This window comes from Siphateles boraxobius, unplaced genomic scaffold (genome assembly GCF_051911475.1).
Source record: "Siphateles boraxobius isolate OS27281-9 unplaced genomic scaffold, OSU_SipBor_1 16, whole genome shotgun sequence".
NCBI classification, from domain to species: Eukaryota; Metazoa; Chordata; class Actinopteri; order Cypriniformes; family Leuciscidae; genus Siphateles; species Siphateles boraxobius.
This window is the reverse complement of record NW_027508766.1, coordinates 8,381,352-8,525,530: the sequence shown is the minus strand read 5'-3', so window position 1 is coordinate 8,525,530 and position 144,179 is coordinate 8,381,352. Positions and strand designations below refer to the sequence as shown.

General features: G+C 37.9%; 8 protein-coding genes across 17 annotated transcripts; 4 read left to right on the top strand and 4 right to left on the bottom strand.

Moving 5' to 3' along the window:
* Positions 1-8,740: 8,740 nt before the first annotated feature.
* On the bottom strand, positions 8,741-14,511 carry wdr54 (WD repeat domain 54). The gene is made up of 10 exons (XM_077231492.1): positions 14,486-14,511; positions 13,794-14,051; positions 13,549-13,611; positions 13,406-13,472; positions 13,209-13,265; positions 12,954-13,081; positions 12,713-12,813; positions 11,819-11,981; positions 11,526-11,600; positions 8,741-9,596 (listed from the first exon to the last, which is right to left on the bottom strand). Exons 2-10 carry the CDS (start codon positions 14,025-14,027, stop codon positions 9,465-9,467), a joined length of 1,020 nt encoding a protein of 339 aa, XP_077087607.1. The 5' UTR covers positions 14,028-14,051; positions 14,486-14,511; the 3' UTR covers positions 8,741-9,464.
* A 3,459-nt stretch (positions 14,512-17,970) lies between these two features.
* LOC143739199 (uncharacterized) lies at positions 17,971-22,491 on the top strand. Its single transcript, XM_077231491.1, has 7 exons — positions 17,971-18,065; positions 18,338-18,411; positions 18,512-18,577; positions 19,147-19,650; positions 20,204-20,332; positions 20,661-20,751; positions 20,968-22,491. Exons 3-7 carry the CDS (start codon positions 18,520-18,522, stop codon positions 21,173-21,175), a joined length of 990 nt encoding a protein of 329 aa, XP_077087606.1. The 5' UTR covers positions 17,971-18,065; positions 18,338-18,411; positions 18,512-18,519; the 3' UTR covers positions 21,176-22,491.
* A 14,249-nt stretch (positions 22,492-36,740) lies between these two features.
* aqp3a (aquaporin 3a) lies at positions 36,741-60,469 on the bottom strand. 4 transcript variants are annotated; one of them, XM_077231527.1, is made up of 8 exons: positions 60,377-60,469; positions 42,469-42,514; positions 41,554-41,692; positions 39,036-39,162; positions 38,767-38,904; positions 38,547-38,671; positions 37,737-37,954; positions 36,741-37,619 (listed from the first exon to the last, which is right to left on the bottom strand). In XM_077231527.1, exons 3-8 carry the CDS (start codon positions 41,659-41,661, stop codon positions 37,445-37,447), a joined length of 891 nt encoding a protein of 296 aa, XP_077087642.1. In that variant the 5' UTR covers positions 41,662-41,692; positions 42,469-42,514; positions 60,377-60,469; the 3' UTR covers positions 36,741-37,444. The 4 variants fall into 4 exon arrangements, with proteins under 4 accessions (XP_077087642.1, XP_077087640.1, XP_077087641.1 ...); XM_077231525.1 differs by lacking the exon at positions 60,377-60,469 and adding an exon at positions 49,913-50,001; XM_077231526.1 differs by lacking the exon at positions 60,377-60,469 and adding an exon at positions 46,967-47,063.
* Positions 60,470-69,346: 8,877 nt separating this feature from the next.
* mob1ba (MOB kinase activator 1Ba) lies at positions 69,347-86,001 on the bottom strand. Its single transcript, XM_077231490.1, has 6 exons — positions 85,816-86,001; positions 74,706-74,872; positions 73,303-73,396; positions 71,913-72,046; positions 70,963-71,126; positions 69,347-70,824 (listed from the first exon to the last, which is right to left on the bottom strand). The coding sequence occupies exons 1-6, from the start codon at positions 85,827-85,829 to the stop codon at positions 70,747-70,749; spliced, it is 651 nt and encodes a 216-aa protein (XP_077087605.1). The 5' UTR covers positions 85,830-86,001; the 3' UTR covers positions 69,347-70,746.
* A 675-nt stretch (positions 86,002-86,676) lies between these two features.
* grsf1 (G-rich RNA sequence binding factor 1) lies at positions 86,677-90,323 on the top strand. Its single transcript, XM_077231489.1, has 9 exons — positions 86,677-87,010; positions 87,108-87,249; positions 87,948-88,103; positions 88,221-88,355; positions 88,440-88,578; positions 89,239-89,357; positions 89,623-89,708; positions 89,910-90,045; positions 90,159-90,323. The coding sequence occupies exons 1-9, from the start codon at positions 86,801-86,803 to the stop codon at positions 90,212-90,214; spliced, it is 1,179 nt and encodes a 392-aa protein (XP_077087604.1). The 5' UTR covers positions 86,677-86,800; the 3' UTR covers positions 90,215-90,323.
* A 300-nt stretch (positions 90,324-90,623) lies between these two features.
* Positions 90,624-108,378, bottom strand: rufy3 (RUN and FYVE domain containing 3). 7 transcript variants are annotated; one of them, XM_077231483.1, is made up of 19 exons: positions 107,835-108,302; positions 102,251-102,407; positions 98,214-98,387; positions 97,763-97,880; positions 97,586-97,687; positions 97,362-97,485; positions 97,148-97,212; positions 96,973-97,038; positions 96,795-96,864; positions 96,189-96,281; positions 95,877-95,960; positions 95,581-95,748; positions 94,970-95,067; positions 92,901-93,020; positions 92,185-92,308; positions 92,012-92,088; positions 91,894-91,918; positions 91,722-91,799; positions 90,624-91,128 (listed from the first exon to the last, which is right to left on the bottom strand). In XM_077231483.1, the coding sequence occupies exons 1-19, from the start codon at positions 107,871-107,873 to the stop codon at positions 90,985-90,987; spliced, it is 1,926 nt and encodes a 641-aa protein (XP_077087598.1). In that variant the 5' UTR covers positions 107,874-108,302; the 3' UTR covers positions 90,624-90,984. The 7 variants fall into 7 exon arrangements, with proteins under 7 accessions (XP_077087598.1, XP_077087597.1, XP_077087599.1 ...); XM_077231482.1 differs by lacking the exon at positions 102,251-102,407 and having other exon boundaries at positions 107,835-108,378; XM_077231484.1 differs by lacking the exons at positions 102,251-102,407; positions 107,835-108,302 and adding an exon at positions 99,878-100,025.
* Positions 108,379-114,467: 6,089 nt separating this feature from the next.
* cxcl20 (chemokine (C-X-C motif) ligand 20) lies at positions 114,468-116,552 on the top strand. Its single transcript, XM_077231015.1, has 4 exons — positions 114,468-114,702; positions 115,390-115,516; positions 115,658-115,786; positions 115,905-116,552. Exons 1-4 carry the CDS (start codon positions 114,636-114,638, stop codon positions 115,951-115,953), a joined length of 372 nt encoding a protein of 123 aa, XP_077087130.1. The 5' UTR covers positions 114,468-114,635; the 3' UTR covers positions 115,954-116,552.
* Positions 116,553-131,256: 14,704 nt separating this feature from the next.
* Positions 131,257-132,138, top strand: cxcl11.1 (chemokine (C-X-C motif) ligand 11, duplicate 1). The gene is made up of 4 exons (XM_077231014.1): positions 131,257-131,356; positions 131,455-131,581; positions 131,697-131,789; positions 131,883-132,138. Exons 1-4 carry the CDS (start codon positions 131,299-131,301, stop codon positions 131,893-131,895), a joined length of 291 nt encoding a protein of 96 aa, XP_077087129.1. The 5' UTR covers positions 131,257-131,298; the 3' UTR covers positions 131,896-132,138.
* The last annotated feature ends 12,041 nt before the right edge of the window (positions 132,139-144,179 follow it).

The following is a 144,179-nucleotide window of genomic DNA, read 5'->3' as shown; positions in this document are numbered from 1 at the left end:
AAAAATAATACTAATAATATTAAAAAAGAATACAAATTTATTTATTGAATGAAATGTACATTTTTGAAGACTGATCTATTTTTTCATGACCAAAATTAATATTCCTTTTCCAAAATGATCCTATAAATTCTGATGTGGGGAAAACTGTGCCACTATAGCCCATCACTGTTTGATAGCAGGTGTTACTGCAAGCAGTCCATTCACACACCTGCGTTCTGCCAACCCCCCTCGCGTTCTTCCCTGCGTTTCTCCAAAATCAGCATGGTACGGTCTGATCTGGGCTGGGCTGCGTAGCCCAACTGTACCCACCACATGCCCATCCTCAGCATGGCTCACCATTGAGCACTATGAATAGAAACTTAGCGAACGAGAGATAAGCAGTAGGCTTTGGCACATGCCACACTTCGAGCAGCGTCACACCTCCAAGCAGCACTTTGGGGTTGCCATGGACAAAATACAGCTAACGCTGCCCTGACACCATCATATCATGCCCAATCAAGATCAGCATTGCACGTTTATTTCCAAATCTCCCTCACAGGCGAGAGTCTTCCTCTGGAATTTGAGGGTCAAAGGAGTTTACCTATACGTTTTGTAGTCCAACCCAGAAGTTAGCATCACCCTGGTTCCCACGGCAAATCCCAATAGGATTTTTCCATTAATTGGCTTTTGCATTATTGCAAAAAATAAGGTCTATTCACTAACTTTAGTTCGCTGATGGAATCTACTGCTTGTAGTGTAAGCAACATCTGCCAGAGAATACTGTATATGATAGAAGACAAAAGTTTATCATTAAACTTTAAAGGCTAAATTGTGATCTTTGCCCTTCATTTGACCACTTTCATTTAGTGTCCATCCTCATTAACTGTCTGGAAAGACTAAATGAACAGACTGGAGTGTTTGTCTTTCTGCTCCATTTAGATTTCGGCTTTTATTCACCTCTGATCACGCTGTCCAGGCCTGGGTGCCCATCTGGAGGCCACACGGTCCATCAACCCAGTCTCCTATATAAACCCAGTCAAGAGGAGAATTCCCTGTATATGTGTTCTATTTACAGGGCATGCCGATGTCACCGCCTCTAGGATCTTGTGACGGTGATGTCTGGAATAGAAAACACTGACTGGTAATGTGCCTCAAATTTAAATCTGACTTCACGTGTATCAATTCTGACATAATTTGTGTTTGCTTGTGTTTTGTGTTGTATATTGGATGGAAAAACAGACTAAAGAGTTCAAGCAGTCTTTAGGGGGGCTGAGAGGATTGGGGTCAGGTTAATGTTTTAGTTTGCATGTAATTATGACTAGGTTAAATTTCTGTTCAGCACAGCAAATTTAGATCCTCTCAGAGGGAAAAGGCGAGTGTGTGTTACGAGTGTAGTGGGTTTCCTTGAGCGACAGCACAGCTGGAGCACACACACACACACACACACACACACACACACACACACACACACACACACACACACACACACACACACACACACACACATTTAGAAGAAAATAATCCATATGTTTTCTCATGGTAATATAAATGATGTAATTGATATGTCTTTGTTGTGACCTGGGACTGTCATTGTTTTTTAATTTTTTAATGTTAAAACATTGACCAACTCTACATCCTTTGAGACAATATCTCTACAACGTTCTGTTATTTTTAGCCAATGAGTGAATGTTTGCACAAGCACACTGATAAGAAAAAATAACATCTGTGCACGCAATATTGAGAGATATATGCTTACACTGCTATGTCAAAGTCCTGTTCATGAGTCAAAAAATACTAGCGCTGCTTTTTGGACAAATTCAGAAATTTTACTTGTCATTGAAGTCTGTTATGGATGACTACATATAACTGCTCCATGAAGTCACCGTTTCCCCATGTGATACAGATCAAAATATATTGACTTTAAAACTTGCCACATGAAACCAGATCTCACCACTCTGTGAAAAACATACCAGGAACTCCCTGGAAAGACCTTGCTGCTCTGCAAACATTATTAGTTGACATAATCTTGAAGTGACTATCTAACTAAATATCTAACTAAAACATTAAGTTCAAAAGGGTGGAGTGCTGCATTCAAGCCTGAGAACATACTTTGTATTTGTCGTTTGAACTGAAATGGGAATAATAAAAAAATTATTGATTCCAAATCTGTGTCAAATTCCTCTCGATTCCATTTTCTTTACAGTTCCATGAATGATTATTTTTGTAATTCTTCAGTATTTTTGGGGGTGAAATACAATTCCATTGCCAAATGGTAATTTCAATAAGAAGTATATTTAAAACAACTCTTGCAAAAGGTGTTTACAGAAACATTTAATGACTTTAGTTTTTACAGTAGCATATTTATAGGTGTCAAATTCAATCCAATAATTAACCTTAACCATAACAATATTAAACGAACAATGTGGTGACATATTTCATTCAGTAATGTTTATAAAATACTTGGGTATCTTTATGTCATATGAACAACTAGTCATTAGTTGTCCTTTGGAAATCAGACTAGTTGAGCTACATGTTTTCGATTGACACAAGAATAATTTGTTCAGGAATCGGACTATTATAGTAAGTGCGCATGGCTACGTCATAAATGTTTCAGATGCGAAAATACTATTAAAATTATAATTTTTAAATTACTTTGTATTAAACATTTTTTTTCTATTAATGCAGTACAGGTAAACACAACCGTCTGTGGTCTCCCAGTGGTTTACATTATATTGTTTAGCATTATATGATTAATTTCCCCCCCAAAAATTGTATTGCATTATTAAGTAGTGACATTTTTGTGAATTGGAATTTCAAAGGAAAAGGATTGGGGGAGACTGATGGATGCATCCTTCAAAACAAGCTGAATGAAGGATGCAGAAAAGGCTGTCTTCAAAAAATCCTTCAAATTGAGACGTCCTTCAACAAAGCTTGATGATGTGGCAGCCCAGATATGCAGCCTTAGTATTGAGAAGCACGCCAGGAAACTAGAATTTATCAGGGTACATAAAATTAATACTAGCATGAAAATGAGGTTGTGAAGATATAGACCAACAGTCTTTATAATGGCATGTGCTGTACAGGTCCTAGATTACATGCAATTTTCAAAACTTACCTTTCAAATCGGTTTTATAAAGGTTAATGTCTACAGGAAGTCTTTTGGAAAGATGTTTCATCAGCTGAACAACCAACTGAGCATGGGAACTGATTATTCACCATTTTTTTAGAACCAGTTTCCAAACTTTATTGTGAAACATTTTGAATGATATTTCGCGCACACACACACACACACACACACACACACACACACACACATGCACACACTCACTTACGCACGCGCGCACGCACGCACGCACGCACACATATATACTGTCTGTAGCCTAGATCAAGTTTAACTCTCTCTCACACACACACACAAACACGCTTACACATGCTACTGGAGTGTTATCTCACTTTTCAGAGCCAATGTGTGAGGTCACGGTCGAGTCCCTCCTACAAAACCCCAGCACTCAAACACACAGCACTCCAACGTCAAGTGCTCTGCCCCTGCTAACGTGTTGATCTCTGATTCCTGTCTCTATACTGACAAGACTTCAGGCTGTCTGTTCACTTCTCAGTGCCAAGCTCACGCCCTTGTGCCCTATCCTGCTGTGTCATATGATTACACCTGCCTCAGGGTGTCCGTGTCTGATAATTGATGTGCAAATTCAGCCTGATGACAATGAACACATTTGATCTTTATACACAATTACCACTTTAATGAAGCTTTGAGATAAACCGGCAGGCATTGTTCCATTCTTGTCTTTAGCTACGCTTAAGGATGACCAGATTAAACATTGAAATATTTTTACATTTATATTTTAATATCTAATATGCCTGGCAACGCTACCATTTCACTACAGCTTGAATGTTTATTTAACAGTAAAACACTTGGATGTTTCTTGAGCAAGCCAATTAATATTAGCAACAATGGGAAAGAGGTGAGGTTTATAATGTAGAATATTCACTGTCTGCCTTGATTTCTCAGGTAAGATACTGAGTGTGTGTCTGTGTTTAATAAAAGTACAATGAAAGGCAAAATTAAGAGTTATTCTACTATAATCTTTCTTTAAATTTCTCTTTCCATGGATCTCCACTGAGATTTGTAATCCTCCTCTTAAGTCTTGTTCTGAACCTTTTTTACTCCCATTAGCCAACAAAGCCACCCCATAATGACTAAGAAATTTCCTCTGCCATTTCTACTGCAATTATGACAATGTTACTTGTCTTCAAACCTTTTTAATTAATAGAAACTGTGAGTGTTAATGTATTAAATTAATTAAGTGAAGTTAATTTCGGGAGGAATGAACCTATCAATTAACTGCCGGAGCACATATGCATCCACTCACCTTGCTCTAGCATCAGCTATTTTGGCATCCCTCCACCTCCCCAGCTCCACCAACATGATTTAGGCATCTTGCTACCATACTCATCATCCAAGCGCTAGTAGTCCCACTGGGGAGTATCTAAGCTTGAGTTGAAGCTGCTTCATCGAGCCCCTTCACTGCGGACAGCAAGCCAAATACGCTTGACCTTATTAGCTTAAAGATTATGGGCAAAGGAAATGATTCATTTTGTGATTCCAGTATACATACAGAATTTAATTATGTATGCTCTTCAATGAAAACCACTGCTACAAGTGGTATACGGTTACTCTAATACCTGTGCAAAAATGGTGGATAATACCAAAAGAGTTTGAATACTTTTTGAGGGCACTGCCTGGGCGGCTCATTTCGAATTTCCTGAAATTACACCCACGGGTAATGACAGTTAATGACAAATTCATGAGGAATTTACAATGAAAATGACTTCAGAGTTCACATGGCATGACCACATTAGTTATGTTTCTGATCTGTCTTGGTTGATGTTTGTAACAACATTAGAATAAAATGCTGAGAAAAATATAAAGGAAAGAAAAAGGATATTTTCCAGTCCTATTTCGTCGATTTGATTGTTTTATTTCAAGCACAGGTTTTAAGACCTGACTGATCAGTGATCATAACCAGCTTCGGTACTGATTCATAAATGAAATAGGCCTACTTGATAAAAGAAAGTCAGATTCGAGGTGTGACCATGAAACTGCATGACTAAGATGCTTTTTTGTTTTTGTGCAGTGCTCCAAAGCTAGGACATATCTTTAAAACAGCTCACTCTTTCTGTTTTCTTTTCTCACACACAGCACCCAGCAGAAGGCAGCTGTTGGAGCGGGTGGAGTTTGCAAACGTCTCAATCTCCAGATGACCAGATGAATCATAACCTCTTTCTCACTCCACTTTCTATCCAGTCATTCCCTCTCATCCGGCATTTGTCTGTGTGTCTGATCCCCCTTCCCCCTCCTGCTGATTCCAGTCTATTTATATGAACTATTTTCAGGAGACACTTTTCCCCAATTTCCTCCTTGCGTCTGTTTTCTCCTCAGCTCCAGACTGGTGAGGAATTACTTTGTCAATCCCTGTGAGGCAAAGCTTTCCCAGCAGGCTTTGCTCTAAGGCCGATAGGTTTTGGAAAGTTTTGGAAGGGAGAGCGAGTGCTGCGTGTTCCACCCAGACATCTCCAAATTAATCATTCACGTTAATGGGATTCGTCCAGCGGCTTTTGTTTGCTGAACATCAAAGCCTGGTCACTGGGTTCGGCTATTGCTAAAAATATGATGACAAACAGGCAGGACAGAAAGTGAATAAACTGTCATGTTTTATATGGACAAATTATTCTCCACAATTCAAAGCCAGTGCAATCTCTTCTTCATGAATAAAAAGACATGCGTCTGCAGAGTATTATGATTGTGGTCACTGTACTGTCCTCGAAACCCTTCTCCATCTCATTTACATGAATAAACATGTAACATCTTGTATTAAAACATATTCCTTTCAGACTAATGAGCCTCTCGATTGGCTAATACCAAGTACAGAATCCAGCAAACAACTACTGCATGTTTATTTAAATCCCAAGGGCTAATTAAAGATAAAACGATGTGTCCATGTGTAGCTGTCAAGTTGAAAAAGAGTGCAATAGGCCCACATTTATGAGTGTTTCTTCAACTAATGCATGGGCACTTCTTACCCTGTGGGATTTTAGAAAATATAAAACACATTTTAAGTCGAGATGAAACTGAAGTAGCAACAGATATTTTCTTCTGTATTGTTAGGCACATCCAAGTGAAACGGATTAAAGAAAAAAGAAAAAATTAAGGACTTAAGGAGGCAGATCTGAAAGTGAGCTTGCTGTCGGTTGTAAGAAAGGACAGGGTTTAACCAGACTAAATGATTGGAGAAGTCCTGCGTACATCACAGAAGATCAAGGTATGACATTTTGATTAAAAATGAAAAGGTCCTAAAAACCATTAAAATTATTACTTGAAATGAATTAAAAGTTAACTGAAATCAAATCAAAATTAAAATATGAATCAATATAAATATTATTATATTATAAATATATTCAGCTAGTTGCCTAGGCAACATTTTACATTTCCATTTAGTTTAACTTGATGTACTAAAATCACTAAAACTTAAATAAAATTAATCCTGTAAAAAATTATGTGGTCAATAAGTTATGACAACTTTTTTTTTTACATTTGTTGAACTTGTCAAAATAAGTTAAGCAATTTTCCAGTTCTTTTTATAAGTTATACAAGATTCAACAAATTTTTAAGTCAGTTTTATGTAATTTAAGACTTAAACATCCAAGTTGATTGTACTTAAAAATAAATTGAAGGCCACAATTTTTTTTTACAGTAGACATATTTAAAAATTAACAAAAATGACAAAAAGAAACAACAGAATTACTAAAACCAAATAGAAATTAAAATAAAATTATTAAAAATATTAACAAAACTATAATATCTAAATGATACTAAAATAACACAGACATTGATGAATCGTTCACAATAAGATCAATAACATGCATTTAGAAAATAGATACATTTTAATTTCCATACTGACTTTATAACATGCTTAAAACATTTTAAGTTTTTAACATTTTAATTTCCCAACTGTACCTAAAACAATACCAATACATCATCATAGTACATATATTATTCAAATGTATATATTCTTCTTTCAGCACAAGTTGTTCTTCAGTAAAACTGTGGAAGGGCACAGTCATTGCAGGCTATGGGACAGGACAGATCCGTCTGTATGAGGCGGTCACGGGTATACTGCATGCAGAGGTCAATGCTCATGCACGCTGGATCTACACACTGGACATTGCCCCATTCACTGGCCTGGTGAGAAAAGATGTATACAGTACAGTCTCTGCGTCTTACAATTAATGTATGGATCAGTTATGTGCACTTTGAGTCTAGTAATCGTATTATTTAAATACATTTTGAGCACAAATAGGCTTAATTCAATTAAGTTTTTCATATTCAGATGTATTCTTAAAATGGTAAGCTCTCAAATACTGATATTTTTTTCCATTATTTTCCTTTGTTTAATGAAAAAGCTGCTCTCTGCAGCAGAAGACTCTTGGGAAGACTCAAACCTAAAATTCTCGGGACAGCAGCATTTGTCCAAATTTCAATCTTAACCGTTCCATTTTATCAGAAACGATCTTAAAACAGGGCTTTAAGTGTACAATACTGAACTTGTCCTTTAAGTGCAATAAATCCAACTAAGGGTAATAAATGTGCCATGCAGACTGGCGGTTCCCATCTGAAAACACTGCAACCCCCTGGAGGCCACAGATCTGATGTGTCGGGAAAGCACTATTGAATTCCAAACAGCCTGTAAACCAGCCATAGTGTTTATCACCACAGATCCCACTAAACACAATGACCTTAAACACATCTCACTGTGCTCCAATGCCGCGCCGCAGCGTTACATAATTCCATTAAACCCACAGCCAATGGAGGTCTCATCGACACTCTCAGGACTCTCTTTCTCTCTGTCCCCCATCAAATCTGATGGTCAGCACTCTTTTCTCAGTCTAGGTTAGGTCTATATGTGTCATTGATGTTCACTCTCCCTTAATAACAGATATGGGGCACACACAGTGACATCCATAGAACAAAGTTAAAAGTCTTACATAAGAGAGCATAGGGTGTTTTATCAATAACAAGCTGGCAAGGGAGGTCATGTGTGGATAATACATGAGGGAACAACAGACTAACAGTACGGGCACAAATAGTATGGTGGAAATACAGTCAAATGAGCATAAAAGATATTTCAACAGATTACTGATAAAATAGCTTGGGGTGATAATGCGCATTCCTCTGGTGTTCTACTTTGACCTATAAAAGAGAAACCTACACAGATGAATGATGTAATAACAACAAAACATTACAGTGTGATAACGGTGTAAATCAAGAACAAGGACTCATCGGGGCCTCATGGCAGGTGCACGAAGGACAATCAAAGTCTTCCTCTTAGTCTTTTAAAGGCAAACAGAGAGACGCGAAGGGACTGAAGTTAACAGTGATGAATATATTAGTCAAGGATAAAAAAACATGCTGCTTAAATAAAAATGTTCTCTTGATAGAAAACTACAGAAACATGTCAAATGTGTTGAAGTTGATAAAAATTGTACGAGTTCAGAGATGACACTTAAGACAATTAAACCATTGCACACGGGACTCTTACCCTAATTTATGCTGGTTATGTTCTATGATATGTCTTTATGTATCATTTTAATTCTGATCTCAAATGTTGCAAATGTTCATTAAAGATATAAGATCTATTGCCATCTACTGGTACACATTTCTAATTGCAATAAAGGCCGCAGTCAATGAGTGAAACCTATTTCTTTATTTTTTAATAGTTTGCTGAACTGTCACTGACAATTGCTTACAATGAAACAGAATAACAAAAACTAAGACAACAACACAAAATATAAAATATTTGCTTTTACGCCAAGTTGAAATAACTATCTAGGTACAATGTGATTATTTCGAAGGCTATTAGACAAATATAAAGAACATTGTAGTTCCCTTTGGGAAAAAATAGCCTCTGCAATATTTATAATATTACACGTTAAATAAAATATATTTTGATCATTTCTGTGTTCTGAATCACAAATATGATTACATTCAATTTGATTCAACTACAGACCTCAAATTTTTCATTGAGGTAAAATACATTTTTCAGTAACACTTTAGTTAATACATTTACTAAACAAAATATATAAAGAGCAAAAAAACCAACAGAACTACCTCTTCTAACATTTGTTTATATTGATACTTCTCTACCCAGATTAGAAGGCAATCTATATGTTCTCTTGTTATGCATTTTACCTCAATATCAGAGCACAAAAGTGTATTTTTGAATTAATTACAACTGACAGTCATGTGGACATACTTCACACAGCCTCCTGGTGTTCAAGTGGGGCTTTTTTTCAGGCAATTTCAGGTAGTGTCTTTCGGTTTTAAGAAAGCATTCTCTGCCCCCTGACCCTGCCTATCATGCACACCAACTTATTCCCCAATATTTTGACCTTGCATGATGTATTGCTGATTAGGCTTGCGTGTAGCGGATGATCTCACTCAAGTCATAGCCGGTCACTGCAAATGCGTAGCCGTCCCCATCACAGAACTTGGCTCCACAGATCTGCGTGTCAGTCACACACTCATTGTACATGTGCTCGATCTAGAAAGGGCAGAGAAATGCAGAGTCTTTCTGAAAACAGCTGAACACATAAAGTGCTTTGCAACACTGAATACTCCAGAACAAAATATCAAGTCAAATGTTTTTATTTAATGTAACTACTAATGCAGTTCTAGTGCATGCACACTACCGTTCAAAAGCTTGTTTTTTTAATGTTTTTGAAAGTCTCTCATGCTCACCAAGGCTGTATTTATTTAATCAGAAATACAGTAAAACAGTACTATTGTGAAGTATAATTACAATTTAAATTAACTGTGTTCTGTTTGAATATATTTTAAAATTGAATTCATTCCTGTGATGGCAAAGCTGAATTTTTAACAGTCATTACGCCAGGCTTCAGTGTCACATGATCCTTCAGAAATCATTCTAATATGCTGATTTGCTGCTCAAGAAACACTTATTAATATTATCAATGTTGACAGTTAAAGGAGCTGTATGTAAGAAATTTATTTCAATTAATCATAAAATGGCCCTGATATGTCACTAGACATTAAGAAATCATGTTGATTTCAAATACTTATATCACTGACAACAGTAGTCCGGCCGGGATATTGTCATTTAAAAAGTGAAGTTGCAGCCCTCAACTGATGTTGATGTTGTCATGTTGTGTTTTGGTCTGATGCGCCACCCTCCACCTATCTACCAATCACGGAGTCAGTAGTGTTGCGGCATCCGGGTTGCCAGCTCTGCTCTAGTTATCACAGCTGCAGCTACAAACATGTCGGAATCGGATAAAAAAAATGTCTAACGTTGCGAAACCAAAACAAAACTTGTTGTGAATCCGAAATACTTCGTGACAAAGTCCGAAATAAAACAAGGATCTGTATAGGAGATGCCTTTGAAAGATGGAGACGGCTGAAAACGGAGAAGGATTTCTGGACGGGTAACTAAGATTCATCTATGTTTGGCTTACTTGTACTTGATGTAAATGGACATTTAAAATATTCATGACAGTCAAACAAAGTTATGCATGTTCGTGCAAAGTAACGTTACGTTAGCTCACATGGAGGAGGTGGGTCATCGAATTGAAAAGGTAAGGAATTGTTTGGGTAAAAAACGCAGAGTCGTCATTGCTAAAATTAGCAATGAATGCGTTATCAGAGCCCGTTTCTCTGTTATTATGCTGAGACGCTGAGGAAAACAACATTAGCACATCCATTATTGTTTATCATGCAAGTTCTACAGCCAAAAATAATAGAATGACATGTAATCTTTCACATCACATATTTTAGCGTTATGGACGTGTACTGCAGGGTAAGTTAAAAAATACAGCTGGTCGCTTTCACTTATAGCGTCAGCTAAATGAATAGCTGTATCTTTGATATCGGTTACACACAGTGAACAGAGGCTTGTGCTTGTACTTACGTTAATGACAGATACCTACCGTTACAAGTTAGACTAACAGCTACTGTTCTAATGTACTGTCACATACGAGCGTACATCTTTACGATTATATTTGGCTAATCGCCATTAGTAAATTTTTGCGATATATAATTACTTTGCAAAACATCTCTCATTTGAAGCATAAACATAATTAACAGAAAAAGCTTCTTGTAGCAGCCTACGTTCCTGCTGGATCCTGCAGCCTATCTGGCAACCTCGAGTCAGGGAGGAGGGAGAGGGGATACACCGCTCTACAGTAATTTGAAAGTGATTGCAGTACCAGTTTTGGCCACATTCTTACATACGGCTCCTTTAACAGTTGTGCTGCTTAATATTTTTGTGGAAACGTTTTTCTTTTCAAAATTCTTTGAAGAATAGAAAGATAAAAAAGAACCGAATTTATTTGAAATAGAAATAATGTTAACATTATAAATTACTGTAACTTTTGATCAATTTAATGCATCTTGCTAAAGAAGAAACACTGACCCCAAAATGTGAAATGCAGTGTATGTCTGTGAAGGGTTTTACCTCTACACTGTTCGTCTCTGGGGTCAAGCTCAGATGCCACACTCTAACCCAAGAGTCTTCTGCTGCAGAGAGCAGCTTTTTCATTAAACAAAGGAAAATAATGGAAAAAAATATCAGTATTTGAGAGCTTACCATTTTAAGAATACATCTGAATATGAAAAACTTAATTGAATTAAGCCTATTTGTGCTCAAAATGTATTTAAATAATACGATTACTAGACTCAAAGTGCACATAACTGATCCATACATTAATTGTAAGACGCACAGACTGTACTGTATACATCTTTTCTCACCAGGCCAGTGAATGGGGCAATGTCCAGTGTGTAGATCCAGCGTGCATGAGCATTGACCTCTGCATGCAGTATACCCGTGACCGCCTCATACAGACGGATCTGTCCTGTCCCATAGCCTGCAATGACTGTGCCCTTCCACAGTTTTACTGAAGAACAACTTGTGCTGAAAGAAGAATATATACATTTGAATAATATATGTACTATGATGATGTATTGGTAAACTTCATGAAACACAGGCAGAATATATTCTTGTTTAAACTGTTTGTAAAGTTGTTCTGATGTACATTTTCCGATTCATGAAGCGGTGCGTTTTATGTTCTTTTAGGCAAACCGACACTGCATTTTCATAAGACTTACCATAACAATCACTAAGTTAATTAATAATCCAATTAGTTATATGTAAAAATAAATTTCACTGATGAACAAAAAAATCATTGAAAACAGCCAGTTTTTAGTATAGAACACGACTATTCAGAGCACCAGCATTTGACAGTAAGCTTAACACATTAAATAATTTTTGTTAAAAATATGGACAATTATTATTTCGCATCTATGCAATATACTGGTGCCAAACCTAAGAAGGGAGTCCAAAAGATCCAACAGGATACTTGTACACATAATTCACATATTGTCACAATTCATGGGCGGGAAGTATGCTAATTAAAAATCAGCGTGCATGCAATGCCGTGAATGGTCCCCATTTATAAATTATTAGAAATCACTTGTTTGACTATCAAATCTCAAGTTTACAAAGTGTTTACAAATCCAGAGGAGAGTTTTTGGGAAGGACCACTTTACGTTCAAATTATATAGAATATACTCCTAAATAATGAAACCCATTGTCATGATTGAAACCCATGTCTCTTGTATAGTGAGCATTACTTCCTAACATACTCAAAACCAGGGATCTTGTTGAGCAGTTGAAAATCCTCTCCTGATTTCCACACACAGAGGAGGCCAGAGTCATCAGCGCTTACTAAATCAGCAATGCCCTCCTGAAAAAAGAGGCCAATTTAATATTAAAACATTGGAGACACCAGTCATTTAAATCAACTGAACCAAACATGACAAATAAAACACCTAAAAATAGCATTTGTCATGTGGTTTACAAATGAAAGTTATTATAAGTTAATACCAGACTTCCTGAGCACTCAGAGGCCATGTCTGTAATGGCCTCTTTGTGTTCCTCCAAAACTTCAGACAAGGTGATGTTACTGCCTTTACTGGGAACGTCAAACACCAGCACCGCGCCAGATGACACCCCTGAAAAAAAGTGTGAGGAATGGAAAGGGGCACTTTTAGTATACACACTAAGGAAATATATAAATGACTTGCTTAGAACAGACAGATGTTTACTATACATCCACTGCTGACAGATGAAGCCACTTACCTACACAAATGTATTTTTCCCGCACCGCTGCAATCCCTCGGGCAAACACTGCCTTAGCTGGGAAATTACAACAGATAATGTCTGTTTTGTGAGGTACGCAGTTAATCACAACCAATTTCACACAGTTCTTTCTTCAAATTAGGTGAAAATGAATAAACACATTTACGTTATTTACGGAGAGAGAGGTGTGCACTGACCTGTAGGGGTCTCTGGTGTGTCCAGGGCATGCCAATAGACCATAATTGATCCATCTGATTCATACATCTGATGAATAAACATAGGCCTAGTTTAAGTCATGTTTCCCATGCATGTAAAGAGCATGGCATAACACTTGACCCACCTGAATTCCTTTCTGAGAAGTGAGAACTAGAAGATCTCTTGAGGGCAGGACACACCAGGCTGCCTGTCAGACAAACATCTGAGTTAAATATGATCTAGGATTAAATGTTAAAACAACGAAAAGTACAATTATCAGCCGACCAATTTAGGATGTTACAGCAATAGTGACAGCATTAAAACATTGTAAGCAAAACTGCATTAAAACAAGATAATCAACCGTGTTTAGTAGGACTCAAATCCTCTTACCTGCATGATGAGTGAGGAGCTGGTGGTCACGTTGCCTTCTTTAGATTGCAGCTGTCGGTGGGAATAGTTCAGGCCATCCCAGGACGCACTGACCATGTTTACCACGTTGGCGTGGACCACCGTGAAATAGGTGAGGCAGCGCGGCGCGATGCGCAGGACGCTCAGGTTGTTGTAGAGCGCGGACGCGCTGCTCTTTATCGGAATGCTTTTCTCTTTGTGGTACATTTTCGCCATTTTTGAAGAGTAGGGATGTTGTATCTGAAATGCGAAGCAGGACTTGGGCAATTGTAAATCCTGAGAGTTTCTTGAGACTAGAGAATTAGGCGGTGCTGTTCAAACCAACAATAAATCGGATGTTAACGTTATGTCCAGCCTGGTTCAACGCGGCAAGATGTAAAGTATAAAATACTGATTCTTTTCCAGTAACAACACACTGACATTTAATTCATCCCAGACATTATTAGTGACCATGAAATCGCGCGTGATGCATAACGTTAATTCTAGCCAAACCTGAATGAAGGCAATTGGGTTCTCCTGTTAATCCTCTTCTTTTCAGAGCAACTATTTAATAAAATGGCGCCTAATGTGGAAATAACATACGCAGTTTCGATTGTTATTAGACCAGTCAACGCCGGAGAAGAGGAATAATGGATGTTTTCTTGTCTATTTGTATTCAAGCAAGGTCTCACCACCTTCTCGCGTCTCTTGCAGCCATAGTGACAGAACAGACCTGTGTGCCTGTGTAGAACGTCACAATTATCTGCGGTGCACGGAGTGACGCACGCTTCTGAGTGTCTTAAAGAAATAGGCTCGCTCTATCTATCTATCTATCTATCTATCTATCTATCTATCTATCTATCTATCTATCTATCTATCTATCTTTCTATCTATTCTATGTTCTGTATTGTTATATACTGTATGTTCATGTTCAAAAAACAATTAAACAAATATATATTGTTTCAAACAGATGCTATCATTTTAATAGTTTCATAGATTATATTGTTTGGGGAAAATATTGGATTTATAATCAATATCTAATTACTGTGCTAAACAATATTTTGAACAATATAATGATTACTGGTGAGTCTGTACCTTTTTTAACAGATGTTCTGAAACAGCAGTGCTAAAATGGAGGGTGTTCATGACCATTTAAGTTTAAATGATAGTTGACATGACAAATTTTTGTTTACTGTATTTGCAATGGATTGCTTTTAGACTGGACTAATATAAAAGCATGTATTTGTCTTCTCATGTTTGCTGGTGTCTTTAAATCTCACAATGAAGCATGTTGAATCAGGGAGGGTAATTTTTCAGGCCACCATGCCACTGTGCAATTTTCAAAAATTGTTAAGGGTCATCCGATTGGATGACAAAGAAACGACGTGCCAGGAGAGAACACAACAAACTGTTAGTGACAGATGGGAAAAATGGGTTTAATTAATACAAGTAAACCTGTCAAATATTGCATTTAAATCTTGGCAGCCTGTGATGCCAGTACAAGCTTTGGAATTTGCCAGTCTACACAGGAAAATTAGTGGGGCACAGCCTGAAAGAAATCAGGGCAGACACATTGTACTCCAAGTGACAGCTGCTCTCCAGGGACACACAGTAACCTGCAACTATTTTCACATTGCATGCCTTTTGCACAGAGCTTCTTCAGAGAAAATTGACCATAGTTGGAACTGTGTGCAGGAACACGCCAGAGCTCCCACAGAAAACAAATTGCTGGCCTATGGCACTGTTTTTCAACATGCTGGATGTTTCCATTGGTTTGTGTTGTGGAAAAAAATAAGTCATTCCCGGAATTGCTACCAAAAGAAAAAAATTCTGGTGGAGCTAGAGAACACTTGTGCACAAATATACCCCTCATAAGAAGATGCCACATTCTAACACTCTCGGAGTCTGATGAGGAGAGCACACAAAAAAGCCTTTTGATGAAGAGGATGCAGATCATCAGCTCCTCAACAGCTTGGGAAAATATACAGCCTTCTAGTGGTTAAACCATGTCATTACAATTCAGAATTTTTTCCTTATATGATTTTGCTGCTTTTAGGACATGACAAACAAGATTTTAAACTTTTTTTATACACATAGGTGTCACAGATGGAACAGATGGAACAGGAGTCAGACTGGTGTTAAGTGAATAGGTTTATTTCAGAGGTTTTGCAGAAGCAGACAGAGATGTGGTGAGTATGAAGACAGATGATACTTTGTTAGGTAACTTAGCTGAGGAATTAACAAGTGTCTCTTTTGCAGATGCAGGAGGAAGGTCCCAGGAACGGATGCAGTTGAAAGGCAGTAGACTGATGATGATGGCTGAAGGCAAGGCTTGTATGATGTCCAACAGAAGGCAGGAAAGTAGCGGGTAAGTATAGCGGGTAAGTATAGCGGGTAAGTATAGCGGGTAAGTATAGCGGGTAAGTATAGCGGGTAAGTATAGCGGGTAAGTATAGCGGGTAAGTATAGCGGGTAAGTATAGCGGGTAAGTATAGCGGGTAAGTATAGCGGGTAAGTATAGCGGGTAAGTATAGCGGGTCATGTGTAGACGAGACCAGACGATGAGTGTGTGAAAGGGAGCTGAATATAAAGGGAGGTGTAATGATGAACTGCAGGTGATGGTGATCAGTATTCAGGGGATAGTGAACGAAAGGGAGGAGTGAGTGAATGAGTGGGAGGAGTGAATGGAGCTGGTGGAATCCTGACAATAGGGGCCTATTTTACATTTTACATAAATTGTACACATATTTTATCAATTTAACAATGAGACGATTCCTTGGATGTTACTTGAGGTTACAACAATTTTTTTATAACTGCAAGAGTCTCATAGAAGGAGTGGATGGATATTCCGAAGGCCATCTTGGTTTGGAGGAAAAAAATCCACATACAAAGGATTGCCACTTGGTGGCAGTGTATAGGATCATGCACTGTGCAACTATGCCATAATGCATACACATACAAAATGGCTTTGTAATAGCTGTTCACTGTAGTGACCTCTGTGTAAAAGGGTTAATATACAGATTTAGTTTTTCAAACAAAAAAAAAACACATATTATTTGTTTTTGGGGGGGTTTGCCAATAAAAAGAATAAAGATCATCCTCATTACACTTTTTGCAGCACATTGACAAACAAGAGGCTGCTGTAACCCTCCTACATACATATATCAAAATCTCTTTTGATATTCATTTGTGAAAGATCTAATTGTTAGCACTCTGTGGGAGGAGAAAGGTCCCTCCTTCTGAAAGACTTGAGCAGAATGTTTTTCTTTAGGCCTCTCAATGAAAATCAAAGCATTTTTGGTACAAAATACCAAATGCAAATTCTGAAATTTCCATAAAAAAAATGTAATAGAAAAAGTTAGCAGTAAAACAGTTACAGTATGTAACAAAACCCACAATAACCTCAGTTGCTTACCCTAAAGTAGTGTATACTGTATGTGTGCATTTGAAGACAGCAAGGGGGATGAACAAATGAATGACTTTGTATAAGAGACCTGCCAGAGAGGTTGTGGGTATGGGGCTTGTGAAAGTGAGTATGGGCCCCATCATGTAATGGGGATCAGAGAGAGGGAAGGCAGGCTATCTTTGACCATGTGATGAAGACAGAAAACAGCACAATTACAGTCACTGATCTCAATCGGAAATGGGCAATTCAGATTCTGTAAGAACATTCTTTGAGAAAACTCATCATGCAGGATATGTTGTAGGGCTATACAGCATTGTGTAAATGACATTAATATACTTGTAACACACTTCTTAATTTAAAGTTTTGTTCCACGCTCAAAATAGACAAAATATCCTCTATTTGATCACTTTGTGATATTTTCATGGATCACATCTTCGAATTTTGGCTGGTATGACAGCTGTCTTGACTACTGAGACCATAGTGTGGATGTAGCATTATGCAGTTGTAAAAATGCTACTCGCTTGTCAGCCAAAGGCAAAATAGTAATAGAAGTACAAATTATCTCCAGGTAGAGCATATTTTATAGTAAACGTGTTCATTTCATTTTCAAAAGTGTCATTTTGGACTGATTTTGTAGCATTATTTTACTCTGTCTGCACCATAGAAACAGAAATAGGTGGAACAATTCTGAAGTGTTTTTACTCACACTCCCATTCTTTTTAAATACCGTCTGACTCCGTCGACGCCAACTTAGCAACAACACAGCAACGGGAACAGAAGCTCTGTCATCTCCGCTTGAATGGAATGCCATTCAAATGGTTGAGCCCCATAAAATGAGCATGCTCTTTGTAACTCTTCTGTAGATTACAGTTAAGTTTCCCCTCACTATCATTGTTTGGTGATGTTGAAAAATACACGTCTTTTACATTAGCCTTATCAGTAAACTGGAGTTCCAGGCTGATATGCACAATGGTTGTTGTCGTGATTCCCCTAGTTTTACTGTATTCTCGCAACATAGCAGAGCACTTAATTACCTTTCATCGTCTTTTGTTAATTAGTATTCTGCACTCACTCTTTGAACACTTTTGCGCTTCATGCGCTATAAATTTCTGCTTTCAAGTGAAAATCTGTTGCGCTACAGTGTCAACTATCGGGTGGATCAACAACATCGTCGCTCTTCACTTTCTGCTTTGCTTTAGGGGGATATCAGGCGCGGTGAGAATTATTACTTTACACTCTATTTGTATCAGAACTATACAGAACAGCTAACTGTAATACGAAAGTCTAATATTAGTGTTGTTATTGCACCGTATAGCCGGGGTGATGGATGTTGTTTGGAGAGGATTCTGCACTTTTGTTCTCACAACGCTTGTTTTTGAAGGTAAAGAGCATGCTATCTTTATTTCAGTGTTTAAACTGAAATAAAACGTGTGTGTGTGTTTTGTTTAAAAAGAACAAATCGCATTTGTTGTTAAACAATGTTGTCATCATATTAGTAGCCTATTTGTCAGTAGAAGTCGCTAACTTGGCTGTATTACAGAAACTTCCTATCTTAATAGGCATCTTGATTTAAGATTTAAAAAAGTGCAATTTCCTAAATGGAATTAAGATGGTTAAGCTACTAAACACAGGATTTTGAGTATGTTTCTGTAAAAAAAGCCCAGACTGTTCACACTTAGGCTGTAGGCTATAGCTCCATGAATATTATGAAAGTTGGTAAATATGTCATTTGCTATAGCCTATAGTGTTCAAAGGGAAGGATGGTCACTTGGTCAAGACTGTCAAGTTGTTTGTTGTGCTGTTAGCAGAAGATACTGTGAGGTTTTGATGCATGATTAAAGATGTATTTTACCACATAGCCATACTGCCCATATTTGCAATATGAATTTGCCAATGTTACCTAACGTAAGTAGGCCTATAAGCTACAATAATATCTCTTTTCCCTTGTAGAAGTTACAGGACTCATATTCAGGAATGAAGAGCTGAGGAAGTGTGTACAGGTAAATGAAGGTCAAGTCAGCAGCAGGTTAACCCTGCAAGAGTGCAGGGCAGATTCAGCTCTACAAGAGTGGCACTGGAACCCAGAGACACGCTCTCTCAGCAACCCGCAGACAGGAGGGTGTCTAACTGCACCCCGGATCCAGGAGCATGAGAGTGTTTGGCTGCAAGCTTGCAGCTCTGAGGATGAGGATCGTGAGGGCCAGACCTGGAGCTGCTCTAAAAAGGGTCTCCTGACATTACACAGCAAGGGTCTGCACCTGAGCGTACGTCACGATTCCTCCAAGGTCTTCCTTTCCAAAGATCGTGGGAAAGGCAGCAAGTGGAGGACAATGGCTAATCAAACGGTGTGCGAGGATACAGACAGCACACATCACGGCCAGAATGTGTTGCAAGAGTCTCAGCAGACACTTTCAACTGGACCCCGAATCCACACTCAAATTCGATATTGGCATTGTAAGAGAGTTAGATTAGGAGTTTGTGTTGTATTCCGTCATCCTATCATTTTGATTAACGGCATCTCATCCACTTCTTCAGTTAAAACTCCACAGAATTCAGCTGAGCATCTCTTGAAGGGCACTCCTGTCATACCAGACCATATCATCCTCTGTCATGTGTTTTTTTCTGTTTCTTTTTTTTTACTTTCTCATCTTGTCCTACTAAATTTGAACCAGGGCCCCCACAGTATTGAAAAACCTGGAAATATCAGAGAAGATTGAGTGATTTTTAAGTGTAATAAAATGTCACTGACTATTTTTGGTTAGAAGGTTTAGAAAGCCAAATTCTAAATTGAGCCACATTAAAATCTCAGGCTGACACAATAAGTTATAATTAATTGTACATAATTATTTACATATCTTCATTCCAAGTATTTTTACCTGACATACAGAATTAAATCTCCTTAAAAAAATCTCTGGTCAAAATGGACAGGGTTCCTGTGTACATTGTCTGTTTTGTTTCTAATAATCACTATACATAGTTGTATAATCTTTTTATTTCTTTACTTAAGCTGGGAGTAATGGCCAGACCTCACAAATAAAGTCAACTGAAGTGACACAGACTGCAGAGGCATCGGCTGAACCTAAAAGTAGCGTAGAGCCTGGGGGACCTTCTGTTAATGTTTTTACTACAGACTATGGTAAGTTCTCATCTGTTTCAGAAAGTTTGATTCGTTTTAACAGTTAAATGCTTAACGGTCAGGACACAGACTATAAACAATCAAACATTCAAAACATTACATTCCCCCCTGGAATGGTTAATTTGCCTTATGTCCACATGGGGGCAGTAGAGGAGTGGAAACATAAACACGGTGCCATGTCTTTGGTCGCGAGCCAACGAAAGATTATTGCATTTTAATGACAGAAAATGAGTAAAAATACAGAAAATGGTAATGGGTAAAAAAAAAAGAAAAAGAAAAAAGATAGAGAATGTTAGTTGGTGATGTTTTATAACGTTTTTAATAACAGGAACAGGCTGGAAAATGACCATGTTGCTTCTAAGCAGTTTGGGCCTTTTACTTGGGCTTGTGATCCTCACTCTTAACATTTACCAGAACAGGTAAGATTCTTCTCATTCTTGGTAAATAAACCTTCAAGGCATTGCTACACTGATTGGCAGCATTTCATTTTACGCATAGAGAGGAAATTGATCTGTTTTTCCATTGTTATGTAACTGATTTATGCTGGTTGAAATCGGTTTCATAACAAGGAAATACTCAGAAACAAGTTTTCCTCCTCTATGAGTGGCTGATCTATTTCTTGTCTTCACGCACAGGAGGAAGAAGACTGTGGTGGTGCTGAAATCCTACACTCCGACTGGAGAGGTCAGTCAGCCAGGGTCTCCGGTGCTTAGTGAGAGAGCCCCTCTAACCCGACACCCTATGAAACCTGCTCAGTCCCCCTCCATCCAGCGAGGCGAGATCCTTGTTGAATGGAAAGATGGAACAGTCACACCACTGTTTGAAACGTATCTCACCGACTAAACAGCGTTATAGAAGAAATAAATGTGAGATTGACCTGTGTATCATTCCTAAGAAAACTGACAGAACTGAATTGGTGGCTTTATTAACTCATTACATTAAATGCTTGATTCTGATTCTTGATATTATTTCTTGCTACTGACCGCTGTCCATGGAATCACTGCTAATTGCATGCTCATTCCCAATTTCCATGTATTTATTTATTTGTTGTGTAGTCGTAGGATAAGTGGGATAAAGTTATTGGGAGAAATGTTCACAACTTTAACACCAAGAGGCCAGTTGCATATCCTTATGTTAAGACAATGTCTTGAGAACTTGTACGACCCACTAGCAGATAGTCAAGAGTCTTGCTTTTCTGTATCAAATTAGTCAAGCTACATTTTTATGTAACTGACTAAGAAGAGGTATGAAAGGTCATAAAGAAAACAAATTGATGACTAATTTGTTAAACTAGTCTTAGCGTTTTATGCAACCGGAATCCAACGCAAAGGCTTCTCGCTTGAAATAATTCAAAATCAAATCAATATTTCATTTGCCTTTTTAAAAGAAAAAATACGATTCATTTTGCTATAATGACTGTCTGACTATACGTTATCCCTTTCATATCCAACATCTTGAAAACAATCACATCTGTTGGGTGTTCTGTGTTCTTGCAAGCAGAATGGCATCCCTCTGTTGAATTTTGGAAAACTGAGGTTGGGTTCTGATCAAAGACAATAGTCTGTACCTTGCCAAAAATATATAAGGTATCTTCAGGTTAAATACAGATCAAACTTAAAAGATATTCTGTGTAGTTAACAGTGAATGGTTATATAAGCTGCATTCTGTATATGTGCATGTAAAATAGGAATGTTCTTTCTTGGAAGACAATAATAACATTCTAAACATGCTAATACTGATTTGGCATTGAAGAAAGCCTGAATGTTTTTATAAAAAGTGATGTTTTTAGCAGTAATGTAGATTATTTTTGAATTGCGTAAGCCTGACTAAAGAAAGTTGTTATTAGTGTGATTAGGAATTAATATAAAATATACCAATAAAGTACTGTTGACTTACACTTACACTTGCTGTAACTTGTACTGAAGGGGTGGAGGGGCACCACCTTAACTGTTTTTTTCAGATTTATTATTATCAGACTAACTTTACCTGTTTCTTTTGATTCACTGCTTTGTACAGCTCTCCTGCTGAAGACAAGAACTAAGAAATGAAAAACATGTCTGTGCAAGCTTGTTGTTAGGGTGTAAAGCAGACATATTTTGATAACAGAGAGGTAAATGTGAGGTTGACATGCAAGCATGAAAATTAAAGCCAGAAACACACGGTGTTGCACATTCTCACTTCTTTGAAAAGTATGTGATATTTTTGTTCACACTTTTAGACTAGTCATATACATCACATATAGGACATGTATTTGATTACATTTATAAATCAGTGTTAATTTGATTACTAAACTAAGTATTTGATATAGTGAGCAGTCTGGAGGGGAAAGTTACACAATATTTGCTTTTAATGACACTTCAGGTTCTATTAAATAATCATAATATGAGGAGTATGTTACATTGGTAAAAAGTACACTAAACTTGGTTAAGGTAGGCTATTTAAATTATTTGGCAAGAAAGGCAAACTCCAGCATATTAAATATGATTTGTATTGTATTATGAAAAAAAAGGTTAATATTTTGTTGGTTTTCCATTGTTTTTGATTACAGCAGCCATTCCATGCGAATTTGTCATGCAACTTCTTTCCAATCCTCCTTAAGTTCTTCTCAAAGTTAAGCTTCATTGCAGACCTGCATGACTTAAACACTTGACACTTAAAGTCTTCAAAATGCTGAGCACACAAACACTTTGCAACTTTCACGGTGTGTTTGGGACCATTATCATGTTGGAAAATACACTTTTGATCTCCAAACAGATCCTCCACTCTTGGCTTCATTGTGTTCAGCAGGATTCCCAAGTATTGGTCCATTTTCAAAGTGCCAGCAACATTGTACATCCTTCCAACACCTGCTGCAAACATGCATTACCAACCTCTCAATCCAGCCCTTTAGTTGCCCTTGGCTTACAGTTCAAGATGAAATTGGAAGTTTAGAAGCTGATTTGGGGTCGTCCCACATTCAGATGATCTCCATCCTGTCAAAATGCTCATAGTCTTTCTTGACCAGCCACAGCACTTTACATTCTGTATGGTAGTGGTCTCACTGTGCTTTGAAATAATTCTACACATAAGCAATATCCAAAAATGATTGACCAGCCATTTCAACAATATCCTGCTTGGTTGTAGAGGACAGCTCCTTCCATCTGGCCATTTCAACTAAAACCCACAAAATAACATGTAATAATATAGCTAATACTTGTTACATAGTGATTTATTGACTTATAATGAGTGCGAGATTGGTGTGACCAATTGCCCAATAATGATGTCCACACAATTCGGTGCGTTTCATTGCATCATGACAAATGATACAGTTGAAACGTGGAACACATACAATTAGTTTTACACTCCAGGCACAACTTCACAACATGCAACAAGCAACATGCATGAAGCAGAGAAGCGGGACTGGAAGGTGAAAGTGCGGGCCAGCTCCATCTTTAGGCTGCTGAAGGAAGTGGGTATCAGAGGCCAGGCCCAGCGCAAAGTAATTAAGACACTGTCGCCAAAGGAAGTAGTCACTGGCTGTGGCTGAAAGGAAAGGAGATGGGTGTGGGCCACCAAATTACCAGCCATGCAAATCAGACACCCAGGTCGGGTCAGCTTGTGGTGGGCCTGTTTCTGCTGATGGTGTCATGTGATAAAAGGCTGAAACATCCAATGTGACGGCGGTACACAACTGATGATGTGTCGTTTTGGTGCGAAGATCCATCTAAGAAGATTTCTTCAACATGTACTGTGGTAGTGCAGAATCGTTGAAGGCCAGTGCTGTGCTGAATCATTAGGGATTGAAATGTGTGTGTGTCAGTGTGTGTGTGTGTGTGTGTGTGTGTGTGTGTGTGTGTGTGTGTGTGTGTGTGTGTGTGTTTGTGTGTGTGTTTGTGTGTTTGTGTGTGTGTGTGTGTGTGTGTGTGTGTGTGTGTGTGTGTGTGTGTGTGTGTGTGTGTGTGTGTGTGTGTGTGTGTGTGTGTGTGTGTGTGTGTGTGCTTCTTTACAGAATTTAATAACTTTTTTCTAAATAAATGCCTCTAAATGGATTTCAAGCCATTGCAGCACAGTAAGACAGCTGACAGAGATACGGCCTATACAGTACTATGTGGAAACTGCATTCCACTGCAATGCTGTGGTACTAGAGTGGTACTGTGGTTTTAGTTGTATGGTTTGTTATGCATTTAAGCATACTGGCAACAATCACAGTCACATAACACATTTTAGTTGTGTTGTATTTATTTAAAACTTTACAAGATAAGAGGACAAGATAACTCCCAAGAAGTGGAAGACTTGCCTGGGCAAGTGATAGGGTGTGATAGCTTTTTGAAAGCAGATGTGTATTTGAGCAGATGTGTATTGCATAAATACATTTAAAAAAAAAAAAAATTGTGTATGTGTGTGTGTTTGGTTGGTTTTGTAGTTTTATCATTATCATTTTGTTACAACAAATACTATAGATAGCCTATATCTGGATTGTGGCCAGGTCATTGAGGAATAATGACAGATGCAAATACTTTCCAGAGATACGATATCTTAAAATGGCCAGCATTATGCATTATACCATGGAATGTATATCTTACAACTCCATTGTTCTGTTATCATTGCTTTAGATTTCAATTTAGTGTGCTGATATGCAAATAAACCGAAAAAGCAACAGCTACAATCTTGAGTGTTTTAGTCCCTGTGACAACTGTCCCTGAAATACCAGTATCTATAAATAATCTTTCATCTGTTTCTCAACAAATGTGTTGCAGAATTCAAAAGTGCAACATATTGTAGAGCACAAGCTCTCTGCTCTCACATAAAGGTATCATATACGTTACACACATGAGACAGGACCAGAGAAAATGCATGTAATTGTCTTTGTATAAGCAGAGGCTCTCCCATAGGATATCTATCAGGATGAAAGAGGATGTCCGCACCCGATTCACTGATTGAGCATGATTGAGTTGCATTTGTATCTCTGATCACAACCTTTTCTGTCCTCCCAGAAGCATGCAGTAATGGAAATTAGTCATAATTGTCATGTGCACCAACTGCACGTAGTTTGCTTCATTAAAATGCATCAGGGAGCTGAAATAATGAGGGATGATCAGATAATTCATTACAAAAGATTTGTTTAATTAGGTTAAAGTCCCTGAACGAGGGAAATAGACAAAACACTATGTGCAGAACATCTAAATGATTCTCGGTTTTGTAATGAATGTACAGTAAAAGTGCATCTTAATATCATGAAAGTTTTGATTTGCGGTAATCTTTTTTTTTTCTCACATAAGGAACTCGGAAACAACAATAGGTTATTGTTTGAGGATGAGCACAAAAGGTCATAAATGATAAAGAGGCGTTGTACACATTAGAACAAAGTTAAGACCACAGAATCTGAAAAGCCAATGTAAGGCCACCATACAACATGATAGTCAGATCAACATTGCTTACAACAGTTGCTTTGTAGATCATTTAAACTGTGAAAAGGTGGTCATATTTGTAAATGATAAACCATGTCTTGTGGAGGAAAATGGATCTGAACTGTTACCCTTACACGAAAGGACCTTATTTGTATAAAATAACTGTCATGTTACCAGAGGATAGTTATTTGGATGTATCAGAGAAGAAAAGGCGATTGATTTCTGCAGGTCTTGATTGACTGCTATTTATAATTATTATTATTGTATCCATGCTTTAATCAGCTATAGGCCCACTGAAAAATTACAGAGTGCTCCTGCTAAAAAATGAAACACCAGAGATTTAAAATCAGGTACAGGTGTTACGATCTGATCCCAATTTCTTTGGAAACATCTGAAAAAAGTGTTATCAGTATGGATTCCTCTCAGCTTGTTTTCCACATGTGGGGAGCATATGGGTTGGCAGCATCTTAAAGGTATCTGGGTGCTGTGATGTTTTAGCTCCCAGCTAAAGATGCAGTGACCCTTTACAAAGCATGTCTTGAGGCACTTTTGGTGCATCACAACAGGAAACAACATAGTAAACTTGGGAATGTGCTTTACAAGTAGCCTACTTGTGGACCCCAAGGAGAGCGACTAAATCATGCCCTGTACATGTCGCATTGACAGCTCATGTTTGTTTGAGAATATTGTAGAGGTACACTCTAAAACATAGCCTACTGTTTCACTAGGGTAAAAAATAAAAAATATATAATCACTCACAAACTACGCACAAAGTGTAAAATGAAAAGACATAATGTTCTTTAAGACATCACATGTGGTACTGAGGCCAGTGATTATAGCCACAGCAGTGAAGTCTTTCAAGAGGATTTTCACATAAATTACAGGTTTATGTGCAAAAAAAAAAAAAAAAAAAAAAAAAGACGAGGCGTCATCCCACAGGGCGTTTTATTAGAACCACTCACATTCTTAGTTGAGGTCTACCCTGTCTCAGGTTACTAAACAGTCTTAAGTGCTGCAGGAAGAAGATAATTTATTAGGGGTTCAAACGCGTAGCGCTGAAACACTATTATTATTGTTAATTTTCCCATGATGCAGCATTCTCCATCTAAAACTGATCGGGCAGACCGAACCGTAAGTCGTAGAGACTTGAAACTTTGAGGGCTCGTAGTACTCAGACCGCCGATAACGTCACCAAGGCCCGCCCAGATCGCCTGACGGGGGCGCTACAGGGGTCAAAAGTACGAAATGCCTATTATTTGCTCGTCACCCTGGGAAAATTTTCAGGTATTATGGGGTTTTCCAAAACCTTTTGCGAACTAGTCCTAGGTTTTTGACCTGATCGGAACCAAACCACTGCAGATATATTCTCTGGAGAGTAACTATCAACAATAATAATAATATATATATATATATATATATATATATATATATATATATATATATATATATGTATATGTATATATATATATATATATATATATTATTTTACTACTATACTATATTACTAATTATTCCGTAGGCCTACCTAATTTATGACCAATCGTGTTTCCTCATCCAAAGCAGTAGACTTAGACTAAGCAGGTATTAAGTAAGAGCTATCGTGAGTCAGTGTGGTTTCGGTAGTTTTTGTATTTTAATTTATCATCATCATGGTAAATTATTGTGTTTGTGGAGGTTGCAAAAATTCCGGCCCGTCAGGACATTGAGTCCACAGGTTTCCATAAAAAGAAAAAGGACGGTGCAATATATCTTTCGTGCCTGGTGTGGGTTGTGCAGGTGAAGAGACGGGATTTCTCTTCCGCATCGGCTTCGAAAAACGCGATCGTGTGTAGCATTCACTTCAGATCGTAGGATTATCATCCCGGCGATATGATGGAGTTTAACATGGGATGCCGAAGCAAGAATATTGATCGTCTTATACTGTACCAATGGCATCAAATAGTGTGATATAGGTAGTCATACCCTTAATAGAGGCAACTTGTAATTGAAAAAGAAAATTACTAGGTTGTTTAAATATTCAAATCTTTAATTTTCTGTTTATGTTATAACCCAGGTGAATAATATGTGTTAAAAATGTACTTGAGTATGTTTTTAGTACAATACAAACATACTCAAGTATAGTTTTTATACATTTAATAGTATTTACCCTAAACATACTCATGCCTGCTGGCCTGATGTACGATGGTAATAATCTGTACAATATTGTGAGCACAGTGTATATCGTTAGCGAACGTGTATATCTAAGTTATAAGCTAACACTGGTCTCACTCACCAAGACACCTCTCCTGTTCTCCACTGGTTCTCCTCACACCACAACTCAATTTGTCTCTGACCGTTCTGTCTAACATTAATCCTGGCCTGTCCCTGCTCTCTTGGCAGCATGGCAGGCTCATAATTGTACGGCTGTGGTCCATCATACGAGTAAGTATTTCCTCAGCGTCCGAAATGTCATTGCGATCCATTGTTTTCCTGTTGTCTGAATCGACCGCTCTCCCGCCCGTTACGGCACGCCCGCCATGCCCATTTTCAGACGCGGAAGTAAAATTTTCTCACAAAAACGACTCCAGAAGCTTCTGTAGCGTATTTATAAGTATATTTTAAAGAAAATATAGTTCCTACATTATTTTTCTATACATTGACTAATTGTGTCCTCTAACCTGCAATATGCCCTTTAAAGGCCTTAAACCACTTGAACCCCGATAGATGCTGCTTGCAGCTTTAATTGTTCAGATCATTTTACCAAACTAGAAACCAAAAGAAACCATCGTGGGAAATGTGTGGCTCTGTCGGTCTAATTTTGTGCACAGGAAATTTATTTAGACTAGGACATAGGCCTACGCTGTAATTGCTAAGTAGCTTCCTGTTTACGTAAGAACCCCACACCCAAGGACAATACTTTGTGTTATCAAGCAAAATGTTCATAACATAATCCAAACGTCGTGAAAGGCCTGAAATAACTGCATATTTCACGCCTCATTAAAGTTGGCAAAGTTGGTAAAGTTGGTAAGGGTGCTGTACCTAACATGAAACTCATGTTCGAAGACCTCAATGCAGGTGTGTGGGCTCCAAGCCAGCACTGGATGCCAGTCCAATAAGATAAGCTTTATGGAGTCTAAACAGGGCAAAGGTTTTTGTCATGGTATACTTGTTTAACTTGTTGCAAATCTTGTTTCCAAACTCGTTTGTTTCCCACATCTTGTTTCCAAACTCGTTTGTTTCCCACATCTTGTTTGCAAACTCGTTTGTTTTCCACATCTTGTTTCCAAACTTGTTTAAATGGAATTTAGGACAGGAGCTGTCATGGGGAAGTGGTCTTTTTGACTGAAAAATGAGACCAGGGGCCCATTTCAATACGGAGGTTCAACCAACTCTGAGTTAAAACTTGAACTCTGAGTTGACTTACCCTGAGATGGGAAACTCTGAGTTTTCGGTTTCAGAACAGCTGAAATGAGTAAGTTCAATCAACTCTAAGTTGACTGACTCTGAGTTAAGCGCGTGCACCACAACTATAAAAAGACATTATCAATGGAGCGCAGATATTATGAGTCACCATGGTAACAGCGCCAGACAAAAAGAGTTCTGCATATTTCTCACCAGCAGTACGCAAACATTTTCTTTTTAAGCAACAGGGCAGCAGCGGCGATCGAGTTAGTTTGGGAGAAAATAGTTGCTTGAGTAAATGCGTAAGTTTACATTTTAATTACTGTTATACAGTGTTGGGTGTAATTACCAAGTAATCTAAATACTGTAATTTAATTAAAGGGATTACACTTAATTCTTCTGTAATATAAAGTAAAATATGATGTCATTGCATTAAATACTGCATAGACTATAGAACAATTCTGTATAAAACAACAGTGGATTTAACATAACATTTTTTAAAGGTATATTTTTAATGTAACCTTCTCTCTCTACACACTTTGATCAATTCAAGAATAATTCATGCAATTGTGTATTGTTAATTTGAAAGCATTAAAAGTGCAGTTTATTGTCTCTTTTTGTATTGTTCAAGTGGTTGAGGTTGATATGGGATTTATAAAGTAATTAATAAGTAGACCAATACTTTCTAGAGATAGTAATTATTACATTCATCTAATTACACTGTTGAAGATGTCATTTGTAGTTAGTAATTACTAACTATTTTAGAGTAATTTACCCAACTGTTATAATATCAGAGGTGACACTGGAAGAACAGTATGTTATTCAACCTAATTTTAATTTTCACGTAGGTGCAATCCTGCAGGCATTAAAAGAAAATAGCAGCTGAAAATGAAATATAAAATCATAGTTCAGTCAGGTAAGGCTAGAGCATATCATGGATGTAGGCTACTTGACTTTACAAACATTTGACATTAAATAACTAAATAGCATCCAGTGTCTTGCAGTGCAGCAGCATTTTTGACATAGGTCTAATTAACACGATTAAATGTTTATTCTCATTTGACTTCTACTCTGCCAACAGAAAGAAGGAAGAGGCTCGCAAAGATGGAGATGCAGATGCAGAGGAGATGCAGAGGAGATGCAGGGGAGATGGAGATGCAGAGGAAGTGGAGATACAGAGGAGATGGAGATGAAGATGCAGAGGAGATGGAGATGCAGAGGAGATGGAGATGCAGAGGAGATGTAGATGGAGATGAAGATGCAGAGGAGATGGAGATGGAGATGCAGAGGAGATGGAGATGCAGAGGAGATGGAGATACAGAGGAGATGGAGATGCAGAGGAGATGGAGATGCAGAGGACATGAAGATGCAGAGGAGATGGAGATGCAGAGGAGATGCAGAGGAGATGGAGATGCAGAGGAGATGCAGAGGATATGGAGATGCAGAGGAGATTGAGATGCAGAGGAGATGGAGATGGAGATGAAGATGCAGAGGAGATGGAGATGGAGATGCAGAGGAGATGTAGATGCAGAGGAGATGGAGATGGAGATGAAGATACAAAGGAGATGGAGATTTAGAGGAGATGGAGATGGAGATGCAGAGGAGATGGAGATGAAGATGAAGATGCAGAGGAGATGGAGATGCAGAGGAGATGGAGATGGAGATGCAGAGGAGATAGAGATGCAGAGGAGATGGAGATGCAGAGGAGATGGAGATGGAGATGAAGATGCAGAGGAGATGGAGATGCAGAGGAGATGGAAATGCAGAGGAGATGTAGGTGGAGATGCAGAGGAGATGGAGATGGAGATACAGAGGAGATGTAGATGGAGATGCAGAGGAGATGGAGATGCAGAGGAGATGGAGATGCAGAGGAGATGTAGATGGAGATGCAGAGGAGATGGAGATGCAGAGGAGATGGAGATGCAGAGGAGATGGAGATGGAGATGCAGAGGAGATGAAGATGCAGAGGAGATGGAGATGGAGATGCAGAGGAGATAGAAATGCAGAGGAGATGGAGATGCAGAGGAGATGGAGATGGAGATGCAGAGGAGATGGAGATGCAGAGGAGATGCAGAGGAGATGGAGATGCAGAGGAGATGGAGATGGAGATGCAGAGGAGATGGAGATGCAGAGGAGATGGAGATGCAGAGGAGATTGAGATGCAGAGGAGATGGAGATGGAGATGAAGATGCAGAGGAGATGGAGATGCAGAGGAGATGTAGATGCAGAGGAGATGGAGATGGAGATGAAGATACAAAGGAGATGGAGATTTAGAGGAGATGGAGATGGAGATGCAGAGGAGATGGAGATGAAGATGCAGAGGAGATGGAGATGGAGATGCAGAGGAGATGGAGATGGAGATGCAGAGGAGATAGAGATGCAGAGGAGATGGAGATGCAGAGGAGATGGAGATGGAGATGAAGATGCAGAGGAGATGGAGATGGAGATGCAGAGGAGATGGAAATGCAGAGGAGATGTTGGTGGAGATGCAGAGGAGATGGAGATGGAGATACAGAGGAGATGTAGATGGAGATGCAGAGGAGATGGAGATGCAGAGGAGATGTAGATGGAGATTCAGAGGAGATGGAGATGCAGAGGAGATGGAGATGGAGATGCAGAGGAGATGGAGATGCAGAGGAGATGGAGATGGAGATGCAGAGGAGATGAAGATGCAGAGGAGATGGAGATGGAGATGCAGAGGAGATGGAGATGGAGATGCAGAGGAGATGGAGATGCAGAGGAGATGCAGAGGAGATGGAGATGCAGAGGAGATGCAGAGGAGATGGAGATGCAGAGGAGATGCAGAGGAGATGGAGATGCAGAGGAGATTGAGATGCAGAGGAGATGGAGATGGAGATGAAGATGCAGAGGAGATGGAGATGCAGAGGAGATGTAGATGCAGAGGAGATGGAGATGGAGATGAAGATACAAAGGAGATGGAGATTTAGAGGAGATGGAGATGGAGATGCAGAGGAGATGGAGATGAAGATGAAGATGCAGAGGAGATGGAGATGCAGAGGAGATGGAGATGGAGATGAAGATGCAGAGGAGATGGAGATGGAGATGCAGAGGAGATGGAGATGAAGATGCAGAGGAGATGGAGATGGAGATAGAGAGGAGATGGAAATGCAGAGGAGATGTAGGTGGAGATGCAGAGGAGATGGAGATGGAGATACAGAGGAGATGGAGATGGAGATGCAGAGGAGATGCAGAAGAGATGGAGATGCAGAGGAGATGGAGATGCAGAGGAGATGTAGATGGAGATGCAGAGGAGATGGAGATGCAGAGGAGATGGAGATGCAGAGGAGATGGAGATGCAGAGGAGATGTAGATGGAGATGCAGAGGAGATGGAGATGCAGAGGAGATGGAGATGCAGAGGAGATGGAGATGGAGATGCAGAGGAGATGAAGATGCAGAGGAGATGGAGATGGAGATGCAGAGGAGATAGAAATGCAGAGGAGATGGAGATGCAGAGGAGATGGAGATGCAGAGGAGATGCAGAGGAGATGGAGATGCAGAGGAGATGCAGAGGAGATGGAGATGCAGAGGATATGGAGATGGAGATGAAGATGCAGAGGAGATGGAGATGGAGATGCAGAGGAGATGGAGATGGAGATGCAGAGGAAATGGAGATGCAGGGGAGATGGAGATGAAGATGCAGAGGAGATGGAGATGCAGAGGAGATGTAGATGGAGATGGAGATGCAGAGGAGATGGAGATGCAGAAGAGATGGAGATGGAGATGGAGATGCAGAGGAGATGGAGATGGAGAGGAGATGGAGATGGAGATGCAGAGGAGATGGAGATGCAGAGGAGATGGAGATGAAGATGCAGAGGAGATGGAGATGGAGATGCAGAGGAAATGGAGATGCAGGGGAGATGGAGATGAAGATGCAGAGGAGATGGAGATGCAGAGGAGATGTAGATGGAGATGGAGATGCAGAGGAGATGGAGATGGAGATGCAGAGGAGATGAAGATGCAGAGGAGATGGAGATGGAGATGCAGAGGAGATAGAAATGCAGAGGAGATGGAGATGCAGAGGAGATGGAGATGCAGAGGAGATGCAGAGGAGATGGAGATGCAGAGGAGATGCAGAGGAGATGGAGATGCAGAGGATATGGAGATGGAGATGAAGATGCAGAGGAGATGGAGATGGAGATGCAGAGGAGATGGAGATGGAGATGCAGAGGAAATGGAGATGCAGGGGAGATGGAGATGAAGATGCAGAGGAGATGGAGATGCAGAGGAGATGTAGATGGAGATGGAGATGCAGAGGAGATGGAGATGCAGAAGAGATGGAGATGGAGATGGAGATGCAGAGGAGATGAAGATGCAGAGGAGATGGAGATGGAGATGCAGAGGAGATGGAGATGCAGAGGAGATGGAGATGAAGATGCAGAGGAGATGGAGATGGAGATGCAGAGGAAATGGAGATGCAGGGGAGATGGAGATGAAGATGCAGAGGAGATGGAGATGCAGAGGAGATGTAGATGGAGATGGAGATGCAGAGGAGATGGAGATGCAGAAGAGATGGAGATGGAGATGGAGATGCAGAGGAGATGGAGATGGAGAGGAGATGGAGATGCAGAGGAGATGAAGATGCAGAGGAGATGGAGATGCAGAGGAGATGGAGATGCAGATGAGATGGAGATGCAGAGGAGATGGAGATGCAGAGGAGATGGAGATGCAGAGGAGATGGAGTTTCAGAGGAGATGGAGAGGAGATGGAGATGCAGAAGAGATGGAGATGCAGATGAGATGGAGATGCAGAGGAGATGGAGATGGAGATGCAGAGGAGATGGAGATGCAGAGGAGATGGAGATGGAGATGCAGAGGCGATGGAGATGCAGAGGAGATGGAGTTTCAGAGGAGATGGAGTGGAGAGGAGATGGAGATGCAGAGGTGATGGGGATGAGGATGCAGAGGAGATGGAGATGCAGAGGAGATGGAGATGCAGAGGATATGGAGATGGAGATGCAGAGGAGATGGAGATGGTGATGCAGAGGAGATGGAGATGGAGATGGAGATGCAGAGGAAATGGAGATGGAGATGCAGAGGAGATGGAGATGCAGAGGAGATGGAGATGGAGATGCAGAGGAGATGGAGATGGTGATGCAGAGGAGATGGAGATGGAGATGGAGATGCAGAGGAAATGGAGATGGAGATGCAGAGGAGATGGAGATGCAGAGGAGATGGAGATGGAGATGCAGAGGAGATGGAGATGGCGATGCAGAGGAGATGGAGATGGAGATGCAGAGGAAATGGAGATGGAGATGCAGAGGAGATGGAGATGCAGAGGAGATGAAGATGCAGAGGAGATGGAGATGCAGAGGAGATGGAGATGCAGAGGAGATGGAGATGCAGAGGAGATGGAGATGGCGATGCAGAGGAGATGGAGATGGAGATGGAGATGCAGAGGAAATGGAGATGGAGATGCAGAGGAGATGGAGATGCAGAGGAGATGGAGATGCAGAGGAGATGGAGATGCAGAGGAGATGGAGATGGCCCTGAGCCTGAATGCTGGAAGGCCAATGGCTGAGGGAATTCCTGGAGGGACTTCATCAGAGCCAGTCACTCCCGAAGATTCAAGTGCCTTCATAAAATGTAAGAGGTGTATGTGATTGTGATAATAACAATATGTGTTATTTTTTATATAGGCTGTTTTTGATATTTCCATATATTTTACTTTGGGTTGGGTTTTTTGTTGCTCCCAACAGATTCTGTCTTTCTGTCGTAATATCTGTCTTTTGGAGCCTCCTGTCCCCTCATTTCAGGGTTAACATACTCAGAGTTTTCACTTAACCTCCTTTCTGAAACAGGCCCCAGGATCTGAAAGTGCCTCAGGCACAGAGAAGCAATCTGTGCTAATGTACCCAAAGGAGAAAAAGGGCGCAATGAAAAGGGAGTCATATTTAAAGGTTTTGTAAAGGTGCAATATGAGCTGGCTGAGAAGATATCCTGATATATCTGACTTGAATGTATGTATATCAAAAAACCATGAAGACTATGTAGATGATTAATAAAGTTCAGGTTTACAGTCTACCGTTCATTTAATTAAAGAAATTGATACTCTCTTGAAAAACATACCATGGTTTCCACAATAATATATGAATAGCAAAATAACACAACTCTTTTCAACATTGATAAAAATAAGAAATGTAAGAATAATTTCTGAAGGATGACACTGAAGACTGGAGTAACTGCTGAAAATTCAGCTTTTCTATCACAGGAATGATTAAAAATATATTATAAAATATTAAAAAAAACAGTCATTTTAAATTGTAATAATGTAACAAATTAATACCGTTTTTTACTGAAACGGAGCCTTGGTGAGAATAAGGGACTTCTTTAAAAAAAGAAAGCCATAAACTTTCGAACGGTAGTAATCACATTCTGGAGAAAGGAAAAAATCACTTGAGTTCCTGACAATCTTGTATCGTCTTGTTCTTCTGTGAGTGTGCGGCTTCAAGTGTGTCTTTTGTGCGGAGCTTGGTATCCGGATCCCGGCACTCCTGCCTAGTTAGGTTTCGGTTCAGGGACGAGCTCCAGACATTCATGCTCCATATTTTTTCTTCTGTTGGGAGCACACGGCTTGAGTGTTTGTTCCCTCAGCATGTGCTTTTGGTCGTGTATGTTTTTGTTGGGCACCCGGCTTGTGAGTTTTCATTGGACATGTGCTCCTGTATTGTCATGATGTTTGGTGTGAGGCACATGGCTTCCGTCACATTTGTTTCCATGTGCCACGTGCTTCCCTGTCTAACGTAACCTGTTATCTTGTTATTAGTTAATTTGCTTTCCTATTTATTCTCTCTGCATTATCTGTCTTGTGCCAGTTTGCCTTCTAATGTTCCAGTGTGTATAGTGTTACCCATGTTTTCAGTCCTTCCCTGCCTTACTGTGCCCTGCTTTGTGTGTTTTCCCTTACAGGGTAGTTTTTATTTTGTTTTTAAAATTAAATAAAAAGCCCATAGAACTCAGTGCCTGAATCCTCCTCATGCCCTCAACAAACAATGTGACACACCAATCCACAAGCTTGAATTAATGCACCGATTTGAAGTGTAGAGAAGGCTGGTCTTCCTTTGTTTTGCAATTGGTTTTAGAAATGTAACAAAAGTGAGTTATTGCTCTGTCAACAACCCTGTGTTGTTAGCAACAATTTGTTTATGTAGGGTTATGGGAAATAAATTAGGGATAATACATAATATAATTGAGTTCTGAAAATTTTAACCAGGCGTGTTGTGGCTTGGTTGAAGCTATTGTAGTCTACTTGTTCACTTTTAAAGATTTGTTTTCTTTCTTGAAGGTGGAATGTATTATATTTTAACTTGCACACACCCAGATGTTCTCCCAATAAAGTGAACCTGAGACTGGTAAAGTTTTTACTCTTTTGTATACTTTTATTTAAGCCTCCAGTGGTCCATGCCTATTGTTTCATAAAGCCTTGAATAGACTTGTTTAATTCATCTTGTGATGTTCTTGATAATGACTGGCTTTGGCATTTTTTGAACTCTAATATAGATTAACACCAACAACCCCTGGAGGAGGACATGAATGTGCACATCCCTTAAGACAAAGGAGCGACAAAGGGTGGTTTCAACTAAACAACATAAAAATTACAAAACTTCACATTGTGAGACTTCTTTTAAAACAAAAACCTTTATTAATATAACAATAAATTGCTTCAAAACATTCAATCACAAAATTACATTGGTTGCGAAATCAGATACAGAAGAGGATGATGACTCTAGTCTAAAGACTAATGTCATGCAATTGTCAGGATTACTACACTATCGACTGTAACATGTTTCCTAAAATACGTACGTTAAGTTGCAATCCCTAGAATGTAAAAAAAAAAAAAAGGGAAAAAATTCTGCTTTAAATGAAGATCGGAATAAAAAATATTTACACTGGAAAATGTACAAAAAAAAAGAAATCTAAATATTGTAGCTGTTTTTAGTAGACCTAAAAAAAGTGAAATATTGTAACTATTGATAGTTGCTACACTACATTTTTACTAACTTTTCAAAACAGTGAATTAATATAATTCGTGTTGCTGAAGAAACACCTTTTTCCCTTAATGGAGGAATCTGGAGGATGTGTGAAGAAAAAAATAAGATTCACTGTTATAAAAAAAAAGAGAAAAAAAGGTCTGATGGACCAATTAAGAAAAGTTTGAAATCTTGAAATATTCAGAATTTAAAGTCCATTTGATGGCCTGCAAGACTATCAGAATCCGCTCTGAAACAGAAGAGGGAGTCTTGTGTGGTACAAGATATATTCATTGAACCCAGAGACTCATAAGCAGAAAGCTTAGGTGGATTTATGGTACGGAGGGCTGATGAGATCAATCCTTGCTGGTGATGTCATTAAGTTTCAAAGACTCTTCCCTAGCTTTATCGTTCTTTTCCCGTGCCTCTCCCTCCACGTGCCACCCCACCATTAGCTGGTACACAATCACACCAACAATGGATCCCAGGAAGGGGGCGATGATGGGAACCAAAAACCAACACTGTCTGGTACTTTTGGAAACCAAAATAGAAATTCTCATTAGTTTTTACAGACAGAAGCAAAAACTTGAAAAGCATTGCACAGTACATAATGTGTTCATGTTATGGGAATTAAATGTATACACTTACGTAAAGACTTCACCACCCCAACCAGCCATGGCGGTGAAAAGACGAGGCCCGAAATCCCTAGCTGGGTTAACTGCATAACCAGAATTGAAGCCCATGGAGAGTCCAATGACAAGAATGCTGAACCCCACCGTGAAGGCCTCAAGACCTTGGGGGATCGGGTTGTTGTAGGGGTCCACAATGGCCAGGATACAAACAATCAGAGACGCAGTGCCTATCACCTGGGAAGATGGTTATATTTATTGTTTATATACAAAAACATATAAGATAATAAAAATAATGTATTCATTATACTTTACGGAACCCCCTAAGGCAGGGGTGTCAATCCTGCTCCTGGAGGGCCATTGTCCTGCAAAGTTTAGCTTCAACCCCTATTAAACACACCTGAACCAGCTAATCAAGGTCTCACTAGGCATCCTACAAACTTCCAGGCAGGAGTGTTGAGACAAGTTGCAGCTAAACTCAGCAAGACAGTGGCTGTCCAGAACCGAGTTTGGACACCCCTGTCCTACGGAAACATGGGGATGGTAAAAAAAAATGTTTTGCTTGAAAAACTTTTCCTTGTATTTGTTTATTTTTACCTTCACTATGTGCCCTTAGGTAATAGACTAATTTACATACAAATATTCTATTATCATTCTTTTTAAATGTATATAATTTCATAGTCATGCCTTGAAATTAAATAAAAACTATATAATTTAAATATTTACAAATAAAAATGTAGTCATTACAGAGGATGTCTTTAATGGTTTAATGAGAGATTTTATAATTCATTTAAGTTAGTTACAAACTGGTAAACTTGCAGTTACTGACCTGGTCAAAGAATCCATTTAAGATGGTGAGATGAGGTTTGGGGTAGGTAGCAAAAATCCCAGCAGTGGCTTTTTCCCCTTCTACAAGCAACATATTTGAGTCTCCAGCAAAGTCATACATTGCATCTAAAAACAAAAACAACAAAGAAACAAGTTTCAGAACGGATAAACATGATATACACTTTTGACAAGAAAGAACATTAATATTGCGTAACATGTACCATGGTATTCAGCAAAGATAATTGCGGCACCCAAGAAGGATCCAATTGTTTGAAACAGAAAGTACACAGGGAACTTTCTCCATTTTTCACGTCCCAAGAGGCAGAGAGCAAATGTAACTGCTGGATTTAAATGTCCGCCTAAAGATGAAATGAAAAGTTGTCTCATCCAAAAAGTTCATCCACAAAGAATCTTTTATAAAAACTCAGTCCTGTTTTTATAGCCATGCACAACAACAGCTTAAGATGCAATTTTAGAGGAGTTTGCCTACCTGACACCTGGCCGCAAACCAAGATTCCAAGGGTAGCGGCAAACCCAAAAGCAAGGTTTATAGTGAGAAAGCGCCCGTGAGATCCTTCACTTAGTACCACTTGAGCGACTGCACCACAGCCAAACATCTGTGAATGATGTGAAATAAGAACATCCGTTAATTACAGTTTGAGAAACCACACATTGTTTCAAGCATGCCATTTCTTTCAGCACTATGAATAATCATTTTACCATCTAAGAGTAGGTCTTTCAAAGCATTCAAATTGTGAGCCACAACATATACTTTAAACTGGTGATGAGAATAGCAGGTTGCAGTTTCAAACTCTGCTAAAAATAAAATAAGTATTCCCTTTTGGTGGAACACTACAAATCTATAGTGACTTTGGGCTGCACATTTTCACATAGAACATCTCAGACAGGTCATTACAAGTCCTTTCTGACAAAGAGCAATTACCAGTTGCTGTTCAGACTTGTGGCAGAAGTTTTCATTTGAAAGGTCACCTCAGTATGAATAAATACCTGTGGCATTATATCAAATTATCAGACACACGCTATAGCTATACTAAAGTCATGTAATTGCCCGGAAGCATTGAAGAGCTTTCATGAGTTTAAGTCTCAGCAACAATGTCAACACAAGCCTAAAAATGGCATCTCACAAAACCAATTTATCACCTAAGCATGGCCCCAAAAGTATTTCCTTTTGTTTTCAGTAATGACCGCTAAATGCAAATACATTTCCTTGTGTTATTCATTTTATTTAACCTTTTTTCTTCACAGTAAGCTTATTGTGTGACCAAAGAGAAATGGTTCCTGTTTCTGCTCTGGGAAGAACGTTTACTGATAAAGTCAATATTACATCTCTGACCTTCACAGACAAAGACTGTGTTCAAAGTAACTTGCACATCAAATACCTTTAGCCACACAGCAAACATCACACCTGTTGAGTGTTCCAGTTATCGCATGACTTCTCTATTCAAGTGTTATCTCTCATATAACCCCGGGCCACCTTAAAAGCAAACTATGAGTGTAATTCTTGAAATAAGTTTTTACGAAAGGGCTTGTAAAATCACATAATTGCCTTGAGAGCATTTTGTAGCAGCAGTTTGGTGTCAATGTGCTCTTTAACAAGAGTCATATTTCATACCCCTCATGTGACTGTCATTCACATACACCCCTGATCTCTTACAGCGGCGGTTGTCTGCCACGTGTGGTGCTTTTACCAGACATCCTGTTTATCGCAATGTTTGAGAACATTTCTGTGACAGTAAAAAAAAATGGTGGGGAATTGTGGGTCTGTCAAGTTAATAATATATATTTTTTCATCCTGGTAAATATATTTAGCCACTAAATATGGTTGCATTAATGTCAAACCTTTCCAAAATATAGATTTTACATGTTTAGAATAAGAAAAAATGGACTAAAGCATATTTCAAAATTAATCCTAGTTATTGGTGTGGCAAATGCACTCTGATGATATTGGCTTGATGCCTTAAGATGATTCATTAAATCTCAACAAATTATGTTGTTTCTCACGCGTGGATTGTGGTATTATAATGGAAGTGATGAAACAAGTGCTATTCATCGAAAGCTTTGGTATGCGTTTCTTTCCTGATACAAGCTGCATTACTTAGTTCTTATGTGCGCTGTCTGTCACAGAGGAAATTGCCACTAAATTAGAGAGGATGTTCAAGTACTTTTTTTTGCTGTTTATCATGTATGTCAAGAGCATTTGTTTTTCTCACGAACAGGACTAAGATCATATCTACCCTTCTTTCTTATCTATTTGCAAATGATTTCCTTTAAGTATAGTTCCTACGGGCATATTTAACATTCATATGTACTTTCAATAAAATACAATGCAGTACACTTCCTTTATTGTTTCATCATGTATGTTTCAATTGTTTTTATTCACACAATGAAAGTCAGAGGGATCCATAACAACCCCATTGACTTTCATGGTATTGAAAAAAATACTACTTCTTTTGTGTTCCACAGAAGAAACTGCAACAGGTTTGGACGGCTCTTTTTTTAAACTTTTCAATTTGAACAGAATTTTCATTTTTGGGTACATTTTGAACTGTCTTTTGGACTGAAGACCAGTTGCAGGAAACTAAAACATGCTAATGTAAGATCTGTGTAAGACTCCGCACCACTGTGTGCACAATAGTACAGATATAAATGCTAATTTGGATTAATCTATAATACAGTTAATTGCTTATGGAAAATGTGAGTTCTTGCATGTGCTAAAGTGCCTATTAGAGCCTGACTTTGTCATCAATCTGAGTGAGAAGAAGAGCAAGAGTGCGCAATTCCACAGCTGATGCTCTACATGTAACATTGCACTAAAAAAATAAATCTTATTTTTGACTTTTATTACAGATTATGAGAGACATAAACATACTGTTTCAGACCATATGACTAACTGCATTTCTATTAACTTCTACAGACCTCAGCTTTGATGCTATTACTACTGATGTTGTGATTAAGTGACTAAATTATGATTAAGGAGAAATACCCACCACCAGGATGAGAGTTCCCAAGCATTCAGCCAATCCCTGGCGCAGCAGCTTGTTGCGAATATGGAAAGTATGTGCAAGCTTATCCAGCATGGCCTTCTGCCAACCCATCTTTCAGCCGGGTGTGGATGTCTTCCTCTGACTGTGTGAAAAAAAAAACTGTATGTCCTCAAAGATGTATACTCATGTGAAGGCCAGGGCTCTGCTCTTATAGCCACGATGGACCAGGATCTGCCCTTCTTGGCCTGCCCCCTTACACACTTCTTTATCTCACACACACACTCACCTATCCACTGCATTAACTCCCTAAATCCCTCCCTGTATTATTCACATATGCTCTCACACCCCTTCACACTGCATTCCTGTGCTGTTCCTCTCTATTATAGAACAGGTTCTTCCTTTTTTTTCCTTCTTCCCTTTCTCTCACATTGATGTATTTTTGAAACCTTATGAAACTTCATCACCCACAATTAAGGCTTTTGGTTTAAAAGCGGGCCTGTGTGTAACATTTTAGAAGTATATTTGGCTAATCTCTAAAGGGCCAGTGGTAGGAGAGAAGTTTCATTTTGAGTTAACATAAAGCATGACTAAGGCTCTGGCTCCAGGAACGGGCAGGGTCACTTGCTTAGTAGTATATGATTCATAAAAGAAATCTGTTTCCAATGATGCTGATTATGCACTAATTTAAACACAATCATTTTATTGAAACATTTATATTTTTTGTATTTACAATTAGGCCATACATATTATGAAATTATTTAAGCAGCAGAACATATTTAACTGATATATTCAACAGAATGTTTAATTGAATGGAAAAAATTGCATAATGACTAATAATTTTATAGACTGTGCCAAATTTCTGAACCAAAATGTGCCAAATGGGGGGGGGGGGGGGGGGGGGGAGTAGGTGTAGTTTACCTCAAAATTGCGTGTTCAGCAGATGGCAGTAATATCTTTAATACAGCTGTTGAGAAAAAAAAAACAAATGAATAAAAATTAAATCTACATATATTACCTTTTATGTGTGCATTCTTAAACATCTAATAATTAATTAGTCACACTGTGGATCCAATAGCCAAGGCTATTTTCTAAATGTCAAATAATGTTCATTATTTACACCTTTTATGCATTCAAATTTATTCAATTGCCTGTCTGTAATTATCAAGTGTAGCGTCAGTTCTGGCAGGTCACGTTAGTCAAGCTCGCATCAGCTGACTCTCAGCCGATAGACGTCTACCTATAGGAATACGACGCCTATCACAGCAATCATAAATAAGCTCCTTCAGTATTATCAGCAGCTATCGCGTTTCTCAGGAGCTAATAACCCTCAATCCCCAGCTCCTCCTCTTGTCCAGTCAGGATTTGGCATTCTGATTCCCCTTTGAATCAGACTAAATTCTCAAATTATGTTGTACTTTAAAATCTTGAATTAATGATATTTTCAATACATTCATGTTGGTTCTGTTCTGTTTACCCTAAGGGGTGCTCTCCATGCTCTTACCCATGCTAGGCTGCATGGATGCACAGGGAGTTCTTGCCCAGAACAGAACCATACCGCCAATCCTAACAGTCTGCTAATTGTCAATCGTGTTTGACGATAGTAGTCCTGACAGAAATGCTAACCATGTTGCACAGGAGCCCTAACTGTACATTCATGCCGCTGACTTGAGCTTCCAAAGCTACCGGAAGTCATTAATTTTCAATGGAAACTGGCTTCTCTCAGCTGCAAGGACGTTTTGAGCGTCAATCAGAAAATTGAAAGTAGCTCAACTTTATGGTAATGAGCTATGACTCGGTTCAGCGGCAAAAGCCAGCAACCAATCGGAATATAGACGTCCTTCGCGCTGGCTGATTCTAGAGAAACATGTTCCATGTAAACTTTCGTTCTAACTTCCTACATTAGTTCCGAGAAAATGGAGGAGAAGCTATCATCACTGTTGCTGCCGGGTTTCCTATCATTTATGATATCACGCTGTTTGCAAAATATCAGAGTCCGACGTCTTCTCCGCAAATACAATACAGCAGCACCAAACACAACAACTTTGCGATTATCCATGATCCAGTGATACACGTTTGAGAATGAGCACTTTTTTTTATTTTATTTACGAACACTCGTTTCAAGCTGGAATGCAATTCATTTGCTCACGGTAACACCGATTTGAATAATTGCACTAATGCAAATAATAATAATAATAATAGCTAATTATCCCCCCCCCCCGATCAAATGTGACCAAAATGTTTATAAAATGCTGTCATTATAAAAGGTTTCTTCAATGTATTGCTTGTTTTTTCTGTTTATTACATTTAATGTTGTGAGACTTGTCTTCTCCCTGCTACGTCAGAGCGGCCAAAACGTCAACAAGGTTCCCCGTACTTTTTGACAAGCTTCCTTGGCAGGGCGGCCAGAGCTTCTTTGTCTCTCAAGTCGGCGGTGGTGTGAACGTACAGTAACTCCCTGATATCAGTTTTTTATAGCCTACCTGGTGTATAGATTTAATGTAATGCAGATGAGGTTCAAATTGCGGATTTTATGTTACACAGCTCAGGTACAGAATTAAATTAGCTAAATGCTGCTGTTGGATAACAAGTGTGGTGTTCTATTAAGTACTGTGGGTGCAGATCTGAAAGGATCTGCAACCACAGGAAGGACCCAAACACCCAAAGGAACCCACAGGAAGGACCCAAAAGATCCAAACAGGAAGGACCCATGCAGGACTCTGGCACACAGCACAAGCACAAATCAGAATTAAAAGATTTAAATCCTGAACCTCCATGGATTAAGTACCAAGTTGTGAATTTACCACATTTGTAAAAATAAATAAATGCAAAAACTTTAGAGCAGAAACTAAAAAAAAAAAAACAGTAAAGCATAGGCAAAACCCTACATTTAAGGCATCTATTATGCAAAATTCATGTTTACATGGTGTTTGAACATAAATGTGTGTTGGCAGTGTGTGTACACAACTACCCTATAATGAAAGAAAAATCAGAAGTTTTCAGATTCGAGGCAATGTGACGTTCTTTTGCACAGGCCCCTCCCACGACTGTTGACTGACACTGCAGTATGAATCCGCCATTGTTTCGACGCCGGAGCAGCTGTAGACAAGAATGTCTTCTAAGCGATTGAGGTGTTTTTTTATAAGATGTAAGAATGAAGAATAGCAGTCTTCATTTAGTCTCTTTGTTACTCGAGGATAGATCTGTACCAATTGTTCGTGATCCAGCTTATAGTCTCCGCAGCGATAGCCCTAACGTTACTGGTCAGTGTTCACGACAGTAATGAAAGTGAGAGCGCGCATTTTATTACAGTTCATAGAAGTTGTTTTACAGATATAAAGTTTACCAACGGGTAAACTGAGTTTATTAAGTACCCCTTGAAAGAGTGTGTATATATTTGTTTACTGTCAGAAATAACAAGTGTTTTGTGTAATTCGCTGTGTATGTTGATGATAATGAAAGGAGAGAGAGAGAGAGAGAGAGAGAGAGTTTATGGATAAGACTTTAATGCACACTTTTTTAATCTTACACTGTGTTTATTCAGCTCTTACGGTGATTTTCTGTAGTAAAACTGACGCTTCATCTCTTGTGTGATGTACAATAAACTTTTACTGAACATTAAACTCATCAGTATATTTTTGGCCATAATTTGGACAGGGTGCACTACAGAAGGCTTGTACTAATAGTGTATAAAAGCAGATGACAAATACGTTATAACAGCAATTAAACTACTATACCTGGTCTCTCTCCATACAGCATATATTCTCTGGCTCTGTGGACATTTTGTCTGACTTCGCGTCGAAATGAACACCGCTACTGAGAGTTTCTGTTTTGATGTTATCATTCTGTCATTGTTCTGACTGAGCGCGAGCTCATTTGCATTTAAAGGGATACACACTTAAATGAATGACAATTACATTTAAATGCCAATTTACATTTAAATGCCAATTTACACTTAAATGACAATTTAAACATGCTGTAAAAAATTATCTGTTAGGTATTTTGAGCTAAAACTTAGCATACACTCTGGGGACATCAGAGACTTATTTTATATCTTGTGAAAAGGGGAATAATAGCTGCCCTTTAAGATTAGTGATCACATTTTTCTCGTCTTTTAAAATAGAACATTTTAGACTATGGCATGTGAATATGGTATAAATATGTGTCTCTGAATGCTCTTTAGTGGTTTCATTTTTTAAAAAGGTTCATTTTTGAACCTTGTTATTAAAGGGTTAGTTCACCCAAAAATGAAAATTACGTCATTAATGACTCACCCTCATGTCGTTCCAAGCCCGTAAGACCTCTGTTCATCTTCGGAACACAGTTGAAGATATTTTAGATTCAGTCCGAGAGCTTTTTGTCCCTCCATTGAAAATCTATGTACGGTATACTGTCCTTGTCCAGAAAGGCAATAAAGACATCATCAAAGCAGTCCACGTGACCTCAGTGGGTTAGTTAGAATTTTTTGAAGCATCGAAAATACATTTTGTTCTAAAAATAAAAAAAACGACAACTTTATTCAGCATTGTATCCTCTTCCGGTTCTGTTGCCAATCCGCGTTCATGAGTCCGCTGACGTAAGACGAGCTGACGTGTGTCTGGTGCGCCCGAGCTTCGTTTACAGTCTGAGAGAGATGCACGCTGTAAACAAAACAATCTTTGCAAACATGTCTAAGGATTTCGACACAGGGGAAGACTTGCATTTTTTTTTAACCAGACATATTTATTTGAACCCGAATACACGGACGCACCAGATAACACGTCAACTGTGTCTTACGTCAGCAGCGTCACTGGCCTCGTGAACGCGGATTGACAACAGAACCGGAAGAGGATACAATGCTGAATAAAGTCATAGTTTATGTTATTTTTGGAACAAAATGTATTTTCGATGCTTCAAAAAATTCTAACTAACCCCCTGAGGTCACGTGGACTACTTTGATTATGTCTTTATTGCCTTTCTGGACAAGGACAGTATACCATACATAGATTTTCAATGGAGGGACAGAAAACTCTCGGACTAAATCTAAAATATCTTAAACTGTGTTCTGAAGATGAACGGAGGTCTTACGGGCTTGGAACGACATGAGGGTGAGTCATTAATGACATAATTATCATTTTTGGGTGAACTATCCCTTTAAGGCATTAGCTATAACGGTGTAATTTGAAAGGATTTTGTAGCTTGCCAAACTTAATATCTGCAATCGGTCTGCACCCATTCATTCTGTTTTGGTTCTGTTGGCTATAGCACACTTTCCTACACTTAAGAGAAAACATCTTCCCAAAAATTAATTAAAGAAGATCCAGTTTCAAGACTTTCTGAAAGATAAAAAAAGTGTCAAAGTTACAGTCCTAGACAAGTCAATCTGGTAAGAGTATGCTATACTTGAATTAGGGATGTGATGGTGAGGAAATTTTCCTACCGGTTAATCGAAGTGTGACGACACTTGTAATACCGGTATCACCAGGGGGTGGGTTTCGGGGGCAGCAATTGCTTGAATGGTGGGTTCATTATTATTCTTAATGAAAAACACAATAGCAAAACAGTACAATGACAAACTCGCTTATATTAAAAAACTAATAAGACGGCTTATACTTACATACAGTATCTAGATATATAGCCTACAGTGCAGAAAGGATCCAGTAATCAACCAATGTTGCCTGATCTCATCTGACATCATTCCTTTTCATCTTTCTTTTCTCTTCCATTTCCTCTTCAACCAATTTGAACAGCAATATTGCCTTTAACTGCTGTATTTTCACTGAATAGTTTAAGCAGTTAGTGTTTTCTTGTGAAAGTTTCTGATTTTGTTGAGTAAAATTAATCAAATATGTCTGCATTTGTATCTTTACAATATATGTGACTAATGATCATTGATTGACACAATTTATGAACAGAAACTGATACAAGATCTGCACCCCTGTACAGGTACATATTGCAAGTCCATGCATGCGCAGCTGTACGGAATCCTGTCCAAATGGGGGAAACTTCCGAAGTGATCAAGATATACAGTATAAGAATAACACTTTTCAGCTCCTTATGAAATTTGGATGGAATAATGAGCCACATACCGTCCTGATATTTTTTTAAACCTCGCTCATGGGCATAGTGCTTCTAAGATTGTGTGCACTGTCGGTCAATAAGTGCAATCGGTGCCTTGTAAAGCAAGTTTGTTTACTGTTTAAAGGGAGGGTTGTGACAGGCTGTAACAAGTTAACAAACTTTCAAACCACAGTGTATCCAGACACAGCAGGTGTGGCCAGGGGCACGGGAAGATGGGGTTGGGTGGGGGGGTGGGGGGTTGTGTGGATAGACCACATCAAGTCTATCCGCCTTATTTTACAACCCGGAGGTGTTTTCTGTAAAATGAAATTTTTTACCTGAAAAATAAGGTGGATAAAAGAAGTCAAAATTTCAGAAAGCGTTTGAATTTTTAATAGATAGATAAGAAATATTAAATAGAATGGCAGCTAAATTGACAGGGATAATTCACCCAAAAATGAAAAATCTGTCAGTATTTACTCACCCTCATGGTGTTCCAACCCCGTAAGACCTTCGTTCATCTTCGGAACATGAATTAAGATATTTTTGATGAAATCTGAGAGCTGGATCACTCCTCCAGAGGCTTCTAAGGGATTGAAACTTGCCAGGCCAGAAAAGTCATTAAAGACATCGTTAAAATAGTCCAAGTGACTGAGTGGCTATACTTTTTATACTTTACAGTAGAATGCTTTTTGTGCGCAAAAACAAAAATAACGACTTTATTTCAACTATTCATTTCCTTCTCTGTGGGCCTCTAGTCAGTTAACGTAGTGTGATTGCGTAGAGCTACGTCACACGTAGGCTCACTATTGGCCGACGCTGGTCATGTGTGTGATGCATGTGCCGTACAACAACAGAAGCTTACGCTATTACACTAGTAAACTGACTCGAGGCCCAGAGAGAAGGAAATGAATAGCTGAAATAAAGTTGTTATTTTTGCTTGTTTTTTGCACACAAAAAGTATTCTCGTAGCTTGATAAACTTAACACTGAGCCACTGTAGTCACTTGGACTATTTTAACGATGTCTTTAATAACTTTTCGGGGCTGGCAAGTTTCAATCCCTGAAAAAGCCTATGGACTAGTATGGAGGAGTGATCCAGCTCTCAGATTTAATCCAAAAATATCTTAATTCGTGTTCCGAAGATGAACAACGGTCTTACGGCGTTGGAACAACATGAGGGTGAGTAAATACTGACAGAATTTTCATTTTTGGGTGAACTAACCCTTCAATACCTTTTTCACATTTCCTAGTTTCTCAGAAGCGGAAGTCGTCATAGAGACTAGAGTTCTCAACAGGCCGGGTCGGCCCGACAAACCCGACGGGACCCGTGGGCTCGGGCCGGGTTCGGGTCGAAAATATAAGCAAATGACTCGGGTCGGACCTCGGGCTTAATCTTTTCCGCTCAGTGAAAAAAAAAACATTTATTAATCATCGCTGCTGTTCACCGTAAAGAAAGTCTGGCTGCTGCGTGCAACGTGCATCGCGGGGAGAGACCTGACGCCGCTGCGTGCACACCTTTAACCTGGAGAAGAAGATGGAGTTGGTGAAAAGTACTTGCCGCATGTGAATTCACCATCGCTACTACAGGAGTGGGAAAATCAGAGGTCTGGAAAGTGTTTGGAGTGGTGCTGGATTCTGATGGAAATTCTACAGGTTATGTGCAATGCTCAAAATGCAAGGTGCTGATGAAATATGACAGCAAAAAAACCAGGGTCGTCCAGAAGTTTTTTTATTTGAGGCATATTTATATAGCCTATTTATATATTTAAAGTTTGTTTCAGTTGTTTGTAGGCTATTGTTAAAAGAGTGAACATTAAAGGTTGATTTGAATTCCCCTCTGCTGGTCATGATAATACGTGTATGAGAAAAAAAAGAAAGAAAAGAAAATCGGCGTCGGGCCGCGGGCCGGGTAGATAATTCATGTTGATGTGTCGGGTTACGTCGGGTCCGGGCTTTAAAAGCCAGGGGCCGGGTCGGGTTGTAATTTTCAGGCCGTTTCTTTTTACTGTCACTCCCACAGCCGCTGTATTAGAAACACCCTCACACCAGCGTTAACTAGTCTTTTGTAATTTGATGCAAGGGTAATATAATACAAAGATTAGAGTTATAAATGTACATACATAAAAAAAATGAAAATATAATAAACTGCACGATTTACGATGCTGATAGCCGTTAAAACGCGTCATCACAGTCTGTGAAAAATGTTCATGAGGTCATGTTTAGATTGAGTTTGAATAGCCTTGGCTGATTGAGTTTTGATCGTACTTTTTTTTTTTTAAGAAAATCGTAAGTCGGATCAGTTAGAATGAAAGATATAACTTTACCAACTCAAATCCGAAAAGTCTGAAGGTCTGACATCCCGTTTGTGCCCCCTCAGTTTGTCCACTCTGGCCCCGACCCTGTCGATACTGCTAGCAATCTACGGGACATAAATTAAGCCTATAAATCAAAGCCTATCATCTAATTGAGCTGTTTACACTGTCATATACAATAAAAGAGTCTATACAGTAACAGGAAATAAAAACGAACACAAAAAAACTGCCTACCTAAGCTTACACAACACATCACCGAAAGTGGACTTGCGCTCGAATTCTTTCAATGCACACTGCAACGGTCACAATATGACGTCACACTCTGCGCATGTTTGATTCAACATATAAATAACACTTTTTAATAGCCCTCTTGAAGTGTTTATTACAAATAAATTACTAAATGCTAAAAATGAAGTAAAATAAAAAAAGTTGAAAAGTGAAATATTATAACAATTGAAAAATACTGGTTTAAAACATCGCTTTTTATTTCTAAAGTTACATTTTCAGCATCATACTTGAGTCTTCAGTGTTATATGGCCCTTCAGAAATCATTATGTTGATTCGGTCATCAGGAAACATTTATTTTTTTAATTTTAATATTGTTCTTATAATTTAATAGAAATGGTTGTGATGCGTAATATTTAATATGGAAACTGCCAGTGAAACACAGGCCTGACTACAGTATAGCAGAGAACATTTATCTGTCTTTACATAATACGTTAAACTTGTTTTCCTTCCTTCTTTCAAACTTTGTTTGCTCTCTTAACTAATTACCTTCTTTTTAAATATAGCTCATCTTTTAATGATTGACCAAGAAGACTTTCATATCAAAGTGTCCGTATGTCTCAGAGAGGACAATTGAGTAAGCAATTGAATAAAACAAGCAAACAAATGTCTGTGAACTCAACATACTTCTAAGGAATTTATTAACAGTTATGTTTACACTGACAGTTGTTTTGAGACACCAACAATAAAACCTGAAATTCAAGTTTTTCTTTCTTGCCTCTGACAAGGCATTTTGCTTATGAAATCTAAATCATATCAGTTCGTCCACAGTTATGATCACATCACAGATCTAGAACTCCCAACTTATGACGTAAGGGTACTTATGACAAATAAGTCCCTCACTGGCCTATTGCAACTAAAACTGCACAGTAACTTGGAATTGAATTAACTGGTTGATGCTTTTGTATGATCACTGAGATTTTGTTTTCAATTACATCTGTTTAACATCTCAATCTGTTTTGTGTGACTTCTGGTGCCAACACATTTCAAGAGATTACTTGATATTGAAAAAGACTATAATTTAAAACCTTAAATAAACAACATTTATTTTCTTTGCATTTATTTCCAGCCACAACATAAATGAATGTGCGCTCACTCACAAAGATAGTGTTCAAACAAATATAAATATATTAACAAAAATATAGTGAAAACCAGAAACAAAGGAGTTAAATTCAGGAGTGGACAAGACCAAAATAATAAACAAAAATAACTAGGCTACTTTAGTACCCTCTACTAAAGGGTACTTTTTGTTTTTGGCAGAGGGCCAACACAATCAATTAAAATACGCTCAAATTGTTCTCCTAGCACTGGGATTGGTTTTCACAGAGCTGGGGGAATAACCTGGTTAGGTTTACCGGCAAGCTGGCAGGCATGACACGACTTACTACATCAGATTTCAAAGATGGGTAAAACAAAGGTTTTAACATATTATCATACGTTTTCATGATGCCAGCATGGCCTGAGAGTTTATGTTCATGTGCGACGCTTAATACCTGTAGTTGATAAGGCTTTGGAACCACAGTACGTTTGGATATCATTTGGATGTTTTAATAACCTGTTCCTTTGAAAATGATGACTTTCCCCACTTCCCCCCAACGTTCCTATAAGGAAAACCATCCTTGCAACATGAGGATTAACGTCCCGGTAAGTTGTAAATAGGAAGTCTCATGGGAAGTGAGAACGAGCGAGAAACACAAACTGCTTTACAGCAATTCGACATAAACACACACGCCGCCCTCAATGTGTATGATGTATTACCCACCTCGGTAGACATAGCTCCACACGATAAAGTTGGCCGGCTGCGATAATAACAAATGCACATGAGCAGCGGTAGAAAGCGGGAGGAGGGTGCCGTAAGTGAGTTTTCTTACGACATTGTTGTGGAATATACGTCCCACAGCTGTAGGGGGAGCTCGTTGAGAAAACATGCGACAACAAAAGTGAAAATCAGCGAAGAATTAGCTAGAGTTGCCGAATGCCCCTTTAATCGCTGTCTTATTGGCTAAAACATAGCAACATTTTGAAACATAGCAGCAACTCCTTGCAACTGTTAGCTAGGCTTTTATATGTTTTACACAGCGGGCTAAGTTGTAGCACAGTGTTACGACTAAGCCGCCAAGTGTACAATGGTAATGAAATGAAAACAGGGAGCCACACAACTTTTCAGGCTTGAGTATTTATTTATATATTTAACTTTGTTGGACTTTCACAAACAATGTTGGAATATATTTATTTTTGATTTTTTTACTATGCATTGATCACTTGTTTATTTATTTAAATATAGCCTGTTTTTCATGAAATAAACCCATTAAAATGTTATTTTAAGCTTGTTTTTATTATTATTACTGTTATTATTATTATTAATAATAATAATTTTGCATGCAGCTGTCACACACAAATGTAATTCAATTGCAATTATTTTATTTATTTATTTATTGCAAAACTGTGCAGCCCTTTTCTATATCTCTATCCATGATATTGATCCATAATAGAAGGATGATTGGATGAGGGATGGATCTATGGATATCAATCTATACAGATGCACAAACAATATATACTATACAGATAAAATAGTACTGATTATGTGTGTTACACACAAGTGTTACAACTAACCCATCTGTCTGTTACAATTAACCCAGCATATGGGGTAAGTTGTAACATTTGTAGCCTACTTCTGTCACTTTCAGTGCAACTGTACGAAAATGGTAGTTCCTAGAAAAAACTTGAAGTGTTCATTTGTAGCAGAGATGTGTATGTTGCTTGTGTAAAAAATCTAACTTAATAATTTTTTTAATAATTGGGCCAGAACCAAAATGTGTTAGGTTGTGCCATGCTCTCCCCTATACGCCAGTCCTCCTCAGCTTTAGGCAAGAGACCATTTACACATCAACACCTCTTTATCGCAATAATAAGCAACCGAATGCTTGGGCAAAGCAATTTGTTTCACTGCGGTTCTGAAGCAAGGGATCAGAGTGGGATCAGCAAGCTGCGCTGCGATACTCCCACAACAGGTAACTCAGCACAAACAGCCAACTTGATAAGCCCAGAACTTATGCCAGACTGTAAAAATGCATTGTGCATGGGAACTCTGCGTTTCAATACAGGACAAACTGAAATGAGGTGCCCAGCCTCATGGCAATAAAAACATTTGTGGCTTTCCATATTGTCTAAGGTGATGAAAAATCAACTTGGGGAGTGAACACAAATTCATCAGAAATTCAACAGCTTCCTCTGTAAGAGTAGACACTTTCTGGTCATTTAAATAAACTATAGGCCTAACTATAACACCACTTTTCAAACAAAGTTGCCTTATCACTAGCGAACTCCACAAACTTTTGTCCTGTTTAGGACTTTTGTCCTAAATTTTTGACGGTATACGCTTCAGGAACTAATTCGTAGGCGCGCAACACAGCATTCTTCATCATAATCTAAACACGGGACACAAAATAATTTTCTCTGATGCTGTGACTCAGGAAATGACCATAAAATAAAATAACCAATTTAAAAATCATAAATGTATCCATTTCATGTATGCATTAACACAAAGTAATTTGGACAACTTTTGTACTGTCTTTGACATTTTAGCAATACATTAATCATGGTGATTACTGTCTGTTATGTTTTTATTTATACTGTAAATAGTTTTTAAGAAATGGTTGGTGTTGGGAGGAGCACAAGGTTGTCCAAACTCAGTCCTGGAAGGCAATTGACCTGCAGAGTTTAGCTCCCAACTTGCCTCAACACTGCTGCCAGGAAGTTTCTGGTAGTTCCAGCTCAGGTGTGTTTAATGGGGGTTGGAGCTGAACTCTGCGGAACCACATTTCACCTGTTGGTTTGTTGCTTTTATTTTTGAGCATTATCTGCTGTAATCAACTCTCCTGTTGCCTTACCGGACCCACATAACTGCAAGGTTTCTGTTGGTGTGGATTCCTCCTGCATGGCTTTAAGTTACACTGCTCGCCAATTGCTGAACCTAAAGGGTAACTGTTAAAGGGCGAATTAAACCTATGCACTCTGCAGATATATTGGAATACTGCGGCCTAAGTGCTACATACATTGCTCTTCATTTTTACACATTCATCATCCGATGCCATCTCTTTTCAAAAGACTGTTTTGTTAGCCTATGGAGTTCATTTTAACAACATGCCAGCCCTTAAATGCAAGGAGTTTTGTCCGGTATCCTCTTTTTTATCAGAGTTTGCAGATCTGTTGCCCTTGTTGTGCCTTAAATTTAAGAAAATCCTTATTTTGGGCGATTTTAGCACTGTCTTTATTGGAGAATATAGTTATGTTCAGCTGTTCCTGTTTAGTTCCCTCATTATCCTTGTGTATATACTTCCTGTTTTGTTCAGTTCTTTGTCCAATCTTGTTTGCGTATATGTTGACGCTACGTGTTTGTGGATTTATCATTAAAATCTGTTCCCTAACTAGCATGACAATACAATTAATGACAATAAATAATATTGGGCTTGTTTCTGGAGTTGCAGTTTCTTATTTGTCTTGTGAATATTGGCAACCCTGTTTTTAGGTCTTAGTTTAACGAAAAACTGCTGCTCATCGGCTATTTAGCATTAACTTTTTTCTAACTAAAATATTAATTCATTTAAAAACTACTATTGTTTACGGCTCTGAATACATTGTAAAGGATTATGTTGGCTAAATATTGGCCCCTTAAGTAGCTTCAGCTTTTGTTATAGCCTACCTATACTTAACCTTTACATTACATTTGTATCTTGGCAAACTAGCCTACAATTTTAAAGTAGCTTCCCAAACACTGGTGCTCTCATTAACTCCCACCTTGTTCATTACAATTATATTTTATTGTCTTGTCCAAAAGCAAACAATGCTAGATTACAATATATTTAAAACTATGGAGCTAGAGTTTTTATATATATGCTGCAGTGTCAGCTCAAATTATCCCTGTTTCAGGTAATTCACAACGGTTAAATACTACTTTCAATTTTCCTGCGTGTCCTTCATTATGTCTAAGCTGTTGCATACATACATTTGCACTTACTCTCTTCCATGGTCATTTTTTGTTATTAAACCCGAACTCTGGAATTGTCACACAATATGTCCTCATTTAAATAATTGACATATTATTATACAACAGTTAGTTCTGATCCTCAGATTTGATTGTCTAAGCAGTTTTTTTTACCCTAGTTTTTTTTTTTTGGCGCACCATTGGAAACATGTTTTTTCATTAACAGCATGCCCGCATGCCTGGAGATGTAGTGATGACTTTATGTGAACTGTCCATGGATGGATCTGCACCGCATCTATTCATAAGATTATCCTTTCCTCCTCCTTAATCCAATAACATTAAGTAAAATAATACTTTTGTGAATATAACTTTGAGAGATTTTAAATTGAAAATATGAGATCAGCTCACTGTAGAATAGAGATTACATAAACTATATTACCACCTGAAACTCATCCAAGTTCTAAAGAGTCTTCCAAAATTCTGTGCTGACAGATATGGAATGGAATGAAGTGTTCTGTTCTTTGAAAAGTGATGTTTTCAGAGAAGATACCATACCTGAACCAACAGGCCAGCCAGCCCAGCCAGGTCTCATTGATAATAGGTAGGTATTAATATGTTTTTTTCAAAGATAGAAAACATACTTTTTTGTACGTTTCATACAAGCTGAAACGTATAATATGGAGGTATCTGAAGAAAAACATAACAGACAGACAATTATAATCACAATAATTCATTTATTTATTGCGAAAATGTCAAAACCGGTACCAAAAGTCGTTCACATCATTATGTGTTGCAGACGCAGTCCTCTCTGAGTAGAATTTAAGTTATTAATCCATGAAAATGTTAATCCGGTTTCGGCTCGCACTGTGAAGGCGCGCGCTTCTTCATTTCAAATGTAGCACACCGACTGGAACACGGATTGTCGCAATTTGTGACGAAGCAGGGGAGAAGCCAATTGCTGCGTCCCAATTCGCCTACTTATACTACGCCCTAAAAGTATGTACTCTTTTTGTGAAGAAAAAGTACATACTTTTGAGTGTGTAGCAAAAGAGTAGGCAAGCTTTGGGACATACTCAGGGCTCAACAGAAAAAAAAAATCCCCACTGGCCCCCAGGGCCAGTAGATCAGAATTTTACTGGCCCCTTCTATATTTTTACTGGCCCTGAAAGAAATAGAAGGAAAAGCACTTTTCCATTAAATTGTATTTATTGTATACATTAGGATTAACTTTTCGTGTCCCCTCACAATGACAGTAAACTAATTATTACAATACATGAGTGATGAGTAATGTTACATTGGCTATATTTTCACTACAAAATGGCGAAATTATACAAAAGTATATTAGTTTGCCTGATTATTTTTGTCATTCGTTTAACATTTATGACCTAAAAACTGTCAATGAAGAAAAAATGAAGAACGCGCTGAATCTGATTATAACAAGACTGAAGCGAACACGAATTTGTGTAGCTTACACTTAATCACACATTTTTAGGGGGAGTTTCTTAAAGGAGTAAACTGCATTTAATAAATGCGACTGAAAACGTAATTGATAAGACAGTTGAATGCAATAGAGTCAAAACATAAATGCCACGATTTTAATAAGCATAAATAGGAAGAGGTACAAATTTGTACGTCAGTAGAGTCCATACGTAAATAATTAAAATTTTTGTGCTGTCAATACGTAAATATTTTACATTTATAAATATTTATAATACAAATACGTCAGTATTATACGTTTCTGAGTGTATAAAACGTAAGTAAATGTATGTGTGGTAGAACACTGTGGCGAAGGACGGCCGAGGGACGTGAGAGAACGGCGCGAGGCCGGTGGTGCGATTGCTAATGAGCAGCACCTGTGAAGCACACCGGTCTCGCATCTCTCACGGAGGAGCGGAAGCATAAAGGGGGAGCGACGACGTTGATGATCGAGAGAGGAACAGGCCTGTGTTTTAGTTGTGTTAGGTTTTTGTGTTTTATTTTAGCCAGCAGTCGTCCGCGAGGGGCTGCTGGCCGTTATGTTTATTTTGGGTAAGCCAGCAGTCGTCCGCGAGGGGCTGCTGGCCGTTATGTTTATTTTGGGTAAGCCAGCAGTCGTCCGCGAGGGGCTGCTGGCCGTTATGTTTATTTTGGGTAAGCCAGCAGTCGTCCGCGAGGGGCTGCTGGCGGTATTTTAGTTTGTTTATTTTATTTGAAATAAAGTATATATTGATTGTTCGCCGGTTCCCGCCTCCTTCTTCCCTGAACATTGCTACACTGGTGCCGAAACCCGGGAAGAGGGAGGAACGCGCTGTCAGAGAGCCCTCGCCGCTGTGGGGAATCCGCGGTGCCATCGAGCGGGTGCGCGAGTCGCCGCCGCTCGCCGTGGGCCGGAGCCTGCTGCCATCCGCCGGGGAGGGGAGGAGCAGGGAACGGGGGACTCGCGGCCATGGACGCTCGAGGCGGTGAGCTGGAGTGAGTTGCCGGTTGGGCGGTCGAGCTCGCTGCCGGCCGCCTGGGTATTGGAGGGGCGGCTGCCATCCGGGAGGGAGAGGAGGAGTCGCCGCCACTCGCCGTGGGCCGTAGCCTGCTGCCGTCCACCAAAGATGGGGAGGAGCAGGGAGCGGGGGACTCCTGCCGTCTGCCCAAGGCACCCGAGGAGCCGTCGCCGTCCACCGGGCGGCTGAGGAGCGTCGAGCCGTCCACCGGGCGGCGGAGGAGCGTCGAGCCGTCCACCGAGGGCCATCCAGCGTCACCGCCAGGCACCGCGGAGGAGATCGCCCAGCTGGTGGGGGACCAGATGGCAGCGCGTTGTGGGAACCGGACCATGTTTTTTTTTTTTTTTTCTCTCTCCCCTCTCTCGATCTGTCGCTCCTCATGCTTCCGTCTCCGTTTCCCTCGGCTTGTCGGTCCATACCCCCCAGGGATCGCCGCCGCCGGGGGGAGTAGGCACAGGCTCGTGGGTGCCCCCCGGCCTGTGAGGGGCAATGGGGGTATGTGGCGAGGGACGGCCGAGGGACGTGAGAGAACGGCGCGAGGCCGGTGGTGCGATTGCTAATGAGCAACACCTGTTTAGCACACCGGTCTCGCATCTCTCACGGAGGAGCGGAAGCATAAAGGGGGAGCGACGACATTAATGATCGAGAGAGGAACAGGCCTGATTTTAGTTGTTCTGGTTTTTGTATTTGTGTTTTATTTTAGCCAGCAGTCGTCCGCGAGGGGCTGCTGGCCGTTATGTTTTATTTTGGGTAAGCCAGCAGTCGTCCGCGAGGGGCTGCTGGCGGTATTTTAGTTTGTTTGTTTTATTTTAAATAAAGTTTATTTTGATTGTTCGCCGGTTCCCGCCTCCTTCTTCCCTGAACATTGCTACATACACTTAAAGTCCCTGTTAAGTCAAAATTAAGTATGTGTTCTGAGTTTGTCATATCACAAAAAAATGTGTTATTAGCCACCCAGCCAAATTTGAATGATAAAAAAAGCCGGCAAGTACATAAAATAAGCTATCAAAATCTTGAAAAAAATAGCAGTAGTCTCTGCTCTCAAACGCTGGGGGCGTGTCCGCTGGCTGCGCTGAAACCACGCCCACTCGTGGTAAAGCTGCCTTTCTCCACCATAGACATGATTTCTATGGTTGCCACACTCAACTGTCACCCGCTACAGCCGGAATTGATGCTCCCAGCAGCTTATTATATGTTATAACATAAGCTCACAAACTTACACTCATTTGTGGGCACGCACTGCCGATGATGGCACCAGTTGTCGGCGCGACGGGAGGATGAAGGCCGAGGCACTATGTACATGATCGCATCCAGGTAGTACGCATTTCCGCTACGAAGACATAACTAGCAAGCTGTACGCTGTAGTACCTATAATAGTATTGACAGTAACTCGCAATTGAGCCGCAAACTGATGCGAATGTGCTCTATTTATATTGTTAGTGGAGCGGCCACCCTCAGCGACTGCGGCTCTAGTGTGTCATCAAGTAGGGGGGTGGCCAGGAGCTCAGGGGCTCCACTGCGTCATCGAGCCCCATTTTAGACCCGCCCAAAAAATCCGGAAAATAGCAATGGTGAAAAACTGTTTAACGGTCTAACTCCACAATTCAGTACTTCACATTTCACAGTCTTTGTAATATGTTTTAGCAATACATTTCTAACATTTATAATGCGTTTAGATTTTTTTTTTTTATTGCCTTTACAGGGACTTTAACGTAAAAATACACACGTATTCTCATGAGATCACGTTGCAGTCGCCAGCATTCTGCTTTCCAACTCAAAGCAAAAAGAACAAGATTAAATCAATGTATGGGTTGAACTATATGTACTTGTTACTGTTTTCAAACCGAAAGGATGTTCAGATTTCCAAAGAAATCTTCCCTTCTTTTTTCCTCCACACCTAGGGCAATGTCATATGATCAAAATGCGGAAAGAGAAACTACTGACATAATGACATGGTTTTAGCATGTCTGAACAGTCATAGACAGCCATGAACCGAAACTCATTCGTAACAGCAGGGTTCTTACACTCCAAGAAAGAAAAAATCCATACATCCATTCATCAAATAGCTTGTCATCTGAAGGGTTGTGTGGGAAAGGTAATTTAAAATTTAGAAATCCAAAGACAAGTGTATGACATTAAGCAAATCTGTCATTAATATAATACTGATCATTATTCATTTCTTTAACCGCTTCAGTGCAGAGGGAAACTTTACAAACAATGTTTTGCCATAAAAATGGTAACTGCGGTTACCAATGGTGCCGTTTTTCTGTGGTGAGAAACTCCCAGTCCAGCATAAATTTTAGAGCTCAGTGCACAAAATCTGATATACCGGTACAGCTAGTTTTAAACGAGTTTACATGAAAGGAAACACTGCACATTTCCTGTTTCTATACTGCATGTAAAATGTTAATAAGGTAATTAATAATGTATATTTAATACATTATATTACATGTAATACATAATTAATTTACATCTATAGTGTGAGTGAAGAATGAAAACTACTAATAGAAATGAATTTAATTATTTCTCAGTGCATGCTTCAAAATGTTTTACTATAGACAAATGTGCAGAGATTTTTCAGATAAGAATATGGGATCACTTCTTAAAAATCTGCTGTCATTCTTACATGCTGCCAATTCTTATAAACTTTCATTTATATGCTAGCAGACCAAAATAAATCTTTCACACATACATTCAGCGAATTGTGTGGAAACATAACTAAGACAAAAATACCTTCTTTTTTTTTCCTCGAGCGAACATTTGAAAAAAGGATGTTAATATCTCCCTCATGCTCATTTATTTTCACATCCCTTTCAGAACTCTTTGTTTGTGCCTTCAATAACGTAACGCTGATTTATAATGCAATATTAATGTCATGTCAGGGCACAGCACACCTACAAGTAGGCATGTTTTCAGACTCATAAGCTAATTAACATAATGATGTCCAGGTGTGATTTTGAGAGTGTAAGTGGGCAGGAGGTTCCTCATTTTGAGTTGTCATCACAAGAGTTGTTGCTCTACGGCTCAGGAGTATCTCCTCAGCTTAAGAAGTAGTGCGCATCAGAAAATCTCTCAGATTCTTCTAAAATGATTATACAACATTTATTTGTTAAAGGCCACGAGAAAGCCAAACCATCAGGTGTTCATTATTAAGATAAAGACCCTCAGGCAGTATGTTTATTGAACATACAGAGATAAAGTCATGTTTTCTTTTGCATTCTTACTCATTGCCATGTTGTTTTCTATCACATTTGAGCATGGCAAACACTATTATTTTAGGCTTTCATTCTCCTCAAAGGTATCCATTAGCCTGTATTTGTAAAGCTTGTGCATTCAATACCTTCATATGCCACCACCTAATTATCTTGTCAAATGGGGAGAGTTGGCACAATTATGAAAGAATTTGATGTCGTCCTTCTTCTAAAAAATATACTGAGCGGACATGGTGTTGCATTAGAAAGTCGGTGGTTAAAAACGTGAATCAGGACATTGCAAAAAAAAACAACAACTGCATATTATGTTGGAAATATTAAAATAAGACAAAACATTTTTGGATTAACTTGTCCCTGACTCTCTTAAAATACAGCACTGAGGCTCACGCTGGGTGTTAAAATTGAACGAGCGCTTGCACACAGCCTCGGGTCACCAACATTCACTGAACACTGAATCCATTCAGTGCTTTTCCTGCTCATTACTGCAGTGAAGAAATGCCATGTAAGCGTGTCCGTTATAGACACGATGGCATGTTGCAGCATTCAGGGCTGAAATTGATTTTATATTGCTTTTGCAGTCTTTTTATAAAGAATTTGTAAAGAATGTGAAAAAGGCTAGTTCTCTTAAAAGTGAGCTTCAGCGTAAAATACGCTACAGGGATGATAAAATAAATAAAAAAGTCAATAACAAAAAAGAAAGCCCCATGCGGTATACACACGAAGATCAATCTTTGCTATAAGTTTTTTGATCTCGCTTATACTTTTATCCTCTGGCAGGCTCAGAGAAGTCTGTTCATTGCTGTTTTGTGAAATCGAAATGATTTGTGGGGGATTTCAAACACAAAGGAGACATAAAAGTCTTCACCTATTGACTTTCCTATTGAAGAGAGGGGAAAGTATCAAAAACATCTTGGTTGAATTACCATGGAGATTCAGCAGTCAAACAATAACAGAGAAGGAATGATATGAGGTATTTGCCTGGTGTATCTCCTTTCGACAGAAAAGTTAGAAAAATTATATGTTCAGATTTAACCAATTTCCTATAAATTGCATGCATTTTAATATAATCTAACAGAAAACAGTGTTTAAAGGTATAACTTTTAAGTTGTTACTTTTTCACTCTACTAAAGCATAAAAATACCATAATATGTTTGCAGATATTTAGTAGAAACATGCTAAGTTCACATAGGCCTACTTGTTTCTCTCAAAAACAGCCAGTTATTTTACTTTGAAATGTGCGTTCCGTGTTGGAATTTCTGTTTTTTGTTTTGGTCTGTGTGATCTCGCCCATTGCCAGTTCACCCAATAGTATTTCGAAACCCCGAGATGCCAGTTGGCAGGAAACACAGCGTATTGCAGCCAGCAAACAAACTGGGTCAGAGATTGCAGATTCTACACAACCTAAAAAGCCTCGATATCCATATAAAAATCTCTATAAACGAGAGCATAGTAAAACGCGGATAAATCAACTCATCAACTTACTCCTCGGATTTCATTGTCAATTGCGCTCGTTCCTGTTGCGTTTCTCCAAACTGACAACCCGTGTGAGTGTCGAGTCTGAGGAGGAGGGGGCGGAGGAAAGTCATTGTTACAGACTGCACCTTTAATGTCCTTTTTACTTAGTTCACCCAAAAATGAAATTTCTGTCATTAATTACTCATGTTGTTTGAAACCCGTAAGACATTTGTTCATCTTTGGAACACAAATGAAGATATTTTTGATAAAATCCGAGAGCTTTCCCACCATAGACTGCAACGTTATAACCACTTTCAAGGCCCAGAAAGGTGGCAAAGACATAGTTAAAATAGTCAATGTGACTACAATGGTTCAACCTTAATGTTATGAAGCGATTAGAATACTTTTTGTGCGAATAAATATATATATATATATATATATATATATATATATTAGGGCTGTCAAAATAACGCGTTAATTTCGATTAATTAATCTGAGAAGAAATAACGCGTTAAAAAAAATAACGCAGATTAATCCATTCCGTTTTGACCTTTGCGGAGCCGTTCTAGCGTTCGTGTAAAAAGAAAGAGGGAGACAAGAACGCGCTGCTTGGATCATTGTTTGGAACATTTACTTTTAACAAACGGAGTTCGTCAAACTCTAAAGTAGGCCTACAACATCAATGAAAAGCATCCAGGAGTCAGTGTGTGCGTGAGTCGGCGAGTGTGTCTGAGAGAAAGCGCGCTTGTGTGTGTGTGTGTTGTAACTTTTCACGCGCTCTCACGTCACACAACCATTTTCTCACGCACAGAAAAATCGCGCACCAAAGAGAGGACACGGAAACAGACAAGACAGAGCACGTTACTTATGATATTAAAAAAATCTCAGCTCTCAGATTCTGTTAATTTTATTACGAAAATCAAACTATACCGTTTTGCCACTTGTAAATGTGAAATGACAGATCCCTATAGCGGCACGTGAACCGATCATCTCTAGCTAATAGTAAATAAACACGAATGACCAATGTTGAAAGATACAGTAGGGCAGCCTAAAACTTACCGAAATGTATATTCCTCGATCAATCAGTGTTTTTCAACTGCGAAAAGAGGTCAATAAAACAGCTGGAGAACAATTATGTCACATAACATTTAGCCCTAAGTTACCTCAGGAAAGCCATTTCATGACCATATAGCATGTTATAGTTGGCTATAAAAAAGAGCTATAGAGAGTATTTTTCAAAATGTATGTAGCCTACTAGTATATTACGTATGGATTATATTTTTACTTATATCAAAGTTGTAATTTGTAATAAACAAGCATTATATTTAATTTGAGCTATTTTTAACCTTAAATACTACCAGCTGATATGGCTCTCTGTATTTTTACAGCATTGGGTGAGATTTTTTTTTTCTTGAGAAAAATGAATGCCTATCTTGTGTACCTAATATTTATCCAAATGAGTCAATATTGCATCAAATCACAATAATTAAATTAAATTGAAATCGTGAAATTTGTGTCAAGCAATAATAATAAAAACGTAGCTTACCAGAAATTGTACCATGTAAACATTGTAAGATTGTGTATGCGATTAATTTAGATTAATTAATTACAGAGTATGTAATTAATTAGATTAAACATTTTAATCGATTGACAGCCCTAATATATATATAAATGCCGGCTCAGTATCGGCCGACTCACGTGAACAACGTTGGAGACTGACATGGAAGAGAAGAAAGGGTTAAATAAAGTCTTTTTTTTTTTTGCACAAAAAGTATTTTCATTGCCTCATAACATAAAAGTTTAACCACTGTAGTCACAAGGACTTATTTAACCATGTATTTACTACCTTTCTGGGCCTTGAAAGTTGCAATGACATTGTAGACTATGGGGGGTCAGAAAGCTCTCGGATTACATCAAAAATATCTTTATTTGTTTTCCGAAGATGAACAAAGGTCTTACGGGTTTGGAACAACATGAGGGTAAGTAATTAATGAAAGAATTTCAAGACATTATTATGACACTGTGAGACAAGTGTTTAAGCCACAGTAAATGTAATCATTTCAGAGTGACGACACTGGTTTTACATGCTTAATGTCACTCACTGTGACAATGAATTTCCAGGCATGTTAAGACAAAGGGTTTGACCCTTAGTCCACAGAAACTAAATGTATGTACTTATTCATAAAGTCAAATCTCAACAGACAAATCTAACCACAATGACTATACACTCAGAATGATTGCCAGACATGAGCTATAGTCAACTATAGCCATTCTATTGTTAAACTGATATATGTGTCCACATTAGTTTACAGAAGCATTTAAAGCTTTATGTGATATAGTCATGGTCTAGTCATTTGAATGTGTCTAGTCATTGCATTGTCAATCTGTTGCATATCACCTCAGTGTTTATGTGCTCTACCTGTTGATTACTTGCCAGATTGTAGTATTCATTTGGTTGCTGAAAATTTACTTCAAATATGGATTATTAATGTTTAGAATATATCAGATGAATTATAAAGCATATTTTTTAAAAGAGGAGGGCAAAATATATTATGTATGAGTGTATTTACAAATAACTCCTATCTGTTAGCCGCAATAGCCCTATTTGCCACTCAAAGAACATAACTTCAGCATTCTTCCATCCCATAATAACCCCAATCATGATGGGCCAATCAAAAATCAAAAATGGGCCATCTTTGCTCAGCAGAAATTTTTTGATAAGGACGACACATTTTTATCATGATTTGCACTTGAACAGATCCGTTCCAGTCAAGCTCGATTCCTGAGAAAACACCAGAGGTATTAAGTTCCGTCTTTGTCAAAGTCAGCAAACCAAGCTCAAGTACTTACAGTGGGTGGAAGACCTAGCTGTCATATTCAAGGATGTGGCAAGAGTGGTATTATTTCTCATCACTCGCTGAGAACAAGAAAATGCCAACCAGAACTACTCAGAGATGCCTAATAGGGACTAATGAACTTCTTTACTCATGACAGTCTATTCATTGTGCTGCTGGCAAAAAGGAGGATCCATGTCTTGTTTTGTGCATTTATTTTCAAACAGTAGGCTATGACTGATCCAAAGGTTCATCTAATCTAAGTGTAATGTCTTGTGTGTGCTAAAAAACAACTATCCACACACTTTGATTCAGAAATAATATGCACTCAAAAGCGAGGATACATTACATTTATCAAACGTGACAATAAAGACATTTATAATGTTACAAAAGATTTCCATTTTAAATAAATTTTTATTTTTAATGTTTTTTTTTTAAGTATCATGGTGTCCACAAAATATTAAGCACCAGAACTGTTTGGAACATTGATAATAATCAAAATGTTTCTTGAGAAGCAAATCGGCATATCAGAATTATTCTAAAGTATCATGTGACACTGACCAGCACGAGTAATGATGCGGAAAATTCAGCTTTAACATCACATGAATAAATTACAGTTTTCACTTATTTTAAGTAATAGTTTACTTTTGAATAAGTACTTTTGATCAAATCAACGCAAACTTCTTTCAAAAATCATAACCAACTGCAACATTTTGAAAAGTATGCCTATGTGACTATACTGTAGTAATCATTCCCAGATAAAATAAATTTAGGTTTGTTGTTGTATTCACTTGTTCTTGATAATTGGTTAGAGACAGACATACAGGAGTCATATGATATTCAATGAAGATATATGTAGAACAACCAAAATATTTTTAGCTGTCATTATAGTAAACAGAATGCATTAAACTGCTGCGAACGATGGGAGTCCTGGAGATTAAATAATGGCATCCTTACGCAAGCTGCACATCAGTTTGGCATAAAAAAGATTAAAAATTATTATTATTATTATAAGGCTCTGCAATATCCTTTTTAAAAATAAGGCAGTAAGATGGCATGGAATCAAACCTTCAGGGAATAAATGAAATGAACAGACTGAATATAAGAACACTGTCAAGATGAAGTCGATCAGAGGTGAATAATAAATCAAAAGCTCAGGAGGCAATTTTAATCAACGCAGAGCATATGAGATATGGATGACAAACAGTTACTTCCAGTAATACTGCAGACATGTGACATTTGAGAAATCACAGCATTTAGAAATGGGGACATTTTGCACAATACAATTACCAAGCGAGGAGGGCCTGGACTAAATGAAAATGGAAAATTCAGTCTTGATTTTCAACTGCAAACAAGACAAGCTCTGGGCTAGGCCTATAATTGGTTCCACCTAATACAACTCACATGTCAGAACAACATATGATTGCATTAATTCTTGATGATATTAAAGAGCTTGTCATATATATCAGGTGATGTTAAGACTTACCCATTTTTTTAAAACACAACTTTAAGAAAGTGAAAGAATCAGATTATTCTTATTATTAAATCCAACCTTTAACAATCAGGTCCATTGAAATCTCTGACCTTTATAAACAAAAGCAACTCTGGGAAAGACATTAGATAGTCATGTTGTTCCCGTAGTTACTTCTGTCTTTATACTGAACCTTTTGTTAATTCCACGTCAGCGTGAGGCCAGTCAAGAGATGCAGTTCAACGATTCAGCTTACAGTCACAGATGTTTTGTCTCCCTCTTCTGTGAGCTTTTATGTCTGCAGCTGTAGGTTAAGGTTTGCGTCCACAATCTAGAATACAAGGGTTTACTTTCATGGATGGCTTTGTGAGACGATAACTAGGTGTGCGTTTGCTGTCACAGATCGTTCAAAAGGTCATGTTCATTTATATAACTGGGGGGGGGGGGGGGGGGGGTAACTGTCACGTTACATTTAAGAGCGCCAAACCAGTAGCAATTGTTTGAATTTCGTAATAAAATGTACAGAATCTGAGAGCTGAGAATTTGTTTTTGAGAATTTGTCTACACCAAACAGGACACTAAACGTTTTCCTGGCGTTGAAGGTGAAGATGCATACACTGATTTCACACAGCCGCCATTTTGAAATCGAAAGCGAGGCTCCGGTGGGAAGAATCCCTGAAGTAGAGATAAACAACAATGCCTTGGACTACCAACCTGAAGCTGCTGCCGCGATTTACACTATTGGATGTTAATATCCAATATAGGATAAGTATAGGCCTATAGTTCGTTCCTGCTTCTTTTTTTACTTTCTGAAAAAAATGTATAAATTAATTTCACTGTATAGTCTAAAGTATGAAAGAAATGTATGTACATTTTTAGAATAACTCATTCATTTCTACATTAAACACAACAACACGCCATCGCATTCGCGACTCTCTTGTGATTAAAGGCGACACTTCCGGTTGTCTCTGCGTGAAATCAGCGTATGGAAGATACCAATAAATAGACAGACGGACGTCACTAACGTACGACGACAAATGTTTCCAGCGAATCAACAATAGTAGGCTATATTGTTGATTCGCTGGAATTATTATAGTATATTATTGTAATTCGGAAATTAGTGCACATGAGTGAAAAAAAATACAACACAGAAGAATGTCTAATTTAGCGTGAGATTTCTTTGTTGAGCGTGAGACCGTGAGATTGAGGCTGAATGCGTGGGTGTCACGCCAGATGCGTGAGAGTTGGCAAGTGGCAACCGTGGCCATGCTGCTCAATCCACAGTCGTGCCGTTTTAAAACAGAAGGCTGGATAAGATAAAGTGCCCATAGAGAGTGAGGCTCAAGAGGATTTAAATGGAGGAAAAACATGATCAGGAGATCCGTAATACTTATTTCAAATAAAACAACCTTGACTTCCCTGAATCTGAGTTCCGATGTCCCCTGAGACTAGTCTAGTGACACAATCTTAAAAATAAAGTTTCCAAAAGCGATGCCATAGAAGAACTATGTTGTGTTCCCCAAAGAACCTTTCAGTAAACAGTTATTAAAAGAAGCTTTTGTCCCTTAGTGTGTGAGGAACATTTTAATTATATAGCTAATTTTTTTACCTAGTAGGCTATTTCCCAGTTAAATGTTTCTAAGTTCATAGAACTATAGATGCAATGTAGAACCTCTATTTTTGAGTGCAGGGAGCTCACAGTCCTCTCAAAAAGTGCTCAAAAGGTGAAAACTCAATAGAAACGGATGAAAAAAAAAAATGACTGCAAATGTCTCTAAATCCTCAGATACACACCTGAAATAACTTTCTAATTGTAATTGGTTGATATTTGCAAATAGGATTGTGTTTGTCTCATTTCAACAAACATCATTCAGGACAAGAAAATTAAAACCAACACCACAAACCTGAGGGACGAACCAAATCATGATCACATATGACTAAGTTGACCTGACAAGTTAAAATTGACATCTACAGTCAACAGATTATGTCACACCCAAACGCATGACAATGTGCTCCTTTCTTTATAAAATATTTCTTTGATTAAAGGAGGGGTTATGGGAAAGGCCAGACTAGTATTACAATGATGAGTACACTTTATCTGAAGAATTTTGATTTGAAGGACCTGGATCTCACCAAGTCCCCGCTTGTGTATGAAGTGGGTACACTAAAAAAAATCAGTTTTTTACTTATGTGACCCTGGACCAGTCACAAGGGTCAATGTTGTGCAATTGAGAAAGCTTTCCATTGATGTATGGTTTGTTATGATAGGACATTTTTTGGCCGAGATACAACTATTTGAAAATCTGGAATGTGATGCAGCAAAAAAAAAAATTGAAACATTGAGAAAATCGCCTTTAAATTTGTCAATTTATGTTCGCGATTGTGCTGCATTCACTCTCAAAAATAAATGTTTTAAAAGTTTACGGTAGGAAATATTTACAAAATATCTAAATCGAACATGATCTTTACTTAATATCCTAATGATTTTTGGCATAAAATAAAAATCGATAATTTTGACCCATACAATGTATTGTTGGCTATTGGTGCAAATATACCCGTGCGACTTGTGACTGGTTCTGTGGTCCAGGGTCACATATGCACATATTGTTTTAAAGTTTTTTTTTTAATTCTAAATAACTTGATGTGTTTAGTAATGGTAATAGCTAGTATAATTCATTCATGAAAAAACAAATACTGATGCTCATACTATTAACAAAAACACAAATCCAAAAATTTTTTCAAACAGGTTTATTTTCCTATAAACAGTATTCAGCATTGTACCACAAAAGTTCAGCAAGTGACATCTCACGTTATTCCAATTGCATACCTTTTCTGTTTACAGTATTTACAACTTCCCATCAAAATGTTAATCACATTTTGTCTATAATCAATCTCGTACTGTTCTAAAATGAAGTGATGTGAAAATCTCTGAGAAACATTTTAGCTGCGTGTTATTCAGAGAAACTTTTCTGTAACATTCAGAAAAATAAACATTCATGGGGTGAAACTTCATTAAGACCAAACGTATGCACTGCTCAAATTATAGTAAGGACCACCAACTATCTTATCAGCAATATTATTGTTGTGTGTTATTAAACTAGCATCAAGTTTGAATCAATCTGTCATAGATTTTATTCAAATTTTGCAAACCACCTCATAGTTTATCTTGTTTTAATTGAAAGTTTTTTTTTTATCTGGATCTTTGAAACACCAATACAGACTGGGAGGAGATAAAATTAAGATTGAAAAATGTATCCTTCACATTAAAAAGATACTTTTGATTTTTAAAGGTGTCCATAGTGTCCACATCTGTGAACAGAATCTGCAAAATAATGTATAAGGTGTATTTCATAGGGTATGAGAAAATTAGATTAAATAGTACATACTGATCTTGCATAGTCAGCTCATTCATCCCAGCTTCCAACAGACAAACCCCTGACCTCTGGGAGTGAATCTGTAAATCTGTCTCAACAACAAGTACTTATTCAAAAGTAATGTAGTGGTATAAAAGCATTGGCAGGCCAACTGAGGGCCCAGTGTTCTTCATTAATGAGTGAAATGTGTAACAATAAGGAAAGATTCACTGAGGGCTGGATACAATCTCAATTCAACTACTACGGAGCTGATAACGGAAATCCCAAATACGTCATGAGACACAGGGAGCAGTTAAAATGAGCACTTAAGAGAAGCTAAGACTTAAATATTTATCTTCATCTCCGTGAAAAATCTATGAATGCTTCATTCAGTATTTTTCAATCTATGAACTTCTAAATAAATCCATTAAGAGGGAAAAAAAAAACTAACAAACCACTTATTATTATGTACTCCTAAAATAAAGTTGAAAGCAAGTTTTATAGCAATGGTAGTGCTTTTTATACAAATGCTAGCAATTTTGAAAATGGACGTATCAGGCACTTAGATCGTGTTTGAGACTACGTCAAAAGGACTGCAGTATAATTCCACTATAACCTTGACCTAAAGTTGAGCTGTGGCTTATCAAGGGCTTTTTTGGAGTCAGCCTTTTCCTAACTCTCAAAGGAAACATTCCCACACACCTGTCAAACACAGAGAGAACAAAGCCTGGCCGCCTGTACACAGAAACTAGAGAAGATGCTGATATGAAGAGCAGGTTTATCTGTCCTTGGATGTGAGCTTCTCGATCAGCTCCTGAAGAGGTGCTAGTTCTTTACGATCAATCAAATTAAACTCCTGAAAAAAAAAAAGTAGTAGAGAGAGAGAGATGTTTTCATTTGTGTTGGCCCTGTAAAACATAATATTCATCTGCTTATGATAAGCCAAACCACCCAGGCAAACACTAGTTCACACAGCTCAATGACAAGTACACACCTGAACAAAGAAGATAAAGTGCTTGAAAGAGGTGTTGAGGTGCGCCTCCTCCTGCAGCTGAATAACAGAGTCAAAGTGCTGGTGGTAGATGTGAGCGTAAACACGAAAGAGTCTCTTCAAAATGGTCTTGGCCACCGACATGAAGTTCTTTGGGAAAGGGACCCCTATAAATGTCACAGAAAAACAACTTTAAAATGACCTTGTTATGCTTTTTTTTTTTACGTTACATGAAGTGTGTAATTTATAGTTGTTTGTGAATGTAAAAAGTCCTTACTTCCTGCACAAACCTATGTAGGTTTGTAACAAATTTGCATAATGTCAGCGGCAGCCTATGGTCTTCATTGGCTGCCTGCAAACAACGTTTACTTTGACCTGCCCTGTAGTTGTAGCTGAGGCTTGGAAAAGTTTGGTTTGTGTTGTCACTTGTCAAGAAGACGCCATTTTCTGTGCTGCGAAACCAAGTCCATCTTGCATGCACTTCCAAAGGATGAGGACTTGGGCTCGAATTAATACGGTAAAACTGACGCCATCATTACTGTTCGTATCACTACAAGTACTGAGGAAGCCTCCAGAGCTGAAATTCAAATATTGCAATGGTCGTTTCATTTGATCTAACGGTCTCAGACACTGTGAGAAAAGAGGTGATGCTGCAAAGTATATTATTAAGAGAAAATTAAAGTGTTTTTTGACCTTCAATGCATGTAAACCTATTGTAGGAGACCTTCAAAACCCAAAAAAAGAGCATTATATGGGCACTTTAAATCTGCTTTAGAATCCAAGCAAAGGGAAAAGGTTCCTTGAGAAGACTAAATTGTTTAAAGCCTGTTTTGATGATGTTTTAAAAGCGCCACCCTGTGGACAGTTCCCTCCTGATCATGATGAGCTAGACAAAGAAAAAAAAGCATGCTAGATTTCTATATCGTGCACAATAAATTAAAAGAGTAGCACACCTATTTTTGAAGGGAAAAGTGTCTCATCATCAAGTTGATCTTGGACCCAAGTCATCAGGTAATCAATGTACTTTGGAGCTGAACATTTTATTGGTTTTTTTATGTTGGTTCCATCAGCCCAGTGATATTCATACCTGCAGACAACACACAAGAAACTAATTAAAAGAAATATGGTTACACTTTGTAATTACTCTAAGTACTGAGTGATATTAATTAACTAGATGTACTTATTATACAGTTACGGTTAGGGTTAGATACTGTTATTACTATTGTAAGTACATGTAGTAACATGCAACTACGTCACCATAAAATAGTGTTACCAAAATCTTTTTTTTAATGCAGCACTTCTTCAAAAGTGAACTATCTAATGCCTGGTTCAGATAACACGATTTTTTTGTCTGTTACGATAGTCACTGTGTCAGACTACGCGATTTTGACTCCTAAAATCTTGTCGTGTCGTGGACAAGAAACATGTCAGACTACACGTTGCTTCCTGACCAGTCATCGCGTGCCTTCTTTAATGCCGCGCGTGATGTCATCGAGAAGGCAAAACAAGCAATGGATGAAGCGGTGCGGCTGTCCTGTGTTCAGAAAAACGTTAAAAAAAAGAAAAACCTGACAATGGAAACGTTCTTGGATTGCTCGAAGAGGACAGTATGGGCTGTCAATCCTCCAAAGAGAACTTGAGGTAAAATATTGTTTTCTTATTTTTACTTTTAGCCAGTAGTAGAAGTAATAATGTCGCTAGCTTGCCACAACGATAACAGATTACACACACACACACACACACAGAGACTCGCTCATGCACGCACTCACTCACTCACACACACACGCACGCACTCACTCATACACATACATACATAATCACACGCGCACTCCCTCGATGACACATCATATAGGCAGGAGTACTGTTGTACAGCTCCACGAACCTTTCCTCCATGTCATTACTCCACCTAGTAGCACCATCGTCTCTCTTTCGTTTCGCCATTTTTGAAAGCTGTGTATGGAAAAGCTTCTGTGCTCCTATTGGTCAACCTCATACATGTGACGGAACCCGTCGTGGACGACCGTTAAAAAAATGAAACATGCTAGTCTTTTTGTCGTGATGTCATGAAGCATCGCAGACGCGACGTAGGTTGTCGCCCACTATGACACACTATACGAGATGATACGATCGAATCTTGCGTCCCGACGCCCGTTGTCGTTTACGAATCCCCACGACACCCTACGTCAAACGGATCGTGCCAAAATCGGGCTAAAATCGTGTAATCTGAACCAGGCATTATGCTCACAACCTTGGTGAGACTTAATTTAAAAAATGTAAACAAAACAAAAATCAGTAGTGGAATGCTCAAAATATTTCACATGATAAATCCCTGTTAATACTTACTTAGGCCCAGCAGACATTAGAGGACAGCTTTCCTCAGTGCAGAAGTCTGTGATGGTCCCATACAACATGTTGATCTGGTTAAAAAAGTCCACAGCTACAAGTACATGAAACAGCATTATAGTACAAACTCATGTCAGCATCTTAAAACAGAAATAAAAACCCATGGTCTGAAATGAATCTTATATAGTGTAAAATACAATAACAACATAAATATCTACCCGATGCAGTTCCATCACAAACCTCAAGGGGTTTTAGAAACCCTGCTGTAATTATATAACAGAAGTTCGGTACACCAATATTTCATGAGCTGCAGTAATTAGATGAAACCCTAAACCCTAGCTACATCAGCGCTGCCTGAGTCTGTATTCAGCGCTCTGTCCCTGAGGCTAACAACCTAAGAAAACTCCACTGCCTATATTGTTAAAAATAGAAGACCAGAGGCTATGAATGAATCCAAGCAACTGCCTCTGAAATGTTGCAAAACTGACCTACAAAAAGGCCATATAAAATGGATTACTGGGAAGATCCATTTAAACACATGAGCGTCAGGATGAATATAGAGCACTGATTTTGACTGTACATATTACAATAACAGGTTTTGAAATGTTAGCATATGTACACAGAATATTTGTGAAAACATCCATATTAAACAACATTTTTAAAATGAAAAGGGTTATAATTATTATTAACCATAATCACTGACTTCCAGTAACGAGTTCCGGTCGAAGAGTGAACTCTGACCTGACACATGACGTATTGACGAACACGGAAGTGCAGAGGATAGTTAATATAGAGCAAAGTTACAAAAATGTATAAAGTTATAATTATGGATATAGTTCTTACAAAACACATCACTTCACCTCAGAAGGTCTTTATTAACCCCCTGGAGCTGTATGGATCATTTTTATGATGGATCGATGCACATTTTTGGGCTTCAAAATCTCAGTTACTATTCACTCCCATTATAAAGCTTGGAAGAGCCAGGGTATTTTTTAATATATATAGATATAGATATTTTTGTGTTTGGCTGAAAGAAGAAAGACATATACACCTAGGATGGCATTTTTGGGAGAACTAAACCTTTAAGGTAAAAAATATAGATTTTCAGGGGCTACTTCTCTGAAGCCACAACACTGAATCTGACAGACTCACTTAGTCTGAGATGCTATTTGAAGGAATGATGACATGTCTACATCATTGGGTTATTCACATTATTCATTAGAGAGAAGAACAATAATAATGACATGTATACATCCCCACCCTTATATAGTTATCCACCCCTTTCTTAACCCCCTACTAACAATTAAGGGGACAAACATAATTTTTTTTAAATCACTGCAGTTTTTAACACACACTGATGATGCAAAAAATTAGAAATCCCTAGATTAAAGTCACATGCTTACTGTTGACTGCCACCCATTCATTGAGATCTTCTCCATCGGGCAGCATGACGGCCATGCGCAGGTTCCCGCTGCCCAGAGTGGCCTCCGCATGCTTCAGGAGCTCGTACTGGTGCGAGCCCTCGGGAATGTTCTTCTTCGGTTTAAACGTCTTTGACGAGCGGCTTCCACTGTGGAATAACAGAAGAGGAAGAATGCAGGATGTTCACACTTTAATGATTTGCTGCACACTTGCACTAAATCAAAAAATACTTGGTCAAGCAAAATGTTACCAATGAACATGACATACTGTTTATTTTTATTAGAAACCTGTTTGTGTGGGATTAAACAGTAAAGTAATGAGGTAAGAAAGAACAGAAGCAGGTATTGGTTAGGAAAAGACACATTTATATAGTAGAGTACCATAATAGTCTGGCAGCACTCAAAATACAAGCGAAGATAAAGGATAATATTCTTCAACAACATTTCCAGGCTGCTGGGATGAATTAATGTCAGTATACTCCCATGAATACTATTCTTTAAAGTAGAGCTGCACAGTTAGGCCTATTTGTTAAAGGGGTGATGAACTGAGAAATCAAATTTTCCTTGAGCTTTTGACATACAGGAGGTCTTCATACTATAAGAATATCCTGTAAGTTTCAGAACTGAAAACTTCCTTGTTAGTCCAATAAAAGTTTTTATTGACACCAGGCTCAGCGAACGATAGGGGCACTGGAACAATCATTGATATAAACGCATTAAACTTTAGTTTTCAAAGACGTGAAACTCACAGAGTGGTCTGGGGGGTTCACTGATAAAACCAACAGGTTTTATCGTAGTTTTTGGAAGAATGTCCGGTTGTGAGGCGTTGGAAAAATAGGTCCACAGTTTTACAACGAACGGTAAAACACCTGTTGGAAAGCATCTTTTGCAGCGATTTTTGCGTGAGCATATCAGTGAACACCACAGACCACTCGGTGAGTTTCACATCTTTGTAAACTAAAGTTTAATGCGTTTATATGAATGATTGTTCCAGTGCCCCTATGAATAGGGCTGGGGCGGTATGGATTTTTTCTAACCGCTGTTGAAAAGCAAGATTTTCCCGCGGTATGGCGGTAAACCGCTTTAAATAACCCCCCCCCCCCCCCCCCCCAAACATCACCCACACCTACATTGTCACCTACATCCGAAAAAAACAAGCACAATTTGAAATAGTCAAATTTTCATCAAGCAGTAATTTGGCATGAACCAATCACTGAATAGATTTCCTTATTTAAGAATATTCTCAGATACATTCGCATTGAATTGATCATTTTCAGGAGAATACATTATGTTCACATTAGAAATGAAAGAACACCTATTGCAACATGTCTTAATTACAAATATTATACTCCATATTTATGTTTACATAATATAGTGTTATTTTTTATTCAATTTATGTCGATTATATGAAGAGTGAACAGCATGAGTAAGATAGGATCATAAGATGGGTCAGACACGATTTTGACCACTTTATTAAGTTTTTTCATTGAGCGATCTTGTGGCTGGTGACGTAAGAGCCACGATCGAGACGCGCTTCATTACGGGCAAAAAGAGCAAATAAAATGACATTAAGGTAAATAAGAGCAGGATTGCACTGTCTGTGTTTTCGTCTATTAATCTGAGTGTCTGGTACAGAGGTCGGCAACCCGCGGCTCTAGAGCCGCATGCGGCTCTTAAGCGCCGCCCTAGTGGCTCCCTGGAGCTTTTTCAAAAATATGAAAATGGAAAAATATTTTTTGTTTTAATATAATTTCTGTTGGAGAAAAAACATGACAAACATTGTTAAAGTTTTTCGAAGTGTTTTTTTGTAAAAATGTGTATAATAAATATTTAATTTCAACATTTCTGTCAACGAAGAATTACATGCGCTTCATGAGGCACACATGCACATTTGCACACACACGTAAGGTCTCTCCCTCTCTGCCGTACGTGCGCTACAAGGTTTGGAGCTCGCGAGCTGTAGATTCCGGGAGATTTGAACTAATTTGCGGGCATCAGGGAGCCACTATCAATATGCGGGAGACTCCTGGAACTTCCGGGAAACTTGGGATGTCTGCGGGCATTACTGGGATGCTTTTATGTTTTTAGTTTTAATGAATGTTTTATGCATGTTTCAAATACTTTTCGAGTTCGTTTCAAAAGGCTGCTGTTTTATTGCACTCTGTCTGTTGCCCAGATAAGGGGGGAAAGAGAAGAGTATCGTATTGTATTATTGAGGATTGAAGAGGACTGCATTTTATTTCCATGGGGAGGTCTGAAATTACAGGAGGCCATGCACGTTGCACATTTTGTTGTTTTTTCGAATCCTAAAGTAAAAATGACATCAAAAATCTGATTTCTTTATTGTATTTCTTTAATTTCATCAATGCAACGAAACATAATACATTAAAACTATAATGGAAGTTAAACTTAAAGCACCATCGTACAGCAGAGTAGTCACGTGGTGCTTCATTCTCTCCAGGATGCGCTGCAGGGAAGATAAACATTTAATCATGAATGCTCATTATGTATGTGTAGCCTACTTATCATTTTGACACTAGGGGGCTAATATAACACTTACAGCATGTGTTGCCTTCATTATAAGGCTTATATAAGGCTTTTAATTTTTTGCGGCTCCAGACAGATTTTTTTTTTTGGGGGGGGGCAATATGGCTCTTTCTACATTTTGTGTTGCCGACCCCTGGTCTGGTAGATGAAAACAGTGAGAGATCTGGTGGCTGGTGACGCTAGTAAGAGCCACGATCGAGACGCGCTCCATAACGGGCAAAAAATAGCAAATAAAATATTAGATAAGACGACATTAAGGTAAATAAGATCTGTATTGCACTGTCTTCGTGCTCTCGTGTATAATTAGGAGTGTCTGATAGGTGTAAACGGTGAGAGATCGTGTGGCTGGCGCGAGGCTTAATAGAGCCACAAGCGCACTCCCATATACGGATAAAAAGAGCAAATAAAATATAAGATAAGGTGAGAAAATGGTTAAATAAGAGCAGGATTGCACTGTCTGTGTGTTTTCGTGTATCAATCCCGAGTGTCTGATAGGTGTAAACAGTGAGAGATCGTGTGGCTGATGGCTGGCGACGCTTAATAGAGCCAGGAGCGCACTCCCATGTACGGATAAAAAGAGCGAATAAAATATAAGATTAGATGAGAAATAGGTAAATAAGATCCGTATTGCACTGTCTGTGTGCTCTCCTGTATCATTAGGAGTGTCTGATAGGTGTAAACAGTGAGAGATCGTGTGGCTGGTGGCTGGCGCGAGGCTTAATAAGAGCCACGAGCGCACTCGCATATACGGATAAAAAGAGCGAATAAAATATAAGATAAGGTGAGAAAATGGGTAAATAAGAGCAGGATTGCACTGTCTGTGTGTTTTCGTGTATAAATCCCAAGTGTCTGGTAGTTGAAAACAGTGAGAGATCGTGTGGCTGGTGGCTGGCGCCGCTTAATAGAGCTACGCGCGCACTCCCATACGGATTAAAAGAGCGAATAAAATATAAGATCAGATGAGAAATGGGTAAATAAGATCTGTATTGCACTGTCTGTGTGCTCTCCTGTATCATTAGGAGTGTCTGATAGGTGTAAACAGTGAGAGATCGTGTGGCTGGTGGCTGGCGGGAGGCTTAATAGAGCTTAGGCATTAGAAAAAAATTAGTTTGGTTCCGGTTTCCGACCGACCCTGTCAATTTATGTGCGACCCAAATTTATTTTATGAGCTTGGGGAAGAAATAATGCAAATTAAATAAATACACAAATAAAAAACTTTGAGGCGAACTATAATTTATGTTTTTGTACAGCACCGTATTTGTATAGCCTGTTGTCCTCCAGCAATGCGAACAAACGAGGCAGCCACGGGCGTTCACACATCGTTGTTGTCATGTAGATGCACTGCTGCGCTTGTGACAGGGCGCATGAACTGAACGAGCAGAGATAGAGAGAGAGCCCCGGTCGCGCGCGCACTCTCTCTGCGGAGCCAGGCGAAAGTATAGGCTTCACCGTCTCAAAACTAAGCACTGTCTTGCTCTCTCTCCCTCGCAAATATTAATGAAAATAAATCGACACGATGGCAAGGTCGGAAGTCTAAAGTTTCATGTGGAGCATTCGGAGATTTATTTTTTCCCGAATTACCACTGGGTGGGAATTGTGCTAAAATACGTTGCCTTATCTTCTCTGCAAAGCGTTCCACACATTCAGCTGACATATAAACCACACTTTAAATAAAAGAAAAAACTATCCAGTGATGAAATGTTTTCTGTGATGATGACACAAATCTTGTGGGATGTCCTAACCGCCGGGATAATCACACAACGCCCACACGTCCGATAATGACTCGTCCAATTCGCGAACTAATGACTCATTTGAACCGATTCGTTTTAATGAATGGTTAAAACATCTGATCTTTCCAACACTGAACTCACGAGACGTCTGACGTCCCGTTTGCCCCCGCGCACACATTTAAAATCAGCGTGTGTGTGTGTAACATGCTGGGACACACAAGGTGTGGTAGAGTACATGTATAGGTAGGCTATGTTATGAAAAAATAGAGTAGCTTTTCCATCGCTACTGTAAATAAAAACTAAAAAAATAATATGAATAATATCCTTTCTATCACTTGCTGCCACTGGACAAAAAAAAAAAAAAGTCCCTACCGACCCATGACCTCAACTGACAACCAACCGGAACCAAACTTTTTTTTTATGCCTTAGGGCTGGGGCGGTATGGATTTTTTCTAACCGCGGTTGAAAAACAAGATTTCCCGCGGTATGGCGGTAAACCGCTTTAAATAGCCAGCCCCAACCCAAGACGACAGACTTTCGCGCACGCACCAGAAGTCGTTTTTGCTAGACAGACTTTGTTAAATATTGTCACCTACATCCGAAAAAAACAAGCACAATTTGAAATAGTCAAATTTTCATCAAGCAGTAATTTGGCATGAACCAATCACTGAATAGATTTCCTTATTTAAGAATATTCTCAGATACATTCGCATTGAATTCATCATTTTCAGGAGAATACATTATGTTCACATTAGAAATGAAAGAACACCTATTGCAACATGTCTTAATTACAAATATTATACTCCATATTTATGTTTACATAATATAGTGTTATTTTTTATTCAATCTATGTCGATTATATGTAGAGTGAACAGCATGAGTAAGATAGGATCATAAGATGGGTCACACACGATTTTGACCACTTTATTAAGTTTTGTTTTGTAGAAAGCCTTTCTTTAAATTAAATTTCGTTTTGTATAAATTGTACCTTAATTTTAATCACTGTTTCATTAACTAATTGCCTGGAATTAAGAAATAAGAAGCAATAGCAGACATATAATCAGGAGGACGTGGAAGCGCGGGTGCGATCTCTTGCGCGTGAACTGGAGCTCGTCTCAAAGAAACCGAAACTCGGCGTAGGCTGGGCCTAAATGTCTACTTTTAAACAAAATTCAAAACGAAATGATAACATTTTAGTCTACAGTAGCCTAGTCAGGTAATATCAGGTTTGCCAATGTGCGTTATAGGCTATTTACTTATTCATATTTATCCCTGTTCGCCGATCGGAGACGGAGTTCACTGCTGATGTTCTTGGTATACAACATAGCCAATATACTAGGGACTTTAGCCTAGCCATATCTTTGCTGCATTGGATCAGTGTTCTTTCTAGAACAGCCAAGAGCTTTCTAGCCTCGCGGCAGCAGCGCCTCGCATCGCTCATAGACCTTAAAACAGTCAGCGCCGCAAATGCGGTTTCGAAAATTGATCAAAAAACGTTGGTGCAGGTAGATGGCGGACATATGATGAGTTTTATGATGCGGTTGCGGATGAAATAATAATAGCCCATCCGCGCATCTCTAATACGAATGGAATGTTATTATGCGTCATGGAACATTGCGCTCCTCAACTCGCGAAAGGTCGGATTTGCTCCATCTTTTGATGATAAGTTTTGTTTAGAAAACCTTGAATCCATGTAAGCCACAATATCATTAGACATAATCCATGTCATTAGAATCAATGAATCCATGTCATTAGACACAACGTGTGCGGCAATTATTATTTTTTTTTGCGGTGATGACGGTGACGAGCTCAGACCCGCGGTCGGAGTCACATGCCCGCGGTATTGCGGTAATGTGGTAACCGTCCCAGCCCTACCTATGAAACCATTGTATAGGTGGGGGGTGCTAACACAAAAACCTAAAATCCTCGGGACAGCAGCATGTGTCCAAATTTTAATCTTAACTGTTCGATTTCATCAGAAACGATCTTAAAACAGGGCTTTACTTGTAAAGCGCCAAACTTACCCTTTAAGGGAAAGCCAGAACGCGCATCCATCGACAAAGAGATACATTAGCCTAACTGTCTGTTCAACAAATTATTTTCAACAAACCATATTTTAGATGCGTATGGGTCGTCGGATTTGAGATGAACCGCGATGCAAGTGCATGCTGAACTGTGAGTGGAGAATAGTACGGTTAGATCTTTTATTTTACAGAGAACCATTATACCCCTAGTGGAGAGCTATATGGAGGTGTTCCACACATCCTTAAGACTTCATATACAGGTAAAACTTCCCAAGCCTGACATCTAAGCTGGGCCACTCCTCCTCTGAGTTGTACATTCAAGCATACAGTATGTGCCTTTACTGGTCCATGATCCATCAACACCTCAAAGCCAGCCTGTCTTCACCAATTCAACCGTTGCTCTGTTTAGACACAAACAGGACAGGGTTTGCACAGAAAAGAACAAAAGGAAACTGGAAGTGATCAACAAATACAGACAAACCTTCTGAAAAACTCACTTGAATAACCAGCATGTGTCAAGCCAACAATAAAGAGGATCAGAACAGACCTGCGACCCATTTTCTGGCCGTGGCACTAGTCCCAAATGACATTATCTTTTACCCCTAATGACATTTCCCTGAGTCAGGAGACAGCATCAGAGCATCAAGCAGAAGTCAGATGGGAAATTCCTCTCTTCTCAAAGCAAAAAACATGTGGCCAAGACCAAGAGCACAAACAGTTTCAAGGCATAATTATGCTGTTTTAGCAACTAAAGTACAATAGTGAAAGACACTCTTTGCAGATCAATTTAAAGTCATGTGAGACAGCGACGTCGCATGTGAGAGACAGGTTGTTTTAACAGGAAGTTAACTTATTTTGATTAAGATAATGAGGGGAGTGAGCTAGGGTTGGGCGGTATTACGGTAATATCGTATACCGCGGGGTCTTAAAATAGCAACGGTATCAGTTTCAATACCGTCATTACCGGCACTTATATATAATATATAAATATAATTTATTCAATGCCTAAAAATGCTTATGTAGTTGTCATCAAGTGACAGTGTGGAGGAGAAAGAGAGAGAGAGAGAAGGGAGAGGCGGTAAATACTGACGAGGCAATTTGTAAATGTTGCAATAAAAAAGGTGACCGCGAGAGATGGAAACACCTCTAACCTAATGTGGCATCTCCGAAACAACCACCCACTCGCTGCTGCGAAGATGCATTAAGCCCCGAGTTCATTAAATAAGCGCATTAGTTTATATTTGTTAAAATATGATCATGTTTTTCTTTACGTTGATAATGAAAACTGAACAGCACGAGTAAGATGGGATGCATCGGGAGTCAGACATTGACCACTTAATTAAGTTTCATTTTGTAAAAGGCCTTTCTTTAAAGTGAATTTCGTTTTGTATAAATTGTATCTTAATTTTAATCATTTTTATCAACCAATAATAAATAAGAATAAAATATAGCAGACAACATAATCATGACATGATCGTGCGCTGGCGAGCGGAGTCACTTGCATTGAAATCTCATCATAAATTAACCGAAACTCAGTGTATGTCTCACAGACATGACAGATATCTAAATAAAGCTTGAAATTTCATTAAACGAAACAATTCAAAACGAAAAGAAATAGGCCACTCGCTGATTATTTAATCCATGATGTGCATTTCTCTCTATGCGCGTTCATACGGTAAATGGCGATCATCAAATTCATTAAACGAAACTATTCAAAACGAAAAGAAATATAGGCTAGCCTACTCTCTGATTATGTAATCCATGATGTGCATTTCTCTCTATCGTTCACTATGTAGATGGCGATTCGTCAATTTCTTTAAACGAAACAATTCAAAAGGAAAAGAAATATAGGCAGCATACTCTCTGATTAATCCAGGATGTGCATTTCTCTCTATAGGCGCGTTCACTACGGAGATATCAATCGTCAATTTCTTTAAACGAAACAATTCAAAACGAAAAGAAAAAGGCTAGCCTATACCTTCAGATTATGTAATCCATGATTTGCATTTCTCTCTATATATGCGCGTTCACTAGGTGATGGCGATCGTCAACTTAATCTTTGCAGCACTGACAGAAAAGTTGTATTAATAAAAATCAATGGACGCGTGTCACCGGATTTACAAATGCACTTCTTGCTTGTTGCTTGTTAATTTAATTTAAATTAATTAATAAAATGAATACTTTAATTGTCATAATTAAAATAAATAAATAATATTAAGTGTCCCATTTTTGCTCATTTATAAATAGTATTTATATCTACACTCTTCAGCACCTGGGTTAAAAAATTATTTGGCGCCACCATATTATAACGGCCCACGTATTAAAAATAGTCGAGTCTAAATAGGGCTAAGGCTCATATTACATTTAACAGACACAACGTGCACGGGTTGGCCTTGATTTTTTTTTTTTTTTTGCCCGATCTGGTAGGCTATTCATTTTCTGAACGGTGTAGGCACAAGCCAACAGTTTGGTGACGCTGTCTGGGCCTTATGTCATAATTTTTAATTAGTCACGGTAATACCGTGTACCCCGGTAAAATAGGGAGGAAGTTTGACGGTATCAAAATTTGGATACCGCCCAAGCCTAGAGTGAGCACATGAATTTTCATCTCTCATATTAATTTAATTTCTAGTTGTAAGTTGGTGGAAGGTTTAATGCAAGGCTTTTCTTTTCTTCATATTCAACTGATTCGTACAGCCTAAGTTACAGCACAAGTAATTCCCATTTTCAAAGCAGAAGAAGAGAGAAATGCACTACTCTACATCGTTGACGCATTATATTTGTTCTTCTAGAGATACTCAAGCAAAACATAATACTTGTTTCTATGATTTAGTTCTTACAACACAATTAAACCCATTGTAAAGTTGTGTCTCCATGGAAAAAGATATACATCTAGGGAGAAACTAGGGCTGGGCACGGGCAGTATATCGAGTTTGTACGATATATCAATATATTTTTATAAATGATATATGATGATGATGCTATACAGTTTATATCAACATACAGTAGTTTGGTATTATTATATTATTTTAGCACATCTGAAAATAGCAAGGGAAAGTGCATAATCCAATTTGGCCTAAACATGAGAAATTATTTATATTAAGGGCTTCAAAATAACTCATAAGATATAGTTCACACATATAGTTTAAACCAGCTTAGTACTTGTGCCGTTTAATGCATTTGAGATTTAAGCTATGAACTAAGGAAAACACCACATTTCTCCATCAGTAAATGTTAGAAGGTCATGCAAATATTTCCATTTTGCTGTCAGGTAGATCTGCATGATTCTGGATAAACTGAGAATCACGATTTTATAACACTGATTTTTTTCAGTGTTATATCCAAACTATAAGCTTTAATCCCAATATAATTACTGTGATAATATGAATATTTGTAACACAGAAATAACTATGTTGTGTGGCTGAAAGACTGTCTGTTAAGCTGTTTCTTACATCACATCTGCTCTCTCTGGCTCAGCTGTAGCGCAAACACAGATTTGAATGTTTCAGTGTAATTTTGTCAAAGGTATAATAGACAGGTGAATTGTGAGGGGGTTTGAATCGAGATCACGATCTTTTAACGATTAATAGTGCAGCTCTACAGTCAGTAGTGGATGAGCCTTATGCAATTGAGTCTACGCTAAACTTCACAGACTTCAGTGAACGATTGCTGCCAGGCACAGAAGCGCCAAACTGTTAACATTTAGGCTGTGCTTTTGTTTATTTAGTTTTGGTTTAGTGAATTTAACTTCTACTTCTCTATTATTTTAGTTTTTAGACTGTAATGTTATTGTAACAATGTTGGAGTGTAATGTAATTTTCAACCCCCTTTTAGCAAATAATATATACTGTAGCATAGCCTACGTCGATTACATTCCCTATTTTTACTTTCACAGCCAATTTTATTTGTTTGTAACATTGTAAGACAACATTGGGCAGGATTGTGAAATAAAAATAAAACAAATACAGATTTTTTTATCCAAATAGAAAAAAGTAGAAAATACTGAGATATATACAGTATTTCAAGATTCAGCGCAAAAAAAAAAATATATTTTTTTTTATGATCACCCAGCCCTAGGAGAAACTGAAAAATAATTAAAAAAACAAATGTGAAAATCAACACAGGTTGCACATGAGCACAAATCAACATTTTATAACAAAATGAACTGCACTGGGACTTACTAGACTGGGTTATTGTACAGTAACGTTATACTGTACAGATTACAGTGGGATAATCCATACTGATCATGTCTGCATTTCAGGTTGCACTCTGATGTAAAATCATTAAGGTACGTATCGTGAAAGAGACAGAACACTTATTAGGTAGCATTTTTATTATTATTGGTGACTTTTTGCTGGAGGGACACATTTAAGGAAAAATCTACTTGTGTCCATCCACAAAACACGACTATATTCCTTTTACATAAATTAAATGATGTTGGAAGATAATGCTCCGTTCACAGTCAGATTACAGTATAAACCCAATTATAGCAATAAAGGACGAGTATTCAAATCCAATTTAATGCTGATGACCTCATGCACTGGGGCTAAGTATTCTTCATTAGCCAGACTACAGTTTTGTGTTATGATGGTCACGCACTAAACTGCTGAGATACCATCAAACTGCATTTCTATCAGCTTTTTTATGTCATAACTGTTAGTTTCTAATAAGTGTCGGGTCGGTTGTGAGTCAGGATTGCTCATGTACAGGCAGCTTCGGGACAAAAGCAGTATTTCAACGCTTGCTAACTAGCCATCAATGTTCCCATTTAAAGAACCCACTAATACTTACAATAAAAAGCTCATCGCTCCTTGAGGAAAATTCGCTGTAGTTGAGAAAAAGACACTATTCCGTTATTTTGACTGTTGAAGGGTGGAAAATCAAGGTATTTGAGCCTCAATGTCTCTAACACTCCACCAACAATGATCCTGCCCGTGCAAAAGTTCTCCTTCCCATCCAAAGTCTCCCCAGAGCCGGAAAAATCCCGCGAGATCACGACAGTATATTCACTACTCCTCCTTTCTTCTCCAATATAATAAGAGTCACATTAGCGATTATATTATATTATATTATATTATATTATATTATATTATATTATATTATATTATATTAACCTTAGCATATAAGGTGTAATATATATATATATATATATATATATATATATATATATATATATATATATATATATATATATATATATATATATATACGTGTGCATTAATAATTAACACGTTGTGTTATATATATATGTGAAATGTGGGTTTAAATTAAAATGTGGGTTTAAATTGTGGTTCTTTACAAAATGAATGCAATTAATGAATTAACATAAATAGAAATTATTACTATTTACAATTGTTTCATTGTTCGTTGTATTTTTTCGTTATTAATGATTATTTATTGTGAGAAGGTCTAAATAATTTCGAATTTTGAATGAAAACTCTTCTGTTCAGGTTATGCCATATCATTTTCTGTTTAGACAAAGATCAACTGCATTTTAATAAAAAGTATATAATTTCCAGAAAATGTTGTTAAAATTTGCTTTAGCTTTATTACAATAAAAAAATCTAAATCCAACCCGTATTTTGCTGTACAGAGAACTATTATTTTGAAAGGACTGTCAAGTCCAGTGGCGTGTTTTAATTACGTCATGTTGTCCTCTGACGCAGTAGGTCAACGTGATTTGTCGGGTAAATGAGCTGAACACACCGTGTGTTAACTGAGTCTGTTTACTTTAGGTTTCATGCATGTTTTAGGTTGAAGTTTTGTACAGTACAAGATGCCTGCATTCAGTAGGAGCGCACTGTTGTTCTCTCTTGTTCGCTCTTTCAGGAGACAGCAGCAGTTTTCATGCCTGGAGACTCATGTCAAAACTGCGCAGTCTACAGCAGCACGAGGTCGGTATGTTCATTCAAGTTCTGCGAGATATTTAGCTGACCGCGAATTCAAGCATCCATGGACATTATATCAAAGAAGCCTATCCATTGAGGTACCTGATTGATTTATATACAAACATTTCAATACTGTTCCAGGCACAATTTACTGTTTAACTCTTTTCTCATGACACTATTCCTATAATATTTTAGGCACCATCTAAAGACGATGAGTACCCACCTCTACCCGAATACACCCCTAAGCCAGAGATCAAAGCAAAGGAAGTGTTCATCGTCCAGGTCAGGGGGCTTCCCTGGTCGTGTACTGCAGAGGACTTAATAAACTTTTTTTCTGGTATACTTGTTTTTTTATATTTTACAGTCTCAGAAATTATTTTGGAGACATGCTGTTGTTCCTCTATTTGATTAGGTCAATTGAAGGTGTGTTAACCTTGAAATGCCTAATAAGCCTTAAATGAATCAGAAATATAAATTTAAATGAAACCATTTATTGAACATTTAGACAAAATATATTAATGAAATCTTTAAAAATGTTGCATGTGTTTTATGTTTTGTCCCATGATACAGTGCGAGGTGTGCAAATAAACTTTCCTCAGAAACCTGTCATAACATATTTCATACTTTTATTTTTCAAAACATTTTATTTGTATGCATTGACCATAGTATGGACAATCACTGCTTCAGTCCAGTAAATGTTCTACTTGAAATATTAATAGCAATATAAAAGGTTTTCTCAGGTTTAATTTATAAATATCATTAAATATCACAGCAAAAAGACATGTTCCACAAGCTGAATGTGGACGTCATTAAAATTATACTAAAACGCCTTTTACCTGCTTAAAAAGTATGAACTATCATTATTATAATTCAGAGGCCTTAGAAATTCAAGTAATTCAGAAATGAAGTCAACATCTACCCTCACTGTATGGAATTCGCTGTCCTGAAGATGTTCTGATATAATCTGCTCATCGTGTGAAGTACACTTTCCACTTTATTTATTTATTTATTGTTTGATTATTATTTTTTTTGCAGATTGTAGGATTCGAGCTGGAGTTCAGGGAATCCATATAATTCACAACAGAAACGGCAAGCCGACAGGACAGGCGTTCATTGAGCTGGAGCACGAAGAGGACGTTTGCAAAGCATTGGATCAGCACAAGCATTACCTGGGACAGCGCTATGTTGAGGGTAATCTGATTTTTAATAAATACCCTATGCTTGTTTTTTTTTGTGTGTGTGCATTTATCATGTTTTTAATTGTACATAGAGTTGATACATAGTGAACACTGGTGTCATGTGTTTCAGTGTATGAGATAACAAACAAAGAAGCTGAAGCCATATTAAAGGCCACACAGCCGATTACGGAGTCGGATGGAGTGGTGCGACTCAGAGGGCTTCCCTTCAGCTGTACAGAGAAAGACATCATTCAGTTTTTCTCTGGTGAGAGATAATGTGACATTTGAACATCATTGCACTTATAAAAGCCTTATGCTTCATTTGTCTGTTTTGGTGTTCTCAAACCAGGGTTGGATATTGTCGAAGATGGAATTACAATAGTCCTGAACAGGAAAGGAAGAAACTCAGGCGATGCTTTTGTGCAGTTTGTCACAAAGGAAATGGCTGAAAAGGCATTAAAGAGAGACAGAGATGTCATTGGAAACAGGTTGGTATATCAAGTAATACTTGACGCAAAAGAATGCAAATATATTGTTTTTCAGGAATATGTATGTGTTTTTCCTTTGAAACTGTTAAATATGCTTTTAAGTCTTTTAAGGGTACGTTTACACAACAACGATCCTACTTAAAAGTGAAAAGTTTTTCCTTTGCATTTTTCCTGTACAGGCAACACAATAGTCAAAACGATCCCCGTTCAAACCGATCCGTGAAAACAACTAAAAACGCTGTATTAATGCATGCCATGTTGATGTCACTTTGTAAAGAAACTACACACCCATAGACTGAACACGTAATACGCATGTACATGATTTCACAGTTTTCAAATATTTCTGTTTTTTTTTAGTCTACACAGAAGACAAAGACAATGGCATCGTTTTCAAAAAATGTATACTTTAGTTAAAAAACGGTGTCGTGAAAACAGTCCCTAAAGCCTTTATGATCCTGAGTAAAGAGATTTCCCACTCAAGGCTATATGTATAATTTCACAATGAAGCATGATGGTTTTTTTTAGATTGTTATCATCTTCAGGTGACACTTTTGGTAATAAACAACCAATTTTTAGCTATTTGATGGCAAAATATTTAAGATGTACTAAAATGTTTCGGGTCTGTGTTTTATAAAGGTTTTTTTTTTCCCTCGTATGCAGGTATGTTGAGATTTTTCCCAGCAGGAAAAGTGAGATCCAAGTCCAGTATGGAAGTAGGCGAAATGAGACTTCAGCTTCCACACCAAGAGCTGAGGACACGCCCCGCAAAATAAAAACAGGTAAGATGTTTATTACAGTGTCCCTTAAAAAAAAATTCTTAAAAAATGGTTTAAAAGCTGTAATGTGAGGTTTATCATTTTATAAAATGTCATAAGTGTTTGAGTTGTAAAGTTGTTTAAATCATAGTTTTTACAGTCATTTTCCGGTTTAGTATGTTACCAGACATTGCCCTACCCTTCACATACAGTTTCAATTTAATCTTAAAAAGTTTTAAATATGATTGTAAAAACCCAGCAGATACCATGACTTTATTTTTGTTCACAGCAAATGGTAGCCCTATATCAGCAACAGTGAACCTTGTTCAAATGAGAGGTCTGCCATATGAAGCCACAGCAGAGGACATTGTAAAGGTAAAGTGTTAAATTGAATATATTCTATTGAAGATAAAACATGATTTTTTTTTTTTGCTCTTCATGTTCTTTACTGTCAGTAAGGTGGTCGAGGAGTGTAATATTAATTACAGGTTTTAATAGTTAATGTAATTATTAAAAAGATATTTGACCTTGTCCAGTATCTCAGTACTGAATGATCAAGTGTAATTTGTGTTCCAGTTTTTTGCTCCCATCAGCCTGGTGAAGGTTCTTGTAGAGTACAGTCCTAACGGACGACCCACCGGTGAGGCAGAAGCCTACTTCAGAACACATCAGGACGCTGTGTCAGCCATGTCCAAAGACAAAGAGTATATAAGTAAGCAATGAATGTGTAATCTTCTGAAATAACCCAAATGTGGCCCAAAATGTTTAATATAAACATGAATTGATAACGTGTTTTTTGTTTGTGTATGTTTTTCTGTCATCCAGATGAGCGATATATTGAGTTGTTCCTCAATTCATCAGCATCAAGGCAGGAACAATAGGACGAAAGTAAACTGTATTTAAATGCATCCCAATGTATTTAAGTTATTCATTGTATAAGTATATTACAAGAATGCATAGAACCAACATTAAAAGAGAACTTTACCGATATTTCCTGTTCTGTTATTTCTTTTCAGACATTCATTTCTGATTTCAGATTGAAACATTGTTAACAGAATAGTCATGTGTAATGTAAGTGTCCAATGTTTAAAAAAAAAAAAAACGTTCCATTGTTGTACTAATAACTTTGTGAAATTGTTCATGCACTTCAAATCTAGATATAAGTATGTTGTTTATCCCAGGACTACCAAGCCATTCCACCAACATTTAATACTGCCATAAATGTTTGTTCATGCATTTATATATATATATATATATATATATATATAAAACTATCCTGTCTACAATCGATCATCTTAATTCAGTTTTTTTTTATTAATACATCAATATTATGTTATTGTATCATCTTACTTGCAATATTAATTGATGGAAACAATTCAAGTACAAGAAATGCATAAATCCACTTGGTGGACAACTTCACTCATCCGCAAGAATTAAACGTTCTTAAAGCATTTCCAACAAAGAGCTGGTAAAAATCATCCCTTTTTGGCAAATGTTATGTGAAAAAAAAAAAAAAAAAAAAACAGATATGTTGTATAATTGAGATGCCCGAAACTGATAAATGATCCAGAATGTGATGTGCAATTTATGTACAGCACCATTTGCGTTGATAAACCATTAAAGCTACAGCCAGGACAGTCTGTGCTCGACCTCAGGATGGGGAGGACCCGTACTGCTGCAGTAACTGTGAGTAGCAGACGTCACACACGTGCTCAGGGTTGATGGAGGAGGGCAGAGGGAGTTCATTAGCCATGCAGTTCTCACAAAACACGCCACTGCAATTCTTGCATTGCCTCTGAAATAGTTCAAAAGATACAACACTTGTAAAACAGTTCTATTCCATAGTTCTAATACTGACGATCACAGTACTGTAATCACAACAGTGCTCAATATGTATTATGTTGTGCTTTAGTCATCGAGGGGGGAAAAAACAATTAAAAGTAATACTGTGAATTACTATTAAAACAACTTTTCTATTTTAAAATGTGATTTACTCCTGTGATGGTAAAGCTGAATTTTCAGAAGCCATTACTCAAATCTTCAGTGTGTCACATGATCCTTCAGAAATCATTCTAATAATCAATATTAAAAACAGTTGTGCATCTTAAATTTTTTTGTAAAAACTGATATTTTTTTAGGCGTCTTTTATTAATTAGTTAAAAAGAACAGCATTTATTTTAAACAGAAATATTTTGTACCATGTCAAATGTCTTTTCTGTCACTTTTGAACAATTTTATGTGTCTTTGCTGAATAAAAGTATTAATTTCTTTGAAACAAAATGTACTGACCCCAAACGTTTGAATGGAAGTGTAGTTCAATAATGACGGGCTATTAAAAAGCAATGATCTCTGTTTAATGAGGAATTTAGTGTTGGATTGCTTTGGTACCTTGGGTGTAGTCAGAGAGTCTTGATTTTCACACATCGGGCAGATGGAAGGGTCAACATCTTTACAAAGAGACTGGTCCTATCAAACAAGAGAAATGTGAGAATATTAAAACAAGAAATGATTGCAGGGAACTTAAAAAAAAGATAATAAAAGAATTACTGATCAAATGTACCTGTTCATCTTCATGTGACAGTGTCCTGAGAGAAAGACAGTTTTAGTTTAATTTTGATAACATTGAAGTAAATAATTTCAGTTGTATGCTACTGGTTCTGCATTTAAGATAAACTTACAAACTGGAACTTAGACTTGACTTGTCTTCAAGTGCAGTACGCAATGTATAATTTTCTTTTTTGACAGACTCTAACTCCTATATAAAAACAAAAAGACTCTGAATTTCAGGGAACAGCACACTACATGTAGTGAAAGCAACTGAATGACACGGTAGGTGGAAAGCAGGTCTCGCCTTTCTGATGTCATCCACGTGCTGCCTCGTGTCTCCCTGCGGAGGCGTTTTTCCTAACAGAGCCTCAGAGGTTTGGCCTCCAGGATGCTCTCTCCATTTCTTGAGCTCTTGTTCCAAAATCCATCTATCACACCAAGAAAGACAAGGTCTTGTTAACATAACTCTTTCGTGAGACGATGATTAGAATTTCCACATTAGCCGTGGCATCTGATACAATCAACAACTAACGTGTGTACTTCAGTCAGTATATAACAATAAAATAATGATAATAAAATGTATATTTATAATTAAATTAAAAAAAAATTGAACAATAGATTCATAATTTTTTATCAAAATACAGTAAAAACTGTAATACTGTAAAAGAGTATTACATACTTTTCTATTTGAATATATTGTAAAATGTAATGTATTCCTGTGATGCCAAAGCTGAATTTTCAGCATCATTACGCCAGTCTTCAGTGTCCCATGATCCTTCAGAAATCATTCTAATATGCCGCTCAAGAAACATTTAGTATTATTATTATCAATGTTGAAAACATTTGTGCTGCTTAATATTTTTGAATCTGACTAACACAAAAGTCTTGATTGTACTGTAAATGTAGAAATTACCATTATTATTCAATATAAGTTCATGATGCGTAATGAATCAATAAATAACGAACCAGATCTTTTGCTTTCTAGATATTAGCCACTGAAACAAAACATATTCTCAGTACCTCTGCCGTCGTAACTGCTCAACCTCTTGCTGCAGACTCGCAATCTTGTCCCCAAACTCCTGCTTGAACAGTCGATTGGCCTCATCCGCCAGGTCCCGCTCTCTTTCTGCCTTCTTACATCTGAAGTTGGGCCACATTAACTTAATGAGGTGAAATGAAAACTTAACTAAACTAAAAAGCCATGGAAAAACGAAGATGATAAAAGCATTAAAAAAGAACCGAGGGAGGAACTTAAAAGACAGCTAGAGAGGACAGGAGGAAACATGTGACTAGAGCAGAAACTGTAAATACTCAAGAAGACGAGGCAGTCTGACGAAGTGTCTGATTTTTTTTTTATTAAGCTATATTTGTACTACAGGTCACATCTATATTACGTCTACATACACTTCAGTCCGTTCACAAATTAGAGGATTTCATCATCCAGACTTTTTGCAGAATCTGTAAAGCCTGGCGTAACAAATTTCCAAAGCTTCGACGTTTGGCATCAAACTACCACTGCATCAAATTCAGATTTCAATTAAGTTTACAATAAGCTGTAAAATAATTCAGGCACGCAATCTTGCACTCAACATCATTTCTTGCAGAAAAAAGAAAAAAAGCTAACATAACCTCCTGAATATGCCTGAAAGGAACATAATTATTCAGTTCATTTGTTTAGCTTGGGCATCCAAAGCACTCAACATCATCAAACTTAAGCAAGTAGGGTCAAATATTCAGGTCCCGGATTTTTGAGAGATCAACCAAAATTAACCGAATAATCTGGTGTTGCATACTATCATATAGACTATAGAGTATAAAACGATTGTACGTTTTTGTTAGGAATGTTTACCCCGTGCTGGACTGAAGTGTTTTATGGTTTTTATAATGCACCAACTTTGAGAAGTGTCCTGCTATCCTCTTTTTTTCAGTATTGAGTAGAGATATAAGAGAGATGCATTTCCATTACTTAAAATTAACGTCTGCCATCTTTGTTCTAAGATTGGCCAAAACAGCTGCGGTTAAAACATACAGAGGGAAACTAGAGACAGGAGCACTGGATCAGGCATACAATTATTGAAAAATGAGGGTTGACGCAGAAGCAAGATCTGTAGTTTTCAGTCCGGTTCCAACCACAAAATAACGGCAATGGATCTGACACCCAGTAATAAAATAAATACCCTAGTCATCTATGTTATGCGAAATCAAACTGAAGATCAGATTTTTTTTTGTCTTCTTTAATTTAGGCTTTTTTGGAAACTATCCGGTGTTTGCGATTGTTTTATTGCTGCCTCTGAAGGAGTTTTCCAGCAGCTGTGTTTAAGCTTCGTGCCTGCTTAGCCATGTCGTTCTCACTGCTCAGGAAAAAGGAGTAGAAACACAAGAGAATGAGCATGCGACAAATGTCAAATGAACAGGTAAAAGCGAAGAAGGGATTAAGAGAAGACAGAGACAGAGAGCAGAAGTTGTTTTTAGAAACAGACTGTTGACGACCTGTGGGAGGCAGCAATGTTTCTCTAAAAATTTAAACAGGAAAGAGTGGACTCGTCTTATTAGAGCCCTGATTTGTGCTCTATATAAGTGATATATCTGTAGTAGCCAATTTAACCGCTAGCTGTCAATATTACATACGGCACCTTTAATGTTAATTTATAAAAATATACAGTACATAAATATTAAATATATAAATTGTTCTTTAGTTAATGTTCAGTCATATTCACAATAAATCAAATGTAAAAGCAATTAAGCATTATCACTGAATTATATTATTCTGTATTCTATCTGCATAACATCTGGGATTTAAAATCTAATTTCTTTTAAATCAAGACTATTTTTAGGTCGTAGATCAAATAATAAAAATTGTGGAATTGATCATTTGTTCATTTGATCATGAGGACAGACAGTCAGATGTTCTTTCTTTGCATTTTTACTTAGCACTACAATTATGATCCTAATAATATCATTTGTAATGAAAAAGGGTGTGTTAAATCAGATTTTAGAAACGAGGCCTTTTCACTAGTGCTCTTAGACTTTGTTTTTACAGTATCCATGTCATGTGTAAATGCTGTGCTGATGTACTTATACTCTCTCACCTGCTCTCCAGCTGTTTAATAATGCTCCCCATCTGGTTTGTTTTCTCCTCCAAGCGGCTGATGATGTCACTCTTCTGTTTTGCACCGGTCTCAGAGCTCTACAGGCCAGACACACATCAATAACATGCTACATCAAAAATAAATGCAGTTTTGCTACACTAGATTTAAGCAGTACTAATGCAGTTGTAATGTTCTTAATCTTTTTAACACTTCCTCACATAAAAGCCACGAGAAGCAGCAAAAGGATTTCAGACAAATGAATAGAAAGTCCTGCATTTTAAACAATTGATGGTTAGTTACCCTATTATTTTATGTAGCTTCATAAAAAGTATATATCGCAAAAAAATATTTAGATTACACTAGTACATTTTTAAAAGTTTTCTGCCAAGTTTGACACACTTTGTGACTTGGCACCGTACGTCTACTTTCTTCTTTAAATTGGCAGTGTCAAATCAAATCACTTCGTTGTCACTCCACCATAGGTTAACCTGTTAATTGCTTACACTATGCTTTTGTATGTCTATGTAAATAAATAATTAAGAGTGCGTTTTGTTGAGACTCGAGAAGCAGCTCCCATGATAAACCTGTAAAATGTTTTTTTTCTCCCATACCTGTGACTTAACGGAGAGCTCATGGTTGAGTGTACGCAGTTCATCTAACTGCTGTCTTAGCTCCACCAAAGCGTCATGTTTTTCACAGATGTCCTTCTCTAGCATCTTCATGGACAACTCCATCTCCTGCTTCATCCCTATTTGCACCTCAAGCTCCTTCTCCACATCCTACACACACACACACACACACACACACAGGCTCTTAAGACTTCTCGAAAGAACTCGGACTCGATTCTCTGAAGAACCCACATCAGAGATGAAATCAATTCACACACAGGCATTAATGTTTTACTCACCAGTCTGAGCTGAGTTTCCTCTTTGAGCTGTTTGCGAGTTTCTCCGAGCACTTGACCGTTTGCAGTACCATCTGCCCTTGATGCCTTCAGGAGGAACACAGGTCAAATATCACACAACAGAGCAAAGCAAAGTGCAACCAAAACAGTGTGTTATGACTGCGGACTGTGAACTCAGTTGTGTATGTGCTTACAAAAGTAAGCTTGTGGTTTACTTTTAAATAATGAGTAACATGCAGTCAATCAGTGTTGTTTGACTGAATGACTGTTAACAGTCAGTACTTCAATGATATTATTAAACACAATGTTGTTCACCTTGCGACTAGACTCCACTAAGTAAGAACTTTCCTCCTTCACTCTTTCCAGGTCCTCCTGCAGAGTGATGATCCTGTTGTTTGCGACAGCAAGCTAAGTAACAAGAATATTCTATTTTATTTATTTTTAAAGAAAGTAATACATTTATTCAGCAAGGACACATTCAATTAATCAAAAGTGACAGTAAAACATTTATAATTTCACAAAAGATGTCAAACAAATACAGTTCTTTTGAACTTTTTATTCATCAAAGAATTCTGAACGATGTACCAAAGTTTCCACAAATCCAAGTGTTTTCAACATTGATAATAATGAGAAATTGTTTTGAAGAAAAATTCTTGAATGGCGTATTAGAATGATTTCTAAAGGATCATGGTACACTGAAGACAGAAGGAATAACTGAATTCAGCCTTGCCATCACAGGAATAAAATACATTTTAAAACAGTTATTTTAAATTGTAATAATATTTCACAATTGATCTGTTTTTACCATTTACTGTTTTGATCATATAAATGCAACCTTGGTGAGCATAATAAACTGTTGAACGGTAGTGTGAATTCAGTTCTATTTCATTTAAATCATTTATCGTTATAATTATAACCCACCTCCTCTGTGAGTTTTGTGTTGGACTTCTCCAGCGCATCCACTTTGGCTTGCAGATTATTCACTGACGCACTGGGAAAGGGGAATTAAAAGTGACAATGTGAGATTGCTAATGGTTTCCAAATGAGCAGCTCTTACAATCACAACCCCCAAGGCTGATGTTGGGTAAAGCAACTGCACCTTAAATGTCTGTTCAGTTCCTCCACGTAATTCTTCTGGTCAAGAATAGCTGTAATCTGTCCATCACTGCAAGCAAAGAGCAGCTTTAGAAGCAGCACTGAGCTTTTCACAATGAGTCCAAAAGCTTTCAGACTAAAACAACTAGCTTCATTGAGGAAATTGAACATAGACTTACCCCTCTGTGCTTTTGCTACTGTGCGCACCATCTTTCAGATACATGGAAAAGTCTATGACTCCAACCTATAAACAGAGTAAAAGAGATCTTATTACCCTGTAAAAACAAATAAATTTACATTTTGGCAAGCACACTTTATAGAATAACATTGACAGCAAATTTGCTCTATCATCTGTTGTCCTCCATTGCTTGTGTTCAGTAAAAAGTAACTAACCTGTGAGTCTAAATCTTCTCCCTTCATACACAAGTTAGCGTCAATGACATTCAGGCCCACCAACAGCCCAGCGATCACGGCTCCTTCCTCCTCCATCATAAGAGCGTTGGGCTCATAGAATTCACTGAGGAAAACAACAACAGTATATATAAGATGTTGAAAAAACTGGATTGCAAGACCAAAATTACAGCTTTTATATTAAAGACCAAAGGCAGGAAATGTACCTGAGCAGGTCTTTTCGGTTGATGATGGTCTTCATGTAATCTGAGAGCTTCTTCTGCATCAAGGCCAGGCGAAGCCATGCTCTGCCTCTTCCTAACGGGGTTCTGAGATAAAAGAACAACTTCAGATTTCGAAACACAAAATAAAATTCCATGTTCAGGTTGTAGATGTTTTCTTACTTGAGCCCAGGAAGGTCTTTGACACTGGCTGTGATCTCACCAGCTTCGGGAGTCAACTTTTCTACAAGCTCCAAAGGACCCCAAAAAGACTTATTTTGACCAAGGAATGTCTTCTTACCTAAAAAACAGGATACCTTTAGAAAAAGAAAACCTGGAGACAGACTGAGACAAAGAAATAATATATTTAAATGCATTTAAATACATTAAATGTCCCAACCATGATGTAGTTGCACAATAACTGTCAAGGTTAAGCATTACAAAACAAAATATACTGGTACACTGTACTTACGGGATTATAAATGGTAAACACAACACACGAAAGTACTGTGCAATCAGTAACTGTCAAAATTAATGAACAAATGATCATGTTATTATTACATAAAGGACATAAATGATGACCAGAGATTACCCTGTGAACTGTGGAATTATGGTTGGGATTTTTTCTGCTTACTTTTAAGTCCATGTTTCAGGCAGTGCTCCATGACGACAAAAAACTGCTGCAACGGGGCATAGTCTGAGTCAAGCGTGCGGCCCAGGTTCAATGCGGACTCGATCAAGCCCTTGATGCTCAGCTTGGCCATGTTCATCAGGTTAAGCCTCTCGATGGCAATGGGGTCTTTGGGATCTGGAGTAAAACAGAAATTCAAACATTATGTTAAATATAATACAATTCTCTCACTGTGACTTCTCCTACACACAGTATACATGATATGAGAGCAGTATATGAGAGTTTGGACTAGAGAACCTTTAATTGACTACGACTACATGGTTTTCTCTAAACCTAGCAAAAAAACAAACAAAAAATTCTAGTTGATGCCATTTGAAATGCAGCAGATGCGGACTGACTGCATTCCAACATGCAAACAAATTGTTAGATAAAAGGGTGTCTTGATAGAACAGATTATCGTTTTGTTTGCTGTTGTTTTCAAAATAATCTCCATCCACCCTTACATTGCATCACAACTTGCATAAACTATAGTAAATCAATTTTCCGTTCTCAAGCCTCACCCTGTCTGATCCAAAACACACCCACAGTAATGCAATCATTTCATCATCAAGACTCTCAATCCACGTCTGTTAGCAAATATCAGTGACATTTTTTATAAGCACAGCAATGGGAAAGAGAAAGACTGATAAAACAAAAAGAGTAGTTTTCCTTTAAGATTGCTTGGGTTGATTTTATAAATGGGCCAAGATGAGCTAATTTGGAATTTAGTCAAATTTCTCATTATCTAAAAATTTTTTTTAAATCTCATTACTTTTCATTGTGTCATTTTTCACAGCACATTGACTCCCTAATGCAAAGTTAAAAATGAAGACATTCAAAGACTTTGATATTATGGTATAGAATCGCTAATGCAAAGTTAAAAATGAAGACATTCAAAGACTTTGATTTTATGGTATAGAATCGCTAATGCAAAGACAAAAACGAAGACATTCAAAGGCCATGAAATTAAAAGGAAAGCCAACAGACAGCTTTCAGCAGGTACGAATGAAAGACCTTCTTGGTGTAACTTCACACAGTCACACAGAAAAGAGTGAGTCTAGCCATCGCTACTCAAGCCAAAGGTTACACAAACTACAAAAAAAAAAAAAAGTCTGTCCGTAAAGACAGAGACTTTCTTATCGATACATAAGCCTCTGAATCATAAATATTTAATGTCTTTTAGAAGCTATGGGGAGCCTAGAAAATCTAAATAGCCAAACATTTTGCATGAATGCTGGTAAAACCATGCGATAAAAAAGTCAAATCAGCCAGAGAATGGGGTGGGGCAGTGAGACAGCCAAAGAAAACAGGCCAGACAAGAGTATTCCAGCCAAATGGTAGCCAGATATTCTGCTAGCTACAAAGATAGCTAGCAATAAAGTAAGTCACAGACGGAAACATCAAACCAAAAAACGGGAAGGGAGATAAGACATTGAAAAAGAGACAGATAAAGAAAACAACAAAAGAACATGAAGACGGTAAAGCTTTGGAAGCTGTGGTGTGAATGTGCTGTTCAGGGAGGCTGGTTCAGTAAAGACAGGGCGGCGCGGACACGCCTGCTGTGGTTTTAGGATGGTGCCCGAGGCGGGGATGAGGTGGACTGGGGAGAGTGATGCCACCATACGCACCTTTAAACTCATCAAGCATTTGCATTTGCTCCACCAAATCTGTGAAATCCTCCCATGAGTCTTTGCAAAAGGCAATGGAAAACAGAAAAAAAGCAGAAAAGGATTGGGTCATGCACATCATGGGAGTAAAACAAAGCAACAACAAGAGACACATCATGTTGTAGGATGTTTGGTTGTAGAGTCTTATCTGCAGAGCCAAGCTCTCTCTCTATTCTCACTGTCATACATTAGAGCAAAAATGTTCCTAGACTTCAGAAACACTATAACAGAGACTAATAATAGCAAGCAGAGTGTTGATGGTCATTAAGAGCCACTATAATGTGCCAGCAATTCTGGATCGGAAGACAGTTACTATGAAGTCATTTGACTACACTAGACAAAGAAGCTCAAATAATGCTCTTCTTGTCCTGGAAGACTCATTGCATCTTATCTAAATCCATTTGTTTGTCAGAAGGCCTCAGGAAAGAATGTAATATTTCCTCTTTATCCACAGCACTAGAAATAATATCCTTAAGTTTTCATTATAGCTTTAAAAGGACAGTTCACAAAAAAAGGAAAAAAATCGGTCATTCATTTATTCACCTTCATGTCACTCCAAACCTGTGACTTTCTTTCTTTTTTGGAACATAATACAAGATATTTGGAGATATTTTCCTTTTTTCTTTCCATAAAATCTAAGTTAATGGTAAGCAAACCTATCTTGTTACTAACATTTTTCAAAATATCTTCTTTTATGTTCCACAGAAGAAAGTAAGTCATACAGATTAGGAATGAGGGTGAGTAAATGATGACAGAAATTTCATTTTGGATAAACTTTCCCTTTAAGATCTTCTATGTCACTTAGCTGTTGGGGAAAAGGAGAAGAAAAACAAAGACAAAAATCAAATGACACTTAATGAGGCAGAGCAATACATTACAAAGAGCGTCTGCAAGCAGTGAAACAGACCAAGGGGAAAATGGCAACTAACTAATATTTACTGATTTGCACAATAGATTATTTGAAGAGAATATTTGTTATAAAACATCTATGAAGAAGTGTTACTGTCTTGACTTCATCTGGCTCTGGAAACTGACCTAACGTCAAAATCTAAATTTTTATGTCATATGTTTATTACAATGTAATAGTGAGGAGACAAATAAGTCACACAGTGCAAAGGTGATGCAATTCTTGGAAATGTATGACCGATAAACAACTACAAGACAAATCTGTAAACAGACCTTATCAGGTAATGTTTTCTATTCCTTGTCTTGCTAAATGCCTGCTTCCTCCTCTCTCAATGCACAGAAAACACATCAGACTGAGATAACTGTTACTATCAACATGTAGATTCTGCTCTCTACTGCCAACTGATAAGTATAACATCCCTTTAAGACATTTGATTGAGTAGGAATCTCGGGCACGTTTCCAAGGCAACAAAATTGTGTCCACATGACTGTGTTTCCCGATGTCCTCTTTTAACCTTTGGCACAGTGAGCCGTGACTCTCCAGCAATGCACTGGATTAGCAAAACAATTGTGAGCTCTGACCACAGGTCAACACTATTCTAAAAAATATATATATAGGTGCATTATATTTTTTTCTTTACAAAAGTAAATAAATGAAAAACAAATTGTAAGCAACTTTTATCTATATTAAAGACAACAAAAATGGGTGGGGGGGGGGGATTCAAACTATATTAAGTCATTTGTTAAGGCCCATTCACACCAAGCACGATAACTATCAGATTTTAATAATCGTTCTAATTCTGAGAATAGGGAAGCCCATAGCACAGCTTTATTGATAACCACAATATAATTGGAATCACTTTCAGAACTACTTTTTCCAGCTGATGAACAATAAAAAACAAACAGCCAACCACAATCCTGACTTTAAAGAGCTTAAGAAGCTCTAAGAACAGAATGTTACCGTTCATATGCATGTATGCTGCTATAAGTAGCCTTAAAGTTATATTTATAGTCATCATTTTTGGTGTGAACAGGCTTTTATAGTCATTTAAAAAAAATATATATGATCCAGAATCCAAATATCTTAATAATACTGTAAATGGAGTTACAGTTTGTCAAAAACTGATTTATTTGTATTATTTAATTGGAGGGACTTTCATTCTGGTGGATTTTCCCAACAGTGTGATGCACATGCTTAACTTGTTCGACGTGACAATTTAATTGGACAACTAAACTACAAAACAGCATATGAATAGCTTCATTCAAATCATTCAGTGGGAAACAAACCTTCACAACCACTTGTGCTCCATAAAACTACATTTCCAGGCAGGCCTGCAGGAACGCTGAGAGCATGATGGTGGAAGGTTGGGCCAGCACCGCCCAGTACGATAAGAGCAACCGAGGCCTAGTGATGCTGTGCGCGCCTACCTTCATGAGCAGGCTCGGGATCAGGCGTGAGCGAGATGTCGTTGAGCTCACGCAGGCACAGCCATTCCCCATCCACCGACACGCGGAAGTTGCATAGGTAGATGGTCTCTCGGGCAGCCTGTGTGATCTTGTCAGTAGTGGGGGTGGGGGCATCGCTCTGGGGAGTCAGATCAGACATGGTGACTCAGCTGATCGCTGCTGCGACGACAACAACACTTACGATGGCGGCCGTCAGCAAAGAGTCAGGTGCAGGGAATAGAAATAATGACTTCTTTTTAAAAATCCAGTCCAAGTAATAGTCTTCTCCAGAACAAAGGAAGATGGAAAAAAGAGACAAGGAAAACAAAGAAGGGGAAAGAAAAAAAAATCAACCAGCAGTCCACGCCAAACCTGACCGAAAGGATGCTGTTCTTATGGGGCTCAACGGCCTCGTCTTGCGAAAGAGCATCGACTGCTAAAATCCTCCGTGTGAATAAAGGCTTCAGTGCTCTCTGGCTCAGCACAGCCAGGGAATTGAGATGCTGTATGAGCCTCACTGGAGCTACAATCAGAGATGTCTGTGTCTCTCTCTCTCTCTCTCTCTCTCTCTCTCTCTCTCATTCCCTCCCTCCCTTACAGCCCAGCTGCTCGCATTCACCGGATTGGCTGCACGTGCTGCAAATGGGAGGGTGCAACCAAGATGGCCACCGTGATGCTGAGGAGAATTGTGGGAGTCACGTGAGCAGATGGTGGAGGGGGGCACAGTTCCCGAGAGGCCTGTCAGAGGGGGGAGCTGTTGCCAGTGATGCAAATGCTGAACAAGAGAAGTATGGAAGCCCTACTGATTGAGAACCAGAACACTGCGGATAAAGCTGCTGTTTACTGAACTTTAGGAGGAGCAAGTTGGCACTTAGTGTAAAATTAAACTGTGTATGAAGCAAACAAGTAGCTATAACTCTACAGACACAATGCGTGATATGTTTGACTATTTTTGCTGACCATTTGGGATGGTGTTGTAGAAATATAGAAATTAATATGAAAAGGTAGGCCTAAAAAAACGCCTTTGAAAAAAAGAAGCTCATATGCAAAGTCATGTAAAATGGGGTTTGAATACTAGAAGTAATCTATTAACCTCATTAATTATTTACAAAAGAAAAGCACTCATGCAGGGAAACGATCCATTTATAACACATATTGTGTAACACCATTGGGTACGGACATACACTACCGTTCAATTTGAACTGTTTTAATTATTTTAAAGAAATGAATACATTTATTCAGCAAGGATGCAATAACGAATCAGAAAGTGACAGTGTTACAAAGACTATAGTTTGAATAAATATTGCTTTGAACTTTCTAATGTATATGAAAAGACTATGATGATACAGAAAAACTGTATCATGGTTTCCACAAAAATATAAAGCAGCAAAGCAGTTTTCAACATTGAAAATAATATGAAATGTTTCTTGATCAGCAAATCAGCATATTAGAATGATTTCTGAAGGATCATGGGACACTGAAGACTGAATAAGTGATACTGAAAAATTCAACTTTGCCATCACAGGAGGAGTAAAAAGGACTTTTCTGAAATATATTCACAAATCAGTTATTTTAAATTGTAATGATATTACACAATATGACTTTATGAGTTTACAATATGATTTTGTCAATGCAGCCTTGGCGACCATAAGATAATTCTTTCGAAAAACATCTAAAAAAATCTTACCGACCCCAAACATGTGTATCATAGTGTTGTAACTCTAAAACTATGTAAATGAAAATACCAAATTCATTCTCACACGAGAGAAATGTCATCATCATTCAGAGATGCAATACTAAATCAGTTTATCTCAATCTTAGTGAGATAAATCATTACAGATAATGAATCATAATACTGCATTGCATTAATTCACAAATTGCAATAAACAAAAGAGACAATGGGCGACATTGGTCTGATTTAAGAAAAATAATATATACTATTTAGTTTTCATTTCCACTTCTTCCACAAAATACAAATATACTGTATTTCCAATCTTTAATTTCTTCAAATGTATGCTGCACTCCAAAATAGCACATTAGCATAGCACAACCCTGACACATGCTACATTCAGTACTGTAATTCTGCGTCATATGTTCTTTGAGCTGTAATGTACTAATAAAAATTGTGAAAATTATTTACTCAGGTGCTGTTTAACAAGTACAATTTAACCATAAAACCAACAACAACTTCCTGGCTCCCAATACCCTAGCATTTTCTATTTTTCAGCTCCTCAAATATGACAGCTACTCCGCTATAGTGGATTTATAGGACAGCGAACTGTTAACTGGTTGCACACTTGCACACAAATTCTCAGCAGATGCATTATGTCATCCAAGAATTGTTTGCACATGGTTTCATGAATTCTATGTATTCAGATACCCTAATCTGTTGACATACTCATGTTACTTTTTGCAGCATGCATATTTGGATGTGGGCCATTACGGAGCCCCTAAAGGGACGTGGTGGTGAAAAAAAAATTAGGATGGGAGAATTTTTTTTTTTTTAAATCTTTTGTGTTCCCTCGCAAAACTTTTGGGTTCCCCCGAGAAACTTTGCGTTCCCTCGCAAAGTTATTTGGATTCCCACGCAAAAGTTTTGCGTTTCCTCAAAACGAGCTTTATAATATAGGCTAAATGGATCTTTATGTGCAGGCGGCTGAGAGACAAGTCAAGGGACCATCTGCAAAGTGCAATATAACCCAACAAACGACTACAGCATCAACTCATATTCAAAAATAGTCATTAACTTCAATGTTACAAACTGTAGTGCCACCCAATTCAGCTTACACATCAATGGTGACCCACTGGTCATACTACACTGCTTTTGCACATTTTATATTATGAAAAATATTCAATAACTCCACTGTAACACCAAATTTAGTTCACACATCACTGCTCTAATATTGGTTATACAACACTTTGTCTTCCAAATGCATAACTGTAAATGTAACTCTTTTATCCAAAGGTATGCATTTACATTCTTATGAGTTCTTGCTCTTCCCTGGGAATCGAACCTATGACCTTGGCATGCACCAACGCTCTACTGTTTGAGCTACAGGAAAGCTAGTATGGGAAGTAATTGCACATAAAAAATCAGTAGGCCTATTATTTACACAAAATTATATTGGTACTGTGCGCAGCTAGTTACAATCATAGCTTATGCATTATATTTGCTTGCTGAATTTCGATGGCATTACACATAACAGTGTGAAGGTATTGATTTTATTTAATAAAAAATCATGACAACTATGCTTTTTTTTTATCAAACTAACTAAGTATTGTAGTATAACCAGCAGGAGAGCGGTGATGTGTGAACTGAATTTGGCCACAATGTCATAGTGAAGCTATAGAATATGTTTAATAATATAAAATGTGCAGATGGGTTTGGGATTTGAACTTTGCAGACGGCCCCTTATTTGGACTTGTCTCTCAATCGGCTGTTTAGATATAAATTTATATTATGAGGAGAATTAGCTCGTTGTCTAGGTTACTGTGATTGTAAATAGGTGTCGTTTGTGTTTTAACAACGTTTAGCTCAAAAATATTGATCCGGGAAGTTCGAATAGCCTATTTGAATATTGCCAGCATTTCTTTATATTTGAGTCCAAGTTCAAACACTATGAAACGCTCCATTAAAGCTGCAGTAGGGAGTTTTGAGAAAATGTTGACTGAAAATTTGAAGAAGCACAACTTACAGGTCCAACCCCCTTGCTCTCTGCTGCGCTACAGCCCTCCCTCCACAGCTCCTCCCCCACAGCGGAGCCTGCCGTGAACGCGCAGGCTAGTAAGCAGGACCACCGATGACGGCGGATTATAAACAGTTATGGAACATTCACTAATAGGGACGAAACATCAACAATATGCTTTACATTGACTACATTGACTATGGCCTGCCCATACTTTGACTACAAACTTGGTCCTCAAATCATTATGTATTTTGCAATACATGTAACTTTATAAGGTTGCACTCTTTCTATAAGTTATAAATAGCTAGTAAGATAACGTTAAAGGATTAGTTCACTTTTAAAAAAAACTTTTGCTGATAATTTACTCACCCCCATGTCATCCAAAATGTCCATGTCTTTCTTTCTTCAGTCGAAAAGAAATTAAGGTTTTTGATGAAAACATTCCAGGCCTTTTCTCCATATAATGGACTTCAAAAGGACACAAACGTTTCAAGGACCAAATGAGAGTTTCAGTGCAGCTTCAAAGGGCTTTAAACGATACCAGACGATGAATAAGGGTCTTATCTAGCGAAACGATCGGTCATTTCAAAAATAAATAAAAAACTTTAAGTTTTATAAGCACAAATGCTCGCCTTGCTCTGTTCTGTGATGCACGTTCTTGATCCTGTTCGAACTCGTTCATCCAAATGAACGAATCTTTTTCGAGTCATTTAGTTCGTTGAATGAATGAAATGACTCGAAAAAAGATTCGTTTATTTGGACGAACGAGTTCGAACAGGAGAGTCACGAACGACGGTACGCGCTCGCGCTGTGCAAGAGAGGGGTGATCAGCGCGTACACGAGCGTGATTGACACTGCTAAGACATTCGTCCTGGCTCTGATTGGTTGTTTCTGACCGGGAGTGGTGTATTTCTGCAAATGGCAGTAGGACCACAGGGAGGAGCCAGAGGAGCTTGATTTTTTTCACAGATTATCTGTCTCATATTCTACTTTCAGGACATAATGACAGTTTTAGCAAATATTTGTTTACAAAAGCTACCTACTGGAGCTTTAACGTACGGAGATCTGAAGCACTGCCAGCGGAACATTAAACAGGAAGTGTCTGTCCGAGCTCACAACAGGGTTTGCGTGGGAACGCAAATATCTTTGCGAGGGAACGCAAAAGTTTTGCGAGGGAAGGCAAAGTTTCTCGGGGGAACGCAAAAGATTTAAAAAAATAAATAATTCTCCCATCCTAAATTTTTTTCCACCACCACGTAGGCAATGATATAAAAAGAACATAATTATTGGTGATTGCATCTGACATCACACACCATGAATTACTAAAAATGGTATTTAAAAGATCTGTCCAGTGTAATGGCCCCTATACATCAGAGGATTAAAAAAAAACAATGTTATACTGCAAAAGCATAGCCTATTTTAAAACAAAGAAATATCTACTTTTGTGTTCAGCAGAAGAAGAAAAAATATACAGGTTTGGAATAACCTGAGCGTGAGTAGGCTACATGACTAAATTTTCATTTATGTGTGAACTATCCCTTTAAGACTGTAGTGTAGCCTAGATAATATTCAACTACTTCCATAAAACAGCTGTTGTTTTCATGCGAGCTGATGACAGTTTGTGCCATCGGTGTATTATTTATTGCTGATAAATTAGAAGTCAGAAATTCAAGAAAAACGACAATTAATAAAGACGGTCTGAAACTGAACAGCAAAATGCAAGCTTGCATAACGTAAACGCTGCAGTGGCTGTCATTGCACGGCGTTGTTGACATTGAAACACAAGGCTTAGGCTGCCAAATATTGCTGGATATTCAAGTGAAGCAGACACCATCACATTCTATGAAATAAACATGCAGACGATCATATCATATACTCACTTCTTGTTTTCTTGTTAGTCTTCTCAATCTGGAATTCATATCGCACTGGTGAAGGAAGAGAAGAGCTCGTCTGTGTAAACTGTATAACGTTAACGTTACTTGAGTTATAAGTTAGAGCTTCCTTGAAGTAAATCACCGAGGCCGGAGAAAGCGACTCCTCTGGACTGTTGACTGCTTGACCATCGGTGTCCTTCATGTGTGGTTTGAGAAATTCATTAGATGACACTAAAGTTTCGGAAACTTCCGCGCTGTGCTGCTCCGATGCTCCTGAGCTCTGGTCCGCCATCTTCAGTTCAAAATTCATGTGACCACTATGCGTCATCCCATTCAGCTCTCGTGTCTGTGAAGCAAACTCAAGTTTATCGAAGACTGTTTTAGGATTTTTATATTGTACGACTCGGCCTATTTCACCCGTATTGTTTCAGAATTTTCAGCCAAACAAAAAAATAAATAAAAAATGTCAGTCATATGGCATGACGCATAAGATCAGCTGGGCGAGAGCATTAAAGGTACAGCAGCAGCATCAGTACACGATGACTTCAATAGCGGGACGATAAGTAACTTCACAACCACGTCACAACAGAAGACTGTAGTGCTGGGTAGTAATTGCGGTTACATCAAGTAATCTGGATTACCTAATCTGATTCCAAAAATACTTGTAATTAGATTAGATTACATTTTAAATTACTTGTAATAAGGCTAGTATAGTTAGGCTACTTTTTTATTGATTACATGTAATCCTCACAATGGTACATCATTCATAATACATTTATTCTCCTACTACTTCCTTTTTTAATTTTTACCTTTTACTAGGCAATAAGAAAAAAATAATAATCTCAGGCTATACGACGTTCGTAGCTATATTCTTCCAGGTTTGTGGAATTGCACACACAGACCAGCCTCATGAGTAGGCCTACTGAAAACTGAGACCCACGCAGCATTTATTCACTGGTTTTACAAAAATCATTTCACTTTTGAGAAAAGTTTTCTCAACATTGCTTATCTAATCAACTCCTGACAAACACATTAGTGTTATTTAACTATCATTCAGTGAGTCATTTAACCATGTATTACTGTCTTTAGAATATTTTGTCTTTTTACACATTTAAATGTAAATTCACATTATTTAATATTTACATGCAATGCAGGGATACATTTTTTTGTCTGGAGCTCTTTGACCTAATATATTTACTTGAAGTAGCCTACTCCTTGAGATTTTAAGTTAATAAAGTTTAGGTCAATAATAAAATGAAGTCAATAATAATAATAACTAATAATAAAATTAAGTTCACTGTTGTCTGATGCCAGTTAATGGTCACATGGCATATATATATATATATATATATATATATATATATATATATATATATATATATATATATATAGAAATGAATAAAATATATAGATATTTTTTATTAGTACGAGTTCTATTTTGATTGTTTTTTTTTAAACATTTATTTTAATTTTAAATGTTTTATGATTTTCATTGAACTCATGAACCCCATGCAGTACCATCAGGAACCCTAGTCCTTGAAACCCCGAAGAAGAAAAAAACATTATGGAAACATGCAGAAAAGTTGTAGGAAAACACTTCCCAAAATAATGATTACAAGGACAAACTACAAAAAAGGCCTTATATTTAATGTTTACAAATGTGTAAATGCACCACTAGAGAGCGCCATCAGCAGTGTTTTGGTTTCTTATCCTGTCAGGTTTGTTAGCTAAAGTCTTCTATAGTAACTTCTAAATAGATCTCAATATTTGCTACATCTTTTGTATAATATAACACGGCTTCATTGTACATCTGCCCATGTAGAAAAGAAAAAATTGAACAAATGAATGAAAAAATTAATTTTGATTATTATATTTTTTCCTTGTGCTTAAACGTTGCCCGGTAGTCAGTTTAGAGAAAATTTAAAGATGCTTTTTGGGGATTGCCATATTGGAGTTATTCCTTCAACATATATTAATTCTTAAGGCCTTCAGATACAGTATTGCATAAGTTTAAACAGGCTTCAGTATATTCAAAACTCTGCTGCTCATGTGCTCACCCTTACCTCTCCACGTGAACACATTGCCCTGACATGAATTTGCACTATGGCTTCCCATTCATGCTAGAATTTATTTTAAAATTCTCATTTTAACATACATAGAATTATATGGGACGGCACCATCTTAACTTTGTGATCTCTTTGTGATTAGTCTAATAGGCCGTCGCTTTTTCTCAGTTCTGCTAACACTCTTTCGCTTCCTCAGTCTTCATGTAAACTTAAAGGGTTAGTTCACCCCAAAATGAAAATTCAGTCATTAATTACTCACTCTCAATCCGTTCCAAATCCATAAGACCTTAATTCATCTTCAGAACACAAAGTAAAATATTTGTGATGAAATTCGAAGGCTTTCTGACCCGTTTTTCTGCTCTTCTCTATTAGAACTTTAGAATAGTTAAAAAAGTTTATTTCTCCTTTTTTTTTCAAGAATTTTTTTTTAAGGTTGTTTTTAACTAACTTACCATGTTGCCCTTATATCCGTGTTGCTATTATTTTTCTTTTTCTGTTTTGCTATAGTGCTTTGGGAGTAAGAAAAGTGCATTAGAAATAAAATGCATTGTTATTAGCTATCGTTTTATTAAGAGTTGTGTCATTTGAAAGAAAGAAAGTCTTGTGATTATCTAGACTGCAGTTGTGCATTTCCCTTATATGCTGAATAAGATTTTTTCCTGCATTACTAGTTTTCCTGTACTGTGATCCTATATATGCTCATATGCTTTGTTCCCTTGTGTTTGATTCCTGGGTTATATTGGTTGGCTTGTTTGCTTCGTTCGATGACACTGCCTGATGATAAGCCACCATAGTGTTATTTCAGAAGAGCTCTGACCAATGCAAGTTCAGTTCAGTTTTTAGCCTCTCATTGACCTTGGCACATGGAGGAATGAGCTGAATTTGCTCTTATCTTGACCATGAAGTCAAAAACAGAAACGAAAACAAGGAGGCCACAAAGAAATCAGCAGCACATATTGACTGTGACCTTTTTTATGAGATGTAGGAAATCTTCGACTTCCTCAAATTTCACATTTCTGAGATTAGGATTTGTTGTGTTTTTGTTTGTTTTTTCATTTGTTTCACATTGATCCGATTTTGCTATTCCATTAGCTTTCAGAGACTTAATGAATGCAGAAAATTAAGTACTATCATTTTACTGTACAATTAGGACTACAAATGTATTCTGTAATTGGTTACCAATAATTCTTCTTGTCCAAACACAGGACCTTGTTATACTAAACTAGACATCACATTTTTACAGAGACTTAGACAGGAGGATGTTAGTGAACCCAAAACAAAAAGGTTAGAGAGAAAACTAAAGCACCATGGTACAACAGTGCTACGCATGCAATCAAGAGAGAAACTCGTAACTTAGAGCGTAAATGGAAACAAACTAATTTAGAGGTCTTTAGAATCGCGTGGAAAGACAGTATGTCACGTTATAAAAAGGCTCTAAAAGCAGCCAGGGCTGAGCATCTCCGCAAACTAATAGAAAATAACCAAAATAATCCAAGGTTTTTATTCAACACCGTGGCTAGACTAACAAATAAACAAACATCACCAGAGCAAAATATTCCATTACAATATAGTAGTAATGATTTTATGAATTACTTCAATGAGAAAATAGAAAGCATCCGAAACACAATTGTAAATATACAATCCTCTATGATGTCTTATGATTCAGCCTCAATTATGGCCCCTCTAGAACAACTACACCGCTTTACAACTATAGGACAGGAAGAGCTAAATAAACTTATCATTGCATCTAAACCAACAACATGTTTATTAGATCCAATACCCACTAAACTACTGAAAGAAGTGTTACCTGTAGTGGAAGAGCCTCTTCTCAATATTATTAACTCGTCTTTATTTTTAGGTCATGTTCCAAAAATATTCAAACTGGCAGTAATAAAACCTCTCATTAAGAAACCGCAATTAGATCCAAATAACTTAGCAAATTACAGACCCATCTCAAATCTTCCATTTATGTCTAAAATACTAGAAAAAATTGTGTCCGCTCAATTGTGCTCTTTCTTACAAGAAAATGATATCTATGAAAAATTCCAGTCGGGATTCAGACCGCATCATAGCACAGAAACTGCGCTAGTTAAAATTACAAATGATTTACTTTTAGCTTCTGACCAAGGCTGTATCTCAATACTAGTTCTACTCGATCTTAGTGCTGCGTTCGATACTATCGATCATAAAAATACTCTTGGATCGACTACAAAACTACACTGGTGTTCAGGGACAGGCATTAAGCTGGTTTAGATCGTACTTATCAGACCGTTACCATTTTGTCTGTTTAAATGGGGAAAAATCAAAGATAACGTCAGTAGACTATGGAGTGCCGCAAGAATCAGTGTTAGGCCCTCTGCTATTCTCAATATATATGCTGCCACTTGGTAATATTATAAGAAAACATGGAATTAATTTCCACTGTTATGCGGATGACACTCAATTATATATCTCATCACGACCAGATGAAAACACTAACTCATCTAAATTGACAGAGTGTCTAAATGATATAAAATGCTGGATGACGTGTAATTTCCTGCTATTAAATTCAGATAAAACGGAGGTACTACTTATTGGTCCAAAAAACTACCCACAAAATCCCTTACAATACAACTTTAATTTAGAAGGATGTCCTGTTACTTTATCCACTACAGTAAAATACCTGGGTGTTATACTTGACCGCAACTTGACTTTCGAAAATCATATTTCATATATTACACGAACAGCCTTTTTCCACCTTAGAAACATTGCTAAGCTACGCAACATGCTATCTGTTTCTGATGCAGAAAAGTTAGTTCATGCATTCATGACATCGAGACTAGATTACTGTAATGCTTTATTAGCTGGCTGTCCTGCATCCTCAATAAACAAGCTACAGTTAGTGCAAAATGCAGCTGCTAGAGTTCTTACTAGATCAAGAAAATATGATCATATAACACCTATTTTATCATCTCTACACTGGTTACCTATTAAGTTACGTATCAATTACAAAGTATTCCTACTGACCTATAAAGCCCTAAATGGTTTAGCTCCTGTGTATTTAACAGACCTTCTATCGCCATACAATCCATCGCGCTCTTTAAGATCACTAAATTCGAGGCTTCTGGTCATTCCTAGGATATCTAAGTCCACTAAAGGAGGGAGGGCGTTCTCGCATTTAGCTCCTAAACTCTGGAATAGCCTTCCTGATATTGTTCGAGACTCAGACTCGCTGTCCCAGTTTAAAACTAGATTAAAGACGCATCTCTTTAACCAAGCATTCACTTAATGCTTAACCTTTAATACTACTGCTGAATCAGTTCGAATGCATTAACATTATGAACATCAGCTATGCTAATTATTTCCCATCTGCCTTTCTGCTGTTATCTCGGGACGCTAGTCCCGAGGTAAATAGCGTTCGTCAGCTCCAGTTTGTATCCAGCCTCTCACAGAGACTTCAGATGCCCCAACGCCTGTGAAGAGACGACTCGACGCCTGTGAAGAGACGACTCAAAGCCGGCGATATGTTATGCCATAAATTAATACTTGATTAACTAACTGTATTTTTCTATGTACATTTCCAAAATGCAATTTCTGTAAAGCTGCTTTGAGACAATGTGTATTGTGAAAAGCGCTATACAAATAAATTTGAATTGAATTGAATTGAATTGAATTGAAAACAGTTTATTGAACAAGATGTTATTTGGATGAACAGCACAGCATTGAGATCAACAGGCAACAGTTAAGTATTACGGATATGGTAAACACATGAGTAGATGTACGCAGTATGAGACTTTAGTCTGTGGAGAGCATGAGTGTGAATGGAGGAAGAGCCATGGTGTGTCTGTGACACACATAAAGTATGTAATATCTCTGGATGTAATAAAAGTCTGGCTGAAGTAGTAGTAGATACACACTGTTTAAACTAATTTAATAATGGTGAATAAATGACATCAAATAATCGGATCAAAAGAAAGGAAACCTTTTACATTCCATTGTCATTCCAGCTGCAAAATTGTCTGTTTTATTATCTACCTAGTGAAAAGTCTTATCGCTTAGAAAAATAATATCAAATATTTCCATAACATGCCACATGATTTGATCTTTTTGTCTGTAGCACAAACACCACTAATAATATCACATCTTACTAAAAACATTTGGATATGACAATCAAAACAGAAAAATCTCTGTCACCTTAAATCTTCAGTGTATTTGATCCAGTCTTAAACATTACATATTTCCACCATATTCAAGTTTAATTCAAGATAGTTTTTTATTTCCTGTATTGAAAGTATGTAAAAAGAACTCCATGAGGAAATACAGCCTCTTCCCAAAAGGCAAACATTACACAATAGGTGACCAAACATAGGCTATAAGTTCAAGTTTTTGTCATTCATTTGAGGGCTGTGAAGATTAATGTTTGACTATGACCTTGTTAATACACCACTCAGCGATAAATATAAAGATTTTAAATTTAAAAAAAAAGGAAAAGGAAAAATCCCTTATACTTAAACAAGAAGATCAAAATTAATAATAATATTTGAGTCTTCAGAGACTCATAAATGCAGAAACTATAGACTTTCAAATGTCAAAACAAGGGTCTATTTCTTCTCTGTCCAGGCAACTTTATCCCTAAGCGTGAAGGCTGTGTTGTTGAGAGCATTTCATTGGAAGTTTGGAAAATGAAAGTAAGTCTGTGCTTTACAAGGGAAAGTCTGTACAAGAAAGAAACATTTCTCTGCAGCTGCTTGTGAGGTGAATCATGCATCAGGTTGTTCTCACACTGCTGTGCGCTCTGCTGTTTGGAGTGAGTCTTACACACTCTGCAGGTAAGCTGATTTCTCTCTTTTATTCCACTTGCATCACATAGCCTACACATATCAATTAGTAAAGCCTTTTACTTTACCCTTTATACCCTTTATATTGTTAACAAGTGTAAAAAATCATTATTTATAATAAAAATGCCTTTAGATTTTTTAGCCATTAGTTTTCCATTATATTTAATAATAATTTTTTTGAAAAAGCCAATAATTGTTTCAAAAACAAAATTTCAGTTTGAGCTCAATCTGACACACAGTTAAAACCCAAATTATGAATATTATAAAATATTAAAATTTAAAAGATAAGGAGTTTGTGTTTCATTATTGAAAGTATACAATGTATGAATCAAAGTATGACATTTCTAAGCATTAAATGTACTGTAATGGCTAATCTACTGTCTGTCCTTATTGAAAAAATAAACCCTGCAGTATGATCAGTATATCAGTCATTACACAAAAATATTTTGCAATCAGAATTAAGTGTTAAAGCAATGGAAATAAAACATAATCATATTTGTTGATGTTATTGATGAAAGTAACTTATTGTTAAAAGTTTCTGTCAAGCATATGCGTGTTTGTGTGTGTGTTTGGCATGAAGTTGATTTTCTAATTAGTGACTACAGTGAGAACAATTATCTTCTGCATCAGTGTGTTCATTAGCCCTTAAACTTAGCTTTACTGTTGTTAAATATAAAGGACATGGAGCGGGGCTTTCACCGCGATGTTTATGCCGAGGCAGACTCCTGAAATCAGTGAAGGCTGGATACATTCATGAGGTTGAATTATTCCCACCAAGTCCCTCCTGCTCAAAGACCGAGATTATGTAAGTATGCTTTGACTCCTGTAATGTTTATGAATCATTATTTCTCCTAGATTCTTTTTTGCAATAATAATTAATAAACTTTTCAATGCATGTCCTCTAACATGATTTGTTTCTGATTTTTCCTCCTGCTACGGAACTTAGACTGACTCTCACTGGAAAAGGGAAAGGAAAAGGGAAATGGAAAGGGAAAGGGAAAGGCAAGGAATATAGATTAAAGGTGTGTTTGCATCCATATGAGAAGCAAGGACGGAGATTACTGGAGGGCAAAGGGTAAGATATGCACCACTGTTATGCTACCACTTTCTGCATGTATAACAACCAAGTATAATTATGTTGTGTATTATACTATAGCATTAAATCACTGTATGTGTCATTGTTCCATCATTAGGATACAAAACAAAAAGCAAAAGAACAGAGGAAGAAATGGGAAGAATTAGAAGTCTGATGACAAGGATGACTATTTCTTTATTTTTCTTTGTTTTGTGATTTACAATATTTCTATGATGGAATAATAATGATAGCTACAGGCTAATTTTGATTGATGGCAGTAAATGTTTTGATCTCTAAGAAATGATGACCACCAACACTGTTTTGAAAAAAATATTACCTTGTGTCCAAAATTATTACTCTATTCACTTCTGTTTATTAATACATTTTATACAAACCTTTCTGATCCAGAGGTGTGATTTAACCATGAAATAAAAATAATTCCAATATGTGTGATATAACCATGAAATAAAAATAATTATAATGCTAATTTGATGTTATGTTTACTTAAGAGTATTTCTATGAAACAATTAATATGTTTTGATGAAATAAGGATGAATCACAGTGGACTTTGACTGTTCAGTCTCTCAGTAACTATATTACATATTTGTCTACAGTATAAAGTGTTTTGCAATCTACTCTATCGCTCACTATTAATACAGATTTCAATTAACTGACAATATTCATTACAACAATGCAGTGCAGGTTTTGTCATGCTTGTGCAATGAATCACACTTTATTATGAAAAATAAAACATTTGTGAATTGAACACTTTGACTGAGTCTGGTTTCTCACAAAGTATTTCTGTCACTTTATAGAGTTTGGGTTCCTTGCCTTTGGTTTGCTTACTCTGGGACACTTAATATAAAGCAACATTACTGATTTAACTGCACTGGCACAATTGGATGAGAACAAAACTTGAACTGATTTAAGATGCATAACAACACTTTTATCATCTGTACAACTGCTTATAGCTGAATTGAACTTGTTTCATAATGAACGAATTTACTCGCTTATTGAACTGAACTGATTTGAGCTAAAAATTACTATTATCTTGCTGCTTTACAGCATAATTTGAATTTGTCCGTTAACGTTTTCATTATTAATTCTTTTACTTTTCTGTTTATTATTGTGAAGCTGCTTCGAAACAATTTCTATTGTATAAAGCGCTATAAAAATAAGTGACTTGACTGACAAATGTAGGGTATAGACCAATCAGACACACACTAATTATTCATTATATACAAAGGTTTATGAGACTCCAAAACTAACAGCCCAAATGAACGAACACAAGGGCAGAAACAGTGTCATGTTACAGGGCATGATACGGAGATTTTATAACCTCCAAGGAATGTGGCCACATGCACAGGAGAGAGATAAAATGGGAACACAGAAACCCTCTTTAAAACAGACTTTGCTGCATTAATCATAGACTAATTGATCTATAAACGAGCATGCATAAAACTGTGATGACTATTGTGACTATTATGTGATTGTGTGACTATTATGTATGGTATGTATCCTGGTATACCACCAACTAACGATCAATGTAACCTCACCTGTATCATGCCTCCTGCCTAATTAATCCTCATTTAATGACTCACACTTTGATTTACATCATCTTCTTCTAGAATGCAGTGTGGATGTGTTATAGCTATCAGAGCATTAATGAAGGTATAATCATGCTAGGGACAAAGATCCGTAAATCAACTAAGAGCCACTTTCCCTCTCAGACATGTCACCTTTCTGATTGGTCGAGTTCAACCCTTAGGGGAGGATCTTTTCCAGGCCTTATTAGAGACAGTCCACATGTGACCTCCCTCTCTTAGTTCTTTCATCCAGCCGCAACACTGTTCTGGTGATTCTGGGGAACCCCCTCCCCCTCTACGGGGGCCCCAGGGCCCAGCAGGCCTCGATCCAACCAGATATGGGCTCAGGCAGGAGAGAGATGACTTTCTCACAAAGAACCAAGGACAATCTCAAGAGTTTTGGAACAAAGACTCCAACCAACAACGACTCCAATCACCCATCCTTCCGACTTCCTCACTTCTCCTGGGTGCTCGGCGTGGCCTCAACAGAGTCCCAGGCCTTCACCAAACCAGTCATGCGTTCCTGGAGAAAGAAAACTCTCAACCAACTTCCACTTGACACTGCCGGAACCATCAACGACTTCAATTTTCAACAACTTCAAGAATTGTTCCCACTACAAATGCAAGTATTCAGTTCAATGAAATGTGAAAATGAAATTCTGATGGTTCTTCTCATAGTCCCTTTTTCCGGTTTCCAATTTAATCCTATCACTAACTATTTCTGTATTTCTGTATGTGTGTTTAGTTTATTTATGTTTATGTTTAGTTAATAAAACTTATGCACTTTATGTATTTGGTTCTGATTTGCTTGCAATACGAAGTCCCTTTACGGTTTTTGTTCTTGCTACATGCTCAAAACACTGAACATGCTAAGAAATAATAATTATTCTGTGGCCAGGGAAGATACCCTTTTCTTAGAATAAATTAATAATCAAAAGAGTTCGTTGGACGAACTGATTAATTGATTGTAATATTAATTTAACCATGTCAAGTTAATCTAATTAACAGACCCAAATATTCATAATTAATCATAACAAGTTATTATTGATTATTAAAATGTCATATAGCTAAGTTCCTTACACAAATTTGACTGCTGAATAGTATTACTGTAAATGGCTGAATAGTACACACACACACACACACACACACACACACACACACACACACACACACACACACACACACACACACACACACACACACACACACACACACACACACACACACACACACACACACACACCGGGTCTTTTGGAGACGTCCAATAGATTTTTTTGGGTTGCGTCGAAAGAACACCACAGACACAGTGTATATGGGAAAATCTCAGAGTAAAACTGAGAGTTGTGACAAATATGATACACCGGTGATTTGCCAGATGAGAAGTTTATCTATGTATCATCTTTTTACTCTTTTAATTAATTTTAGAACTGTTTCATATATCTCTTTTAATTTCTTTTATAACTGTTTTAATTTTCCTTGCTTTTTTTCGTGATTATTTTAATTCCTTTCTGCAAAGCACTTAGAATTGCCATAGTGTATGAAATGTGCTATATAAATAAACTTGCCTTGCCTTACAGAATGTTGTTCCATTCTACTGTCTGTATATTTAAACATGTAACTTAATAAATAAATTTGCCTGCTTTAAAGGCTTTGAGAATCTTTCCTTTTATCAATGATTTATACCACTGATGTTGAAAGCTAAAGTGATTATAACTTCGTTATTTAAACGTTCAGGTTAAATCCTATGTTTTCCATTTCTAATAAAGACCTTTACCTTTAAAGAATAAGAGGTCAAAGAATACAGTAACAACAACTTTAATGGAGTCAGATTAATTATATTGGAGTCAGATAAATATTTGAATTATACACGTCATCCTTCAACTGCCTTTTGTTCAGATTATTGGTTCAAAATAGCAGCGTAAGCTTCCAGCCTTACAGTAATTAACTACATGCACTTATAGGGGTAAGGTTAGGATTAGGGCTTGGTTTAGAGTTAGTTACTTTTTAATTATGCATAATTTGCTGTTATAACTACAGTAAGTACATGTAACAAGTGTAAAAAGATGAAAGAAATTTTCAGCAAAGGCTAAGACTGATTCTTAAAGGGATAGTTCACCCAAAAATGAAAATTCTGTCAGTATTTACTCACCCTCATGTTGTCCCAACCCCGTAAGACCTTTGTTCATCTTTGGAACACGAATTAAGATATTTTGATTAATTCTGAGAGCTGGATCACTCCTCCATAGGCTTCTTCAGGGATTTAAACTTGCCAGCCCCGAAAAGTTATTAAAGACATCGTTAAAATAGTCCAAGTGACTACAGTGGCTCAATCTTAAGTTTATCAAACAACGAGAATACTTTTTGTGCGCAAAAACAAACAAAAGTTGTGACTTTATTTCAACTATACATTTCCTTCTCTGAGGGCCTCTAGTCAGTTAACGTAGTGTGATTGCGTAGAGCTATGTCACACGTAGGCTCACTATTGGCCGACACTAGTCATGTGTGTGATGCGTGTGACGTACAACACAGAAGCTTACGCTATTACACTAGTGAACTGACTCGAGGCCCAGAGAGAAGGAAATGAATAGGTGAAATAAAGTCGTTATTTTTGTTTGTTTTTTGCGCACAAAAAGTATTCTCGTCATTTGATAAACTTAAGATTGAGCCACTGTAGTCACTTGGACTATTTTAACGATGTCTTTAATAACTTTTCGGGGAAAAAGTTTCAATCAAAAAAATGATCAGGTGGATACATCTGCTCAATGCAGAGATACCGGCGAGTTCTGTGGGCCCGAGCTCATCTCAGATGCTCTAAAACGTGTGTTGTGGTCAGATAAGTCCAATTTTAAGCATGCTTTTGGGAAAAATGAACAATGAGTTCTCAGCCCCAAAGATGAAAATGACCATCCAGGCAAGGGTGACTCACATTGATGTGGAGGTGTATATTGGGATTGTACAGGGACATACTGTCATCAAGATGCCAGGCCTCATTCTGCACATGCAACAACAGAGGGGTTTCGTAGATGCTCTACATCGTAGAAGGGATGTGCTTGACTGTCTTTCCTGCAGTCCTGTCTCCTTTTGAATAACTGCATGAATTTCCATGCTGGTTTCGTATAATCTAGCTGGCGGACCGGCACAGCTGATGAGTAGCACTGTTTCCATTACCCTTCAAATTGCGCAAATTGAATTTGCGAATTGAAAATACACCCAATGGAAAAACTCCCATATATAGCAAAAAAGGTTTTACACTCGCGTTAGGTGATTTTTCAGGCAATTCGAAAAAGCTATATTTACCAAAACTGCAATGGAAACAGAAGACGAGACTTAGTTCTTCATTACACTCAAAAGTATTACGGGAATACTGGATTCTAAACAACAAAGAAATGCCCCAATATATCAAGACCTTGAAGCAGATGGAAAGGGAGAAACACCTCATATGCCGCTCCCAAGTATAAGGGTCTTTCCTTGCTATTAATGCTTGGATAATACGCCTATGTCTCCCTTCGATTAAAAATAATGACTAGTGCGGTGGCTGAGATATCCGTAAACCTACCAGCATCCATTGCCATGATTTTTGGAATGACTTATCGCAAGAGGAAAAAAATAGTCCCATAACATCGGTTAATGGAAACGCCGTCATTTCACAATAGTTTTTTTATCGACCTTTAGAAAATATCGCGTATTTCTAAAGGCAGAAAATAGCAGAAAATATCGCGCAAATCTGTAATGGAAACTGATTACCCAAGGTTGACTTGCTGGTTAAAGGTACAATATGTAAGATTTTTTTATTAAAATATCCAAAAAAACATTTTGACAGTGTTATATATTTAGTGTAATTGTGAACTTACATTATCCTAAATTTTTCCAAGAATTTGTAAATTCAGAGAAATTGACTATTTTAAATAGTGCCCGTCTCTTGTCACTTGTCGCCTGTCAATGACGTAATATCTGCATTATCCCTCGATTCCACTTGAACTGCCATAGTAACAATGGCAACAGACAAGGACAAATGTCTAAAGTCTTGCGGCACGCTGTTGTTGTTTCGTTCAAACATTAAGGACCATGACAAGCAGACTTTGGGACAAAAGGAGAAATAAAATGAGGATCATCGGCATGGCGTTTTCGGGACGCCGCTCTTGCTTGTGCTCTATTAGACAGGTGAGCAAATGTACATAAAAGAAATCAATTTTATATAGTTGAATAACATGATGAAATATTAGTATAGCATGAAATATTATTATAACATGATGAAATATTAGAATCATCATGATGATATTCTAATGTTGATCTAGCTTACAGCTATTCTCATACAGCCAACATATTAACACATAGAATAACATTATAACTTTTCAAAACACTCAAATGCAGTTTAGTGTAGACCAAGTGAAACAGTGCTGTGTTACCTCACAATTTTAATTCATCAAATGGCACATAATCCGAACTTGCAAAAATATAGCACGTAAAATATTATGGACAATAAAAACGTGCCTGCAGGTTGATGTGGCTTTTTTTTTTACGTTGTTCAGAGTCAAGCAGAAAATGACCATACAGAAAACATAAAGATAAATAGCCAACCAGCGCTGCCACCCGTGTAATACTCTGATTTGTGGGTCTTGAGGAATCCGTGCTTGCCGAGTATTATGCGTGGGTTCCTGGATATTTTCTGTTGTGGCTACTGGATAGAGGAGTCAGACCAAGACTTCTGTGCTCAGAACTCAGTGTTTATTTCGACATCCCTTCTGTGACTCTGCCTCGTTCCATCCAATTACAACCTGCATTTCCTTCTCCCCATCTCTCTTTGTCTCTCCCCATTCCAGTTTTTCCCTTACGCTCACGAAATCTCGCGTACAATCTAACTTTATTTAAACCATCCCATTTCAATTCTTACAGTAGTAATTCAGCACTTGCGGGTAGTTCGGTAGAATGAAATGTCCTCATTCCTTTATATCCCCCGAGACGCGCGTGTGGCGCTGATATCTGTCTCTCATTAGAAATCACGCCCTGCTTCATGCCACGGTCATGTTAAAAAAACATGAATGTTTTCTCTTATCCATAAATATTATTTCCCCATGAACATTATTAGATAAATCAGCATGACGACAAGTTCCATGATTCCGCGCTCATCAATCTAAGCCTTTGTTATTGTTTTGAAGAGGTTATCTGCCCCTAACGGCAAAAAATACATATTGTACCTTTAAGCTAGATATTTACTCTAAAGGATTCAAAGGAAAGATGTTAGTCCATTAGATGTTCCACTGTCTCTATTCATATAAAGTAGCCAAATAAATATTCTTGGCTAACACAGCCCTGGAGTGTATCCACACCCAGATGTGATGGCCAGTATAGTCTCGTCCAGAGGTCTGTATGGTTAAGAACATTGCAGCATAATAGATCAAATAGCAGCACTGAGTAACTTCATTCCACAGATCAGAACAAAGATTGATGGGCTAAACGAATAATTCAATTGGTTGATTATTTGCACACACAAAAAAGTGTCATTTTAATGTCTTTTCCTATACAGCAAGTGCTCATCCCCTTAACCCTGTGGGTAAAAACTAAATAAAATGGTTTTTCTGTCTATGAATGCAGCTTTTGTCTTCAAATGAATGTAATTCCAGAGAAGCAGTACTTTGACTTCAGGCTAATCACAGTTCTTTGAGTTCAACTGGTAATGATGTCAATGTCAGACATGATATGAGGCTAAAGGGAAAAAAGGTCCTAAAAACTAGACTTTCCTTTCATTATCTTTTGTGACAGGTTAAGTGTAATTTTTATGATCACATCTGACTCAAGATGTCTCACCCATTATGGGATAAGCAGATAAGGCTTATAGTAGCTCAGAGTGCTTGTTAAAGCATTTATCACATTTATCATGTGGGTAGATGTTAATTGATTGCGGGAGAGCAGAAGTGTCTGTCAAGGGCTTGAATGGTCTGAAATCCCTTTCCTAATGAGGCCTGGAGAATTAGTCTTGACTGAAGTCTAGAGCATAGCTAAGCTCACTTCATCTTCATCAAAGCAGCTTCATGTCACTGAACAAAGCAGGAAAACCACCTCGAAGCTATCTTACTCTCTCCACTGTCATCTATTCCTGTTGATTGGAATAGGATTGAGGAGTGTAGCTGATGTCACCCAAACAACAGCACCGCATTCTCACTCATTCACATGAGTTCTAGGTGGATGAGTTGTGTTTGGATGGTGGTTTTGGGCCATCGGACTTGTCAGATGAGTGTCTGCCTCCACTTGAGTCTCGCTGACTTGGGGATTGTGTTTGTAATATGGCTGGGATCCATACAGATGTCTCAATTCGATTCATTAGGGTGCATTTATAATGTCATTCTGCTTACATATGAAATAAATTCTCTCTCTGATAAAGCTGAACATTTTACAGTGTTTCAGAATGATTTAAGTGGCAATTTGTATTTGGAACTGTTTATTGACAACTAGCTCAAGATTGGGTCACGCTGCATGTTTTTGATTCACTAAAATAACCTGCTCATAAGAGTTGTTTGCCAATGAATTGGGCAACACTGTTCCCACTGTACTGTATGTTTTTGATTCACTAAAATCAACCAGCTCGAGTCGTTTGTTAATGTACCGGGCCACACTGGTCACCCTTTATGCTTTTGATTCACTCAAAAGAACTAGCTATAGTGAGAGACATTTGGTAATGAATCGGGCCGCATTGTTCGCCTGGATGTTTTTGATTCACTAAAAACAACCAGCTCATAAGAGTAATTTGTTTGTCAATCAGACTAGTTTTTGCATCAAGCTCAGTAGATGTTTTGTGCAGTTATTTTGCAGTATACAGTGATTTAATATCCAGTGCAAGGTTTCTGAAATAAACACAATATACGTGAAACCTATAACTGAATCACTCAAATATCTGTAACACAGAATGAATATCACTGGATATTGCTTTATTGACAAACATTACTTTATTAACAAACAATGTGCTCATGTTACAAGCAAATATCAATAGACATTTTTTCCCCCCATTATGTATGACAATACAATTTTGGCATACTTTGGAAGAAAGTTGACACCTTGTGCTGTACATAAATCAGAACAGTGAGTTTCTAATTCAGTGGCCAATTTTATTATAGCCTACAATTATCCCATTACATAAACATCTCCATGTTTTTGGTGCTGATGCAGACGTGTTCATGTAACGTAAGGGTGGCGCTGCCAATAAAACACATAAAAGCTGTCACAAAGAACCGGCAAAAGTAATGATTATGAATATGTAAAATATAGCAATGATACATTTTAATTAGCCAATTTATTAATAAACAAGTGTTTTCTGTGTTGATGCTGACTCGCGATCTTCACAGTAGTGAACGCGCCGGACAAAAATGCACGTTTCATACGGATTACATAGTTTTCTTTCGTTTTGAATTGTTCCGTTTAAGACATTTCAAGCGTTCTGTAGATAATATATATATTTCTCAGGTCTGTAAGGCAAGTAGACTATGCTGAGTTTCGGTTCATTTATGAGACGAACTGCAGTTCAGGCGCCGGCGCCTCCGTGTGGTGATATTATTGTCTGCTATATTTACTTATTATTTATTAAATCCAGGTAATTTGTTGATGAAACTTTGATTAAAATGAAGATACAATTAATACAAAACAAAATTAACTTTAAAGAAAGGCTTAGTGCTTTCTGTTTGAGGCCTGTAGAAGTTTTAAAGCAGTCTTTTAGTAGGCTAACGCTTTCAGGGAGCTGTCAGGTCTGTAACATTGTGTTTTCCTCATAAATGTAAACACGAAAAATAAAATAAAATGAATATTTTATTTTCTGTGGAGAGCCAACCCTTCTTCATCCAGTGGGAAGTAGGTTTGCGCAGTGTAATTCACACATTTCACAGAATTACTAAAAGAAAAAAAATGGCCACCTAAAAATTTTAGATTTTTTTGTGTCACGTCCGTAACGCATGTGTATTTCCCTCATATTAAATATAAAATGCATGTGTTATTTTTTTCTAATGTCTGGACTCCTTTATTAATGGAGTAGGATATATAAACAGAAGTTTTAATATATTAAATGCATTTTTTGTGGTGTTGTATTGTATAACGTTAACTTCAAATAATAGGCTACTACTAGTAATTTATAGATATGCTATAGCCTATTGGATCTGGACGGGAAGGATAACTCTGGGAGTTGAAATTCTGCCTTCCCCACACCGCGTTATAGTTATATATATAGTTATTTAACTATAAAAAGTTAAATAATAATACATTTTAATAAAATTATCAGTTTAGCCCATAACGTCAGTTGATCGTTAATTCTCCCGACGATCGACTAAGAAAATGTAATCGAATGCCCATCCCTAGTAGCCTAAGTTACTGCTATTTCACCCTTTTTTAATTTGGTTGAGGTTATGTTCCCATATCGTTAGCAAGTTTGGATCGCTAACGTTACATCTTGAATGACTATAAACTGTTGAATGAATGAACGAGTGTCACGTCTCGCTTGTTTACTTCGAACCGGAAGACGCGCCCACTTTTGACGGAAGGCCTCATGGGACGTAGGAAACTTGTGGATAGCTTTCTCCTTGGGTAATAGAGATTCAAGTTGCATTGCTTGATGCAAAGTACTTCCGAGCTCATGTGGCTATATTTAACACAATAGAATGATGGTTTCTCAGGAAGTGTGAGGGTTCGAAGTTGACGCACATTCAACAGAGATTTCCTGTCTTGCCATTGTCCTACATATACTGAGGTTTCTCTGGATTCCCTAAATCTTTTAACAATATTATGTATGGTAGATGGTGACCGAAATACTTTGTATATTACTATGTAATTTTTGAATCGTTTGACAAATCTCTCATGAAATTTGGCACAAAGTGGTGAGCCATGAGCCATGTTTTCTTGCAAAGACTGAGCCTTTGCTGGATGCTCATTTTATACCCAAACACAAGACCCTCACCAATTCACCTGCTAATTGCATAGACAGTAAAAGAAATGGACACAGCAACCCCCTTGATTTCAACGGAGAAAAGTGAAGCCCATTAGAAGCACTCACTTCCTGATGGCTGAGCGTCCTGCGCAGGCGATATAGATGTGATGTGAGCAACCTGTCTGACAGTTGTAAATCTTCTAGTAGCTGTGCCAAGACAAATCTGAATCACCTAATCTTGCAGAGATGGCGAGTGTGACCTGGAGCAAATTTTGATAAGTATTCTGATTAATTATTTTGTCATTTTGCATAGTATTTATTTATTTTAAAATTTAACACTGTACGCCATATTAAGTTAATGCAAGCTTCTCCTCCTGTCTATACGGTAATTTCTCTACTGTGCGACAGAGAGTCGCGTGGTTATGACGCAATCGTTAGCCTATTTTTACAAAAACGCCTTCTACGGGGCCATAACGTAAGATACAAAGTAATGGAGCCTTTTATACATTGTCGTGTTTCTTTAGAAATAAATAATGGACAAATTAAGTCTTTGGACGCCTCAGATGTAAAGTTATTCGCTGTCAAAGTGACGCCAAAATGAATGGGAGTCAATGGAATGCTAACAGCAGGTGAAGTTCTCCTACAATGGCGGCTCCCAGGGAGGCTTCAGTTTCCGGCTAATGGATGCTTACCCCATTGGCTAATTGTGGAATGTTTCCAAAACAGTTTAACATGGAAAATCTGTAATCTTTTCACTTTTATTTCGCCTCTGTTCCAACTTTTTTGGAGTGTGCCATCAAAATCAAAATTCATCAAATGCCAGTGAAAACATTGAGATTTTTAATCTTTGTACTCTTGTCAGTCAAATAAGAATTAAGAAATCACAGATTGATTTTATTGCATTCTACATAATGTACCAACGTTTCTTGACTTGGGGTTGTAACATCATCCCAAAACTGAGGTTTGTTGTACTAAACAAAAACAAAAGACAAACAAAATGAACAATAAAATAGGAACAAATGAAACTAAGTCCGCATATCACTGTAAGGGAAAATTTCGCAGAGCACAAAACAAGGTTGAACACAGAAATGTCAAACTGGTTACAATGGTACAACAAATGTCATTGTTAGGAAGAGGACAATAACAGCACTTTGAATGAGTCTGTGGGAACTATGTGGGAATATTCAACAGTCATGAGGAAACTGCAAAAATGACCTATACCACTCAGAAGACAGTTCAAAAACTGTTAATAATAAGCTCCACAGGAACTACAGGGCCACTCACACAGAACCTATTCAACACCATTTGTTTCCAGTCCCACAATGTTAACACTGCTGCTGATATTTCTGTTTCAGTTACCAGTCTGGGTCAGCTGGCAATTTAATTTCTGAGGAACTCCAAAAAAGGCCCAGCACCATCCCGTAAAAGGTTCAATTTGTGACCAGAAAGTCATACCAATCATGGGTTTAGAAAACCCATTAAAAAGCAGAGCAGCAGTGGGCAAAAAAGTCTAGACTATTTATGTGATAAGTTTCTAGTAACCAATGAGGCTTATGGAGTATAAGTAGATTGGTGATGCTTTGTATGCATGAATACAAAGAATCAAGAAAATGCATCTGTTGGCCCCATATTAATGGACCAGAATGGGTTTATATGTGTTAATTATATTCAGCATTCAGCACTTGTGTTTTGACATGTTCACAAAACATCTGTATTAGGTCTTCTGCTCCTACTTTAGAAATGTTAGAACAAAAAGATCTGAATAAACCTCACATCCATGACATCAGTATCAGCATTTGAGACCAGCGGATACCTAAAGCTTTGAGCAAAGGCATTTCAAAGAAATGGGAAATCGAAACTGCTGTGCTTGTGAAAGTGAAACTGGGAACTGTGCCCGTGCTATAAACCCCTGATCCTCTACTGGCTATGTAAGCAGCTAATCGTCTTCAGTAATACAATTGTATTTTAACAACTTCAAAAACAATGATTTTACATGGATATTTACACGTTAATGATCATACTGCTATCTTAACATTCTTGAACGCATTCAGCTCATCTTTCCTTTTTTATTTATTTTCCAGTGTAATGCTTGAATCCAGAGTCAGAGGAGGGTTCTTGAAAAGATGTTAGTGTAATTTCTTTTGTTTGTTTTGTTTTGCTGTACGATCAACTAAAAATGAAAAACAGTTTTTGAAATGATTAATTTGATAAAAATTCAATAAAAAGTTTCTGATTTTTACAGGGCCCAGCGGTCAGAGATGCTGCTGTTTTATGCCACTGAAGAACATGATGATACCCGTGAAATGCTGTATAACCTCTAGTTGACATTAGACTGGAGAACATCTTTATAAACTGTTTAGTGCAAATATTTGCTTGTTAATTTATGCAACTGACTAGTAATTATAAAATGTTTTATTTCTTCTAAAAGTTGTTTTTTTACTTGCAGTGCTGTTACGATCCACTTATGGTGTTTAATTATTTTATCGTCTATCTGTATCCAAATAAAAAATATTCTCTTAGATTAATGGGCTCTGTTAATTCCAGGGACAAAAGTGAATTTTCCACGGTGCAGGTCAAAATGTGACCCTGGACCACAAAACGTATGTATAGTTTGTTATGATAGGACAATATTTGGCCGAGATACAACTATTTGAAAATATGGAATCTGAGGTTGCAAAAAAATCAAAATCACCTTTAAAGTTTTCCATTTATGTTTGCGACTGTGCAGCATTCACTCACAAAAATAAATGGTTTATATATTTACGGTCTTTACTTAATCTTTACTTAATATCCTAATGATTTTTGGCATAAAAGAAAAATGTATAATTTTGACCCATACAATGTATTGTTGGCTATTTCCACAAATATACCTGTGGCACTTATGACTGGTTTTGTGATCCAGGGTCATTTTTAGCTTACAGGAAAATTATGCATCTTCCAAAATATTATCAAGGGAAGAAAGAATTTGCTAATTTAGTTTTTAAAGCACAAATCTGAACATCAGACACATCAAAGAACATCATTTGATCATCATAGGGTATGATGACCTTGTACAAGAAGCCTCCTGTGAGGAAGCCACCTAAAAATAAAAATGATTTATCATTAAATTTGATATATATATGAGCGTGTAAAATGCACTTCAGCTGTTAATCGTGACAGAGAGAAAATCCAATAACATCATCCCTGTCAAAAAGATGAATCATAAACAGGCCCAGACTTTTGAATGGACTGAAGGAATGCCATGATAGCAATAAACTGAATTCAGATTGAACGATTCTGATCAGTGAAGTATAATGAAGAGGAATGAAAATAATATAGGGCTTCTGCCCAAAATCTTACCGTCTTAAAGACTGTCGAGCTGTTCCAAATTAGACAGCAGTTTAGTTTTAAAGATTTAAAGTTTAAATGAAACGGAAGTTGTGATAGTATTTTCTTCCAATTGTCTTTACTTCCCATTCTGTTAAGTCATAGCGTAACGAATGCTGTTTTCGGGGTCCAGGCCTCTACTCGTTTCTATTGAGAATACTAACATATCACAGATTTAAAGTAAGCTTTTAAAAACTCATGGTGTCTTTTGGATAAAGTATTTGATAGCTTGTGTCCATAATTTCTATTCACTTAAACTTAATTTTTTTATTTATTAATTACAAACCTTTCCAAAGGAGACCTGTTTGTGATATATCCATTAAAAAAATTCTAATGATCATTTAATGTTATATTTACTTAAGAGTATTACTATGAAACAAAGAATATGTTTTGATGACATAAGGATGAATCACAGTGGATTTTGACTGTTCAGTCTCTCAGTAACTGAAATATTTAATTGAAATGAACTGAATTGAGCTGAATAATTATCTTGTTGCAGTTTTACAGCAGAATTTGAATTTGCATCATTAATTCTGTTACTATACTGATTTTGTTTTATATTGTGAAGCTGCTTTGAAACCATTTCTATTGAATAAAGTGCTATAAAAATAACTGTGACTTGACTTGACTGCTGAATAGTATATTTAATGGCTGAAGTACTGTACATTCAATTTTGCCTCTGCAGAAACCTTGGAAAATCTCAAGTGTGCAGTTTATAAGAAAATAACCTATTATCAGAAAGTGAAAGCACAAAAGGACACTGCAGTCACGTTCTAAATTAGACTGGGGAGAAAAAAAAGTTGTATTGAATAAGGACCAAACCGATGAGATGTTTAAATCAGATGTTACAGTTTTGTATTATAAGAATAGCATATAAATAAAATATGTTGAGAAGTTGTCAGATGTAAGATATAAAAATAGTAAAGCAAGTAAGATAGTTGTGTAATTTAGACATAAACTGAAATATTTTACGTAAAATAAGAGAAACAAATTCATTCTTTGATAAACTTATATTGTTCATTATTGGTTTGCCTTTACAATATTTCTGACACATATATATATACACACACACACACACACACACACACACACACACACACACACACACACACACACACACACACACACACACACACACACACACACACACACACACACATATTCACACACACACACACACACACACACACACACACACACACACACACACACACACACACACACACACACACACACACACACACACACACACACACACACACACACACACACACACACAGACAATGAAGACAAAGCAATAATGCACAATATGAGTTTATCAAAGAGTGACTTTTTAAATCACAAAACTTGTTTACTTCCCCCCTCCACCTACTATTATATCTTATTTCTGCTGATATAGGTAAAACTGTACTGTGATATAAGTAAACATGATGACACAAAACTTAACATCTGCAATATCATCTGCAATGTTGTTACTGTTAATTTCCCAGAAACCAAGATATGGGAAGTGTAACTGGAAATCAGTAAGATAACGCGCTACAGCATCAAAAAGGGAAATCCCAGAATGTCTTAGACTTGTATAAAATGAAGAAATTCTGCTCATTTACTCACATTTGATCAGCTCTGGTTTAAGGTGAAGACCATCAAGAGATTGAACAATGAAGACTGTGGCCGCTCTACTTGTTTTTATCAGTTTGGCTATTGTTGCTATTGAAGGTAATATTATTTTTGCTTACTTTAATATTTTACTAACTCAACACAATCTGTTGCTTTGTTGTTTCAGACTAATCATTTATTTCTATCATCCTCTATAGGGCAGCCTGGGCCTGGAATCCAAAGATGTTTATGTCGGGGTCCTGGTGTAAAAATGGTGAAGCCAAAGCTGATAGAGAAGGTGGAAATTCACCCTGTTAGTCCATCCTGTGGACATCTGGAAGTTGTGTAAGTACATTGCTTATTTATTCATCTATCTGTTCATAAGATCTATATAGGCGATATTTTTTTTAATCATAATTGAGCTTTATTCACTTAAAATAACTTGACTGTGTCTAAACAGTGTCTTGCTGAAGAATGGTGCAGGGCGAAGATGCTTAAACCCAGAGTCATTGTTTACCAAGAATATCATTGAGAGGATTACAAAAAAGACCAGGTGAGTCTTATCAGTGACATTACAATTGATACTGAAAATTTCATGTTAAAAATGAAAAAAGTAATAATGTTTATTTATGTTTATTCTTTTTAGGAGTGCTCAGTAAAAAGTGTGAAGTGGTTCAACTGCATTTTCATGTGTGAAGGTTGTGGCAGTGTGGACTTTCATTAAAAAGTCATTAAAAAGCTGTATTGATTATTTTTATGTATTACAATAAAATATTTTATATATTATTTTTACACATTAAGTAGTAGTTTAATTTATATTGAAAACATGTTATCATATGTTCTTCTGTTTGTGTTTATTGTCAGAGAAAATGTTAAAATAAAATGTTATCAAGGTTTCATAATTTTTGTCTGAGTTAATGATTTTTGTTAGTGGTTCCTGGACAAATATTGGTTATGCCATAGGTTATATACTGTGCATGTCCTGTATGTACTCATCTGTCTCTGTGTGTGTGTGTGTGTGTGTTTTCTGTGTGTGTTGGGGCGGGGGTGGGGGGGTGGGTGGGGTCGTTGTGTGGTTCAGATATACAAAGGGACATTTTTGGACCCCATGAGGAAAACAGCTTATAAATCATATTAAAATTTTTTTTTTTGAAAATGTAAAAATGCAGAAATTTTCTGTGATGGTTGCGTTTAGGAGTAGGGTTAGGGCTAGGGGATAGAATATAAATATAGATAAAATACTAGAGTATAAAAATCATTATGTCTATGGAAAGTCCATATAAAACATGGAAGCCTGTGTGTGTTTAGACTTGAATGGTAAAATGTAAACAGGAGATCAGAGGCCTGTTGCATGAAGTTAGTTGAAGTTACACTGAGATCCAGAGTAGGTTTAGAGTTAATAAAAAATAAATATAAATCCAAACTAGTTTTAATCCGGTTCAACAGGCTCAGAACGCTTGGTATAAACATTCTCTGTCAACTCAGGTTTAATCCAGAGATTACGATTAAATTTGAAGTATGTGCACCTGAAAGTGTGACACGTGCGGCAAACAGCCAATCACATGGAACATGGAGAGCGCCAGTTTGATTCACTTCTCGAGCAAGAAATAGCGGATTCACTTCCCTGATGAAGATTAAAGGGTTATTTCACCCAAAAATGAAAAATATCAAATAAATTACTCACCCTTAAGCCAACCAAGTGTGTATATGACTTTCTTCTTTCAGCCAAACTAAGTCGGAGTTATATTAAAACATAATCTGGCTCTTCCAAGCTTTATAATGAAGTGAACAGTACCTGAGATTTTGAAGCCCAAAAAAGTGCATCCATCTGTCATATACAGCTCCAGAGAGTTAACACTAGAAGTGCCAGAATTCCATTACTACTAGAACTGCCACAAGCGGTTATAGAGATCCCAAACTCTACATCTTTAATGATAAATAGCTAGTTGAGAGATTATTGCGTTTATTGTATTAGGATATCTTTTAAAAACAAAACAAGTTCAATTATACATTTATAAATAATAATATAATTAGTAGCCTACCGTAATTATCACATATTCACAACAGATAGGCTATATTTCCATATCCATTCAACATTACTCAAAACAAGATAATAACAAAAGTATCTTATATAATTATTAAACATTTTATTTTAATATAATAACAGAGAAAACAGGCAAATAGAAAAAGCTGGAAAAGAGCTGATCTAAAACAAAACGAAGAAGAACCAAGAAGGAAGATGTAATATGTAGGTCCTGTGTTTCCCCTTCTTAGTATTTTTTTGGTTCAGTCCTGTGTCCTAGTTTTCCCGCTCCTTGTTAGTCCTCAGTTGTAGCACCTGTTTCCAATCATCATTTCACTCACATAGCCTTCATCATGTTCCTTTGTTTGCCCTTGTTATTTATACCAGAGCCTGTCTACGGAGAGCCTGGTCACTCCCTATTAAATCCTATTGTACCGAATTTTGGTTGTAGTTCCACCAGAGTTCCACTGGGGGCGATTACCCATGAGTGCAAAATGAGTGGGAGTCTATGGAGCTAGACGGCTAAATTTGTCTCTTTCACCCGATTGCCGTTGAGAAATCTCAGACTTGATTGTAGATTTTGCAAGTTCAACATGGGTTATAGGTCGAAAGTTGAAAGAACGAGTACCTATCTCCTTTTGATTTCTTACAGGTTGAGTTGTTGGCCATTACACGCTAATGATCGCTCATTGGTCAGTGAAGGACTGATTACGACCAGAGATACCGCTTGATGGCATCGTGGCATCCGAAGCGGGACCAGAATGTGTGTGTGTATTTTCGGCGTGGTCTTTTAAAACAACAAAACAAAAACTCTTCTAGCACGTTTATTTACCTGTATCAGCTGTGTTGTCGATGCCTCGAGGGAAAAGACAGTGATGAGCACGAAAGCACCAAAGTGAAGGACTGAAGGATTGCCTTAAAGCAGTATCTCTGGTCGTAGGATGTGTATGACATCACTGACATTTTAAAAGACTTTTTAAAGTAAATAAGTGACTCTAAAAAAATCTAACACCCAGCAATGAGTAATTTCTTTGCATCTCCTCTCGAGTATAACATTCAAATTACTAGACAAAAAATTATATCCTGAGAAAGGTGGATTTTGAGGGGTATAGCTCCATAGACCTCCATTCATTCTGCACTCGTCCTGTGAGCGCCCTCATATGGAACCAGAGTGGAACTACAACCCGTTCAGTAGCCGGAAGTTTACTGAGTGAACTTTCTCCCCATATAAGACATTCACTGTTTATACCCTGTGTTCTCCCTCATTCTTGGTCCGTTCTCATTTATGTATAGTGTGTTTTTTGTGACTCCTGAGTTTTTGATTATTAAATTCCTGTTTCCTGTGATTCCTCGTGCTTCCTAGTTACCACAGCACCCTAACAGAAGCGTAGGCTACAGAAACATAAAAACACTAGCCTAAATTACAAATTGTATGTTAATTATTTACATCAATATTGTGCTTGGCTATTTAAGCTTCACAGTCAAGGCAAGTGACCTCTCTTCTCCTTGCACGATTTCCACACATGGGTTTGCGGCATTTGCAGCAGGTGTTGTGGGTTTTGTTTTGACTGCAGCTTCTCCGAACCTGGCACTACCTCCACTTTGGTGTCTGCTGCAGTGATTTTAATCTAATATACGTTTTGTTTATAGAAATTAGCATATATTCAAACACTGACCTTTCTGTTAACAGTGAGAGAGACAAAGGTCAATCGCGGGAAATGTAACAAAAAATACCGCGAAATTCAGTGCGCTCAATATGACCGTATATGGCCGAAATAGGTAAATATGTTCATTTGTATTTTTGACTTATGTGTAATTTATTGGAAAAACATTTTAAGTGAAAGTCAGGTACCAGCAGGATTTTATTTATTTTTGCAGATATAAAATTCAAAACAGTCAAAATGACCATCATGGCCATTCTAGTGTTAATAAAGGCCTTCTGAAGCGAAGTGATGCATTTGTGTAAGAAAAATATCCATATTTATAACTTTATAAACTATAATCACTGGCTTCCAGTAACGGCCACCTCTGAACCGATGTATGACATAGGATGTAGGAATAGCATAAGCTTAGGTGAGAGCAGACACGTCTTGCGGTTTAAACAAATAGGTAGGTTCAACAAACTCAAGCTCCTCTTCTCTTCTTTATTTCCTTTTAAAAATTCTCGTTTTAGACTTCTAATTCCTGACCGGTGTTTTGTTTTGCTCTATCCTCTGCTTCCACGTTTTGTTTATACAGTCCCTGACAAAAGTCTTGTCGCTTATCTATTTTGTAGAAACACCTGCTATTAACCTGACTTTTAATTAATCAACTGGTGTTAGAAATAGCTCATATGAAAAGCTGAAACCAGAGTTCATTAATATTCTTTGATTTCGTCTTCCATGCTTCCTCTTTCATCCTACCCCACATATGCTTAATGATGTTCATGTCTGGTGACTGGGCTGGCCAATCCTGGAGCATTTGATCTTCTTCGCCTTGAGGAACTTTGATGTGGAGATGGAAGAATGGGATGGAGCACCATCCTGCTGCAGAATTTGGCCTCTTTTATGGTTGGGAATATAAGAGGTAGCTAAGATTTCTTGGTATTTTAGACTATTGATGTTGCCTTCCACCCTGCAGATCTCTCGCACACCCCCATACTGGATGTAACCCCAGACCATGATTTTTCCGCCACCAAACTTCAGTGTTTTCGGGGTGAATCTCGGATCCATGCGGGCTCCTGTAGGTCTCCTGCAATATTTGAGGCGACTGTGGTGTAATTCAACAGAAGATTCATCTGAAAAATCCACCTTCTTCCACTTTTCCAGCGTCCATCCTTTTAGCAGGCTGTGGGCCTTGGCAAATGCCACACGGTTTTTCAATTGTCTTTTGTTTAGTGCTGGCTTCTGGGCACTGATTCGACCATGGAGGCCATTTCGAGACAGAATCCGACAAACTGTTCTGGTTGACACAGGGACTTCAGGTGACCAGGTCTCGTGGAGCTCTGCTGCAGTGGAAAATGTCGTGGAAGTGCCGGCCTTGGATATTCGAGCCAACAAACGGTCCTCTCGAGCAGTTGTCTTGCGGGGTCTGCCAGACCTGGGCTTGTAAAAAATGTCTCCAGTGTCTTCAGATGTTTTTTTTATCCTCTGTACTTGACGCTAAGGGCCCTTTCACACCTACCTTGTTTGGTCCGGACTTTCGGACTTTTCAGTTTGGTCCGAGTCAAAATTACAGGTGTGAAACCTCCCCCGGACCACGGTCCGGACCAAACAGATGAAATTTGGTCCGACGAAAAGAGGTAGTCTCGGTCCAGATCAAACTGAACAAAGGTTTGGTTCGTTTCTAGTGTGAAAGCATTTCTGTATGGTTCGGATTTTCAGACCATTTACAGGAAGTTCCGGTGGTTCCCGCATAGCCGAAAAAACAGAAGGTGGCAGGAAAAAAATGAGCCGTACGCACATGGGGAGAGGAGAAGACGAGGTTTTTAATTGAAGTATGGTCTGATGACATAATTAGAAGTCAACTGGAAAACATGCACAAAAAAAAGAGCTCGCATGATTGCTTGCAGTCTTCTCCTCCTTTCCTGCCGGCGACGATAAAATGTTCAAACGACGAGGACGTTCATTTTGCGAATTTGAACTAGCCTTGTGTATAGTTGGTGCTGCAGGTAATTGTGCCATAAAAATAGCAATACAGTTGCAATGATATGCGTCTGTTTATTCATGTTGTCAAAGTTACCCGCCGCATTGACAACACGCTGACGTCAGACGCACGTCCATTTACAAACCAATCAATGTCGAGATGCAGCTGTTGTGAACTTTTTCTTCTCAAGTGTAGAAAAGATAGAGTTGCAGACCAGGAGATTGTTGAGGTATAAGTTCTTTATTGCGTCGCTGTAGTCATCTCAATCAAGTCTAACCAAGGCAGTATACATTTAGTTCATATACCCTTTCAAGGGGGTTGGATTAATTTCATAGAGGAGGGGACTCTTGAACAAAACATGTAAAGGAAAGTACATGATTCAGCTGGTTACCTGATTTCATCAGGTAACAGTGTAACTCAGAGCCTTGAGATGCTAATCCAATCAGCCTGATTAGATCAACAAAAGGCCCAGCTGACCTTTGAGATGTGACAAGAGGTTAATGTCCAAAACCTTGATTGCCTCAAAAATGGAAAACAGTGTGTGCACTTTCTCAGTTAAAATACTGTTGAACCTAAATTAAAACATTTAAATAAATTTGTAATCCTACATTTCCCCCTTTGAGAGTTCTAAATAACTCTCACAAAATACAAATTTAGACACTTAAACAAACATGCAATTTTAGGGTCCGTGACATCCCTACGGGTAATAGTCTTTTCTGGTAGGAACTGTGATTTTCTCGAGAGAGAGGCGTGATTCATATGTTGAATGAAACACTTGATACTGTGGGCGCATAGATAGTACGCCAGTAGAACAAACAACAACATAATTGCTATTTCCTTTATCCACAGCCAGGGTTTACCAATCAAGTTTCCGAACCATGAAGACTTATCTTCAGTCATCTGATGTAATTTTGCTGAAAGATCAAGAATGTCTTGTTGGATTTTGTTCAAGTTCTCTGTTGGATCCATTAACCCGGTGCAGCACTCAGGTCCGATGATGGTGCAGGCTCCTCCTTGCGTCGCTAGAATGTAATCCAAGGCCACTCTGTTCTGTAAGATCATTATCTTGTGCGAAGCGAGAGTGTCCGTGATGTTACCAAGGGCCAAAGCCGTATCATTGGCCAATTTCTGTACAGAATTCGATAAGCTTCTGACTTGATCAAGGGCTTGCATGACACCATAAGATGGTATTAATGCTCCAAGAGTTCTTGACCACCATGTTTGAGCACAAGTGAGTCCTGGAATGCAGCCATCTGCTTCGTTAGTGGTAGGAGGTGAATTTTGTAGCTGTGGGGAGCTTGGGATGGAGTGTGTATTTTCTCTGATAGCTGGTAGAACATAAACCAGGGTGCACCTTCCGTTGAATTGGCTGGGGAGGATGCTGTAGACAGAAGTTCCACATAACCAAAAAGTGTCAGCTGGTGGAGAGATCATACACAACTGATTTATTGCAAAAAAATTGGGTAGGGATGGGTTTCTGGAGAAACACTCTGTTAAGTCATTTTCCTCTTTCTTATCTGTGGTAGTAACGTACACATGGGATTCTGTTCCTCTTTCAATCACAAAGCTGCAACGTTCACGAGGAATTTCACCCAGTGGAGTCGATGTTGGAGCATAATTTTCCACGCACCAATAGAACATCATTGGCAGGAGTAGATCTGTCATGATGGGAGTAGCTGAAGTTAGGTTGCAGGATGGTAATCCTGGAATGCAACACAGAGAAGCGGGAGGAATTGTTATTTTGTGACATGTATCCTTGTTGTATAATCCACTGGTATGATGATTGAATAAGGTACACGTGTCACATTTGGAGATAGGGTGGGCCACCCATGGGATTCCTGCTCCTACTGAAGGTGCGTGTGGCATGCAAACATTCTTCCCAGCAAACAAGGCATTTCTTGACATATTCATCAGCTCTAAGAATATGTTGTTTCTGGAGTCCACACTTTGTGCGATGTCTATGATGCTTAGTAGAACGACAATCTTGATAATGTTGATGGATGACTGAAGGTTTCGTATGTGAGTCTCTATGTTGTGTATTTTTTTCTTTTTCTTTTCTTTATCCTTTTGTGATAGTTGGCTCGACTTCATACGCAGGTGAGGAGGTTGGTGCGTATGGGTCCCAGACAGTCATCAAGTAGTGTCTGCACAGAGTAAGAAAGAAAAACAAAAGACAGTAGAGCAGTATTTGTTCAAACACTAGGATTGTGAACTTTTTCTGATTCTGCTAGACAGTGGAACAGTATTTGTTCAAACACTAGGGTTGTAAACTTTTCTTAGTCTGCTATTTTTGTTCCCTCTTTCCCTATTTCTTAATTATGACACCTAAAGAACGCAGTGAGGTGAGGATGGATTAATGGATGGGAAGGCATATGAGGGATTCTTCACCGAAGGGTTGGCCCCCGACGCCTGTTGCAATCGATTCTTCCCTCGGCTCCTCACTGGTTTGTGTCCTATCCTATCCCTGTAGGTGGGGGAGCTACTTTACAGTGTGACACATGAGTCCAGGTTTTCCTTCCCTGACACAATACTGCAGCTGCTGTAATCAACATCACTTGATGTGGCCCATGCCACTTAGGTTCTAACGGCTTGTTTCTGAATGACTTTATCATGACCCATTGACCTGGGATGATTGTGTGTCCACCTTCTTGTGAAGTCTGCCAACATGACTCAACTCTCCCTCTGGCACTCTGTACCGCCTCTGTTAGGTTTTCACAGTAAGCAATCAGGGCATCTGAGGCAATGTGTACATCAGCATTTCTAAGATCAATCACACCTGGCATCTGCATGGGGCGTCCAGTAATAATCTCATGAGGGCTCAGTCCTACTGTTCTGTTAGGTGATGCTCTCATACTACACAGTACTGCTGGCAGTGCTTCGACCCATGGTACTCCTTCCTGATGCATTTTGCTTAGCCTGATTTTGATTGTTCTGCTTGCACGTTCAACCTGTCCTGATACTTGTGGCCTATAGGGGCAGTGAAGGTTCCACTTAATCTGCAACATTCTAGACACTTCCTTGACTACCTCTCCTGTGAAGTGTGTACCTTGATCTGAGTCAATGCAATCTGGTAATCCCCATCTGGGAATGAAATCAGTGACAAGACATTTAGCAGTACGTGCAGCTGTAGCATGCCCTGTTGGATAAGCTTCTACCCATCTTGAGAACTTTTCTATTACTACCAAAACATCAGTTTTTCCCTTACAACGAGGCCATGATATGTAATCAACTTGCAGGTGACGAAATGGTCCTGGTGGGGCTGGGGTATGTGCTGCTGGTGTAGTGGCTGCTGGTACATCATTATTTTTCTGACATGTAACACACCTCTTGGCTGTTTCTGTGGCTACATTTCTGCATTTTGGATTCCACCACTGATTTGAGAACCTGTGATTCATCGTTGCTGGACCACTGTGACCCAAATTGTGTATTTGTTGAGCCAAATATGGCAACAGTGATTCGGGAGCAACATACTTTCCCCCTTTGGTCCAGCAACCGGATGAATCCACTGTGGCTCCTTTGTCTAACCATGTCCATGCTTCATACAGAGGAACGTCTTTGTACAGATCAATTATTGATTCAGGAGGCATAATTGTCTTCTGTGCTGCACTACCTGAGCAAACTTGTACTTGTAAAAAGCCTGTTTAGCTGCCATATCAGCAAGAGCATTACCTTTAGCTTCTGTAGTATTAGTTGTGAGATGTGCTTTCACTTTGATCACTGCTAATTTCTTTGGAAGTTTCATGGAAAACATTAGATCTTTCACTAATTCAGCATGCTTAATGGGGGATCCAGCAGAAGTTAGGAACTGTCTGGTTTGCCAAATGACACCAAAATCATGAATTACCCCAAAAGCATATCTGGAATCTGTGTAGATATTAGCAACTGATCCTGAAGCTAGCGTGCATGCTCTTGTTAGGGCTACTAGTTCTGCAGCTTGAGCTGAAAAATGATCTGGAAGACGTCCTGAAGCTAACACTTCCGTGGTGGACGTTACTGCATAACCTGCTCGTCTGTTACCTTCAATTACTTGAGCTGACCCATCAACAAACAACTCAAATTCTGAATTCTCTATGGTAGTTTCTTTGACTACACTCGTAGGTGTATATGTAAGCGTAACACAATCGTGAGTCATTTCTCCTTCATCCTCTAACAAATTCTCAGTCATTGCAGACATCATACATGAGGATGGGTTCGTGACAGGTGCGCGCTGTAAGACAATATTCGGGGCTGTAAGAGTTGCTAACCAATTTCCCCAGCGAGAGGAAGTGACAGAAGTGACTTTTGCTTGATTCATTAATGCGGACACTGCGTGCGGACATCTTACGTTTACAGACTGTCCTAACACCATTCCTGATGAAGCCTGAAGCGCTAGATGCACTGCCTGTACTGCTCTGAGGCATGGGCCCATACCTTGAGCTACTATGTCAAGTTTACCAGAATAGTAATGAATTGGGCGTAAACTGCCCCCATGATCTTCCATTAGACATGCAGTCATGAAGCTTAAATGTTCATGGACATAAAGCACAAATGGTCTATCAGTTTGGGCAATTCCTAATGCTGGTGCTTGACATAGTGCTCTCTTCAAATCATTGAACGCTTTGAGGTGACATTCTTCCATACAAACAGTATCAGAATCTTTACCATGGCCTTTCAACAAGTCATAGAGCGGCTGTGCAATTGAGGCATAGTCTTCAATCCAAGGTCTACAGTAACCTGCTGTTCCTAAAAATGATCGGAGTGTTTTAATGGTAGTAGGCGGAGGTATGGCTTTGACTGAAGCCGCTCGATCCTGTGTAATGGATCTATTTCCTGCACCAATTGTTTGACCCAGAAATGTGACTTGCTTTTTAGCAATTTGAGGTTTGTGAAAGCTGCATTTGTGTCCTTTCTTATGCAAATAGTCCAACAATGATGCCAATTCAGTTTGATGTACCTCGTGATCTCTTGAGGCAATCAAAACATCATCGACTTATTGGATCATAGTGGACTGTTTTACCGGACATTCTGGGTCACACAAATCACGTTTGACAGCCTGATGGTATATGGTTGGGGAGTTTTGAAATCCCTGTGGTAAACGTGTCCACTGGTATTGCTCATAGTCAACTGTGAAAGCTAACCATGGCTGGCTGTCAGAGTGCAACGGTACAGAAAAGAATCCATTAGACATATCAATTACTGAAAAAATCTTACTCTGTAATGGTATGCCATTACAAATTGTGGAAGGATCTGCCACTAGAGGGGTGATTTTATCAATATTTTTTTTGGCTACTCTGTAGTCTATTGTAAGTCTCCATGTCACATTGGATTTCTTGATGGGCCATATGGGCGAGTTACAGGGACTATTGGTTTTAACTAGCACTCCCTGCATCAGCAACTTTTCTACAATAGGTTTGATCCCCTGTATAGCTTCCTTATTGATCGGATATTGTTTGGTGACCGGGGGTGGAGTCCCCGTCAATTTAATTGGCTCTACACCTGTCAACAAACCACAATCATTCTTGTCTTTAGCCCAAATTGGATGATTCTGTAAGAAAGCATACTCAGGAGGGATCACATTATTGGTAGAAACTTGTGCTGAGGAAATTTTAATGCTAGCAGATTCTGAGGACACGTCTAAAGTTAGATGTATTTGTCTCAGGAGATCCATTCCTAAAATTGCACCTGTATTTAATGGAGCACATAACAATTTTGTAGTCAGAGTTTTTGGGCCAAATTGTACATCTATGGGCGGGGTTACATACAAATCAGAATCTTCACCTATTACGCCAGTTAAGGAAAATTTGGTTTTCTTGTACGGAATGTCTAAACCTTTAGCCAATTTTGTAGGAATTATGGTAATTTCTGCACCTGTATCAAGCAAAAAATCTATTTCTTTCTCTTGTATGCTACCTTTCACAAAAATTCTTGTGTCATTATGATGTATTACAAGGGTAAGGTAGCTACTCACAGCCCCAACAATTAGTTTTTTTCCTGGTCTTTTTGTGCTCTTAAAAGAGCCTGAACAAGCTGTCCTAAAGTTTCAGTGGACACTTGCGGAACTGCTTCCGGGTTGTAAGCAGGCTGAGAAGGAGCAGAATTATGCATAGCATTTCATTTTGTATCTTGCAATTTCTTCCTACACTCTTTCTCCCAATTTCCTAATCTTCCACAATAGTGGCAGCTGCCTTCTTTTTTAGACCACCTGTTTTCTTGTTTTGCTGTGCTAAATGTAGCTGCTGCTGCTACTCTCACTTTGGTTTTAACATCAGCATCTCTTTCCCATGCAGCTAACCTGTCAACGTTTCTTCTGAGAGTTCTGTTAGACCAAATTAGATCTAGGAATGGCAAAGCTCTTCTGTATTCGGCTACAAGGCCATCTGACCAGATACGAATTAGTGGTCCTTTGTCATCGAGCACACTTTCAGAATCATCCACTATTCCACTGTAAGTTATGGCTGACTGACAAAACCGTTCAGTATATTCATTTACCGTTTCTTCTTTCTTTTGTACACAGCTAGTAACTCTAGACCAGTCTACTTTGGGTCCTAAGATAGTCTTTAGGATTTTCAAAACACCTTCTCTCATATCGCCTCTACTGGCATGTTGTAGTTCAGAAGTCACTGCAGATTCAAAACTGTTGAATTCAGAATCAGTTAAAATTTGTGACATTAACTGTGTGACTTCTGTTAACGACATTTCATATAGACGAATTTTGCTGATCAATGCCCTTCTAAATTCAGAAAACTGTTTACGTGGTGAGGGTAAACTCTCAGAGAGTCGTTCTATATCCTTAGGTCCAAGGGCTTTTGCGACAGTTTGTATTCGGACTACAGAAGGGTGGGTAGAAACACTTTCATTTTCCTCAATTCCCTGTGATCTTTTTCTAGCTCCACACACATAAACTGAATTTACAGGCTTATCAGTGACTGATTGGACGGCTACATCTGTTACAAAGAACGTTCGTAAATCAGGGTAACTGTTATCAGGCTGACTTACTTCTTCCACATCAGTTTTTTCTGCATCTTTGTTGCGGTTCAATTTCTTGGTTAAAGAGGAAACTTTAGCCCGGAGCTCATTGATCTGTTTCTCTAGCTCTGAGTTGCGTTTAGACTGTTCTGTAGCTAGTGCTAAATCAAATTCTCTATAGCAACATATTATGCATTTCACGTTGTTCTTGCGAATACTTGCTCCTAGTACTTTTTTACACTCATCTACCGACCAAGTTTTGTCTGGATGAATCTCATATTTCTGTGTTAGTTCTTGTCTAACTTTTTCAGTGACTATTAGATCCATCTGTTCTCCTAACAGTGTTTTAAA

What these genes read in the sequence shown, in the direction of transcription:
- wdr54 (XM_077231492.1), bottom strand. Translation starts at nt 14,027, where the DNA reads ATGGCGAAAATGTACCACAAAGAGAAAAGCATTCCGATAAAGAGCAGC. An exon ending in CACACCAGAGACCCCTACAG is followed by an intron (nt 13,266 to 13,405) that starts GTCAGTGCACAC and finishes GTAATTTCCCAG; the next exon opens with CTAAGGCAGTGTTTGCCCGA. An exon ending in GGAAAAATACATTTGTGTAG is followed by an intron (nt 13,082 to 13,208) that starts GTAAGTGGCTTC and finishes ACTTTTTTTCAG; the next exon opens with GGGTGTCATCTGGCGCGGTG.
- LOC143739199 (XM_077231491.1), top strand. Translation starts at nt 18,520, where the DNA reads ATGGATGTTGTTTGGAGAGGATTCTGCACTTTTGTTCTCACAACGCTT. An exon ending in TCAAATTCGATATTGGCATT is followed by an intron (nt 19,651 to 20,203) that starts GTAAGAGAGTTA and finishes TCTTTACTTAAG; the next exon opens with CTGGGAGTAATGGCCAGACC. An exon ending in CTTAACATTTACCAGAACAG is followed by an intron (nt 20,752 to 20,967) that starts GTAAGATTCTTC and finishes CTTCACGCACAG; the next exon opens with GAGGAAGAAGACTGTGGTGG.
- aqp3a (XM_077231527.1), bottom strand. Translation starts at nt 41,661, where the DNA reads ATGGGTTGGCAGAAGGCCATGCTGGATAAGCTTGCACATACTTTCCAT. An exon ending in TAAATGGATTCTTTGACCAG is followed by an intron (nt 37,955 to 38,546) that starts GTCAGTAACTGC and finishes CCATCTTCCCAG; the next exon opens with GTGATAGGCACTGCGTCTCT. An exon ending in TGGGGTGGTGAAGTCTTTAC is followed by an intron (nt 37,620 to 37,736) that starts GTAAGTGTATAC and finishes GGTTTCCAAAAG; the next exon opens with TACCAGACAGTGTTGGTTTT.
- mob1ba (XM_077231490.1), bottom strand. An exon ending in CTAATGTCTGCTGGGCCTAA is followed by an intron (nt 72,047 to 73,302) that starts GTAAGTATTAAC and finishes TGTTGTCTGCAG; the next exon opens with GTATGAATATCACTGGGCTG. An exon ending in ACTTTATCTTCTTTGTTCAG is followed by an intron (nt 70,825 to 70,962) that starts GTGTGTACTTGT and finishes TTTTTTTTTCAG; the next exon opens with GAGTTTAATTTGATTGATCG.
- grsf1 (XM_077231489.1), top strand. Translation starts at nt 86,801, where the DNA reads ATGCCTGCATTCAGTAGGAGCGCACTGTTGTTCTCTCTTGTTCGCTCT. An exon ending in CATCATTCAGTTTTTCTCTG is followed by an intron (nt 88,356 to 88,439) that starts GTGAGAGATAAT and finishes TTCTCAAACCAG; the next exon opens with GGTTGGATATTGTCGAAGAT. An exon ending in GCCCCGCAAAATAAAAACAG is followed by an intron (nt 89,358 to 89,622) that starts GTAAGATGTTTA and finishes TTTTGTTCACAG; the next exon opens with CAAATGGTAGCCCTATATCA.
- rufy3 (XM_077231482.1), bottom strand. Translation starts at nt 108,156, where the DNA reads ATGACGCATAGTGGTCACATGAATTTTGAACTGAAGATGGCGGACCAG. An exon ending in AAAGACCTTCCTGGGCTCAA is followed by an intron (nt 97,688 to 97,762) that starts GTAAGAAAACAT and finishes CTTTTATCTCAG; the next exon opens with AACCCCGTTAGGAAGAGGCA. An exon ending in AACCGAAAAGACCTGCTCAG is followed by an intron (nt 97,486 to 97,585) that starts GTACATTTCCTG and finishes TGTTTTCCTCAG; the next exon opens with TGAATTCTATGAGCCCAACG.
- cxcl20 (XM_077231015.1), top strand. Translation starts at nt 114,636, where the DNA reads ATGCATCAGGTTGTTCTCACACTGCTGTGCGCTCTGCTGTTTGGAGTG. An exon ending in GAGTCTTACACACTCTGCAG is followed by an intron (nt 114,703 to 115,389) that starts GTAAGCTGATTT and finishes TTAAATATAAAG; the next exon opens with GACATGGAGCGGGGCTTTCA. An exon ending in TGCTCAAAGACCGAGATTAT is followed by an intron (nt 115,517 to 115,657) that starts GTAAGTATGCTT and finishes TACGGAACTTAG; the next exon opens with ACTGACTCTCACTGGAAAAG.
- cxcl11.1 (XM_077231014.1), top strand. Translation starts at nt 131,299, where the DNA reads ATGAAGACTGTGGCCGCTCTACTTGTTTTTATCAGTTTGGCTATTGTT. An exon ending in GGCTATTGTTGCTATTGAAG is followed by an intron (nt 131,357 to 131,454) that starts GTAATATTATTT and finishes CATCCTCTATAG; the next exon opens with GGCAGCCTGGGCCTGGAATC. An exon ending in TGTGGACATCTGGAAGTTGT is followed by an intron (nt 131,582 to 131,696) that starts GTAAGTACATTG and finishes GTGTCTAAACAG; the next exon opens with TGTCTTGCTGAAGAATGGTG.